We start from the raw sequence: 103,597 nt of genomic DNA, 5'->3' as shown, positions 1-103,597 counted from the left end.
ATTTTTGATGTAATGGCAGGACCACCATTGCATTCATATCAATGATGTCTATATTCCAGTTTTTTACCTTTGCAACTATGCAGATTACAGATTGAATTGTATGTTTTTGGTAAAACAAAATTAGCATTCAGTTCATAGGGGTAGGGAAGCTATATTAAGTCATTTTTATTGTTAAAAATTTATCAATGGTGATGTTTTGTTTTGTTTCCATTCCTCTGGAGATATTCTACGTATTTAGATCTTAAGTGGTTTGTGAATATTACACAGGGTCAGGATTCGGCTAGATTGAAAGTAAACAAGAAAATGGTGCCATCTGGTTTGCTTAATATAAGGAATTTGAAGTTATTTATACTTTTACTTTTGATACTTAAGTATATTTTAAGCCAAATACTTTTACTCAAGTAGAATTGTACTGCGTGACCTTTACTTTGAGTCATTTTCTATTAAGGTATCTTTACTTTTATTCAAGCATGATGACAGTTGGGTACTTTTTCCACCACTGAGAGATTCATATTCCCTCTTTTCACTCTCAGACCCCCTGTAGTGTGTCTCACACACACACACACACACACACACACACACACACACACACACACACACACACACACACACACACACACACACACACACACACACACACACACACACACACACACACACACACACACACACACACACACACACACACACACACACACACACACGTGAATATTGTATAGACTAATAAAACCAGAGTATGACTATCCCAGTCCAGGGGTTTGGTTGGGTAGATGGTGAGCTTGAGTCGGTTAAAAATTCCCAAAAAAAGGGAGGTGGTTTGTTAAAGAATAATGGTAGAAAGTGTAAGCAGAGTGAGCTGAGCACAGGAGAAGAAATGGAGTGAATGAGGGTGAAGTATTGGAGGTTGTTGTTTAACTAGCTAACATTAGCTGGCTGGCTTGGTGTGTGATCTTGCACGCTGTTTACCTAGCTAGTTTCATTGTTTACCTAGCTAGCTAGCTAGCTACATGTCTTAAGCTAAAGTGTACAACACCCATTGAATATGGCCGGTGTCAGTAAACATCGGCAAAAAAGCATAATGAAATTGTTGCCAGCAGAGCTGGTTTGGCTGCTTTCATGTTATCCAGAGGTAAACAAATCATCGGCCAGAGCTGACGCTCTGAATACGAGATGGGTGGGGACAAAGAGCTCTTCACTAGAAACCAAAACATTCAAAGGCCATTTTCTCAAAAGTGAGTTTACAAGTTTATCAACTTTCAAAGCAGAATTACTTTCCCATTGTTCCTCAAACATGCAGTTTATGATACACCATGTTGTAGCTCTGAGTCTCTACTTTTATCCAATGTAAATAAATACAATTTCAAATGTTGCTACGTAAGAACAAATCCAGCAGATGAGTCCCTTATATTATCATGGCAGCACACCTAACATCTTAGGTGAATGAGTCAAAACGGCCCAATTCTCATGCTATAGAGCAGGCTGACCACTACATTTGAATATACTCAATAAACATGAGGAAATAACTTGGTTGTACTCATATTTTAAAATATTTGATTGGTACTTGAATATAAACAAAAGAGAGTCCTTTGGCAGGAGAGATGCGGGATTGAAGGGGGAATGCAATTAAACACTGGAGGCATCCTAGTTTGAACTTTACTCCATTTGTTACCTGCAGTCTTGCGAGAAATATATTTGACAGTGATAAACAAGAAATTGTTAGTGTTAAAAAACATGTACACTAAATATTAATCCATTCAGTCTTAGAATTTTACATCTTTATTTCACAATAACAGTAAGGAATTTATAGCAGATTACTCATATTTCAAGCATAATAAAATACTTTGTCTAATCACACATTAATTTAGGAGAATCTGTCGTACACCTGACAGTAGAGAAGGTCCAGGAGATACTGTAATGGAATAAAGTCTCTGAACCCTCAGGACCAATGCATACATTTATTTTATTAGGTTAATCTTTCAGATGCAAGACCTTCATCAGAGCATACACAAACACACAATGACAATGGCCACATATAGCCTACGCGTCAATACAATCAGACATGATGAGCAACGCCCGCGTTAAAACAGCACTAGGAGGCACATTAGTAATCAGCAAGAAAAAGTATAACTTAAGTCACAGTGTATATATTTTTGTTCCAGTACATATTTTACATAATTATTTTTACATAGTAAAAACAAAACACAAAACCCCCAAAGATATATAAATATATATATATATATATATATATATATATATATATATATATATATATATATATATACACACACACACACACACACACACACACACACACACACACACACACACACACACACACAGCAAAATAAGAAAATAAGAAACATCCCTTTTTCAGAACCCTGTCTTTCAAAGATGATTTGTAAAAATCCAAATAACTTCACAGATCTTCATTGTAAAGGGTTTAAACACTGTTTCCCATGCTTGTTCAATGAACCATAAACAATTAATGAACATGCACCTGTGGAATGGTCGTTAAGACACTAACAGCTTACAGATGGTAGGCAATTAAGGTCACAGTTATGAAAACTTAGGACACTTAAAGAGGCCTTTCTACTGACTCTGAAAAACACAAAAAAAAAGATGCCCAGGGTCCCTGCCCATGAACATGCCTTAGGCATGCTGCAAGGAGGCATGGGGACTGCAGATGTGGCCAGGGCAATAAATTGCAATGTCCGTACAGTGAGAAGCCTAAGACAGCACTACAGGGAGACAGGACGGACAGCTGATCGGCCTCGCAGTGGCAGACCACGTGTAACGACACCTGCACAAGATCGGTACATCCGAACATCACACCTGCGGGACAGGTACAGGATGGCAACATCAACTGCCCGAGTTACACCAGGAACGTACAATCCCTCCACCAGTGCGCAGACTGTCCGCAATAGGCTGAGAGAGGCTGGAAATAGTAGGCCTGTTGTAAGGCAGTTCCTCACCAGACATCACTGACAACAAAGTCACCTATGGCCACAAATCCACCGTCGCTGGACCAGACAGGACCGGCAAAAAGTGCTCTTCACTGACGAGTCACGGTTTTGTCTCACCAGGGGTGATCATCGGATTCGCGTTTATTGTTCAAGGAATGAGCGTAGAAGGAATGAGTGTTACACCGAGGCCTGTACTCTGGAGCGGGATTGATTTGGAGGTGGAGGGTTCGTCATGTTCTGGGGGCGGTGTGTCACAGCATCATCGGACTGAGCTTGTTGTCATTGTAAGCAATCTCAACGCTGTGCGTTACAGGGAAGACATCCTCCTCCCTCATGTGGTACCCGTCCTGCAGGCTCATCCTGACATTACCCTCCAGCATGACAATGCCACCAGCCATACTGCTCGTTCTGTGCCGTGATTTCCTGCAAGACAGGAATGTCCGCGTTCTGCCATGGCCAGCGAAGAGCCCGGATCTCAATCCCATTGAGCACGTCTGGGACCTGTTGGATCGGCGGGTGAGGGCTAGGGCCATTCACCCAAGAAATGTCCGGGAACTTGCCCGGTGCCTTGGTGGAATAGTGGGGTAACATCTCACAGCAAGAACTGGAAAATCTGATACATGAGTCCATGAGGATGCACTTCAATACTTAATGCAGCTGGTGGCCACACCAGATGCTGACTGTTACTTTCGATTTTGAACCTCCCCTTTGTTCAGGGACACATTATTCAATTTCTGTTAGTTACATGTCTGTGGAACTTCTTCAGTTTATGTCTCAGTTTTTGAATCTTGTTATATTTATACAAATATTTACATATGTTAACTTTGCTGAAAATAAACGCAGTTAACAGTGAGAGGACGTTTCTTTTTTTGCAGAGTTTACATATTCTATGACTGACGTAAAAGTCACCCAGTAAAATACTACTTCAGTAAAACTTTTTGATTTTAAAGATATTTTTAGTATCAAAAGTATGGGCTCCGAGTGGTGCAGCGGTCTAACACGGTACACAAACAGGCTGTGCGCATGCGCCATCGAGTGCAAATTGATCTTGTCCCCCCACACCAAACTTGATCACAACACACAGTTTGAAATATCAAAACAAACTCTGAACCAATTATATTAATTTGGCAACAGGTCGAAAAGCATTAAACATTTAGCGCAATATAGCTAGCTAGCTTGCTGTTGCTAGCTAATTTGTCCTGGGATATAAACGTTGAGTTGTTATTTTACCTGAAATGCACAAGGTCCTCTATTCTGACAATTAATCCACGCATAAAACGGTCAACCGAATCGTTTTTAGTCATCTCTCTTCCTTCCAGGCTTTTTCTTCTTTGGACTTTATATGGCGATTGTCATAGTTACCACTACGGCCGACTGAACTCAACTCAATCACCCATGTGGGTATAACCAATGAGGGGTTGGCACGTGGATATCTGCTTCTATAAACCAATGAGGAGATGGGATAGGCAGGACTTGCACAGCGTTCAGTGTCACAAATAGAACAGACTTCTATTTTAGCACTTGGCAATGCGGACGCTCGTTGGCGCGCGCGAGCAGTGTGGGTGCAATAATTGAATAGCATGTATGTTTACATTTATTTTGCAACGGTGTGGTCAGCATGTTAGGCACTGCATCTCAGTGCAAGATACTTTATCATATGGGTACCAAATTCGAATCCAGGCTGTATCACATCCGGCCGTGATTGGGAAGTCCCATAGGGCGGCGCACAATTGGCCCAGCGTCGTCCGTCATTGTAAATAAGAATTTGTTCTTAACTGATTTGCCTAGTTAAATAAAAGGCTAAAAATAATAATCATTAAGATTCAAAGCACATGCACATCTGAGCTATCTTTGTTGCAGGTGCATGGTAACAGTTGAATAAGATGAGAAAAGAAAAAAAACCCAGACACGGCTCTTCATTCAGCTTTACGTGTCGGCCTCAAGGCCTTCGTCAGAGTTTTTGCGAATGTCTATAATTTGCACCCTTATGGAGACTTTGCTCCACCCACATCCACTCAATGCATCGAATGGGGTTGGAGTCAAGGTAAAATAAGCAAGTGTTACCAAATATAACAATGTGCATTTCACAAGTATTCTAATAAAGAGTGTACAAACCACGTATTAAACATGTCTGTAAAACCACAATGAGGACATCGACCGATCAAGCAAGTTTTCATTAATCATTGGGTATAGCGCAAGAAAAAACGTCAGAGTAATCTGAAGTAGTGGCATTCAGTAATGTTCACATTTACAACATAACGTGCATGGGCATTTCATCATTAAGACCTTTTGGGAATAATGTCTGGAGGGTGAAAATCCCAAAACATTCAGTATTATTTATATCACCTCCCCTGTCTGATATCTTAACTTTCTCTATGCCACAAAATCGAAAAAGGTAGAAATGTCATGTTTTTGGTCATTAAAATGTACTGCGACTGGATAATCCCTGTCGTTTCTCCTGATTTAATTTATGTTCACTAATTCTCTGTATGAGAGAAACGAGACGTTTTACCTACAGCCCACATGGAATTTAATCATGTCGATCACTGGTTCTCAATCCTGGTCCTGAGGACCCAAAGCGGTGCACATTTCTGTTTTTGCCCTAGCACTACACAGCTGATTCAAATCATCAATTCATCAAAAGGCTTTGGTGATTTGAATCAGGTGTGTAGTGCTAGGGCAAAAACAGAAATGTGCATCACTTTGGTCCCCAGGACCCAGATTGAGAACCACTGATAGATAACATGGGTGATGGAGCATTATTTGGAACCGTTTTCCTGTGTGGGTGGCAGAAATATTCACAATTCATCATATTGTTGCACTGTGCGGAAACTCTGCAATTTTGCTACCATTCGGAATAGGGCGTAAAAGAGCCTGGCAAAATAAAATTGTGTCTGGTAGTTGGCATGGACCAATTTGTCACGTAAATTGCAACCTCTCCTATATAAAATAAGTGGTGGGTTCTTAAATTAAGCTGGCAAGTCTTGATACCATAATATAACATGCCAGTGTTTCTTGACAGCATCTCCCACTTTGCACGAGTTCAAAGTATATGTGGTAGTGAACATTACAGTGTTCTTTAACTCTAGTGGGTCTTTTTTGTAGCAGTTCACCTCGTGTTATGCCAAATTTGGAACTCTGTCCACACATTGTGGAGAGTAGCCTCTTAGAAACCTATTGCTTTTTCACGATAGTCCTCTGTGGAGTGGCACATACAGTGCAGTCTGAAACACTGGCTTCTTAGAAGTCCTGTTTTAATGGCTCAGGGAGGAAGCTGTCCACCTGTAATAGGATATTCCTGTCTGTTTCTTTTCTGTACAGAGTTGTAAACAGGGTTCCATTTTGATTGCTCAATCCACATAGATGTAATGAACACGTTTAGTGTGACATTCAATAGTGAATTTGAGATTGGGGTCAATGTCATTGAGTAATGGCATAATGTCTGATGGCTCTGTTCCCGTTCCTCCCCATCCTCTCCTTCCGTGGCCTACAACTGCTCTTAACTACAAGTAAAACCAAATGCATGCTCTTCAACGGATCGCTGCCTGCACCTGCTCGCCCGTCCAGGATCACTACTCTGGACGGTTCTGACTTAGAATATGTGGACAACGAAAAATACCTAGGTGTCTAGTTAGACTGTGAACTCTCCTTCCAGACTCACATCAAACATCTCCAATCCAAAATTAAATCTAGAATTGGCTTCCTATTTTGCAACAAAGCAACCTTCACTCATGCTGCCAAACATACCCTTGTAAAACTGACCATCCTACCGATCCTCGACTTGTGCGATGTAATTTACAAAATAGCCTCCAATACCCTACTCAATAAATTGGATGCAGTCTATCACAGTGCCATCCGTTTTGTCACCAAAGCCCCATATACTACCCACCACTGCGACCTGTACGCTCTCGTTGGCTGGCCCATGCTTCATACTCGTTGCCAAACCCACTGGCTCCAGGTCATCTACAAGACCCTGCTAGGTAAAGTCCCCCCTTATCTCAGCTCGCTGGTCACCATAGCAGCACCCACCTGTAGCACGCGCTCCAGCAGGTATATCTCTCTGGTCACCCCCGAAACCAATTCTTCCTTTGGCCGCCCCTCCTTCCAGTTCTCTGCTGCCAATGACAGGAACGAACTACAAAAATCTCTGAAACTGGAAACACGTATCTCCCTCACTAGCTTGAAGCACCAGCTGTCAGAGCAGCTCACAGATTACTGCACCTGTACATAGCCCATCTATAATTTAGCCCAAACAACTACCTCTCCCCCTACTGTATTTATTTTGCTCCTTTGCACCCCATTATTTCTCTCTCTACTTTGCACATTCTTCCACTTCAAATCTACCATTCCATGTTTTACTTGCTATATTGTATTTACTTAGCCACCATGGCCTTTGTTTTTTGCCTTTACCTCCCTTATCTCACCTCATTTGCTCACATTGTATATAGACTTATTTTTCTACTGTGTTATTGACTGTATGTTTATTTTACTCCATGTGTAACTCTGTGTTGTTGTATGTGTCGAACTGCTTTGCTTTATCTTGGCCAGGTTGCAATTGTAAATGAGAACTTGTTCTCAACTTGCCTACCTGGTTAAATAAAGGTGAATTTTTATTTTTATTTTTATAAATACAGAAGAAAGCCATATTTGGTAAAATACCAAACCCATATTATGGCAAGAACAGCTCCAATAAGCAAAGAGAAATGACAGTCCATCATTCCTTTAATAAGACATGAAGGTCAGTCAATCCGGAAAATGTCAAGAACTTTTAAAGTTTCTTCAAGTGCTGTCGCAAAAACAATCAAACGCTATGATGAAACTGGCTCTCATGAGGACCGCCACAGGAAAGGAAGACCCAGGGTTACCTCTGCTGTAGAGGATAAGCTCATTAGAATTAACTGCAACTCAGAATGCAGCATAAATAAATGCTTCACAGAGTTCAAGTAACAGACATCTCAAAGTCAACTGTTCGGAGGATATTGCGTGAATCAGGCATTCGTGGGCGAATTGCTGCAAAGAAACCACTACTAAAGGACACCAATAATAAGAAGAGACATGCTTGGGACAAGTAGCACGAGCAATGGACATTAGACAGGTGGAAATCTGTCCTTTGGTCTGATGAGTCCAATTTGAGATTTTTGGTTCCAAGGGCCATGTCTTTGTGACACGGATGATCTCTGCATGTGTGGTTCACACCGTGAAGCAAGGAGGAGGAGGTGTAATGGTGCTTTGCTGGTGACACTGTTGGTGATTTATTTAGAATTCAAGGCACACTTAACCAGCACGGCTACCACAGCATTCTGCAGCGATACACCATCCCACCTGGTTTGCGCTTTGTGGGGCACCTCCAGGCTGTGTAAGGGCTATTTGACCAAGAAGGAGAGTGATGGTACTGCATCAGATGACCTGGCCTCCACAATCACCCAACCTCAACCCAATTGAGATGGTTTGGGTTAAGTTGGACAGCAGATTGAAGGAAAAATATGCCAACAAATGCTCAGCATATGTGGGAACTCCTTCAAGACTGTTGGAAAAGCATTCCTCGTGAAGCTAGTTGAGAGAATGCCAAAATCTATTTTGATTTGTATAACACTTTTTGGATTACTATATGATTCCATATGTTATTTCACAGTTTATGTCGTCTTCACTGAAATTCTACAATGTAGAAAATAGTAAATAATGTAGAAAAACCATTGAATAAGTAGGTATATATATATATGTAGCGGTTTTCATGTGGTGAAGGAGAGTCGGACCAAAATGCAGCGTGTAGATTGCGATCCATGTTTAATGAACAAACGTAACACAAATCTAAATACAAACACTACAAAACAATAAACGTAACGAAAACTCGAAACAGCCTATACTAGTGTAAACTAACACAGAGACAGGAACAAGGACACTAAGGACAATCACCCACGAAAAACTCAAAGAATATGGCTGCCTAAATATGGTTCCCAATCAGAGACAATGATAAACACCTGCCTCTGATTGAGAACCACTTCAGACAGCCATAGACTTAACTAGAACACCCCACTAGCTACAATCCAAATACATACAAAAACCCATGCCACACCCTGGCCTGACCAAATACATGAAGATAAACACAAAATACTTCGACCAGGGTGTGACAGAACCACCCCTAAGGTGCGGACTCCCGAACGCACCTCAAAACAATAGGGAGGGTCCGGGTGGGCGTCTGTCCATGGTGGCGGCTCCGGCGCGGGACGTGGACCCCACTCAATCAATGTCTTAGACCCCTCTCCTCGTGTCCTTGGATAGTCCACCCTCGCCGCCGACCATGGCCTAGTAGTCCTCACCCAGAACCCCACTGGACTGAGGAGCAGATCGGGCCTGAGGGGCAGCTCGGGACTGAGGCAGCTCGGGACTGAGGGGAAGCTCGGGAGTGAGAGGAAGCTCAGGCAGGTTGATGGATCTACCAGATCCTGGCTGGCTGGTGGTTTCGGCAGATCCCGGCTGACTGGCGGATCCCGGCTGACTGGCGGATCCCGGCTGACTGGCGGATCCCGGCTGACTGGCGGATCCCGGCTGACTGGCGGATCCCGGCGGATCTGGCGGATCCCGGCCGACTGGCGGATCCCGGCCGACTGGCGGATCCTGGCCGACTGGCAGTTCTGGCAGATCCCGGCTGACTGGCGGATCTGGAAGAGTCTGATTGATCGGATCTGGAAGAGTCTGATTGACTGGCGGATCTGGAAGAGTCTGATTGACTGGCGGATCTGGAAGAGTCTGATTGACTGGCGGATCTGGAAGAGTCTGATTGACTGGCGGATCTGGAAGAGTCTGATTGACTGGCGGATCTGGAAGAGTCTGATTGACTGGCGGATCTGGAAGAGTCTGATTGACTGGCAGATCTGGAAGAGTCTGGTTGACTGGCAGATCTGGAAAAAATCTGGCTGACTGGCAGATCTGGAAGAGTCTGGCTGACTGGCAGATCTGGAAGAGTCTGGCTGACTGGCAGATCTGGAAGGGTCTGGCTGACTGGCAGATCAGGAAGAGTCTGGCTGACTGGCGGATCCTGGCAGACTGAAAGATCTGGCTGATCCATGCTGACTGGCGGCTCTGGCTGCTCCATGTAGGCTGACAGCTCTGGCGGCTTCTTACAGACTGGCAGCTCTGGCGGCTCCGTGCAGACTGGCAGCTCCTTACAGACTGACAGCTCCTTGCAGACTGACAGCTCCCTGCAGACTGGCAGCTCCTTGCAGACTGGCAGCTCCTTGCAGACTGGCAGCTCTGGCTGCTTCATGCAGACTGACATCTCTGGCTGCTCCATGCAGACTGACATCTCTGGCTGCTCCATGCAGACTGACATCTCTGGCTGCTCCATGCAGACTGGCAGCTCTGGCTGCTCCATGCAGACCGGCAGCTCTGGCTGCGCTGAACAGGCGGGAGACACCAGCAGCGCTGTAGAGGAGGAAGGCTCTGGCTGCGCTGAACAGGCGGGAGACTCCGGCAGCGCAGGAGAGGCGAGGCGCACTGTAGGCCTGATGCGTGGTGCTGGTACCAGTGGTACTGGACCGAGGACACGCACAGGAAGCCTGGTGCGGGGAGCTGCCACCGGAGGGCTGGTGTGTGGAGGTGGTACTGGATAGACCGGACCGTGCAGGCGCACTGGAGCTCTTGAGCACCGAGCCTGTCCAACCTTACATGGCTCGATGCCCACTCTAGCCCGGCCGATACGCGGAGCTGGAATATACCGCACCGGGCTATGCATCCGCACTGGGGACACCGTGCGCACCACTGCATAACACGGTGCCTGCCCGGTCTCTCTAGGCCCCCGGTAAGGCGTAGCCATACTCCCTGTGAGCCCCCCAAGAAATTTTTGGGGCTGACTCTCGGGCTTCCGTCCGCACCGCCGTGCTTGCTTCGCCAACTCCATTCTCCGATAACCTTCCGCGCACTGCTCCATCGAATCCCAGGCGGGCACCGGCACTCTCCCTGGGTCGACCGCCCACCTGTCTGTCTCCTCCCAAGAAGTATAGTCCATACTGTACTCCTCTTTGGGCTGCTCCTGTTGCCTCTTCTCCTGCTGCACCTTTGGGCGGCTACACTCCCCTGGTTTAGCCCAGGGTCCTCTCCCGTCGAGGATTTCCACCCATGTCCAGAAATCCTTATTACGCATCTCCACTTTGGGCTGCTCCTGCCTGTTGACACGCTGCTTGGTCCTTTTGTGGTGGGTGATTCAGTAGCGGTTTTCATGTGGTGAAGGAGAGTCGGACCAAAATGCAGCGTGTAGATTGCGATCCATGTTTAATGAACAAACGTAACACGAATCTAAATACAAACACTACAAAACAATAAACGTAACGAAAACCGAAACAGCCTATACTAGTGTAAACTAACACAGAGACAGGAACAAGGACACTAAGGACAATCACCCACGAAAAACTCAAAGAATATGGCTGCCTAAATATGGTTCCCAATCAGAGACAACGATAAACACCTGCCTCTGATTGAGAACCATTTCAGACAGCCATAGACTTAACTAGAACACCCCACTAGCTACAATCCCAATACATACACACCACATACAAAAACCCATGCCACACCCTGGCCTGACCAAATACATGAAGATAAACACAAAATACTTCGACCAGGGCGTGACAATATATATATATATATATATATATATATATATATATATATATATATATATATATATATATATATATATATATATGTAATGAGTGGAGAACAGGAGGGCTTCTTAAAAAAAAACTAACAGGTCTGTGAGAGCCGGAATTCTTACTGGTTGGTAGGTGATCAAATACTTATGTCATGCAAAAAAATGCAAATTAATTACTTAAAAATCATACAATGTGATTTTCTGGATTTTTGTTTTTGATTCTGTCTCTCACAGTTGATAAATATTACAGACCTCTACATGCTTTGTAAGTAGGAAAACCTGCAAAATCGGCAAATACTTGTTCTCCCCACTGTATATATTTTTACCTTAGCAGCTAGGCATATTACAGATTTGAGTTTTTTATGTTTTGTTAAACAAAATTAGAATTGAGTTGATATGGGTAGAGAAGCTATATTGAATGATTTTTGTTGTTGAATATTTGATATCAATGCCGATGTTCTGTTTTCAGTCCTCTGAAGATATTCTATGTGTTTAGGTGTTAAGGGATTTGTGAATATTACACAGGGTCGGTCTAGGTTGAAAATCCAATGTGGGGTCATGATTTTCTGTTTTGTAATAAGGTTCCCGAGTGGGCTCCCGAGTGGCGCACCGGTCTATGGTACTGCATCTTAGTGCTTGAAGCGTCACTACAGATACCCTGGATTGAATCCAGGCTGTATCACAACCGGCTGTGATTGGGAGTACCAGAGGGCGGCACATAATTGGCCCAGCGTCGTCTGGGTCTGGCCGGTGTAGGCCGTCATTGTAAATAAGAATTTGTTCTTAACTGACTTGCCTAGTTATATAAAGTTTAAATTAATAAAATAAGGATTTTCAAACAGTTACAAGTGGGAGAAGATTCCTATTCCCTCTTCTCACTCTCAGACCCCCTGTAGTGTGTCACATACAACTGTGAAGATTGTATAGACTAATACAACCAGAGAGTATGACTGTCTCAGCCCAGGGGTTTGGTTGGGTGGACTGGGTCTGTAATTGAAGTGGGATTGACCAACAAGTCTTACTCTAGCCCCCATGCCTTAAGCACTTATCTCCCCCAAGTACTTTACATTCAATTCCAATACTAGGGGACAGAAGCTTCCCTGACAGTATACGTTGCTTTCAGACCACTGTAGATACATTTTCTCATTGCGAGTACAAAAATATGCTTTGAGTAAGAAAGTGTTGCAATATTTCAGTATGACTCACTATTAATGTAATTATTAATATTTATTTATTTGTGTGTGTGTGTGTGTGTGGGGGGGGTGGTTCTCCACCTTCAATCATGTTATCCCATATTAAAAATGTTTTATTATTGTATAACATTTACAAGATATTCTCTTTGTTTAATTGAAGAAATACCCCCAAAAATTAAGCGTGTGAGAAATGACATCCATTTAATTTAATTTGCTTCACAAAACAAAGTGATTCAAAATAAAAGTTTCTTGGTATCTCTTGCCAAATCAACATATATTTGGTCCACCAATCCAAGTGATTGAAATATTCACCTGTATAATATAAAGACATGTTTATTCACTAATTTAGGAACAACCTGAGAATTGACCATGGTGTTTTTGTTCAGAGATTTTGGCACATTAAGGGCTCTATTCAATCAGTATTGCGGGAAATTCAGCGTCAGTGTGTTTAAAATATAAAGGCAATATTCAAACTGTAGTAGCGACTGCATACATGGTAAACGCTGCTCAATCGGAAATTACCTTTACATTTCTCTCGCGCAATTGTAAAGCTTCAGCGATACAGATTAAATAGAGCCCTAAAACTTTCAAACATATGTACACAATTTATACACACTCAGACAGACTGACCAATAAATTATGCAAATGTGCTTTACTTCTCATAATGAATATGGCACCTACAGTGGATAGTCACTGATGGTAGACAGTGTAGTGGTCCAGTGGATGTGCATTTTATATCTATAATGATCTTTGAGTTGTTAATTGTATCACAATTCATTGTAATAATACTGACATATTCAAGTCCGAGATGGATTTACTACCAGTATGCAATACTGCCACCTAGTGGATTTGATCAGAACTGAAATAGGAACACCTGCTACACACCTTAGGCAGAGAACAGCTACGGTAAACTGGCACAGTGGCATCTCCTGTAGCATAACAGTCACACAGACATGATGAACAGTAGCCCTGCTGACCTGGTGCTAATGTGTCCTTTGTCCTGAATTTGTCAACATTCTGATTGTGCCCACATTTTTAGACCGGTGTAGACAATTAAAAGGTGTATTGTGATCAGATCTTACACAGCAAATTCTCCAGTGTTAAATCAACACTGAGAATGTTACATTTAACACTGGTGCAATGTCTATACCAGTCCACACTTTTCAGTGTTAAATTAACACACTGCTTAGTGTAAAGCATTATTTGCATATTTCCCAGAGTGCCTTGCCTTTCAAGTGAATTGCAGAGATACTACCCATGACTGTATTTCTTAGTGACAGAGACATGGTTGTTGCATTCATCTGTTTTCAGTCCTGTAGCCTTCACTTTACATGGAAAATCAGGCCTGCAGGTCACATAATGCTGTGATGTGTAATTCTTATTGTAATCCAGCCAGAGTGGGGATAGCCAACATTTGGCATTTTTGTTCACCGATTACTGGTTTGGGAAAGATAAGAGATGAGACAACCTAAAGAATTGAAACTGGAACAACCATTTCAGTGCCGGGTACAATAAATCCAAGTAACATATGATTAGTTTAGAAAAATGCATGTTATATTTGAGTTGAATCAAACTATTTAATCAATAAATGTACATGCAAAAACAGAGATATCGAAAAAAACAATTCCAAGAAATCTACCTGCAGTAGAGCATGCTGGGAAATATGATACTGATGGGTGTGGTTTTGGTTTACCACTGGTTATTAATTAATACCAACAGCGGGTTTCTTTTAAACCACTGAGTGTTAATTTACCACCTGAATCAACACTACAAATGTTAAACAGAAATATCAACACTAGGTAACACTAACCAATTTGCTGTGTATAAGTGTAAACAGACAAGATCAGGACAATATCAGCACGAAGGGTGCATGTTAGAACCAGGTATAAACAGGAAACGCAGAATGTCTGACATTCTCTTTCAACAGATTGAAGCTGTCTAACAATATTATAATGTAGACTACCTTGAGAGTTGTTACAAAAATACTCAGTGACCGAAACTGGACTCTTGCTGCAGTAAAAACAATTAACCAATGGTTAACAAATCCAATTAAATACTTTCTTTGTACCAACAACAAAGATGACATTCTATGTAATTACATTTGTGGTTTTGTAAAATACAGCAGGTACATCTATGAAATACTTCAGTTATATCAAAAACATATACAGCTGAAGTCGGAAGTTTACATACACTTAGGTCGGAGTCATTAAAACTAGTTTTTCAACCACTCAACCAAACTATAGGTTTGGCAAGTCGGTTAGGACATCTGCTTTGTGCATGACACAAATAATCTTTCTAGCAATTGTTTACAGACAGATTATTTCACTTATAATTGACTGTATCACAATTCCAGTGGGTCAGAAGTTTACATACACTAAGTTGACTGTGCCTTTAAACAGCTTGGGAAATTCCAGAAAATTATGTCATGGCTGTAGAAGCTTCTGGTAGGCTAATTGACATAATTTGAGTCAATTGGAGGTGTACCTGTGGATGTATTTCCAGGCCTACCTTCAAACTCAGTGCCTCTTGGCTTGACATCATGGGAAAATCAAAAGAAATCAACCAAGACCTCAGAAAACAAATTGTAGACCTCCACAAATCTGGTTCATCCTTGGGAGCAATTTCCAAACGCCTGAAGGCATAACCTGAAAGGCCACTCAGCAAGGAAGAGGCCACTGCTCCAAAACCACCATAAAAAAAGCCAGACTACAGCTTACAACTGCACATCGGGACAAAGATTGTACTTTTTGGAGAAATATCCTCTGGTCTGATGAAACAAAAATAGAACTGTTTGGCCATAATGACCATCGTTAGGTTTGGAGGAAAAAGGAGGAGGATTGCAAGCCGAAGAACACCATCCCAACCGTGAGTCACGGGGGTTGCAGCATCATGTTGTGGGGGTGCTTTGCTGCAGGAAGGACTGGTGCACATCACAAAATAGATAGAAAATTATGTGGATGGAAAATTGTGGATATATTGAAGCAACATCTCAAGACGTCATGCATGAAGTTAAAGCTTGGTCGCAAATGGGTCTTCCAAATGGACAATGACCCCAAGCATACTTACAAAGTTGTGGCAAAATGGCTTAAGGACAACAAAGTCAAGGTACTGGAGTGGCCATCACAAAGCCCTGACCTCAATCCTATTGAAAATGTGTGGGCAGAACTGAAAAAGTGTGTGCGAGCAAGGGGGCCTTACAAACCTGACTCAGTTACACAAGCTCTGTCAGGAGGAATGGGACAAAGTTCACTCAATTTATTGTGGGAAGCTTGTGGAAGGCTACCCGAAATGTTTGACCCAAGTTAAACAATTTAAAGGCAATGCTACCAAATACTAATTGAGTGTATAAACTTCTGACCCACTGGGAATGTGATGAAATAAATAAAAGCTGAAGTAAATCATTCTCTCTACTATTATTCTGACATTTCACATTCTTAAAATAAAGTGCTGACCTAAGACAGGGAATTTTTACTAGGATTAAATGTCAGGAATTGTGAAAAACTGAGTTTAAATGTATTTGGCTAAGGTGTATGTAAACTTCTGACTTCAACTGTATATTTTTAAATATACATAACCTAGACAGGTACAGTACAAATACATAATTTATGTTCTATGAGATGAGATGGTCAGGCACAGCCCGTTGTTGGTTCCTGCAAATCTAGTGTTTGTGTGTGTCTGTGAGTAACGTGAGGGATCAGGGGAGATTGTCTCAAACTGTCACAGCCGTGTCTCTCTCTCTGTGTTGTTGTAGTCTGTTGTGGAAGTCTGTAGCGATTGGTCCGAGTTGGAGGCTAGGACCTCCTCTTTCCTGAGTGCCTCCAGTTCTGCTCCGCCATTGGCCACTTGGTGGGCACTGCATTCCTCTCTCCGCAGGTGTTGTTTGAGCAGCACGAATCCCAGTATACACAGCAGAAAGGAAACTGTCCTCAGGCCCATAGTCAGACCCAGGTAAGCTATCCTGAGGAGAGAGAGAGACCAAGGGATACACACACTCAGAGACTTGACATTACACTGGTGCTTCCAAGTGGCAAGTCTACTGGTGTTGCCTTCAATATTGGCTTGAAAATCAATGTTCAGCATCTGATGTTATAGAGGCTACGCCTCTCCAACATTATCACTTTGAAGTAAGTGTGTTGTCTGTGTGTGATTGTGTATCAGGCTTGACCAGGGCCCTGTTTCAGAAAGCAGGTTTAGTGAAAACTCAGTTAGTTGACTCAGAGTTGAAGGAAACTCTGGGTTTACGGTTTCACAAAGCCAGTTCAGCTTAACTCTGAGTCAGTTACTATGGCAACATACTCTGTGAAGCTAACCTGCTCACTGGCAGGTTTTCTTCAACTAACCCAGAGTTTCTCTCCTCTTTAGCTGAAGTCTGCAGACTGAAGGAGGTGTCAGACATGGCGAGTCCCTTTCTTGAAGAGCCAGTTGTTATTGAAGCACAAACACTCTGCAGAAATCTCCGTCAGGAGATGGTGATCAGACCCCGCTTGGATGTTTTATCCTTCCCTGATGATTATCTGTGGGCTTTTCCATTTTTCTGCACAATCGATCATTCATCTGAACAATATTCTCAACCCTCATATCGTTCATATGACACATCGTGGACATGCTCTCAGTTCGGAACAAATTCTTTGTGTTGCACTTTGCCAACGGGAGTTTTCTATATAACATCGGTGACTCTGAGCATATTTCCATGGCAACCGTCTATCAGGCTATCTATCATCATGTACACTTTTGTGGTGTTCCCAAGTCACAGACCCACAAGACTCATCAAAGAAGAATTCCACAGAATTGCCGGTATCAGTCTAAGCAATTATTTATTTATTTAGTATGAAGCTTTGAGACGTGAAGCACTAAATCAGTTAAGTTTATATATTTGAGGGTTTCCAGGTGTGATTGGCTGCATAGACGACACTCATTCCTGTCACAGCTCCTTCAGTAAAATGAAGGAGATTATGTGAATAGGAAGTTTTACAACAGCATTTAATGGGCAGGTAGGCCTAAATAGTAGCCTTTAGCATTCCAAATGAAAGATACTTCACAATACAGCCACTGCAGCATATTACTCTTCTGCACTGTGAAGATCACAAGTGATGCAGCCCACATCATCAGCAACGTAGAAGCAAAGTGGCCTGGGTCTGTGCATGACTCGCAATTTCTTTTGTGGGTGTACATTGAGCGCTAGATTTGCCCGTGGGGAGTTATATAAAGCTATATCCTATTATAATCTATATTTTGCTTACTCCTATTGCAACTGAAAATGTAAACTGTATCCTCGTATTATCATAGGAGAATTCAATGGTTACTTGCTCGGTGACAGAGGATACCCCTGCCAACCCTATTTTCTGACCCCTTACCCCGATCCTGAGCCCAGCTCGCAGTAACGATCCTGACCACCCCGCTGATGCACGAGATGGAAGAGCAGTCAGAGACACAATATTCTACCACAATTTTTGATTGACCCTTCACCTCCCCAGTGTCAAATAAAGACAATATGCCTTTATTTTTATGAAGTCTTCTTTATTTCCTGCAAGTACAAATGCAGTACAGTAGTTAGTATTGTTTTATGTTCAAACAAAGTAAAATTCTCCACCTGTGGGCACCTCACCCACATTTAACTGATGTTCTACCTGTGGGCAGCTCACCCACCTTTAACTGATGTTCTACCTGTGGGCAGCTCACCCACCTTTAACTGATGTTCTACCTGTGGGCAGCTCACCCACCTTTAACTGATGTTCTACCTGTGGGCACCTCACCCACCTTTAACTGATGTTCTACCTGTGGGCAGCTCACCCACCTTTAACTGTTGTTCTACCTGTGGGCACCTCACCCACCTTTAACTGATGTTCTACCTGTGGGCACCTGACCCACCTTTAACTGATGTTCTACCTGTGGGCACCTCACCCACCTTTAACAGATGTTCTACCTGTGGGCACCTCACCCACCTTTAACTGATGTTCTACCTGTGGGCACCTGACCCACCTTTAACTGATGTTCTACCTGTGGGCACCTCACCCACCTTTAACAGATGTTCTACCTGTGGGCACCTCACCCACCTTTAACTGATGTTCTACCTGTGGGCACCTCTCCACCTTTAACTGATGTTCTACCTGTGGGCACCTCACCCACCTTTAACTGATGTTCTACCTGTGGGCACCTCACCCACCTTTAACTGATGTTCTACCTGTGGGCACCTCACTCACCTTTAACTGATGTTCTACCTGTGGGCACCTCACTTACCTTTAACTGATGTTCTACCTGTGGGCACCTCACTCACCTTTAACTGATGTTCTACCTGTGGGCACCTCACCACCTTTAACTGATGTTCTACCTGTGGGCACCTCACCACCTTTAACTGATGTTCTACCTGTGGGCACCTCACCCACCTTTAACTGATGTTCTACCTGTGGGCACCTCACCACCTTTAACTGATGTTCTACCTGTGGGCACCTCTCCACCTTTAACTGATGTTCTACCTGTGGGCACCTCTCCACCTTTAACTGATGTTCTACCTGTGGGCACCTCTCCACCTTTAACTGATGTTCTACCTGTGGGCACCTCTCCACCTTTAACTGATGTTCTACCTGTGGGCACCTCTCCACCTTTAACTGATGTTCTACCTGTGGGCACCTCACCCACCTATAACTGGTGTTCTACCTGTGGGCACCTCTCCACCTTTAACTGATGTTCTACCTGTGGGCACCTCTCCACCTTTAACTGATGTTCTACCTGTGGGCACCTCTCCACCTTTAACTGATGTTCTACCTGTGGGCACCTCTCCACCTTTAACTGATGTTCTACCTGTGGGCACCTCACCCACCTATAACTGGTGTTCTACCTGTGGGCACCTCTCCACCTTTAACTGATGTTCTACCTGTGGGCACCTCTCCACCTTTAACTGATGTTCTACCTGTGGGCACCTCACCCACCTATAACTGGTGTTCTACCTGTGGGCACCTCTCCACCTTTAACTGGTGTTCTACCTGTGGGCACCTCTCCACCTTTAACTGATGCTCCAGCAGTTGTATTTCTATTTTTTAAATCTGCAGCCTTGTGGTCAATTTCTAAATGACATTTTTCCATTTGTTTCTCTAAGTACACCTTGTACCGCTGTTTCACAGAGAGCTATAGGAACACAGGAAAAAATGACACTGAATTTCACAGTGCCAGGTCTAGTTAGTTTCATTGTAAGTCATGGGCCCATGCTGAACATCTTACTGAGAGTAAGTTGGGCTGTGGAGGTGGATGGACCCTCTTCCTCTTTGTAATTTCCAGCATTGCTCTGTTAGAGAAAAAGAAGGTGCACGTTTTATTATGGTACAACACTATCATCAACTGTTAGATGTGATTTTTAAGGTGTAAACCTCAATGGGTCTCTCTGCATCTTCCCTCTCTGTTGGCAGCTGACAAGGTGTCTCCATCATCATCATCATCATCATCATTTTGGTGTTCTACTCCAACCCATTATGAAAAATCTGTGGAATATTAAGAGTACTTACAACTGCATGGAAGTCTGTTATGGCAGAAGGCTCCACCAGACAGATTACACCTTCAGTAACTGGTAGAAGATGAAGATTAGACAGTTCAACTGCAACTTTACCCAGAAAAGTGCCCCACCACATTTGAAGTTTGATTTTACAACAGTGTGCAGGTCACATCACAACCTTTCTAATGTATAACTCTTGAGTCACCTTTAAAATAGAATGATGTCGTCTGAAGGACAACTAAGAATCTGAAAAAGTAACAGCAGTCAATTACAAAAGAATTGTACCACTGCAAGAAAATCACTGAGTCACTGAGGGTAACACTGGCAAAAGGATGAATATACATATCAATCATTTGAATAACTAACCTCTTATGTAGGCCCTTGTGCCCTGGGGGGGTGGTTGGGTCAGATGAGCTTCCTACAGAGATGCCTTCAGGAATAGGTCGCCCACTGTTTTGACTGAGGGCCATCTCTTCAGCCTCTGAGTGGTGGTAGACCCCCACTTGTTTTTCAGCCCTCAGCCTTTTTTCTATTGGCTATAATGCAGGTCAAATTTGACCAGTAAGCACAAATTTGGAGACTTGTACATATAAAGGCATTTAGGTGTTACTTTTTAATAGACAATATTAAATACTGGCAGTGCTGGGATGGCTGAAAAAGTAACTTTTTTTGCTTAGAACATTTCACTAACTACTTAAATATATCACATGTTGAATGTAGCCACTGAATGCTGTTTATTTAGGTAGGGTAGGCTAAACAACATCACAATTGCTTGTCATGAAATTATACCTTACCTGTTTGAAGACTATTTTTATATTTCATCTTCAGTTGCCGCCAAGTACGTTTTGTGCTTGTTGGTTTGCACCTGCATAAATATTAAACACACACACAATATATAGAAATGTTGAATATGTGGAACACTCAAGATAAAAAAAAAAAAATGTAAAAAATGTTTTCAATTAATACTCACGCATAGACTCGGTCAGCAACTTTCTGCCACGCCAGCTCACGTTCTTCTCCTGCTGCTGCATTGCTGTTTTTCTTAAATATATACTCATATTCTGCATACGCATTCATTAATATTTCTAACTCCACTGGGGAGAAGTAGGAAGCTCGAGCCCTTTTTTTCTCCTGTTGCCATGATGAATCATGTTATCTGTGTTCCATTGAGGGCTTTTCATATCCTCGTGCTTTACTCAGGGTTAACTTAACTCAGAGTTGATTGAACTAATTCTTATCACCTGTTCTGAAAGCGAAAACCTTTGACAGCTCAGAGTTAGTCAACCCAGAGTTCAGGTTTAAACTCAGAGTTTGTTTAACCTGCTTTCTGAAACAGGGCCCAGTAGTGTGTATGTGTGCATTACCTGTATGCTGTAGTGTTGTATATCCGACAGGCTCCTCTCCCTCCGCATCTCTTCTGGCCCCACTTCAGACACGTGGTGTCGATGACCGCCCCAAAGTAGATGGGCGCTGGGATGCCCGCTGTTATAACACAAATACACACAAAATGATCTACCAGTAATACGGAGGTGGCTAATCTTGGTCATGGAAACGGGCAGTTTGTGCAGAATTGTGTTCCAACCCAGAGCTAACACAACTGATTCACAAGTAATACTTTTGGATTTTGTTCAGGGTTTTAATCCTAATAGAAGCTGATTAGTGGAGAAATGTGTGACTTGGAAACAAACTGGCTGCAACTAGTTTTATATCAGTGTTGCTAAGCTGCAGAGCGCTGGCTGTAGGACTGGTATGGCTTGATCAGACAGGAGTAGGAGGAAGTTGCCCCTAGACGCTGATCTAAGGTCAGTTTTGTGCCCCCCACCTGTTAACATTTTGGGTAGTAAACTGATCCTAGATCTGTGATCTGACAGTATTGACTCACCAAGTGTACGTGTGGACAGAGTATGGAACCCCAGAGCTAAGGACTTCAGTTGAGGCTTGATACACCTGCATGGGAGAACACCATCATCAACATGAACTTTAACATAACTATGAATACAGATAATAGACATAGATCTGAAAATATTATACATGAAATGAAAGCATCCACAATTGAGTTATGGTTCATTATTAAGTTTGCATACTCAAGACAGCTTTAAAGGTCAACTCAAAAGACTATTGTTGTTGACATACAGTTAGCTGACTTATGACGTTCTCTGACGTAGCCAGTGTGTACCAAAGAGTGAGTACTACTGGCTTCCGTTGGTAGAGCAAGGTAGTTCACCATCAGAAAGGTCTGCCCTTACTACCTTGCTATTCAGCTGTTCTTTCAAGAGAACACAGAAGAAGCAGACCCAACTCAGACAACTAAGACGCTCTAAAAATATCAAAACAAAAAGCAAATAGGGCACTGCCAGTAACTTAATTTGTCCCAGTAAGGGCAACACATTTCATCGGGGTCAGCTGATCGAGCTTTGGGCAGATCTGCTGGATTTTTGGCGTGTGTGTGTGTGTGTGTGTGTGTGTATGATTTTGTCTGTGTGTGTGTACATTTGCTAATTAAGGACTAGTTTTAGCCAGTAACAGTTTTGCTCCAAATCACATTCTACTTTTCTGATATACAGTGAAGTCCTCTATTGCTGACTTTCCTGTAACCTCTTTGAAGTATGCCGTGGGATAAAGATTTAAATCAAATATAAATAAAGTGTACTGAATCTATGTTTACTACTATAACCCTGAATAGACACACAGGGAGAGAGCAGGAAGAACAATGAGCTGACTCAGAAAAACTTCTCTCTCAGTCCAGTCAAGACCACGAATCTAGAGGACGTAATTCAATCATCTGAAAACGCTATTTGACCGTCTCCTCGCCCTCTATAAAGTCTGTTGCAACCTTATTTACAATGACGGCCTAGGAACAGTGGGTTAACTGCCTTGTTCAGGAGCAGAACGACAGATTTTTACCTTGTCAGCTTAGTGATTCGTTCTAGCAACCTTTCGGTTAACGGCCCAACGCGCTAACCGCTAGACTACCTGCCACCCTGACGTCATAATACCTATAAAACCTAGCGGTCAAACAGGGAAATGGTTCCAATCGTTTTTGCACCATTCATTTTTCCCTATTGGGGATTTTAGAAACACTTAGAATTAGGGCTGTGTTTCGTGTAGGCCTACCCTGGCGTGACGTTTTGATAACTGTAAATCTCTCTAAGACAAGGGGACTTTTATCGATATATTTGCCTGTATTTACCTCCCAAAAAGGAAACGCTAATTAGCTGTTAATGGTGGGAAAACGATTGGAACCAATTCCCTGTTCGACGAATATTATGACTCTATAGAGGCTCTCTCTATTTACATTTTCTTCTTCTCAATTGGCAGATCCCTCCTGATGACCCGGTTGGACATGACTCCAGCCAATAAAGTTGGAAGTCCCACACAGTTGACTACATTAAAATGGTGGAAGTCCTCAATGGCACTGCCCATGCTAATATGGCCTTTTGACCACTAGAGGCCTCTATCGTTCTCTATGGTGGCAACACGGTCCTTTAAGGCCGGATTTCAATCTGATCGCGATTTGTCTGCTATGCAGCTTTTAAAGGCAATGTTTCCGCGTTCGTCGTACACACTGCATATGTCAGCTCAATCAAAAATGATCACGAAATGGTGCATTGTAGACAAAGCGCAGTTGAATTGAATCCCGGCCTAAGTCTGATACACAGACCACATTCAACTTCTGTCAGCCACTCTGTCACCCATTGTGAGCCCATTTCACAGGTTAGCTTTTCTTCAGTGGTGTAAAGTACTTAAGGAAAAATACTTTAAAGTACTACTTAAGTTGTTTTTTGGGGGAAATGGTACTTTACTATTAATATTTTGACTACTTTTACTTCACTACATTCGTAAAGAAAATAATGTACATTTACTCCATACATTTTCCCTGACAATCAAAGGACAGGAAAATTGTCAAATTCAAGCACAGGCCTCCCGGGTGGCGCAGTGCTAGCTGTGCCACCAGAGACTCTGGGTTCGAGCCCAGGCTCTGTCGCAGCCGGCCGCGACCGGGAGGTCCATGGTGGCGACGCACAATTGGCCTAGCGCCGTCCGGGTTAGGGAGGATTTGGCCGGCAGGGATATCCTTGTCTCATCGCGCACTAGCGACTCCTGTGGCGGGCCGGGCGCAGTGTGTGCTGACCAGGTCGCTAGGTGCACGGTGTTTCCTCCGACACATTGGTGGACGCATGGCTCTCAACCTTCGTCTCTCCCGAGCCCATACGGGAGTTGTAGCGATGAGAAAGACAGTAACTACTACTAATTGGATACTACGAGAAGGGGGGGTAAAAAAATAAATTAATTAAAGCACCTATCAAGAGAACACATGGTCATCCCTTCTGGCCTGGCAGACTCACTAAACACAAATGTATTGTTTTGTAAATAATGTCTGAGTGTTGGAGTGTGCCCCTGGCTATCCATACATTTTAAAAACAAGAAATTGGTGCCGTCTGCTTTGCTTAATATAAGGAATTTTAAATGATTTATACTTTTACTTTGGATGCTTATATTTTAGAAATTACAATGACTTTTGATACTTAACTATATTTCAAACCAAATACTTTTAGATTTTTACTCAAGTAGTATTTTACTGGCTGACTTTGACCTTTACTTGATTAATTGTCGATTAAGGTATCTATACTTTTACTCAAGTATGACAATTGGGTACTTTTTCCACCACTGGTTTCTCAGTAGCCATGGTTACACCTTGCATTAACATGTGGTTGTCATCATCCGATCAAGATGATCCGATCACTATCTGATCGAGATCTGTTGCGTCTACACATGGTAATATCGGTCTCTTATCTGCCCACTTCGTCCCTACTGTGATCAGATTCCCTGGTCCCTCCCTGTATGCAAATGAACCCGACCTGCCTTGGACCTCCCATTATGACACAAGCTGTATTAAATCGACAGAAAACAGCACGCTTTTATAGTCAATAGTTTTAGACTCTCATCATTACAGCCTACTTTGGTTATCCAACGATTTAAGGCATAATAGACTTACTGTCCCGATAACTATTCAGAGAATCTCTCCAATCCCTAAAAACGTCACCACACAAACAAGCTGAGTGTCTGGATGTATGTACAAAATACAATTATCGCACAGTATAAATAAAAATGACACTTAGGCCCTAATGCACACAGTAAAAACAGAAACAGGTTAAGTTACAGAGTAAGCTACAAAGTGCATCTCTGAATTCCTTGGCCTTTCTGTTGCCTAAGATGTTTTCAAATATTAGAACCCCTTTTCTCTTATTCAGGATAATATCCCTTCATAAATATCTTTATTTCTACATGCCATTTTAATCAGAGCTGGACGCGGTATTGGACTGTGGCGTGCCAGTTGGCACTTGGTTTCTAAAGACTGGCTGGTGTGGTTTTTTTAAGAGGCCGGGGCAACCGTGACATTGGCCAAATTTATACACTTTCATTGTTCGAATTCATTTACACCAAGGATATTCGTACAAGATGCGTCTTCGACTACCTCCGGAGGCAGTCAAAGATGCAATCACAACCAGATCATAATGCGTATTTTGATTGTCTACACCTGTCGACCAATGTGGGCACAATCAGAATGTGGCATAATCAGGACAACGGACGCATGTTAGAACCAGGTACAAACGGGGCTTCTGATTATTTCCCCTTTAAGGTGCCTTGTCGTAGTCCCAGATTTCTTTGTGCTTTCTTGCCAACTGCTATGACCATCCTTTCTTGTTTGAGTGTATGTGTGTGTGTCACTGACCTGATGAGGACCATGTAGCCTGGCGTGCCACCCAGGGAGATGATAAAGGAAGTGATGACAGAAAGAGCCAGGAAGTAAGGGAAGACACGGTCACAGTTGTCTCTGTGAGGACAGTGGCCTACACTGGCTGTCAGGTTCCCACTGCTCATTCCTGCTGCCACCACACAGCTACAGTTAGAGAACACCTGCAGAGGCACACACACACACAGAGACATGTACAGAGACACGCACAGAGACACGCACAGAGACACGCACACACACAAAAGTTATCCATAAACCCACCAGGGTGCGAGTCAATTCCGACTGCAATCATACTGAAATTAAAATTGAATTGACCCCACCCTGTTGCTCACGAGTTTATGAATCAATAATATGATATCAGTTTGCATCTCAAATGGCACCCTATTCCCTATATAGTGTACTACTTTTAAACAGAGCCCAAAAGTAGTACACTATATAGGGAAGGGGGTGCCATTTTGGGATGCAGCCTCAGTGCTGGCAATGATCCTCATCTCACCGTGTTCTTCCCTAATCCTGTGGAGGTCTGGCAGCCAGCCAGGCAGGGAGAGACGTACGTGATGCCGTTTTCTCCACAGACAGGGTCCCAGTCTCTGCCTGAACAAACACAGTCGGAGTTACAGGCTGAGAATACTGAGCGCTCCTCATACGATACACCACCCACCCTGAGAGAGAGAAAGAAAGAGGGGGAGAAATAAAGAGAATGAGAGAGAGAGAGGGAAAGAGAGAAAGGGAAAAGTGGGGTTGTTATTACAGTTTTTTTCAATTGCTAACATGCATTGGTCAACACTGAAGTCACATTGTCAAAACGCTTCACACAGTCAGCGAAACAGAAGTGTATGTGGATCAAACTGGGAATCATTTTTCATTGTTTTCACACAAAATGCATTAAATGACCACATTCTCCGTAAACCAAGAACTCTTTTCTCATTCATACTCCACCACCTGCAAAACAACATATTTGCAGCACGTTTTCAAATGCTAACACACTGTTTCCAAAACTGTTACAAACACATTCAAAACAGAAGGATGAAAAATGTTGTGCATTTCTGCAGTAACCAGATTGAAACATATAGAAAATCTCAGAAGACTATTTCATCATTCCAAACACAGCTGATTGCAATTTCAGCCTGAAGCCTACCCAAGTGTCCTGTTTTTAGTCTCGTTACCAAACAGACAAAAGAGGGCGGCTTTGGAATGATTTAGTTCAGAAACATGGCTCAAGGAAGACAGGTTGGTGGGGAAAGAAGAGTGGCAGGGAGAGGGAGAATGTGTGGAGGACAAAGGAGAGGAAGACCAAGAGCGGTGGTCTCTGATGAGAAAAGGGCCACAATTATTGACCATGTTGTAAACCATGGTCTCACTTTGAGAGAGGCAACCAAATCTGCAACCAAATCTGCAGTGTTCAACAGTTGCATCAATAGTACGAATTTTCCGGCAAAACAACAGGTGAGATGTGCATCCTTCAATAATAATTTAACTACATGTTACAGTACAATACAGTATGTTCACATTTTTACATGTACTGACATTTTGAAATATATTGATTATTTTGTGTTGCTGGCAGACAATATCACTTTTGGGAATGTAAATACGGTCAGCACAACGACAATTGCCAGAGTCCTAGAGAATCATAAGGATGAAGCAGTTGAACACTGTACCCTTCGAGAGAAACGGTGAACGTGTGAAAGAACTCTGGTATCAATATGTCCAGGTAAGATGTCTGTTCAATAACCCAACATCGTACATACACAGCTACGCATAATGTAAAGTACTTAAAACTGTGGCTTTACTCTATTTTAGAGAGTAATGGAGATGGAAGCCAGGCAAACTGCACATCCATTCATCTTTGTGGATGAAGTTGGATTCAACCTGGCAAAAACACACCCCAGGGGAAGAAATGTGATTGGACAGAGAGCAACCCTGGATGTCCCAGGCCAGAGAGGAGCTAACATCACAATGTGTGCAGCACTGTCCAATGATGGTTTGCTGTTACACAAACCACTCATTGGCCCCTACAATACAGAGGCTCATTTATTTTCTGGATGACCTGCATAATCGACTTGTGCCAGCGGTGGAGAGAGGGGCCAGAAACTCCCCTACCTTCGTTGTTGTGTGGGATAATGCAGCATTCCACCACTCTGCTGCAGTCAGACTGGTTTGCTGCACATCTCAGGATGTCAGTACTATTCCTGCCTCCATACTCCCCCTTCCTAAACCCCATAGAGGAGTTTTTCTCTGCGTGGAGGTGGAAGGTTTATGACCACCATCCACATGACCAGATGTCCTTACTGGATGCCATGAATGTGGGGTGTGGAGACACTTCTCCTGACGACTGCCAGGGTGTGGAGACACTTCTCCTGACGACTGCCAGGGTGTGGAGACACTTCTCCTGACGACTGCCAGGGTGTGGAGACACTTCTCCTGACGACTGCCAGGGTGTGGAGACACTTCTCCTGACGACTGCCAGGGTGTGGAGACACTTCTCCTGACGACTGCCAGGGTGTGGAGACACTTCTCCTGACGACTGCCAGGGTGTGGAGACACTTCTCCTGACGACTGCCAGGGTGTGGAGACACTTCTCCTGACGACTGCCAGGGTAGGATTAAACATTCCAGAAGATACTTCCCAAGATGCATCGCCAGAGAAGACATAAGATGTGATGTTAATGAGAACTTGTGGACAAATGCAGGAGGGAGAACTAGAACCCACACAGTACTGTACAGCATGAGTGATTTTACTATATATGTAGTTTTTTTTGTAATTATTATTGCAGCCCTGAAATTTCAGGAATTTGTTTTTTTGTTTCAACTTATTTTTCACAAGTAAACTACTACATGCAAAGATGCAGACAAAATAAAGGCTATTGCAGCAATGTTCTGCATCGGATTCATTCTTGTTACATTGACTGTCCTAAAGTATAAGTGAAAAGGTGTTATTTATGTTGTAAAAATCATTCAAACTTCAAAGAGAAGTTAATTTATGTAATGCTCCCTGTTAGTGTTTTTTTTAGGTCAGTGTGTTATGAGTGACAATGTATGCTTTCTGAGTGAGAATTATTGCCAGTTATGGTCAAACAAGTTTATTTTGAGACATGAATGAAGTGGTTTGAGTGAGTTTGAGGTAAGCTTAACTGTTCGGCTAAAATGCATGTTGGTAATGCAGACTGTGAAGAGTTTTGAAAAAGTGGCTTCAGCATTGACCGCATGTTAGCAATTTTAAAAAACGACTAGATTTTAATTTATAGTGCTTTTCTTTATACAGAATCTAATGGATACAGACATGACTTGACCTCTGCCTGCTCAGATACAGAAGGTGGAATGTGTATTTAATCAAATGCCTAATACATAATATAAATGCAACAAGTGTTGGTCCCATGTTTCATGACCTGAAATAAAATATCTCAATGTTCCATCTGCACAAAAAGCATATTTCTCAAATGCTGTGCACAAATTTGTAAGCATTTTATCATTTGTCAAGATAGTCCACCCCCCTGACAGGTGTGGCATATCAAGAAGCTGATTAAACAGCATGATCATTACACAGATGCACTTTGTGCTAGGGATAATAAAAGGCCACTCTAAAATGTGCAGTTTTGTCACCCAACACAATGCCACAGATGACCTCAAGTTTTGAGGGGGCATGCTGACTGCAGGAATGTCCACCAAATCTGTTGCCAGAGATCTAATGTTAATTTCTCTACCACATCCTCGGTGCGGCAGGTAGCCTAGTGGTTAGAGTGTTGGACTAGTAACCGAAATGTTGCAAGATCGAATCCCTGAGCTGATGAAAACAATCTGTTGTTCTACCCCTGAACAAGGCAGTTAACCCACTGCTCCTAGGCTGTCATTGAAAATAAGAATTTGTTCTTAACTGTCTTGCCTAGTTAAATAAATGAGAGAATTTGGCAGTATGTCCAACTCGCCTCATCACCGCAGGCCATGTGTAACCACGCCAGCCCAAGAACTCCACATCTGGCTTCTTCACCTGTGGGATTGTCTGAGACCAGCCACTCGGACAGCTGATGAAACAGGAGTATTTCTGTCTGTAATAAAGCCCTTTTGTGGGGGAAAACCCATTCTGATTGGGTGGGCCTATGGCTGCGCCCCTGCCCAGTCATGTGAAATCCATAGATTAGGGCCTAATGAATTTATTTCAATTGACTGATTTTCATATATGAACTGTAACTCAGCAAAATCGCTTAAATTGTTGCATGTTACGTTTACCGATTCAATGAATGTTATCAACCAAATTCAGTGCCGGTTAAGATATTGACATTAGCAGCAAACAGCCTTGACAGAACCAGGGGGGAGAAATCCCTGATTTGCTATTCTAGACCACATCTCTCCAGTGTTAGAGGTATGCTGTCCTCTAGGAGCAATTATTAGCATACACACTCCAACATGTTACCTGTTAGTGATGCTGGGAATAGAACATTTACAGAGGGTAAATACTGTATGTACTTAAGGGCAACTTCTATCCAGAGCTCTCTCTGTGTGTGTGTGTGTGTGTGTGTGTGTGTGTGTGTGTGTGTGTGTGTGTGTGTGTGTGTGTGTGTGTGTGTGTGTGTGTGTGTGTGTGTGTGTGTGTGTGTGTGTGTGTGTGTGTGTGTGTGTGTGTGTGTGTGTGTGTGTGTGTGTGTGTGTGTGTGTGTGTCCCACCTGTTGTAGGGCAGCGTGATCCCAGCCACTTTGATGTTCTCGCAGCTCATGACGAAGAAGAAGAGGGATAGGAAGTAGCCTATCAGAGAAGTGCCGAACGCAAACTTGGCTGCTCCCATGATGCTCAGCTTCAGCCTCTTCATGAGCAGGCCGCCAGTGAAAATTCCCAACGCCACGGCAGGGATGTTGATTGTACCTGGAACAAACACACAAACAACACACACTCTGTAAACATTAAGACATGGGTCTCATTCTTTAGAAATATTCTTAATTCCTAGTCATGGAGGATTTAGGCCAGCACTAAGGTCTTGACGATAGGTTCAATGGGACTGAAACACCATGTAAACCAGCCAAAGCCCTAAACCAGGCATAGACTTCCACACAATACCATACTGTAGCTTTTTGCTACCTTTCATATCACAGTAGCTAAAAGTCTACCTTTTATGCCAGTGCTATTCCACCACCCAATACAGCCCCATACATACAGCACAGCAGAGTAGAACCAGGCCATACCGCCTGAGACTCAGCCTTTGATATAGTTGACAGTAGAGAGAACACACAGTAGCGCTGTCCAACTCCCACTCAAAGACCAAAGCTCTTGGTCTATTTCATACATCAATGTACAGATATCATATTCTATCTGTCCCTTCTATTACTGTAGTTATGCTAGATATTGCATTCCCTTTCATACATAACATGCAATGGCCAGGTAAATAGTGTAACGAGGCCTATTTAGATCAGCATTCACATTTGAGGGTTGAATCATAACACATTGTATAGCTCAATAAAACAGCACCTTTGATCTCCTACTGCTTGATCTAGTATTAACAATACTGTATGCATGTGCTTTTCTATGCATGTGCTCTTCTATGCATGTGCTTTTCTATGCATGTGCTCTTCTATGCATGTGCTTTTCTATGCCTGTGCTCTTCTATGCATAAAGCGAGTCCTTTTAAGTTTCACATCTAAATTGAACAAGCTCATGCAGGAGATGAACCAAGGCCAGTGTTGGGGGTAAGGCATTACAAAGTTATGGGTTAGAGCACTCCGATTACTTTTCTGTGGTAACGAGTTACTTAACAGGTAGATTTTTCTATTTAATTAATCAGTTACTTAATTACGTTTTCAAATAAGCAAGTCATTATTTTTACAATATTATGTCCTTTTTTTTGTTTTGTTTCTATCTAGTGAGATGGCAGAGACAATTATAGCCTTTACATCGTGGGAGAATTCCCATTAAATTGGTAGGGGAAAAGGACAGGAACGCCACAGTAAAATGCTAACTCTGCCTCGGGGTTAAGAGCCTGTCAGCTGCAAAGAACTCCACTTTACATATCAAGAAGCACCTTCAGACTTTTTCCTTGTGCGTTATAACGTTAAATAGATATTTTGGAGGAAAGCAGTGAAATGTATCAACAAGGTGTGATTGAAGGTCAGCTGTTTTATTTTGACTTTGAGTCATGAATGTTGTAATGTGCACACCTTGACCTTTTGAAAAGGCAACGCTCCTGTAACTTCTATGAAAATAATTCAACTAGTTGGTATCTAGACAATCTGGTTGTTGTGGTTCATAAATTGCATGTTTGGAAAGGGCTATTGCTCGTCTTAACTTGTGTGTTTTCATATCGCTCTGCCAAGTTTGTATCTGTGTATAAAACAGATTGGTAGCCAGTTATACTTGTATTGGAGCTCTCCTTTTACTGTGCCCAGTTAGTTTTATACAGTGCCTTCGCAAAGTATTCATACCCCTTGACTTTTTACACATTTCGTTGTGTTACAGCCTGAATCGTAGAAGGATTAAATTGAGATTTTGTGTAATTGACACACACACACACACACACACACACCAAAACCCCACAATTTCAAAGAAGAATGTGTTTTTTTTAGAAACGAATTCAAATCAAAAGCAGAAATGTCTTGACTCAATTAGTATTCAACACCTTTGTTATGGCAAGCCTACATAAGTTAAGGAGAAATGCACCTAGTCACTACAATGCACCTGTATCAATGCACCTAGTCACTACAAAGATACAGGTGTCTTTCCTAACTCAGCTGCCGGAGAGGAAGGAAACCGCTCAGGGATTTTACCATGATGCCAATGTTGACTTTAAAACAGTTAGAGTTTAATGGCTGTGATAGGAGAAAAGTGAGGATGGATCAACAACATTGTAGCTAATACCAACCTAAATTACAGAATGAAAAGAAGGAAGCCTGTACAGAATTAAAATATTCAAATCGCTAAATAATGTGGCAACGAAATGAACTTTATGTCCTGAATACAAAGTGTTATGTTTGGGGCAAATCACTCTTCATATTTTTAAGCATGGTGGTGGTTGCATCATGTTATGGGTACCGTACGCATGTCATCAGCAAGGACTAGGGAGTTTTTTAGGATTAAAAGAAATGGACTGAAGCTAAGCACAGGCAAAATCCTAGAGGAAAACCTGGTTCAGTCTGCTTTCCAACACACACTGGCAGACAAATTCACCTTTCAGCAGGACAATAAGCTAAAACACAAGGCCAAATGTACACTGGAGATGCTTACTAAAACGACATTGAAGGTTCCCGAGTTGTCTAGTTACAGTTTTCACTTAAATCGTCTTGAAAATCTTTGGTAAGACTTGAAAATGGCTGTCTAGCAATGATCATCAATCAACTTAAAAGATCTTGAATTTTTTTTTAAAGAATAATGTGCAAATGTTCTACAATCCAGATGTGCAAAGCTCTTAGAGACGTAACCAGAAAGACTCACAGCTGTAATCGCTGCAAAAGGTAATGCTAACATGTATTGACTGAGTGATGTGAATAATTACAGTATGTAGGTTAGATATTTCTCTATTACATTTCAATACATTTGAAACATTTTCTAAAAACATGTTTTCACTTTGTCATTATGGGGTATTGTGTGTAGATGGGTGAGAAATGTTTTTATTGAATCACTTTGTCATTATGGGGTATTGTGTGTAGATGGGTGAGAAATGTTTTTATTGAATCACTTTGTCATTATGGGGTATTGTGTGTAGATGGGTGAGAAATGTTTTTATTGAATCACTTTGAATTTCGGCTGTAACACATCAAAATGTGGAAACCAGTGGAGGCTGCTGAGGAGAGGACAGCTCATAATAATGGATGTAAATGGCATGGCATCAAACACATGGAAACCATTTGTGACGGTAGCCAATGGGCCAGGATGCCAGGGATCGGCAACATGTGGTCCGCAGGCCTAAACCTTACAGTGACTGATTTTCTGGGGGTAAAAAAAACACTGTAAAATCCCAAGGAATTCAGATAAAACAGAGTTTAATTTAATCTGTTCTTAAGTATCCCCCCCAAAAAAAAAAGTGATTGTCTCTCAATGTAATAAAGGTATGAAATTATTGTTATTTTCAAATACAACCTACTTTTAGGCTCAGTTGTGGTCAATTTGCAGTGTAAAAATGATTCTAATTACGTTTTTTATTTCACCTTTATTTAACCAGGTAAGCTAGTTGAGAACAAGTTCTCATTTACAACTGAGACATGGCCAAGATAAAGCAAAGCAGTGCGACACAAACAACAACACAGAGTTACACATGGAATAAAAAAAGTGTACAGTCAACAACACAATAGGAAAAAAAGAAAGTCTATATACAGTGTGTGCAAATGGCGTGAGGAGGTAAAGCAATAAATAGGCCATAGTAGCAAAGTAATGACAATTTAGCAGATTAACACTGGAGTGATAGATGAGCAGATGATGCACAAGTAGTGATACTGGTGTGCAAAAGAGCAGAAAAGTAAATAAAAACAATATGGGGATGAGGTAGGTAGATTGGATGGGCTATTTACATATGGACTATGTACAGCTGCAGCGATCGGTTAGCTGCTCAGATAGGAGATGTTTAAAGTTAGTGAGGGAAATATAAGTCTCCAGCTTCAGTGATTTTTGCAATTCCTTCCAGTCAGTGGCAGCAGAGAACTGTAAGGAAAGGCGGGCGAAAGGCTTTGGGGATGACCAGTGAGATATACCTGCTGGAGCGAGTGTTACGGGTGGGTGTTGTTATTGTGACCAGTGAGCTGAGATAAGGTGGAGCTTTACCTAGCATAGACTTATAGATGACCTGGACCTGGAGCCAGTGGGTCTGGCGACGAATATGTAGCGAGGGCCAGCCGACTAGAGCATAGAGGTCGTAGGTTGTCATTGTAAATACAAATTTGTTCTTTACTGACTTGCCTAGTTAAATAAAGTTGACATTTGTTTTATTAAAATGTTCCTGCCCCCCGACCATCCATTCCTGCAAAAATAGTCCCGCGGCTTAATCTAGTTGCCTACCCTTGCACTACCTATCTTGCACTAGGCCTATCAGTTGCCTACCCTTGCACTAGGCCTATCAGTCGTCAGAGTCAAGCCCTTCTAAAGTAGTGTGCATAAAGCTAATTCTGATAGACCCTTAAAGGTCCAACTCAGATGTTTTTATCTCAATATCAAATCATGTCTGGGTAACAATTAAGTACCTTACTGTGATTTTTTAAAATTAAAATAGTCAAAAAGAAACAAAACTATCTTAGCAAAGACCAAATTCTCAAGCAAGAATTTACCTAAGACTGTCTGGGAGTGGTCTGAGCGGGGAGGGGAAAACTGAAAACGATTTGTTTTGGCAGAGGTTTGGAACTCTCTTTCTTATTGGTCTATTAACTATTTTACCGCCTGGTGATGTCACCAGACCGGCCAAAACTCCATCCCACCAAAACAGGCTGAAATTTAAGGTGTTCTTTTCAAACAGCTCTTACACTAAAAGGGCATTATCATCATTTTCACAATTTCACAGTATTATTCCAACCTCAGTGTGAATATATATATAAAACACAGGAAAAACATGTTCTTGACTGCACTGGGCCTATAAGAATGACCAACATACCCAAGGCATTTTCAGAGGTCTTTTTGTTTTTGGTAAGGCAGAAGTAATGTAACCAGTTACTTTCCATAGTAAGTCATGTTGTAACATAAGTTACTTTTAAAAGTAACGTTCCCCAACACTGATCAAGCCATATAAGCTATATGATTGGCCAACGTTACGTACCCATCAGGAAATTGGCTTTTGATGCTGACTGTCCGTAATGTTGCTCTATGTACTTGGGCTTGTAGGTTACCATGCCGATGAGAGAGTTCAGCTGAATGATGGTCACACACAGGTAGATGAAGTACACTGGGTTCCCCAGGAGGGTTTTCAACGTTGGTATGAAATCTAGATTAAAAACCATCAACAAAACATCATCAGTTGTCATGGGCATTTTTGTCTACCTTTTTCCATACTATGGTCATTTCATCCAAAGCAACCTGAATTTAATATACCATTTTACCTGAACAGACTTTGAAAATCCTTTTAAAACTCCAATCACAATCTAAACCAGAAAATATTCTAACTTTATCCCCATTCAACAAAATACCTTTGGCCATCTCCAGAAAGCCAGCTGGTTCGTCGGCTTGGTACTTATGCTCCAGGAGAGGGGGGTCTTTGATGAAGCTAGTACGCTCTGGGGTGCACTGGGCTGGGCCTCGGTCTGATGGGATGGGCAGGGAACGGGGCAGGAACCAGAAGGGGATGGCTGAAAGCAGGGTGATTACCCCAGCAATAAGGTAACCTAACCACCAGGCCCCCACCCAGCGAGCATCACCAGGGCTTATGGTGATACTCTCTATACAGCGAAGGGAGACACAGAATTTGATTTATTACAATCCCCAATAGCCGAGGCCAAGGGTGACAGCTAGTCTTACTGGGGTTCGAAATAACGAAAAATACATTACAGACAAAAAACTTTACAATTCACATACATTTAAAAACATTAACATGCAGTGTGTGTGTCCATCTATCAGTTACAAATACATGTCAGTACATACATATAACAAGAGAACTCTCTATACAGGGAGGACAAGCACAGAGAGAGAGCTGTGACTGTTGGGGACAAAATACATTATGAGAATAACTGAGTAGACTAGTAACGTTCCTAGCAACAAGTCTTACTGGAGAGAATAACAAGCACAGCACAGCTGCTTTTTGTGCATATCTTAACCATCTCTCCTGCTTCAAATTGGTTACTCAAATTAGGTAGCTGACGTCACTGAGCAGTGTTCTGGAGCACACTAGTTAATTTAGTCCGATAACCTAGAATCTAGAAGCATGCGCATATATAACACTTATTGAACAGTCAGTGAGTGGACTCTAGGAATGGCAATGAACTTAACTCAGAGCCCTGTTTGTTAGTCTAGTAGGAACAGAACAGAGGTGAATGCCCCGTCGCTGTCTAAACTGGAGAACGGACTAGTCCGAAAGTGTGTAGGCGGCCTAGACAGAATACTCGGTAGATACCGGTTACTCACCCATGTTGACAAATCCAATGTCCACATATATTTTGGCACACAGGGATCCCAGTAAATAGCCAAACACAGGACCAATGACTGCTATGGTCTGAACGCAGCCTGAAATATGAAAAGACGCACACGCATGCACGAACACACACAGCAATTGATTTATTATACTAACCAGGTCCATAAGTCAACCATAAGACAGTTGTTGTGTGATTTTTTTAAAAAGGTCAAAGAGATGCTTCTGCTTATATGGACCGTTCGTCCATTCATGCTATCACAACGAGGTACAGTGCCTTGCGAAAGTATTCGGCCCCCTTGAACTTTGCAATCTTTTGCCACATTTCAGGCTTCAAACAAAGATATAAAACTGTATTTTTTTGTGAAGAATCAACAACAAGTGGGACACAATCATGAAGTGGAACGACATTTATTGGATATTTCAAACTTTTTTAACAAATCAAAAACTGAAAAATTGGGCGTGCAAAATTATTCAGCCCCCTTAAGTTAATACTTTGTAGCGCCACCTTTTGCTGCGATTACAGCTGTAAGTCGCTTGGGGTATGTCTCTATCAGTTTTGCACATCGAGAGACTGAAATGTTTTCCCATTCCTCCTTGCAAAACAGCTCGAGCTCAGTGAGGTTGGATGGAGAGCATTTGTGAACAGCAGTTTTCAGTTCTTTCCACAGATTCTCGATTGGATTCAGGTCTGGACTTTGACTTGGCCATTCTAACACCTGGATATGTTTATTTTTGAACCATTCCATTGTAGATTTTGCTTTATGTTTTGGATCATTTGCTTGTTGGAAGACAAATCTCCGTCCCAGTCTCAGGTCTTTTGCAGACTCCATCAGGTTCTTCCAGAATGGTCCTGTATTTGGCTCCATCCATCTTCCCATCAATTTTAACCATCTTCCCTGTCCCTGCTGAAGAAAAGCAGGCCCAAACCATGATGCTGCCACCACCACGTTTGACATTGGGGATGGTGTGTTCAGGGTGATGAGCTGTGTTGCTTTTACGCCAAACATAACGTTGAGCATTGTTGCCAAAAAGTTCAATTTTGGTTTCATCTGACCAGAGCACCTTCTTCCACATGTTTGGTGTGTCTCCCAGGTGGCTTGTGGCAAACTTTAAACAACACTTTTTATGGATATCTTTAAGAAATGGCTTTCTTCTTGCCACTCTTCCATAAAGGCCAGATTTGTGCAATATACGACTGATTGTTGTCCTATGGACAGAGTCTCCCACCTCAGCTGTAGATCTCTGCAGTTCATCCAGAGTGATCATGGGCCTCTTGGCTGCATCTCTGATCAGTCTTCTCCTTGTATGAGCTGAAAGTTTAGAGGGACGGCCAGGTCTTGGTAGATTTGCAGTGGTCTGATACTCCTTCCATTTCAATATTATCGCTTGCACAGTGCTCCTTGGGATGTTTAAAGCTTGGGAAATCTTTTTGTATCCAAATCCGGCTTTAAACTTCTTCACAACAGTATCTCGGACCTGCCTGGTGTGTTCCTTGTTCTTCATGATGCTCTCTGTGCTTTTAACGGACCTCTGAGACTATGTGCAGGTGCATTTATACGGAGACTTGATTACACACAGGTGGATTGTATATATCATCATTAGTCATTTAGGTCAACATTGGATCATTCAGAGATCCTCACTGAACTTCTGGAGAGAGTTTGCTGCACTGAAAGTAAAGGGGCTGAATAATTTTGCACGCCCAATTTTTCAGTTTTTGATTTGTTAAAAAAGTTTGAAATATCCAATAAATGTCGTTCCACTTCATGATTGTGTCCCATTTGTTGTTGATTCTTCACAAAAAAATACAGTTTTATATCTTTATGTTTGAAGCCTGAAATATGGCAAAAGGTCCCAAAGTTCAAGGGGGCCGAATACTTTCGCAAGGCACTGTAGATTCAATCAGATCCAGCATTGACCGGTGATAGCAGACACCCGCATAGAGGATGTTATGGCGGTGTGGTTAGAGCCGTCAAATCAGTGATTAGCTGCTCTTGCGCTCATTGTCAAAGCCACTCCCACTCCACTTGTGTTAGAAGTTCAGACGGAGAAAGTGTAGGCTATATATAGAAATAACTACGCTCAAATTGAAAAATCATTCAATGAAATAATGACCATTTTTTATTATACTAATCGAGATCACATTCCAGTGTTGGAAAAATGGCTGCATAGCATTTCTGTTAATGCAAGCGTGTAGCGCCCAACGCAGGAGATGAGAAGCAGGTACAAGGAGTGAATCACTTAATATAGACTGACATGCAACGGAACAAGAACAGCGTCTGGACATGAACACGACACAACAAACGAGGCTACTACAGGGAACAACACAGAGGAGCAGACATATAGAGTGTTGTAACGGAAGGTCCTGTGTGGTAATATAGACCGTCATGGTTGCTAGCTACCATGACAAAGACCAAATCCGGCGCAAGTTGAGGACAGTGCCAGTGGTGTCTCTCTATCACACATGAAGGATCTTTTAAACAAACAAAAGAGAGACCTATAAGCAGTTGTTACAACAACAAGAAAATAGTTTCAAGTGTTTCGTCCAAATACTTGTGGATTCTACTAATAAAAGAATGGACGACCTGACCAGAGAAGTCCAGGACCTAAAGAAGAGTTTGCAGTTCTCCCAGGGTCAGCTCGACGAGTTGAAAACAGGAGAATGGCGAGATGACAGCAATCTGTAAGTCATTGAGAGAGGACGTCAGTTCTGTGTGTGAATCCATGATAATAACAACTACCTCGAGGGACAATCAAGGCTAAACAACATGGTTGTGGACGGAATTGCAGAATCTCCACATGAGACCTGGATGAAGTCTGAGGACAAAGTGAGGGAAATGATCTTTGAGAAATTGAAGATGGACCACAGGACGATTGAGGTGTAGTGCGCCCACAGGACTGGAAAACCCACCACCGGCCCAGGTGATAGGCCCAGGCCGATAGTGGTCAAGTTCCTGAGGTTCAAGGACAAGGTAGCTGTTCTGGAAAGAGCCAAGAACTTGAGAGGAACGTATATCTTCAACGAGGACTATCCTGAAGCTGTGCGCCAGAAGAGGAAAGAACTGAACCCAGCCATGAAAGCTGCCAGAGTGCGTCGGGACATTGCGTACATCCGCTACGACAGGCTCATTGTACACCCTCCCTCCCTCCCAGAAGCCTGGAAGGGATGAGAGAGCCAAGCCTATGGCTTCGTAGCCTCAACCCCGTAGCACACACACACACCGATTGATTAATGGACTGCTGAATGTATTTTCTTCTCTTGCTTTGTCTGCTCTGTTCAATATTATGTCTATCTCTGATAAGCTACCCAGGAAACGGCTGAAAATAGCCCATATTAATATAAGTAGCCTTAGAAATAAGGTTCATGAAATCAATAACTTGCTAACATCAGACAACAACCATATGTAAGCCATTTCTGAGACTCACTTAGATAATTCATTTGATGATACATCAGTAGGAATACAAGGATATAACATCTATAGAAGAGACAGAAATGCTTATGGGGAGGAGTTGCTGTATATATTCAGAGCCATATCCCTGTAATGCTTAGAGAAGATCTTACGTCAAGTGTTATTGAAGTGTTGTGGTTTCAGGTTCACTTGGCCCATCTAAAGCCTTTTCTTTTGGGGTGTTGCTATAGGCACCAAGTGCTAACAGTCAGTATCTAAATAATATGTGTGAAACGCTTGATAGTGTATGTGAAGTAAACAGAGAGGTCTACTTTCTTGGAGACCTGAATATTGACTGGTTTTCATCAAGCTGTCCGCTCAAGAGGACGCTTCTTAGTATAACCAGTGCCTGTAATCTGGTTCAGGTTATTAATCAACCTAACAGGGTGTTTACAAACACTACAGGAACAAGATCATCCACATGTATCGATCCCATTTGTACTAATGCTACAGATCTTTGTTCTAAAGCTGTATCCGTACCTATTGGATGCAGTGATCACAATATAGTGGCTATATCCAGGAAAGCCAAGGTTCCAACAGCTGGACCTAAAATAGTGTATAAGAGATCATGCAAAAGATTTTGCTGTGACTCTTAAGTGGATGATGTACAAAATAGTTGTTGGTCTGATGTGATTGATGAGGAACATCCAGGCGCTGTTAAGGCTCCATGAATTGATGAGGAATTGTAACACTGTATGGTTGAAAGAGACGGGGCAAAAGGAGTACCTAATAAGTCTAGCTGTATATCTGACCGGCTTACTTACTGCAAATTGAGATGTGATGTGACTAAACTCAACAAAAAGAAGAAACTGTATTATGAAGCCAAGATCAATTATATAAAAACAACTTTGGAGTACTTTAAATGAAATTATGGGCAGAAAGACAAATTCAACTCCATCTTTCATCGAATCAGATGGCTTATTCCTCACAAAACCAATTGATGTGGCCAATTATTTTAATCATTATTTCATTGGCAAAGTGGGCAAACTTAGGCAGGAAATGCCCACAACAAACAGTGAGCAATTATATTCATGTATGAAAAAACGAATAATGAAAGAAAAGCAGTGCAAGTTTGAATTTTGTTAAGTTAGTGTGGGAGAGGTGGAAAGATTTAACGATCAATAATGACAAACCTCCTGACATTGACAACTTAAGAGAGAAAGCTACTGAGGATGCTAGCTGACTCTATAGCCACTCCTATCTGTTATATTTTTAATCTGAGTTTAGAGGAAAGTCTTTGTCCTCAGGCCTGGAAGGAAGCCAAAGTAATTCTGCTATCCAAGAGAGTTAAAGCAGACTTTACTGGTTCTAACAGCAGACCTATACGCTTGCTGCCAGCTCTTAGCAAACTGTTGGGAAAAAATTGTGTTTCACCAAATACAATGCTATTTCTCTGTAAACAAATCAACAACAGACTTTCAGCATGCTTATAGAGAAGGGCACTCAACGTGTACTGCACTGACACAAATGACTGATGATTGGTTGAAAGAAATTGATAATAAGAAGATTGTGGGAGCTGATTTCAGTGCAGCCTTTGATATTACTGACCATAACCTGTTGTTGAAAAAAACTTAGGGCTAGGCCCCTTTTAAAAAAATAAAATTTCCACATGAATGACGTGCCCAAAGTAAACTGCCTGTTGCTCAGGCAATGAAGCCAGGATATGCATATAATTGGTACCATTGGAAAGAAAATACGTTGGAGTTAGTTTGTAGAAATGTTAAAATAATGTAGGAGAATATAACACAATATATGTGGTAGGAGAAAATCCAAAGAAAAACCAACCAGATTATTTTTTGAGAGACCATCCTCTTAGAATGGCAAGTATAAGGTCATTCTGAAAATTAGCTCCCTGGATGCAATTCCTATGGCTTCCACAGGGTGTTAGCAGTCTATGTTCAAGGTTTCAGGCGTGTAACTTCAAAAACGAATAAGAAATATCAGTTTTAGTACGGGGACACAGTCTTGGAAATTCGTGTTTGTGCGCACCATGAAGACAGGACGCACCTGCTAAAATCTGTTTCCTATTGAACATACTTCCTTCCTTCCGTAAAAAAATATTATAGTTTGAGGGTATCTGAGGAGTAAATAGAAATGTATTTTGACTTGTTGAAACAAAGTTTAGGGGGAGATTTTCGGATTCTTTTCTCTACATGTTGAACGAGTGGATTACTTAAATCGATGGCGCCAGCTAAACAGACTTTTTGGGATATAAAGAAGGATTTTATCTAACAAAACGATACTACATGTTATAGCTGGGACGCTTTGGATAACAAATCAGAGGAAGATTTTCAAAAAGTGAGTGAATATTTAATCTCTATTTGTGAATTTATGAAACCTGTGACGTTAGAAAAATATTTTTATATGAGGCGCCGTCCTCAAACAATTGCATGGCATGTTTTCGTTATAATAGCTACTGTAAATCGGACAGTGCGGTTAGATTAACACAAATTTAAGCTTTCAACCGATAAGACACTTATATGTACCTAAATGTTTAATATCCATTATTATTTATATGAATTGCGCGCCCTACAGTTTCACAGGGAGTTGCTCTGCTAGCGAGACGCATAGCCCTAAATTAAGTGCTATGGCTTTTCAACCTCTGCCATATCGTGGATCCAGAGATAACTATCTAATAGGTTCTCTTTAATGGAAGCATCTCTAATGTCAAATATGTAAAGTGTGGTGTACCGCAGAGCAGCTCTCTAGACCCTCTACTCTTTTCTATTTTTACCAATGACCTGCCACTGGCATTAAACAAAGCATGCGTGTCAATGTATGCTGATGATTCAACCATATACACATCAGCATCCACAGCTAATGAAGTCACTAAAACACATAACAAAGAGTTGCAGTCTGTTTTGGAATGGGTGGCCAGTAATAAAATGGTCCTGAACATCTCTAAAACTAAGAGCATTTTAATTGCTACAAATCATTCCTTAAGTGCTAGACCTCAGCTGAATCTGGTAATGAATGGTGTGGCTGTTGAACAAGTTGAGGAGACTAAATTACTTCGCGTTACCTTAGATTGTAAACTGTCATGGTTAAAACATATAAATTCAATGGTTGCAAAGATGGGGAGCGGTCTAGCCGTTATTAAGAGATGCTCTGCTTTTTTGACACCACACTCCAAAAAGCAAGTTCTGCAGGCTGTAGTTTTGTCTAATCTTGATTAATGTCCAGTCCGTGTGGTCCAGTGCTGCAAGGAAAGACCTAGTTAAGCTGCAGTTGGCCCAGAACAGAGCGGCACGTTTTGCTCTTAATTTTAATTAGAGGGCTAATATTAATACTATGCATGCCAGTCTCTCTAGACTAAGAGTTGAGGAGAGACTGACTGCATCACTTCTTCTTTTTATGAGAATCATTAATGTGTTGAAAATCCAAAATTGTTTGCATAGTCAAATTACACACAGCTCTGACACACACACTTATCCCACCAGACATGCCACCAGGGGTCTTTTCATAGTCCCTAGATCCAGAACAAATTCAAGGAAATGTACAGTATTATACAGAGCCCTTATTGCATGAAACTTCCTTATATCTCATATTACTCAAATAAACAGCAAACCTGGTTTAAAAAAAACAGATAAAGCAACACCTTGTGGCACAACGCCTCACCGCTATTTGACCTAGATAGTTTGTGTGTATGCATTGATATGTAGGCTGTGTGCTTTTTTTTAAATGTATGTATTTCTGTCTTTGACCTGTTCTTGTCTAACGATGTTCTGTATTATGTTTCATGTTTTGTATAACCCAGGAAGAGGAGCTTCTGCTTTTGCAACAGCTAATGGGGATCCTAATAAAATACAAAATACATACAGTTGAAGTCGGAGGTTTACATACACCTTAGCCAAATACATTTAAACTCAGTTTTTCACAATTCCTGACATTTAATCCTAGTAAGACAATTCCCTGTCTTAGGTCAGTTAGGGTCACCACTTCATTTTAAGAATGTGAAATGTCAGAATAATAGTAGAGAGAATTATTTATATCAGCTTTGATTTCTTTCATCACATTCCCAGTGGGTCAAAAGTTTACATACACTCAATTAGTATTTGGTATCATTGCCATTAAATTGTTGAACTTGGGTCAAACAATTTGTGTAGCCTTCCACAAGCATCCCACAATAAGTTGGGTGAATTTTGGCCCATTCCTTCTGACAGAGCTGGTGTAACCGAGTCAGGTTTGTAGGCCTCCTTGATCACACACGCTTTTTCAGGTCACCTCACTAATGTTCTATAGGAGTGATGTCAGGGCTTTGTGATGGCCACACCAAAACCTTGACTTTGTTGTCCTTAAGCCATTTTGCCACAAATGGCTTGCAAGCCTCCCACTTTTTCCTCCAAACACTACAATGGTCATTATGGCCAAACAGTTATATTTTTGTTTCATCAGACCAGAGGACATTTCTCCAAAAAGTACGATCTTTGTCCCCGTGTGCAGTTGCAAACTGTAGTCTGGCTTTTTTATGGTGGTTTTGGAGCAGTGGCTTCTTCCTTGCGGAGTGGCCTTTCAGGTTGTCGATATAGGACTCGTTTTACTGTGAATATAGATATTGTTGTACAGGTTTCCTCCAGCATCTTCACAAGGTTCTTCGCTGTTGTTCTGGGATTGATTTGCACTTTTCGCACCAAAGTACGTTCATCTCTAGGAGACAGAACACGTCTCCTTCCTGAGCAGTATGACAGCTGCGTGGTCCCATGGAGTTTATACTTGCGTACTATTGTTTGTACAGATTAAGGTGATACCTTCAGGCGTTTGGAAATTGCTCCAAGGTAGGCCTTGAAATACATCCACATGTACACCTCCAATTGACTCAAATTATGTCAATTAGCCTATCAGAAGCTTCTAAAGCCATGAAATTTTCCAAGCTGTTTAAAGGCACAGTCAACTTAGTGTATGTAAACTTCTGACCCACTGGAATTGTGATAGATTATTTCACTGAAATTCACTGTGTCTGTAAACAATTGTTGGAAAAATTACTTGTGTCATGCACAAAGTAGATGTCCTAACCGACTTGCCAAAACTATAGTTGGTTAACAAGAAATTTGTGGATTGGTTGAAAAACTAGTTTTAATGACTCCAATCTAAGTGTATGTAAAGTTCCGACTTCAACTGTATATGCAGGGGCAATCAACAAAGAGAGGGAGTCCAGGTCCAATGAGTGCAGCAGCATGTAATGACGGTAAGAGCAGCGCGTAATGACGGTAACAGCAGCGCGTAATGACGGTAACAGCAGCGCGTAATGACGGTAACAGCAGCGCGTAATGACGGTAACAGCAGCGCGTAATGACGGTAACAGATGCGTATAATGACGGGTAGCCTGGCGCTAGGGGGAGCGGGAGCAGGTGTGACAGAGCGACTCTGTGCAGCCAATGACAATGCCTGCTCTACGTGTTAAGCTGGGAGCCACTTGTGGATTTGACAGCTCTAATGCAGTTCCACCTCCCACACAGTATTAAGCATCAGCTATCCGGATGTTGGCTAAAGCGTATCTGATTGAATCGGGCCCTTAGTGTATGAATCAGACTGAAAGGCAGTTTATTCAGACCGTCGGATCGACTTAACATATTGTACTTCAAATCATGCATAGTGACATTATCTAAAATGTGTTTGCATTTCCAATTGGTCTATTACCAATGTAAAATGCAGCATTTTCCTCCCTGGCGAAATCATCTATATACGAGATCCCAAGGGGCTGCACTGGAGTCTCCCCGATCCCTCGTAAGACGTTCCCCAGGAACACATAGATCCACATGGAGAGGTTGGACTCTCCTTCACAACCTACTGGGAAGGGGGAGAGAGAGAATAGATACAGCACTGTGTGTGTGTGTGTGTGTGTGTGTGAGAATGCGCGTGTCCATGAGTACATGTGTGTGTGCGTTGGTTTGTGTTTGCATGGTTGAATGCATGTATGCACATGAGCTTGTCTGTGTGTGTGTGTGTGTGTGTGTGTGTGTGTGTGTGTGTGTGTGTGTGAGAGTCACACCTGTCCCTGTGCTTGGTGCCTCAGAAAGCGGGTCACCCGAAGCTTGCGAGGAGGGTGACAACAGGCGCGCTGGACATGGAGAGAGGTTATTGGTTGAATTCACTGACGATCGGATTGACGTTTCGAACTTATAGCTGCGTACAAAACACCAATGCGACTGTTTAGCGAAGGGAGGGGAGAAAGCACCACGTTATACAGTTAGAGAGGACAGAGACAAAGCAGAACATGAGTGCTTTGGATATCCAATGAAACATTTAGGAAACACCGTTTTATACATTCAAGCGCATCATGTTACACACAATACTTAATGACGAAGCTTTCTTGGCTTCACCTGTAAAATACAAACAATTGACGACTGAAATGTTTTTCAGGAAAACATCCCACAGCTGTAAAAATGCATATAGTTAAACTTCTCTTGGCATCCAGTAAAAAGAGACTCCATACAGTGCAGCATATATTCTTTAAGATTCCACATGTTCCCATCTTGTGGGAGGGATTAAACATTCGGACTGATCAAACTTTCATGACCAAGCCAAGCTAATGAGAACGCATGATAACACACAGCAATGTTTCATCTCACAAAAGATGGTACACAATATATAAGATATGTGCAAAATTCAGTATATTAACATATCACTACAGAGTCACAGTGATATCTGTCCTTTACCAGACTTTGTCCAAACACACAGAAATACAGTGCATTCAGAAAGTATTTAGACTCCTTGACTTTTCCCAAATTTGGTTATTTTACAGCCTTATATATATCAATCTACACACATTATCCCATAATGACAAAGCAAACAGGTTTTTAGAAATCTTTGCAAATGTAAATATTTTTTGGGACTGAAATAACACATTTACATAATATTCAGACCTTTTGCTATGAGACTCAAAACTGAGCTCAGGTGTATCCTGAATACTTGCGTCTGAATACTTTCCGAATGCACTGTAGACTGACATTTCCTTTAAATAGAGGATCCCTGGAAACGTGATTCATGAACAGAATACACACACACAGGCACAGGCCCGCACTTACACACATATCCAGATAAGCTTTAGCTTACTGTACCACAAGTGCATTCAAAAAAGCAAATCGCTACACCCGCAATAACATCTGCTAAATTTGATTTGAAAAAGAAACTGGAAACCCAAGCATTGTACGTTAATCCTCCTTCAAATTAAAAGTCAGTAAAACCTCACCGTCCGATGAGGAAGTGTGGCAGAGCGATGATGAATGTTCCCACTGCCATCAGTACACAGCCCATTGCTATGATCTTGGGCCGATGCAGCTTTGCACCAAAGTAACTCACGAATGCTATCACCAACAGGTTACCTGGTAGGGGGACAGACAGACACAGAATTAGTATGTTCTAAGTTGCCATTTCAATTCTCAAATTGACAAATCTGATGAATCGAGATTCAATTCACAAATTGGAAAAGTAAAATGCATTTTCACATAAGAGTTTTTCTGTTTACAACTCTATTTCGATTCCATTCCTGAATGGATTCTTGAATTGTCGAGTTGACATGGAACTGACCCCAGCGCTGACACAATGGTCTGCTTGAATTTATTCTCAATCACAATGCCTAATTCCTCTCATTGATGTAAGTGTGTTGCCATGGTGAGTTTCAACATAGTGGCACCGTTGGTTTCCTAATTCCCACTATAGAGTGATTACTCATGAAACCCAGACAAAAAAAAGGACATTGTTGACATGTATTTGACATTTGTATCTAAAAGCATAATTGAGAAATAATTCATCAAAGTTGGTATATTTCTGACATTTTAGCCTCCCTTAAGACTGTAGATGTTACAAAGCAAAGATTTGTGTCGTGTGAAGCTTTACCGCTTGCTCTGTAATATGAGTAGTATTCTGATTTCAATATAGAAAAATGTATTCGGCAAATGTTCCAATATATTGTTGCAAATAATATACAGTGCATTTGGAAAGAATTCAGATCCATTGACTTTTCCCACATTTTGTTAGGTTACAGCATTATTCTAAAATGTATTAAATTGTCTTTTTCCTCATCAAACTACACACAATACCCCATAATGACAAAGCAAAAACTATTTTTTACTCTGTACTTTGTTGAAGCACCTTTGGCAGCGATTACAGAATCGATTCTTCTTGGGTATGACACTACAAGCTTGGCACGCCTGTGTTTGGAGAGTTTCTCCCATTCTTCTCTGCATATCCTCTCAAGTTCTTTCAGGTTGAATGGGGAGCATTGCTGCACAGCTATTTTCTGGTCTCTCCAGAGATGTTCAATCAGGTTCAAGTCCGGGCTCTAGCTGGGCCACGCAAGGACATTCAGAGACTTGTCCAGAAGCCACTCCTGCATTGTCTTGGCTGTGTGCTTAGGGTCGTTGTCCTGTTGGAAGGTGAACCTTCGCACCAGTCTGAGGTCCTGAGCACTCTGGAGCAGGTTTTCATCAAGGATCTCTCTGTACTTTGCTCAGTTCACCTTTGCCTCGATCCTGACTAATCTTTTTTTTATTTAATCAATTTTAGAATAAGGCTGTAATATAACAAAATGTGGAAAATGTCAAGGGGTCTGTACTCTAAGGGCATATCAAAGTTCCAGAGTTGGATCTCTGCTAGTTTTAAAGGTATGGCCCATTTAATAAAGAGAAAATGACAAAGTAGGCAATGTAACCAACACAGCCCTCCTTTTACTTATAGGGTGACCACTTGGAATCCATTTGCACATTCACTCTGTTGGTAATGCTTACAAATTGAATCATAAGAAAAGAAGAACCCTCCAAATCGAATGACCAAGGGCCAATTGAATGACTGTGCCGTGGCCTGGATAGAGAGAGAGGAGGGTTGGGGTAGAGTGAGAGAGAGGGTGGTTGAGTGAGTGAGTGAGTGAGTGAGTGAAAAAAGGGGGGGAAGTTGAGAGAGGGAAACAGAGGGAGGGAGAGAGAGAGAGAGAGAAAATGTGGGTAGTGGAGGAGAGAGGTGGGCAATAAAAACTTTAATGAGGTAAACGAAAAGCAGCCATTTCATGATGGAACCAATTGTTGTTTTTCAAGGATGGATGGATGACGTCCATTCCTTAAGGACCTCCAGCCGCTCTCATTATTAAGAGGAGTGAGTAGGCTATTCTCCAAGGGTGCTGGATTTGGGAAGTACCACTTCAGAAACCTGCTGTAGAATGCCTAAACTTCTGAACTCTAGAAATAACTGTTCTCTGACTAAGGCAAACCTAGCACTTGGAAATGGAAGTGTCATTGTGCCCCTTCGTTAGTTTAAAATACTGCTTAAGGAAAATAACTGTTTTGATTGTGCTATTATGCTGAAAACCCCTGAACTGATGATCTCGGACTGTAAATGTGTTGATTTTTTCCTTCATCCATTTAGAATACTGTGTGGACTAGAATAACTGCTTTGTTTGTTGCTCAGAGTACATCCTGCTATTAGAGAGTGGTTAAATACAGAAAGGACTTTTAGGCTAGTCTATGGAGCTCTCCTGAGATGCTTCAGCACTTTTCTCTCTCCCTGTGGTTGGGGGCATTGGAGCCATGGCAAGAGGCACACAGCGAATCCTACAGCAGGCTTCTCCTGGTTTCCATCTACTCTACACAGAAAGGCTCTTGAGGCGAGTGGAAGAGTGGGGGGAAAAAAAGATAACGAATGTAAAATATACTTTGTCCGTAAAATGTACATAGGTTCCGAACTTTTGTGAAACGGCACAGTTGGAAAATATATGGCAAATAGAAATCAAAACTGGATGGTCTTCAGAGATAGATTGAGGGTGACGGATGGGACTAAAAATGAACTAAAGACAACTATTGTAAAATACAGTGTTTTTCTTTAGTTTTATTGTTTTCTCCATTGTAGAATAATAGTGAAGGCATCAAATCTATGACATAACACATATGGAATCATGTAGTAACCAAAAAAGTGTTGAACAATACAAATATATTTTAGATGTTTGAAGAATCTAAGTAACCACATTTGGTTTGATGACAGCATTGCACACTCTTGGCATTCTCTCTTGAAGGAGTTCCCACATATGCTGAGAACTTGTTGGCTGCTTTTCCTTCACTCTGCGGTCCAACTCATCCCAAAACATCTCAATTGGGTTGAGGTCAGGTGATTGTGGAGGCCAGGTCATCTGATGCAGCACTCCATCACTCTACTTCTTGGTCAAATATCCCTTACACAGCCTGGAGGTGTGTTTTGGGTCATTGTCCTGTCAAAAAAACAAATGATAGTCCCACTAAGCGCAAACCAGATGGGATGGCTGCAGAATGCTGTGGTAGCCATGCTGATTAAGTGTGCCTTGAAGTCTAAATAAATCACTGAGTGTCACCAGCAAAGCACCCTCCACACCATCACACCCCCTCCTCCATGCTTCATGGTGGGAATCACACATGCGGAGATCATCTGTTCACCTACTCTGCATCTCAGAAAGACACGGCGGTTGGAACCAGAAATCTCCAATTTGGACTCATCAGACCAAAGGACAGATTTCCACCAGTCTAATGTCCATTGCTCATGTTTCTTGTCCCAATCAAGTCTCTTATTATTATTGGTGTCCTTTAGTAGTGGTTTCTTTGCAGCAATTAGACCATGAAGGCCTGATTCACACAGTCTCCTTTGAAGAGTTGATGTTGAGATGTGAATGTTACTTGAACTCTGTGAAGCATTTATTTCGGCTGCAATTTCTGAGGCTGGTAACTCGAATGAACGTATCTTCTGCAGCAGAGGTAACTCTGGGTCTTCCTTTCCTGTGGCGGTCCTCATGAGAGCCAGTTTCATCATAGCCGCTTGATGGTTTTTGCGACTGACATTTTCCGGATTGACTGACCTTCATGTCTTAAAGTAATGATGGATTGTCGTTTCTCTTTCCTTATTTGAGCTGTTCTTGCCATAATATGGACTTGGTCTTTTACCAAATAGGGCTATCTTCTGTATACCACCCCTACCTTGTCACAAAACAACTGATTGGCTCAAATGCATTAAGAAGGAAAGAAATTCCACAAATGTACTTTTAACAAGGGGCACCTGTTAATTGAAATGCATTCCAGGTGATTACCTCATGAAGCTGATTGAGAGAATGCCAAGTGTGTGCAAAGTTGTCATCAAGCCAAAGGGTGGTTACTTTGAAGAACCTCAAATATAAAATATATTTGTATTTGTTCAACACTTTTTTGGTTACTACATGATTCCATGTGTTATTTCATAGTTTTGATGTCTTCACTATTATTTTAAATAGTCAAAATAAGGAAAAACCCTGGAATGAGTAGGTGTGTCCAAACTTGACTGGTACTGTATTTAAAAATATATATATTTTATATACATTACCCAAACAATATATGGGGGATTGGAAATTAGGCAGACAATTACATTGATGGAAGCCACAAGCTGATCTTATTGTTTTTGTTGCCAAGTTGAGCGTAGGGCAGCATTGTAAAAAAAAAATGCAGTACTTATTGCTCATCTGATATTTCTTAATTTCTAGTTTTTTTGGGGGCTAGAAACATAAGCATTTCACTGCACATGCGATAACATCTGCAAATATGTGTACGCAACCAATAAACTTTGATTTGACAGTTTCTCAAAGAAGGCACAATGGTAAGTTTGATAAGATTTCTGTAAAGGTGTAGGCAGAATGTGTTTCAGTGACTTTCAAACCAAAAAAAACGCATGCCGCCTATAGCGAGTGCCAAACACTGGCCGCACATTCTGCAAGATTGATTGTCTATTCAAACCATTTAAAAGTAAATTCTTCAGCCAACACTTCTAATCAAAAGACAAATTGTTGTTCGATATCTTGTTCATCAGTAAATTATGGTGTTTAGATCTCTTGCCTTAGAATAGACTGAGATTAAATAGACTATGACGTTGCCCTCTTACCTCACAGCATTACTGTGGCCTACCCATAATGTCAAATATTTTAAGTAGGCTACCGTTCTATATACACTTTTGAGCATGGTGCGCTATTGAATGAACGATAGATAAATGGTAGTCTAATATTTGTTCTGTAGCGGGAATAAACCAGTCATGTCAGAAAAGGAGAGACGCCCTACAATATGATTATGATTTAGGCTTATATAATAAAAGTAAAATAATTATATTAAGCTACATGCTGCTATGCAATCTTCTTACCAACAGCAAATGCATCTGTTTTATCATTAGGCCCATATGATAATGTTTTTATTATTCCCCTGCATCAAACACCATTTCCCCCATAAGAACAATATTTGCTTGCAATACAACTGATCAACCACTAGAAGTTGTGCGTACAAATGGTCTGAGCTGTACTTGGGAGATACGCACACTTTCCCGCAAGATGGATAAATACCAACCTTTGTGGGAAATCTGGAGCATACAAGGTTTAGAGTTTTTTTGTGCACACACACACACACATTTGATAAATTAGGCCCTGATGACTTCCTAGAAGGCCTTGGTGACCCATTCATTCATTCACATCGCTTCTCTTTCACAACAACATGGATAGAATGGAAGCCCAAAATAGCCCTGGGGATGAGGACGAGGTGAGGACATGGGGGATGGGGACCTGTGACGCAGACACTTACTTACCTATCTCAAAGCTCCCGTCGATGACGCCTGTTAGGTAACTGGGGATGTCAAAGCGCCTCTCCAGCTGGGTTATTGTGCTCTTCATGTAGCTGCCAGACAAGGCCTTGGCAAAGTAGGCAAACGATAGGGCCACAAGGAACATCTAAAGAGCACGAGGGGAGGAAGAAAGGAGAGGGAGGTGACAGAAAGTGAGAGATAAATGAAAGGGGATGGGGGATATTGCTTATTAATAATTAATACATATCAGATTGTACTCGGATTGTATCCAGAGTTTCATTGTCAGAGAGAGAGTTACCCTTGTGTTGCTCTGATGTACACCATGGCTGTACTTTTCAATGGCTCATTAGCCTATTTTAGCTCCTGCTATCACATTTCCTATTTAATATTCTAACTAGGCCTACATCATAGAAGCACAGAGAGGAGGATAGAAGAGGGAAAGGAAAAGGGGGGATGGAGGCTGATAGGGAAGGCAAAGTGTATCTGTAACTACAGGGTATTGAGGAAGACAGGGACAAAGAGAGGATTAAGAGTCTACGTCAGACTTAAGACTGCTCCTTATGTGAGAGAACGGTGACTCAACCCTAGCAACTGATGAAGAAAGGATTGGTTTTGACTAGGAGAAGGAACTTATACATTATGGATTGGCCTTCAGTCTTAGGGGGGAAAAGGTGCTATATAGAACCTAAAAAGGATATTCGGCTGTCCCCATATGATAACCTACACGGATCCCAAAACGTTTTTTCCTAGAACCCAAAAGGGTTCTACCTGGAACCAACAAGGGTTCTTTATGGAACCCAAAATGGTTCTACCTGGAACCAAAAAGAGTGAAGAACCCAGTGTAGGTCTCAGTCTGTTTCTGTTCTCCTTATGGAACTGTCGTGCCAAACATGTTTGGCGTGACAATTAGTGACAAGGTGTTAGCAAGATAGCACAGACAGATTGGGGTCTAGGCTAGGAAAGATGAGCTCTAGCATTCATTGCATCAGTCTTCCCACTCTGGGCCACTCACGACTAGCAACACCTAATCTCTCACAATGAGTAGGTTTATCTTCTCACAGTGGCACGTCCACATTCCCATGGGCTTTTCCACATCAAAGACTAGCCCGGGAAACTACACGGTACACAAATATAAACGCAACATGTTGGTCCATTGTTTATAAGCTGAAATAAAATCTCTTAGAAATTGTCCATACGCACAAAAAGCTTATTTTTCTCAAATTCTGTGCATAAATCTGTTTACATTCGTGAGCATTTCTCCTTTGTCAAGATAATCCATCCACCTGACAGGTGTGGCATATCAAGAAGCTGATTAAACATCATGATAATTACACAGATGCACCTTGTGCTGGGGACAATAAAAGGCCACTCTAAAATGTTCAGTTTGGTCACACAACACAATGCCAGAGATGTCTAAAGTTTTGAGTGAGCGTGCAATCGGCATGCTGACTGCAGGACTGTCCACCAGAGCTGTTGCTAGAGAATTTAATGTCAATTTCTCTACCAACGTCAGTTTAGGGAATTTGGCAGTATGTTCCACCGGCCTCACAACCACAGACCATGTGTATGGCGTCGTGTGAGGGAGTGTTTTTTTCTGCTGTCAATATTGTGAACAGGGTGCCCCATGGTGGCTCTGGAGTTATGGTATGGGCAGGCATAAGTTATGGACAAAATTGCATTTTAGCGATGGCAATTTGAATGCACAAAAATACCGTGACGATATCCTGAGGCCCATTGTGTACCAGAAAGTACTCATTCGAGTCACCTACTTTCCTGTAAAATAGTCTACCAATACCAGTGGAAACAGTACGACGATATGCTAACGAGTAGAATATTGTGATATTTATTTATCATAGCATTACAGTTCAAACCAACACCATAGAACCGTGAGCCACACCGGCGGGCTAACTAACAATCCTGAGAAACTGACCTTTTTCAACTTTGAACATACTTTAACAAACAGTCTTATTTTAAGAGGCTTAGACACCATTGTTTCATGTAGCTTTAATCCTGAAGAATAACAAGCTGCTACTCTCTGATCTCTGGATACAAATCCTTTGTGTCAGGGGAAAGGACGTTTTTAGGCGATTACAAGGCCCACTCCTTGATTAAAAAAAAAATAAATAAAATTGCTACCCCTGGCTGCCAATTGGTTTGCTATAAAGCTGTGGGATGGGGTTTCAAAATAGGTTGAAGACTCAGTGTTAATTTCGTCAACTAAAATAGTGACTAAAATATTCATCAAACACCTAATTTTCAGTGCCAGTTGACGAGACAATAACTGACTGAATAGAGCCAGAAAACCTAGAAGTAAACTAAAATGATGTTTCATTTCAGTTTACTAAAACGAGACAAAATTATCTCTGTGACTAACACCTGGCTACTAAGTGTGGACTGGATAAGAGTTTTTGGAGAGATTGAGAGCTTTTCAATAATAATCACAATTAATATTAGCATCACAGATGCTCAGTTCTGTTAAGCAGTGGGAAGGATGTGTCACACCCAGCAAACACAGCCTACATCAAGCTGGTGAGCTGCTGGGGAGAAAGCGATGAGAGTGGGCAGAAGTGCAGACAGGCTCCGCTCCGGCTCCATTTATACACAAGGTGCGGGTGACTCTCTTGCTTCACTTTAGCTAACCAGTCACCACCAGCCTTCTATTTAGCTACCCTTTGCCTGGTTAAGAAACACACACTGCTTTATGAAATAAAAAAATCAATAGAAGCATTGGGTTTAATAGTAAAACAACAGTATAGCTATATTTTCTCTCCCTTGAGTAGGCTATAGAAAAGTAGGCTCTTTGAATTTGCTCAACCCTCCCACTTTCACACTGCATTTCATATACAGGTTCTGTAGCCAAATGTAATCTCCCTCTTTTCCTGAGAGAAAATGGCTTGATTCTAGCCCTTAGGCTACTGTTCAAAGGACATGACCCATAATTTTTTTATTTTACCTTTATTTAACTAGGCAAGTCAGTTAAGAACAAAATCTTATTTTCAATGACGGCCTAGGAACAGTGGGTTAACTGCCTGTTCAGGGGCAGAACGACAGATTTGTACCTTGTCAGCTCGGGGATTTGAACATGCAACCTTCCGGTTACTAGTCCAACGCTCTAACCACTAGGCTACCCTGCTACATTTATTTCTGTCCACTACGCTATATCTGACTGGGTAAATAACTTTATTTTGAGTTAATGTGGACCCAGTGGCTCAGACTTGAACACTTGGACCAGGACTCAGACTTCAGCCATAGGGACTCATGACTCGGACTTGATCCGTAGCTTATGCCTGCCCATACCATAACCCCACACCACCACAATGGCGCACTCTGTTCACAACATTGACATCAGAAAACCACCCGCCCACACCAGCTCCCAAGATAATTTTGGGGGGTTATATTCACTGCCTTGTATATTCCTCCCCCTGAAACAGCAGGGAGCAGGTCTCGAACCCTCGACCTTCTAGCCCGAGGTTCGGCGCGCTATCGACTGTGCCGCAAAAGCATGCATCATTTTGACCCCACGGGGTGAGATCTTGCGTGGAGCCCCAGATCGAGGGAGATTATCAGTGGTCTTGTATGTCTTCCATTTCCTAATAATTGCTCCCACAGTTGATTTCTTCAAACCAAGCTGCTTACCTATTGCAGATTCAGTCTTCCCAGCCTGGTGCAGGTCTACAATTTTGTTTCTGGTGTCCTTTGACAGCTCTTTGGTCTTGGCTATAGTGGAGTTTGGAGTGTGACTGTTTGAGGTTGTGGACAGGTGTCTTTTATACTGATAACAAGTTCAAACAGGTGCCATTAATACAGGTAACGAGTGGAGGACAGAGGAGCCTCTTAAAGAAGACATTACAGGTCTGTGAGAGCCAGAAATCTTGCTTGTTTGTAGGTGACCAAATACTTATTTTCCACCATAATTTGCAAATAAATTCATTAAAAATCCTACAATGTGATTTTCTGGATTTTTTTTCTCATTTTGTCTGTCATAGTTGAAGTGTACCTATGATGAAAATTACAGGCCTCTCTCATCTTTTTAAGTGTGGAGAACTTGCACAATTGGTGGCTGACAATACTTTTTTGCCCCACTGTAGCTAGGTAGCTACAATAATTATTAGCTCGCTAACTAGCTCCATAGCTAGATATGTAGATATATTATGGTTTTCTTTCATATCTGTGATAGCTATGATTCCTAAAAATAGTATGCCTGCTGGCTGTTGACTGCACCCTGAAGCCTTGTACAATTTCCTTCCATTCATGATTCCTTTTTTTGTGCTGAAGGGTAATCGTTACTTGGGGAAGACGAGGACGAAGAGGATGAGATTGAAATGGAGAAGCCGGAGGAAGTTGAGAAGCCACCACATGATGCTGATGCCTCTCAGCCAAGCTTTTGGAAGGTAAATATCAGGTGAATGGAAGGTAAATGTCAATGATGTATTATTATGTACTATTAGGCAGGGGTGAAAGTAAATGTAACTTATTCCCGGTATGGGACCTCCTATTTGCACATGCACTTCTTTAGAATCCCCATTCATTTAATTAGATTTCAATGGGTCTAATAGTCAAGATTTGTCATTTAAGTTTTACAATGTATTAGGCTACCTTTTAATGTGGCATAAACACAACCAGTCATGATATTTACATTGGATTGTCATTACTTCAAGAGGCTCATGTAGGCTACCTGCGCACAGTACTCAGAGAAAATGATTCTTAAGCCTCATTTAGATATTTTTCTGCTTATAATTTCTGACATTTGGTAGGCTATTTGTCAGTCAAATTGTCTATAATTAGATACATGTTGCTTGATGCTCATCTAGAATACTTCATAAAGCCTTGTTCACCAGAATGATGTCATAAATCGATAGAATGATCAATGCATCATCAACAATCTAGTTGACATCGGTAAAGTCTCCCCTTTCATTTCTGATTCTCTCACAGAGCAAGGACATTTAGGGACCAGGGGACCAAATTACAATACTTGGAAGAGTTTTAAGTAAATGAAAAGCTGTGAAAACGATCCAACATGTTTCTGATATTATTTCAGTTCGTCTTGGATGCATACTGTTAGCTTTTATGTCGCTGAAAGAAACTGCACGTTTTGGATACACAACAGGTCCCTAAGTGCGCATTCGCATTCTCTGAAGATGCTGAAAGAAAGAAATCATATTTACTGTGAGTAACACTAAAATCTACAGTTGTGAATATTATAATAGGCTACATGTGAGGCCTACAGTCAGTGTCCAGACTTAAGTTACTATTCCGACTATTAGGCTATTCCAAATATTAGGCTAATCATTCTGGCATCTATACAGTGCAATTTGATAAGCGCAAAAGAAACATCACTTACAAAACACCAAAAAGCGTTATGAATGACATTCATTAGGCCCAAACAAGTCTTATAACCTGAATTGATGCGTAGACTGCTGTCAGCGCACGTCTCAGGCTCGACCACTCATCTCTGCCTTGGCAAAAATGGCTCTTTATCATCAAACCACACCGCATTTCGGAGAGCATTCCACAAGTTTTCAAGTCTATTCGCAGATGTTTCATGCAACTGACATGCAGTAATAACAAATAGTGTAATAGCCTACAGTTGTCTTCTAATCTATGTTTTAATTATTGTGATAGGCTCATGTTCTACCTGTACAGTGTACCCGCACTATTTATTTTGACGATACGCCGTATTGGACCATTCGGGCTAACTTTCACCCCTGCCTATACATAAATTAGATATATATTTTTGTAAATACTCTCTTCTCTCTCACCTCTCTCTCTCCAGGACACTGTGGTGGACTGTCAGCTCTCAGACCTTTGTGAGGAGGACGACACTATAGACATGTCACCTGAGCTCCACAGTGACAAGGATAGGCAGGGGCTTGAGAGATTGAACAACATGCTACTGAGGCTGTAAACAGGGCTGAGGGACAATCACACATAGCTAGGTACTAGTAAAGTGTATGCTAGTCTTCACCCAGCTCAGATTGTCACTGGTCATTTCCCCGATCTTGAATGATTTTAATTCTGACTCTTCGAGTATTAGGCTATAGGCCTAGAGGAATTTATGTAAGAAGAAACTGTTAAAGACCATCATTGTTATTTTAGTGTATTCCTTATCTTTATAATATTTTGTAATTCCATTTCAATTTTGATGACAATATCCCTGAGATGAATGTTGTATAAAATGCCATGGTTATGAAAGGATGATGTCACTTGCACGTTGTTTTCAGGTTTGAATAAGACAATGTACCCCCTTTATCCTTATTCTTTCAATAAAGTTATTGTTTTATTAATATTATATTATTTGTGTATGTCTTTATCAAATGTAAGATTAAATGCCATGTGTAATATGTTTTAATGCATATACAAGTGGATGCGGAAAGTATTCAGACCCATTGACTCTTTGGGTCTGTTACGTCACAACCTTATTTTAAAATTGATTAAAATGTTGTTTTTTCTCTCTCATCAATCTACACACAATACTCCATAAAGACAAAGCAAAAACAGGATTTTCAGAATTTTTGCAAATGCATAAAAAAACTGAAATATCACATTTACATAAGTATTCAGACCCTTTACTAAGTACTTTTGTTGAAGCACCTGTGGCAGTGATAACATCCTCGAATCTTCTTGGGAATGACGCCACAAGCTTGGGACACCTGTATTTGGGGAGTTTCTCCCATTCTTCTCTGCAGATACTCTCAAACTCTGTCAGATTGGATTGGGGGGGTGGGGTGCTGCACAGCTACTTTCAAGTCTCTCCAGAGATGTTCGATTGGATGTAAATCCGGGCTCTGGCTGGGCCTCTGAAGGACATTCAGAGACTTGTCCAGGAGCCAATCCTTTATTGTCTTGGCTGTGTGCTTACGGTCGTTGTCCTGTTGGAAGGTGAACCTTCACCCCAGTCTGAGGTCCTGAGCGCTCTGGAACCGGTTTTCATCAAGGATCTCTGTACTTTCCTCGGTTCATCTTTCCCTCGATCCTAATTAGTCTTCCAGTCCCTGCCGCTGAGAAACATTCCCAAAGCATGATGCTGCCAATACCATTCTTCACAGTTGGGATTGTACCAGGTTTCCTCCAGACGTCACGCTTGGCATTCAGGCCAGAGTTCAATCTTGGTTTCATCAGACCAGATAATCTTGTTTCTCAAGGTCTGAGAGTCTTTAAGTGCCTTTTGGCAAACTCCAAGCGGGCTGTCATGTGCCTTTCATTGAGGAGTGGCTTCCGTCTGGCAACTCTTTCATAAAGGCCTGATTGGTGGAGTGCTGCAGAGATGGTTGTCTTTCTGCAAGGTTCTCCCATCTCCACAGAGGAACTAGAGCTCTGTCAGAGTGACCACCGGATTCTTGGTCACCTCACTGACCAAGGCCCTTCTCCCCCGATTGCTCATTTTGGCCGGGAAGCCAGCTCTAGGAAGAGTTCCAAATTTATTCCATTTAAGAATGATGGAGGCCACCGTGTTCTTGGGGACCTTCAATACAGCTGACATTTTTTGGTACCCTTCCCCAGATCGGTGCCTGGGCGCAATCCTGTCTCGCAATTCTACAGACAATTCCTTCGACCTCATGGCCTGGTTTTTGCTCTGACATGCACTGTCAACAGTGGGACCTTCTATAGACAGGTGTGTGCCTTTCCAAATCCTGTTCAATCAATTGAATTTACCAGAGGTGGACTCCAATCAAGTTGAAGAAACATCTCAATGGAAACAAGAGCTAAATGTTTTGTCTCATAGCAAAAGGTCTGAATACTTACAATACCAGTCAAAAGTTTAGACACACCTACTCATTCAAGGGTTTTTCTTTATATTTACTATTTTCTACATTGTAGAATAATAGTGAAGACATCAAAACTATTCAATAACAGATATGGAATCATGTAGTAACCAAACAAGTGTTAAACAAATCAAAATATATTTCATATTTGAGATTCTTTTCCTTGATGACAGCTTTGCACACTTGACATTCTCTCAACCAGCTTCACCTGGAATGCTTTTCCAACAGTCTTGAAGGATTTCCCACATATGCTGAGCACTTGTGGGCTGCTTTTCCTTCACTCTGCAGTTGAACTCATCTCAATTTGTTGGAGGTCGGGTGATTGTGGAGGCCAGGTCATCTGATGCAGCATTCCATCACTCTCCTTCGTGGTCAAATAGCCCTTACACAGCATGGAGGTGCGTTGGGCCATTGTCCTGTTGAAACACAAATTATAGTCCCACTAAGCACAAACCAGATGGAATGGGGCATCATTGCAAGATTCTGTGGTAGCCATGCTGGTTAAACGTGCCTTGAATTCTAAATATATCACAGACATTGTCACCAGCAAAGCACCCCCACACCTCCTCCTCCATGCTTCACGGTGGGAATCACATAAAAATATAAATAAATCTCACATTTGGACTTATCAGACCAAAGGACAGATTTCCACCAGTCTAATGTCCATTGCTCGTGTTTCTTGGCCCAAGAAAGTCTCTTCTTATTATTGGTGTCCTTTAGTTGTGGTTTCTTTGCAGCAATTTGACCATGACGGCCTGATTCATGCAGTCTCCTCTGAACAGTTGATGTTGAGATGTGTCTGTTACTTGAAGTCTGTGAAGCATTTATTTGGATCGCAAATTCCGAGGCTGGTAGCTATAATGAACTTATCCTCTACAGCAGAGGTAACTCTGGATCTTCCTTTCCTGTGGCGGTCCTCATGAGAGCCAGTTTTATCATAGTGCTTGATGGTTTCTGTGACTGCACTTGAAGAAACGTTCAAAGTTCTTGACATTTTCCGGATTGACTGTCGTTTCTATTTGCTTATTTGAGCTGTTCTTGCCATAATATCGACTTTGTCTTTTACCAAATAGGGCTATCTTCTGTTTACCACCCCTACCTTGTTACAACACAACTGATTGACTCAAACGCATTAAGAAGGAAAGAAAATCTACAAATGGACTTTTAACTAGGCGCACCTGTTAATTGAAATGCATTCCAGGTGACTACCTTATGAAGCTGGTTGAGAGAATGCCAAGAGACGTATTACCAGGATGTGCACTCAGACCATGCGCGGACCAACTGGCAAATGTCTTTATGGACATTTTCAACCTCTCCCTGACCGAGTCTGTAATACCTACATGTTTCCAGCAGACCACTGTGCCCAAGAAAGCGAAGGTAACCTGCCTAGATGACAACCCCCCATAGCACTCGGTAGCCATGAAGTGCTTTATAAGGCTGGTCATTGCTCACATCAACACCATCATCCCAGAAACGCTAGACCCAATTCGAAGGGTCGTTCGGGTTAGTAAGTGTTTGGCCAGCTGGAATGTCCTTTTCCCATTGCGCTCTAGTGACTCCTTGTGGCGGCCGGGCGCATGCACGCTGACTTCGGTCGCAAGCTGTACGTTGTTTCCTCCAACACATTGGTGCGGCTGGCTTCTGGATTAAGCTAGCAGTGTGTCAAGAAGCAGTGTGGCTTGGCAGGGTCGTGTTTCGGAGGACGCATGGCTCTTGACCTTCGCCTCTTCTGAGTCCGTATGGGAGTTGCAGCGATGGGACAAGACTGTAACTACCAATTGGATATCATGAATTTGGGGAGAAAAATACGTAAAAAGTAACCAATTATTATTATTAAAAAAGAAAAAAGGCTGCTCTCGCTGCTACCGCACAGCAAGCAGTAAGGCAGGTAGCCTAGTGGTTAGAGCACTAGGCCAGTAACCGAAAGGTTGCTGGATCGAATCCCCAAGCTGACAAGGTAAAAATCTGTCATTCTGCCCCTGAACAAGGCAGTTAACCCACTGTTCCGAGGCTGTCGTTGTAAATAAGAATTTGTTTTAACTGACTTGCCTAGTTAATTAAAGGTTAAACACTGCTGAACAATTAATCAAATGGCCAGCTGGACTATTTGCAATGACCCCACACTCCTTTGTTTTTACACTGCTGCTACTTGCTGTTTTATCTATGCATAGTCACTTTACCCCTAACTACATGTACAAACTACCTTAACTAACCTGTAGCCCCGCACATTGACTCGGCACCCCCTCTATATAGCCTCGTTATTGTTATTTTATTTTGTTACTTTTTTATTTTTTATTTTTTTTGTTTATTTAGTCAAACATTTCTTAACTGCATTGTTGGTAGGGATAGGCGTCCCGTCAACGGGACAGTTGTAAATCATGCAGCGCCGTGTGTCACGGTCGCAGATTTTAGAGAAACAACAAATGTTGGTATATATAAGTGTCTTATATCGGCTGAAAGCTTAAATTCTTGTTAATATAACGGCACTGTCCAATTTACAAAAGCTATTACTGCTAAAAAAATGCCATGCTATTGTTTGAGGAGAGCTCCTAACAAAACACTTTTTTCACCACGATAGGTTTGGTAAATTCACCTCTAAAGGTGAAATGTGTACTTATATTCTGAAATCTTGCTCTGATTTATCTTCCAAAGGGTCCCAGAGATAACATGAAGTGTCGTTTTGTTAAGATAAAAATGTAATATCCTAAAAAGTTCCAAATGGCATGCACGATCGATTTTGCATTTCCACTCGTTCAATTTGCAAAGAAAGGAATCTGTGAAAATATAACCCTAAACGTTGTTTCGACCAGTCAAATTACGTCCGTATTTATTCCTCAGAGATCCTAGAACGTAACCAGACTTCACTATATCATTAGGAGTGTAGTATATCCTATAGGACACCAAAGTTGGTCAGAAAGCGATGCTTTCATGGCGTGCCGGTGATGCGGGCAGTCTTCACTTGATTGACTGTAACTTTGTCAAATAAGCACTAATCGGAGAAATCCCGTATCTGTCGCACAATTTTGCTGCTAACCTTGTGCAACAGCAAGCCTTTTCCCTTTTGGACAAAAATGGCAAGAATATGGAGAGTTATGAAGTTATGAAAACTGTATGTTTTGCAAATGTTGAACAATATGGCTACTAATACTGTAAAAGCTAAATCAAAGTCCAAGTATACAGATTTGACGATATTCTTGTAGAAAAATGTAATTGTGTGTGTCGTGAATGTGTCCTTCACGATTTGCCCAAATGTACCCGGGTGACTTCACACTAAATGTCATGTAACTTGCTCATACTTCAAGTTATCAGTCTGAAATTTTGCACATACACTGCTGCTCTCTTGTGGACACCATCAGAATTACAGATGGTGCTAGAGAAAAAAAAATGTTTTTTTCTTTGTATTTTCTTCTACCAGATCTATTGTGTTATATTCTCCTACATTCAATTCACATTTCCACAAATTTCAAAGTGTTTCCTTTAAAATGGTACCACGATTATGCATATCCTTGCTTCAGGGCCTGAGCTAGTCAGTTGGATTTGGGTATGTCATTTTAGGCAAAAATTGAAAAAAAGGGGGCTATCCCTAATACCCTGACTACACCACTCGCGTCGTCTGAGCGAGCGTTGCAAAATACATTTAGAAATCTATATTATTCAATTATTGCACCCACACTGCTTGTGCTCGTCAACGAGCGTCTGTGTTGCCAAGGGCTAAAGTAGAAGTCAGTTCTATTTGTGACGCAGATCGCGGTGCAAGTCCTGCCTCACCCATCTCCTCATTGGTTTATAGAAGGAGATACCCACGTGCCATCTCCTCATTGGTTATACCCACGTAGGTGATTGAAAGACGAACTGTGTTGTTGGTCGTTGTGGTAATACTATGAAGGCTTTGATGCCAATCACCATTTAAGTTCAAAGAAGAAAAAGCCTAGAATGAGGAGAGATGACTAGAAACGATTCGGTTGACCGTTTTATGTGTGGATTAATTGTCGGAGTAGAGGACCTTGTGCATTTCTGGTAAAATAACAACTCAATGTTTATATCCCAGGACAAATTAGCTAGCAACAACAAGCTATCTAAAATAGGACAAATAAGCTAGCAAGTGCAAGCTATCTAGCTGAATTGCCATAAATGTTTAATGCTTTTCGACCTGTCAGAGTTTGTTTTGATATTTTAACCTGCGTGTCGTGATCGCGTTTGGTGTGGGGGGACAAAATAAATTTATGCCGATGGCGCACGTGCGCAGCCGGTTTGGGTTCCGTGTAAGAGTTTATTAAGAGCTTGTTAGTAAGCACTTCACGGTAAGGTCTACACCTGTTGTATTCGGCACGTGACCAATAACATTTGATTTGATCATGGACCAGCAAGCTGCCTGCTTTTACAACATTTTCTCTCCGCCACGCTGGCCAGCTCCGCAGCCCATTCCCAGTGTGCTCTCCCGAGCACATTTTCGAAATATCCACGGCCCTGCTTTTCCAAACATACCAGCGCATCTCCCAGCCACATACCCCACTCCTTGGTGGATCTGTGAGGCCGTGCCGCCAACCACTGATTCTGAGTCCTGGCTATTCAATCATCGCTGGTACAGTAATTCATTTTCAATTGTATACATTCTTAATTTCCATTCACCTTAAGAGTAATTGATAAAAGCTGCTTGCCAATCTTCATTGTGCCACAGTCCATGTGACGGCAGGCCACACAGTATCATATTGCAACAATTCGTTGCAAATTCACCATATTGGCCACATCTTATCATCGTGCAGACCGGCCTTCTCACTCTAGAAATGTTATTGCATGGTGTCGGTCCAGCCATGATTGTTCGGACTTATGTTGCTTTCTCCCTCGTGCCCCCACAACCACCTCCACCCATGTTGCTACCACATGATGAACACCACGCACCATAATGACATCCCCAAGATCACCAACTAGGCTTCCAAGCCTCAGATCAGGCCTCAAAGACTTCGACCTAAGGCCCTAAACCAGCTCCGGACCTGGCTTCTCTCCCAGCCTCAGATTATGACTTGGCATCCGACACAACCTGCTCTCTGCCACCACCACAGTGTCTCCTCCCCCAACAACCTCACATTCCCACCTACTCAGCCAGTTTTGTGCTCATCGCCACCACAGTGGTTTGGCGCCTGGACATCCCAGCTGCGACGCTGTCCCAGTTAGTGAACCGACTGTCTCACGGTTCCAGTCTACACTGCCGACCGCTCTGGTCTTCCGGCTACAGCCACTATTAGCTCTCCCCCTCTCAGGTCCAGCTGGCCACTTTTCCACTGCTACAGCAGTGGCTCACCCCCTCTCTCTGCCAGTGACGACCTCTCTCCACCTCAGGACCAGCCAGCGCATGACTGTTTCTCCCACAGTGACACACCCTCCCTCTCCACCGTGACAAACTCCATCTTCGCCTCTGGTCCCACTCGTTCTGTGACCGCTACCCTTGCAGTGCCTCACCTTCTTTGCCAGTGACAAATGCTCAGCCAGCTATATTTGCCTTCTGCTCCTGCTCCTCCAGCTGTGGCATTTGCTCCTATTCCTCACAGCTGTGACCTCTCAGTTCAGTGAGCCGATTGCCTCAATGTTCGTTTTCACTGCTGTCCGCAGCCCAGCCCTGCCCTCTTGCTCTCCATTCCCTCTTGACGGCAGACCTGGTTCTTCCTCCACCCAACACCCTCCACTTCAATTCAATTTGCATCCAGTCTTTTACTCACTTCGCCAGTAGAGCCTACAAGGTCCCGCCTGCCACGTGACCGCAGCAGCGTCTCTCCCCCTCTCTCTGCAAGTGAGGACCTCTCCTCAGCTCAGGTCCGTTCAGCCCTATGAATGCTGCTCCAGCAAAGGCTCACCCACTCTCTGCCGACCACTCTCCACTTAAGGTCCCTCCGGCTGCCTCCCTGGCCTTCTTGTAATTACAAAGGCGTCATCTGCTCAGCTCACCCTTCTCGCCGCTAGGATTTGGATCACTACTCCATTGTCATGGATCTGGCCGTTCGTTTTGGTGGCGCTACAATCTACGAAAGCCATTGCCTGCTTTTGATTGCCACTGCCTCCAGGCTCCTGCAGTGATATGTCAGCACATACTCGGGGACTCTTGACAGGTCTACGGGCGCCTCTTCACCACAGGTGTCCATCGCTGCGATCTCCGCGGTTGTTCATCCCACCCTGCCGGTATCCCGTCTGCCCCGACACCAGAAGTCTCTGCTCCACTCCACCCCCTCTTCCTTCCTCTGGACAATGCTCGGCCTTGGCTTCCTCCTCTGTGGTGAGGGGAAAGCAGTCATCCCCCATGCTCCAACGACCTGGTTACTAAGTTTGCCTTCAGCACTCCAGTGGTGGCTCACCCCCTCTGCCCATGACAACTTCTCTTCACCGCTGGTCCCGTGACTGCCACCCCAGCAGTGCATCACTTTCCCGCCATGAACTCCCACATCTCAGCCAGTTGCATGCCAACTGATCTTGCAGCGATTCGGCCCCCGGTTTTACCAGCTGAGACCCTCTACTAGATGTGAACCAATTGCCTCTGTTCAATTATTCAGGTGCCGGCCACCGCCCGCCCTCATTACCAGCCAATCACTATTGACATCCTGTCTGACTGCATCCAGATGCTGAGATTAAGTTACGTCTCTTTCGCAGTCTCTCTACGCTGGGATTGAGGTTTATTTTTCACTTCCTGCGACGTTAGGAGTTTACAACCTACATTTTCTACCTACATCCCTTCTCAGCATGTCAGACATCCCCGTCCTTGACAAATATACCTTTAACATCAAACACAATAAACCAATCATTTTGACAGAACCACAACAGTGTACCTGATCCGGCTAACATCTACCCTCAGCCCTTACCAACCACTCACTTACTTCCAACAGCTCAGACAATCTCAACATGCCTCTCCCTCCGATTCACTGGTCATCACCAAATCTGGTTCCATTCCCATCTGAGACAAATACTATCACTGTATGGCTATCCTGCCGATCAATTCTCAGGACTTATCCTTCCATGTCGGAGCTGCATCCATGGCAACTTCGACATAGCATCCCAGATCATACAACTCCTCACACGCTGGTCCTCTCAAGCCTCTCATTCCTACATCTGCTCTGACATCAACATCAGGAGAGCACACAACATGCTCACCTCTCAGAACATGCATTAACTCAAGCACTATTTTCTAGTCCCTGCCTCCTTTCACTGACACCGACTCCTACCCAACCAGCCAAAAAACAGTTTTTCCCCTTGCCAAAGTTGCTTCTGGTTGCTCTTCTGGGGTCTAAGGTTGGGTCATTCCGTGGGCATCTCGTCCATACACTGTACTACCTCAAATATATTGCCAACCATTCAGCACCTGCAGTCAAGAACAACTCACTTCCTGTCCAGGGTCTGACTAATTTGGAGTGCTTGTTTTGGGGATTGCATCACTACAGCAGGCTAAATACCATGGCCTGTTGTCTACAATCCAACCTTTACAGAGTTGTCCCCCCCCCCACCGAAAAAAAAATAATTAAACCCATTTCGATGTCTGGTCCTTAAACTCGTGCAACCCCTCTCGTTTTCGCCTGGTTCTGCATGCCATGGAAAAGTCCCATCCCAAATCGGAAAGAAAGGCTATCGAGGCCTAATGACATTAAACAACATTGTTAGCTAACAGGGTAGGAGAAACATGTAACATCCACACATGGTCTCACTGACTCACTTGGTCAAATGAGCTGGAACATCCCTTGTCAGGTGACAGAGTTCAGTGTGGCTGCTCTTCCTGCCACAATAGATATAGTATACCTAGAGAAAGTTCCAGGTAGAAGTTGCCCTATAGGATCAGCTTTACCCCCCCCACTAAATGCTAACCTTAACAGGAGAGGAGGCATGCAGAGAGGAGAGGTGGAGAGGGGGAAGGAGGCAGAGAGTAGAGGAGAGATAGGACTCCATTCAATCTGTATGGCTGAAGTGGTACCAATTGCGTGATTAAAACGTAAAGGATATTTCCAATTGCGCCGATATGAATGCAGTCTCGGCTGATGCGGGAACATGGCCTTTATATTTAAATCGCGCTGTAACACTGAACTTCCGTAATACGGATTGAATAGAGCCCTTAAGCGAGTCAGAGAAAGTCAGAGGCAAAGAGAATCAGAGCGCAGCAGAGGGAGGCCTAGAGATTCTGATCGTACCTTGAGGCTGGAGCAGGAGGAGCGTTGCTCCCTCGTAGAGGAGCTGCCTCCGTTCTCTGTTGTCCCTCTCTCCTTGGCCACCGGCTCCATCCTACACAGATGGCTCTCGTTTTCCTTGGGCAAAGTTCCCCTAATGAAATTTCTTGGCATTGATGCATGCAACCCTGCAAATAGATAATTCAAGCATGTGACCCAGATCTCTTCCTATCCAGAAAATATGTGTGTTTGCAGCAGCATTGCTCCAGTCCGAAGGCTAGGAAGGCCAGTGGATTAAATTAGTTTGAAGAGTTTTTAGGACGGCAGTCCACGGGCAATAAATAAAACAGTATTTTATTAGAAAAACAAATGATTTTAGTAGCTTATCATAGATTAAGACTATATATATTGAGATTTGACACACTTTGGGCAACAACAACAAAAAAATCTAAAAAGGGGAGACTGCCTAAGTCCTAGAATCTTGCTCCTACTTCCAGGAATGTATTGATGAATCATTCATTCAACCAAAGAGCCTTATACATGAGAGAACTATGTGATCTAGACGCAACCTGTCCAGAGCACCCACCCACCTCTCTCTCTCGATCTCTCTCTAACACTCACTCACTCGCGCAGACACTCTTTATCTCATCCATTTCCCCCTCTTTCTCTCTCCCACACTCTCCCCTCCTTCTCCCCCTTCCCTGTCTCTCAGGCAGCCTACAACCTTATGAATAGTAAATAGCTTCCCCTCATCACACTCAAATGATCCAATCCAGATAGAAATATATTGTAGCTGCAAGCAGCCATGCTGGGGATCAAGCTTTGGCCCTGCAGTGTAACCATCAGAACAAATTGGACACATCATTCTTGGATGAGCTACAATATACAGTGGGGAGAACAAGTATTTGATACACTGCCGATTTTGCAGGTTATCCTACTTACAAAGCATGTAGAGGTCTGTAATTTTTATCATAGGTACACTTCAACTGTGAGAGACGGAATCTAAAACAAAAATCCAGAAAATCACATTGTATGATTTTTAAGTAATTCATTTGCATTTTATTGCATGACATAAGTATTTGATCACTCACCAACCAGTAAAAATTCCGGCTCTCACAGACCTGTTAGGTTTTCTTTAAGAAGCCCTCCTGTTCTCCACTCATTACCTGTATTAACTGCACCTGTTTGAACTTGTTACCTGTATAAAAGACACCTGTCCACACACCCAATCAAACAGACTCCAACCTCTCCACAATGGCCAAGACCAGAGAGCTGTGTAAGGACATCAGGGGTAAAATTGTAGACCTGCACAAGGCTGGGATGGGCTACAGGACAATAGGCAAGCAGCTTGGTGAGTAGGCAACAACTTTTGGCGCAATTATTAGAAAATAGAGGAAGTTCAAGATGACGGTCAATCACCCTCGGTCTGGGGCTCCATGCAAGATCTCACCTCGTGGGGTATCAATGATCATGAGGAAGGTGAGGGATCAGCCCAGAACTACACGGCAGGACCTGGTCAATGACCTGAAGAGAGCTGGGACCACAGTCTCAAAGAAAACCATTAGTAACACACTACGCCGTCATTGATTAAAATCCTGCAGCGCACGCAAGGTCCCCCTGCTCAAGTCAGCGCATGTCCAGGCCCGTCTGAAGTTTGTCAATGACCATCTGGATGATCCAGAGGAGGAATGGGAGAAGGTCATGTGGTCCGATCAGACAAAAATAGAGCTTTTTGGACTAAACTCCACTCGCCGTGTTTGGAGGAAGAAGAAGGATGAGTACAATCACAAGAACACCATCCCAACCGTGAAGCATGGAGGTGGAGACATCATTTGGCAGGGTAGCCCAGTGGTTAGAGCATTGGACTAGTAACCGTAAGGTTGCAAGTTCAAACCCCCGAGCTGACAAGGTACAAATCTGTCGTTCTGCCCCTGAACAGGCAGTTAACCCACTGTTCCTAAGCCGTCATTGAAAATAAGAATTTGTTCTTAACTGACTTGCCTAGTTAAATAAAATGTTTTAAAAAAAATAAAAATAAAAAAAAATATATATATATATATTTAGGGATGCTTTTCTGCAAAGGGGACAGGACGACTGCGCCGTATTGAGGGGAGGATGGATGGGGCCATGTATCGCGAGATCTTGGCCAACAACCTCCTTCCCTCAGTAAGAGCATTGAAGATGGGTTGTGGCTGGATCTTCAAGAATGACAACGACCCGAAACACACAGCCAGGGCAACTAACGAGTGGCTCAGTAAGAAGCATCTCAAAGGTTTCTGTACCAAATATTAAGTTCTGCTTTTCTGATGTATCAAATACTTATGTCATGCAACAAAATGCAAATTAATTACTTAAAAATCATACAATGTGATTTTCTGGATTTTTGTTTTAGATTCCGTCTCTCACAGTTGATGTGTAACTATGATAAAAAATTACAGACCTTTACATGCTTTGTAAGTAGGAAAACCTGCAAAATCGGCAGTGTATCAAATGCTTGTTCTCCCCACTGTATATATATATATATATATACACATACAAAAGTATGTGGGCACCCCTTCAAATTAGTGGATTCAGCTATTTCAGTCACACCTGTTGCTGACAGGTGTATAACATCGAGCACACAGCCATGCAATCTCCATAGACAAACATTTGGCAGTAGAATGGCCTTACTCAGTGACTTTCAACATTGCACCGTCATGGGATGCCACCTTTCCAACAAGTCAGTTCGTCAAATTTCTGCCCTGCTAGAGCTACCCCGGGCAACTGTAAGTGCTGTTATTGTGAAGTGGAAACGTCTAGGAGCAGGTCAACCGCAAAGTGGTAGGCCACACAAGCTCACAAAGAGTAAAAATCATCTGTCCTCATTGCTACACTCACTACAGAGTTCCAAACTGGAAGCAATGTCAGCACAATAACTGTTCATCAGGAGCTTCATGAAATGGGTTTCCATGGCCGAGCAGCCTCACACAAGATCCTCATGTGCAATGCCAAGCGTTGGCTGGAGTGGAGTAAAGCTCGCCGCCATTGGACTCTGGAGTAGTGGAAACGTGTTCTCTGGAGTGATAAATAACACTTAACCATCTGGCAGTCCAAAGGACTAAGCTGGGTTTGGCGGATGCCAGGAGAATGGTCATGTAGTGTACTTCTGTACTTCTTACCACGTTTCCCAAATAACAGAACTCAAAATCAAGCAAGATCATCTAATATGCTTTTGATATATTTTGGACCATTTAGTCTTCTACTCGAGAACCGCTTGACCGATCAGCACCAATATATTCCAAGACTATAGTCCAAACAAATCAAATCAAAGTTTATTTGTCACGTGCGCCGAATCCAAACAACATAGGCGTTTTAAGCGAACAACACCACCATGAGGCCAAACAGAACCAAACTCTACAGACTCACATCGCTGAGCATGTGTGCCAAAAATGTGTGCCAAATTCCATGACTTTGTCAAACAAATCAAGAGATATAAATATATGGTGGATCAGATTGTTCTTGCATATGTTGAGTCTTGACAGTGTTGGGTACATGTGTATCACGTTGTTATTTCAATACGAATAACCATGTCTGATTTATATGCATGTATGTGTAAGGTCACACCCACTTGAATGTTTATTGGTCAGTACCTGCCATGTTGTTTGAGATGCTAGCCTGGGAACACATGCATTGTGAGACCTTGGTCCATAGATGCCATGTGTCAAGCTGAATGTAGATTGGTCATTCGGTGCCAGAGGAGTAGCGTTTTAAGTGTTTTTAATCAAATTCCAAATGGCGGAAAATTCTTCATGGCGGACCTTCTGGGCAAATTTGTTATTTGTGAGTCTAGCTCAAACGGGTTGAGGGGCATGAGCTTTCAAAGTATGCATTTTAAAATGCTTGTTATAACGCCACCATGTGGCCAATTGGCCTGGCATTGCATGAGAGGGTGTGATCCTTTAACCATCATGCAAGGTTGCAACCTCCTGGGCCTGACGATCTCAAAGGAATTAGCTTTTTATTCACAAATTTGTCAGAAGAAGGGAGTTTATAATCAACGCAACAAATACAGTAATGTTTCACCCAGCTTCGCTGCTTGAATCCCTAATTAGAGTGAACCAAGTAATAACCCACACTACCTCAGAGGAAAAGCACAATGCTGAAAGACTGAACCAATTACTGTTGGGTCACTACAGCCATCCCACCTCACTCTGTGACCAAATACCACACATATTGCATCCTTAATTAAATCAAATAAGGCTTTCTATCATTATCTCATCCATTATCTGGGATGTAACATGGTCATTATCTGATATTTACATTAGCTGATGAAAATCGTCATGGGGCCATTAGTCATGTGAGAGCGCTATGCTGCATACAGCAGGGTAAGTAGCTGCAGGGTGTCACTCAGCAGGCGATCAGAGCCTAGTGTTGATTGCAAAAGGCTTCTCTCTCTCTCTGACTCACCTAGAGAACAAAACATTAACACAATAACAACAGCCGATAAGAAAACTAATTCACTGGTAAGGCCTACAGTGCTTACTTACAGGTCCTGATACAGACCTGGATAAACAGTCTGTATTTGAAGCCGTGGCCCACATTGAGTGAATTACTCAGGTTAGTCATGAAATTAAATCTTTCCAGCAGGGCTTTAATAAAGAAAAACAATATTCTACTTGTTGAGCAGGAGGGAGAAGAGACGCCAGCACACCACGAGTGCAATGCTGGCTAGCCTGGAAGGTCATTCTCAAAGGAGGAAGATCATAGAGAAACATAAATTGATTCACACCATGGTAACCTGTTACAGCTACCCTCCAATCCAATCTCTATCTGACTAACTACAGACCACAGAACTCCATAGACTGGAGCTCATGACTGCTTTACCAGATGGGCAGTTCCAGAGCACTCCTGTCTCCAAGGATGAGCTTATTATATTCACCAATTTAGTAGAGCCACAGTGTTGTTACAATATGATACATTAAGTCTGATTCCCGTTGAATGAGATCTTATTGAGTTATAGGAACTTGGACCTTTTTGACAATATTTCCGCCTGGATCTCTGCATGCATAACACTGAGTCAGGATAAAATGCTGCGGATTAATCCCTTATCGACAAAGGAATCAGAATTAAACAGGATTAGTAGCCTAAATTCTTTAATCATATTTGAGAAACCAGAACAGAAATGCTGCGGTTACTTATTTTCTGCACTGTAACTGGTACGGGGATTAATCAGTAGCCTAGCTGTCATTATTACTCTCCTTGGGAAATAATCACATTGACCACCTATTGATTTTTTCCTGCAGATGAACAAACCTGCTATGTAAACCAAAAAGATGTAAGCACAAAGTGTAGGGCACAACATGCGCTCATAAATCTTTCCATTATATATACTTTCTTTTATGCTGTTATAGGTCTTCCTTGTACAAGCATGGACATGGCAACGACTTTGTGTGCATTTGCTCACAGCAAATTGGCCAGTGTTACCTAGTGTTGATTTTTCAGTAACATTTCTAGTGTTAATTCAGGAGTTAAATGAACTGTAAGAGTGTTATTTTACAGTAGTGTAAAATAACTCCAGTGTTGGTGTTAATAAATAGTGTTGAGTGTGAGAGTGTGATTGTGTCAGTTTTACTCTGTGGAGAGAAAAACGGTCTCATCAAAACCAAGCCCATCATCAGATTGTCCAGCACGCTATATACTGCAGCTACACATCTTTGGGATTTTTTTTAGTATCTCAGTTTTTGCATTTACAGTGATTGATTGATTGATTGGATTAATCTTATGCTACACAAAGATATCAAATTTTTCTAAACTAATCCAATCAGATAGTTAGATTTATTGCTCCCATTACTGAAACAGTTGTTCCAGTTTCAATGTTTTAGGTAGTCTCATCACAATGTCCCTAAACTTAAGTAATTCTGAATGCAGGTTGTGGGAGAATAAAAATACCAACTGTTGGATGGCCTAACACGCTGACCAAACCAGACGAAAGCGAGCGCCGTCGTGCGCATGTTGATTTTGTACCCCCACACCAGACACGATAAGGACACGCAGGCTCAAATATCCAAACAAACTCTGAACCAATGATATTAATTTGGTGTTGCTAGCTAATTTGTCCTGTAATATAAACATTGGGTTGTTATTTTACCTGAAATGCACAGTTCACTCGAAAAGGCAAGGCACACTGGAAAATTATATTGGAAGCGTGGTTTAGTGGGGGTGTGGCTTTCAATTCTTTGTTTTTAGCCACCTGCAAATGGAAGTGTTGTACCAGTTTAAGTGGTCTATGGTTCTGTTAATTGAAAGTTTGAGCATGTCCACCGCCAGTCCTAAAGTCTTTGTAAATGCTAACATAACAGCTTTAGGCATTAAAGATTTATAAATATTATTGGAACGTCATTAATCCAAAACTAGTGATCTTGCCAAGAGGTACAGACGGACCTCTTCATGTAACGGTTAAAAATACCGCATAATGTACCTCCATTAATGCAAACTATATTCACTTCCTACTGTTAAAAAGACATATTGAGGTGTTATTGCTTTACAATAACAGTGTTAATTCCCTAACTGAGAAAGTGTAACAGCACTAAGCACAGTGTTAATTTAACACTGTAAAGTGTGGACTCGTACAGACATTTACCAATGTCAGTGTTGATTTAACACTGGGGAATTTGCTGAGCTGTAATGTCAGGGCAGCCCTGGCCATTACCATAAACTACTGTATTTAAACTCTTCCGAACGCATAATTTAGAAATCTCAGCAACAGCTCTACCGGTGCCGTTTATGTAACAGGTTCGTAATACCGATTTTACAAACTGAACATTTTGGACAGCAGAATAGTTTAAAGAGCAATTGGGAAAGAAGAAGATTGAGATTATGAGAAATTATGCCCAAACATATAGTGGTCCCTATAAGCTTGGGGCTGCCATTAATTTGACAGTATCTTACAGGCAAAATATTTAGGGGTTTTCATATTACAGTACAAAATATAAATATAAATATATAAATACAGTATCAAAACAAGTACTGTGTGATGACACACGGTACAATACTGTAAAATTGTCTATTATACAGTAAAAACGTAAATGCTACCGTAATTGGAATTAATGAATGGATTAATTAATCAAATTAATTGAGGGGAGAGGTTTGTATTTTACTGTAATTACAAGGGATTGGTGCAAGCAGGTTGGCTGCTTGATAAAGTGTCTACACATTACAACATATTAATGAATATTCGTTTTTTTAATATCACTTGCACTTGTAGATGCTTAAACTGGCACTGACTACACTGCAAAACAGACCAAAAGGACAAGGAAAAATGCTCAACCATTTATGGTTTAAGACTTGCTGCCACTGTAATCTGCCCCCTATACAGTGCTTCGGAAAGCATTCACGCCCCTTGAATTTTTCCACATTGTGCTGTGTTACAGCCTGAATTTAAAATAGATTCCATTTAGATTTGTCACTGGCCTATACACAATAAATCAAATTGTATTTGTGAAATGCGCTGAAAAACTGGTGTAGACCTTACCGTGAAATGCTTACTTACAAGCCCTTTAACGAACAAAGCAAGTAAGAAAAATAGTAACACAATAAAATAACAATAACATGGCTACATAAAAGGAGTACTGGTACCGAGTCAATATGCAGGGGTTTGGGTTAGTCGAGCTAACTGAGGTAATATGTACAGTGCATTAAATTTTTTACTTTTCAATCTACAATCAATACCCCATAATTACATTTTTGTAAATGTATTAAAAATGTTCAACTGAAACATCACATTTGCATAAGTATTCAGACACTTTACTCAGTACTTTGTTGAAGCACCTTTGGCAGTGATTACAGCCTCGATTCTTCTTGTGTATAACGCTACAAGCTTGACACACTTGTATTTGGGGACTTTCTCCCATTCTTCTCTGCAGATCCTCTCAAATTCTGTCAGGTTGGATGGGGAGCGTCACTGCACGACTATTTTCAGGTCTCTCCAGAGATGTTCGATTGGTTCAAGTCTGGACTCTGGCTGGGCCACTCAAGGACATTCAGAGACTTGTCCCGAAACCACTCCTGCGTTGTCTTGGCTGTGTGCTTAGGGTAGCTTAGCATCCGATTCATCGGACCACTTCCGTATTGAGCGCGTCACTGGTACTTCCTGATTGAGTTTTTGCTCGTAAGAAGGAATCAGGAGGATAACGTTATGGTCAGATTTGCTAAATGGGCAATGGAGAGGAGAGCTTTGTACGCATCTCTGTGTGTGGAGTAAAGGTGATCTAGTGTTTGTTTTCCTCAGTTGCACATGTGACATGCTGGTAGAAATTCAGAAAAACTGATTTCTGTTTTCCTGCATTAAAGTCCCCGGCCACAAGAATCGCCACCTTTGGATAATCATTTTCTTGTTTGCTTATGGCCTTATACAGATCGTTGAGTGGGGTCTTAGTGCCAGCATCGATTTGTGGTGGTAAATAGACAGCTACGAAGAATATAGATGAAAACTCTTTTGGTAAATAGTGTGGTCTACAGATTATCGTAAGGTACTCGAACGCAGGAGAGCAAAACCTTTAGACCTAGAGATTGCGCACCAGCTGTTGTTGATAAAGAGACACACACCACCACCCCTGATCTTACTGGAGGCTGCTATTCTGTCTAGCTGATCCACAGAAAACCCAGCTAACTGTATATTATATATACATATATGTCCTTGCTCAGCCACAACTCCGTGAAATATAGGATATTACAGTTTTTAATGTCTCGCTGATAGGATAGTCTCAAACGAGCTCATCCAGTTTATTCTCCAGTGATGGCACGTTTGCCAGTAGAACGGAGGTAAAGGCGAATAATCCACTCCCCGACGCAGTCAGCTCTTCATATGATTGACGGGGATTTGAGTATATCCTTCGCATCAGACTCATTAAAGAAAAAAATCATTGTCCAATTCTAAGTGAGTAACCACTGTTCTGATGTCCAAAACCTACTTTCAGTCATAGTAAACAGTGGCGGAAACATTATGTCCCAAAAAAGTTAAAAACAGTGCCCCAAATAAAATTAACACACAAAATAGCACAATTGGTCAGGAGCCCATAAAATGGTGGCCATCCCCTCCGGCGCCAATGTTAACTGACACCAGTTTTGACTTAAAGTGGCTTGAAAATCTATGGCAAGACTTGAAAATGGCTGTTTAGCAATGATCAACAACCAACTTGACAGAGCTTGAAGAATATTTAAAAAATTGCAAATATTGTACAATCTAGGTGTGCAAAGTTTAGAGATTTACCCAGTAAGACTCACAGCTGTAATTGCTGCCAAAGGTGATTCTAACATGCATTGAATACTTATGTAAGCAATATATTAGTGTTTATTTTTAATAACATTTTTACAAATGTTTGCATTTTTTTTCCACTTTGAAATGACAGAATATTTGGTGTGGATCATTGACCCCCCCAAAAAAAAAATCACAATTAAAAAGAATTCTAAGGGTGTGAATCTAAGGGTGTGAATACTTTCTGAAGGCACTGTACATTTTGAATTGATGAAGCACGTTAAATACATAAGAGTTAAATTGTTGCAGCATCCTCATCCAGGAGTGCAACAAATATAGTCTTACAAAGCACACCTCAAAATATGTTAATGAGCCAAACGCTCTAACCACTAGGCTACCTGCTGCCATATATGGTAGGGCACTGTATTCGGTGGTGTGGAATTACAGTACCATTCGAAATACAGCAATCTCCCACAATGCACCATCATTTACAGTATGCTGCACAGTGAAAAATATCCGATTTTTTTTACTGTTGATAATACATCAAATTACTGTATAAATTATAGTTTTCTGTTACAGTGTAGGTAGGCTGGTTCCTCACTTAAATTCACTGTGAATCTTTGATGCATAAAAAGCTAAAATTACATGATTTGTCATGGGTACGAGTCATAGCTTTCCAAACACTGAATTCAAAAAACACTCAGACTGCAAGTAGCCTAAATAAATAAACGCTAACTAAAATATAGTTGTTTTCCTGGTCGACCTATCTGACTGCTTCGGTCTAGTCCAGCTGTGATGCTCAGTATAAGTAAAGCGTCACTACAAAAGCTATCAAACACTTGTGTTGGAGAAAAAAAATGTTGAGTCACTCACCAAGTCTACCATGAAACAATCGCCCTATATTTCCCAATGTGGTAATACAACAACCTATGACAAAAACGCGCGTAATATTCCCGGTGGCAGAGAGTTTGGACACGCAGAGTGCGCGGCAGATGTCTCGAGCTCAGGGGAAACTTCTCATATGGATGAAGGCAGTAAAGCCACCGGTTATTAAAGGTCACAGAAGAAGGTATTTCTCAAAAGTTCTTCTTCCCGCCTCTTGTCATCATCACAGTTCCAATTATCTCAATATTTGACCTCTATCAGACCGAGTTTTCACAACATTCTCGCTGAGAAATGAAACAGTTTGGAACCTAAATCTGTTTGTGCAACCCTACACTGATTGTAGAATTTAGCTCACGCACGTGATAACACTTGAAAGGGAGAGAAGGAGAGCGCGGTATGGTGACATATGTATCCTAGTTCCAGAATTGATTCGCTCCAACGCAAAGCTTCTCGATGGACAAAAAGGCTAACGAAAATAAAACACCGTGGCGAGGTTATGTTGTTTTGAATTTGTTAACCGTTATTAGGTTGTGATTGAAAAGAGGTAAAGTGATGGTAAAGTCGTTCATTTTCAAAGGGGCGTTGCGGTGTTGGGCATGATCTTTTCACACAAGTTTAATACCAAAACATGTTCTAAGAATCCTAAATCATGCCAGACACTATTTAGCATGTCATGTGACGTCTGCAATGCAAGTTTGATGTCAGTGAGAGAAACAATAAGGCAAACAGATGTTATTGTGTGTATAATTGTTACATAGAATTGTCACATAACAAGGCAATAATACACCATAACAATTCTACTTATATAAAGTAGCCTAGTCCATATAATAATCTGGGTGGTTTGAGCCCTGAATGCTGATTGGCTGACATCCATGGTATATTTAAGCAATAAGGCAGGGGGTGCTATATGGCCAATATACCATGGCTAAGGGCTGTTCTTAGGCATGATGCTTTGGCCACATACCACAAACCCCTGAGGTTGTAATCAGTAATGTAACTTTTGGATTACCCAAACTCAAGTAACGCAATCTGATTACTTTGTTAGTTTTGGATTACTTTCCCATTAAGAATCAGAATCACCTTTATTCGCCAAGTACATTCACATACACTCAGAATTTTACTTGGTGATATGGTGCTGCTATAGTGATAGACAACATTTAGAGACATACAATTGTCCGGTATATGTCTCATCCCAAATCCTGATATTACCAGGTTCTGACCACTAGATGATGCTGTTCCTGCTATTATCCCCCAACGTTAAAGGGATAGTTCCCCCACATTATGAAATTACATTGGTTTCCTTGCCATGTAAGCAGTCTATTGACAAGTGTATGGCAACAACCCATGCTTTGGTTTTGTTGGCCACTATTTAAAATGCTAACTTTGTAGCATTTGTGGCACAAATCCAATACAAGTCAATGGTACCTACAGTGCCTTCGGGAAGTATTCAGACCCCTTGACCTTTTCCACATTTTATTAGGTTACAGCCTTATTGTAAAATGTATCAAATATTTTTCCCCCCCCTCATTGATCTACAAACAACACCCCATAATGACAAAGCAAAAACAAGTTTTTAGACATTTTTGCTAATTCATAAAAAATTCAAACTGAAATATTTATATAAGTATTCAGACCCTTTACTCAGTACCTTGTTGAAGCACCTTTGGCAGCGATTACAGCTTTGAGGCTTCTTGGGTATGACTCTACAAGCTTGGCACACCTGTATTTGGGGAGTTTCTCCCATTCTTCTCTGCAGATCCTCTCAAGCTCTGTCAGGTTGGATGGGGAGCATTGCTGCACAGCTATTTTCAGGACTCTCCAGAAATGTTTGATCAGGTTCAAGTCCGGGCTCTGGCTGGGCCACTCAAGGACATTCAGAGACTTGTTCCGAAGCCACTCCTGTATTGTCTTGGCTGTGTGCTTAGGTTAGTTGTCCTGTTGGAAGGTGAACCTTCGCCCCCAGTGTGTGGTCCTGAGCACTCTGGAGCAGGTTTTCATTAAGGATCTCTCTGTACTTTGCTCTGTTAATCTTTCCCTCGATCCTGACTAGTCTCCCAGTCCCTGCCGCTGAAAAACATCCCCACAGCATGATGCTGCCACCACTATGCTTCACCGTAGAGATGGTGCCAGGTTTCCTCCAGACGTGACGCTTAGCATTCAGGCCAAAGAGTTCAATCTTGGTTTCATCAGACCAGAGAATCTTGTTTTGCATGGTCTGAGAGTCTTTAGGTGCCTTTTGGCAAACTCCAAGCGGACTGTCATGTGCCTTTTACCGAGGAGTGGCTTCCGTCTGGCCACTCTACCATAAAGGCCTGATTGGTGGAGTGCTGCAGAGATTGTTGTCCTTTTGGCAGGTTCTCCCATCTCCACAGAGGAACACTAGAGCTCTGTCAGAGTGACCATCGGGTTCTTGGTCACCTCCCTAACCAAGGCCCTTCTCCCCCGATTGCTCAGTTTGGTCGGGCGGCCACCTGTAGGAAGTGTCTTGATGGTTCCAAACTTATTCCATTTAAGAATGATTGAGGCAACTATGTTCTTGGGGACCTTCAATGCTGCAGAAATGTTTAGGTACCCTTCCCCAGATCTGTGCCTCAACACAATCCTTTGTTGGAGCTCTAAGGACAATTCCTTTGACCTCATGGCTTGGTTTTTGCTCTGACAGGCACTGACAACAGTGGGACCTTATATAGACAGGTGTGTGCCTTTCCAAATCATGTCCAATCAATTGAAATTACCACAGTTGGACTCCAATCAAGTTGTAGAATCATCTCAAGAATGGTCAATGGAAACAGCATGCACCTGAGCTCAATTTAGAGTCTCATAGCAAAGGGTCTGAATACTTATGTAAATAAAGTATTTCTGTTTTTTATTTTTAATAAATTTGCACACGTTTCTAAAACCTGTTTTTGCTTTGTCATTATTGGGTATTGTGTGTAGATTGCTGAGGAAATATTTGTACTTAATCCTTTTTAGAATAAGGCTGTGATGTAACAAAATGTGGCACTGTATGTTAGCATTTTCAAGCTTCATGTTCAAATCATCATGAGAGTATCTAAAAATGGATTGTGTAACTCAATCATGTTACTTATAGATGATTTGGAAATGAAGCAAAACAATGCTAATAAAGGTATCATTGACTTGCATTGGACAAAGTGGTCAGAGAAAACCAAAGCATGGGTTGCTGTCATACCTTGTCCATAGACTGCTTACAGGGTAAGGAAACCAATATGTCATTTTGTAATTTGGGTGAACAATCCCTAATAGCAGGAACAGCACCAATCTGACATGGTGGGTGTCATGGCTTGCTGAAATGACATGGAACGACCCAGTAGCTTACAGACAGCATGGTATATTAGAAGTTGGATGTGTGTCATTATGTAATGTGTGCCATTATGTAATGACAGACAGTAAAATACAGTAAAATTGACTGTATTATACTGTAACAATTAAATTAAAAGTAGATGCAACCATAATCAGAATGAATTAATGGCCATTTATTGAGGGGAGTGGTTTATTTTTCACAGTATTTTACTGTAATTAGGGATTGGTGCACACAGGTTGGCTGCTAGGTAAAGTGTTTACACATTACAGTATATTAATGAATATTTGGTGATTTATATCACTTGCACTTCTAGAGGTCATAACAAAGGATTCCAAACTGGCAGCTACTACAGGGCAAAAACAGACCAAAAGGACATGGAAAAATGCTCAATCATTTAAGATGTAAGACTTGCTGCCACTCCAATCTGTCCCCTACACAAATTGATGGGGGGGGCTATAATCACATACGAGTTAAATTGGTACAGCATTCTCACTCATGGGTGCAACAAATACGGTGTATCCTCTTACAAGACACTCCTCAAAATATGTTAATGAGCCAGAAACAACAACACCATGCACCTCGTGGTCAAAAGGTTTTTGGTGCTCTAAAGATACGGTACTGTATTCTGTGGGGTGGTATTACAGTACCATTGCAAATACAGCAATTCTTTCCCCGTCCACAACATTTTCCCTCAACGCACCAAAATTTACAGAATTCCGCAGTAAAATGTTTCAGGGTATTTTACTGTTGATAATACCCCACATTACCATATCATTTACAGTTATCCATTACATTGTAATCAGATTACATGTAATCAGTTACTCCCCAACCCACACACATCTTTGTTTTACTATCCTTGTGGGGACCAAAAAACGTATTCCCATTCAAATCCTATTTTCCCTAACCCTAATTGTAACCCTAAACCTAACCCTTTAAAGGTGTGTATCAATTTAACCTTTTTATTTCTTCTTGAAATGAAAGATAAGGTCCTTATTCTTCCAAAACCGTACCGCAAGCTTTGCATGTTAATGTTCAGACCTTGTGTTGGGGCTTTAACAAAACTTTGTACAAAAGACTTTGTCCAATATAATGGAACGGAGACTCACGATCAAGGGCCAATTAAAAATGAGCTAGCAACAGCAAGCTAGGTAAATGTCCATGAATGTTTCATGTGTGTTTCAACATGGCCCAAATTAATAGTTGGTTCACAATTGTTTTTTGTATTTTAACCTGCGTGTCATGAGAACTTCTGGAGGGCATATGCAAAAATCAACATGCGCACGATTTGGTCAGAGACAGTTTGGTCAAGGTGTAAGCCTAAAGTAGTCTTCTTCCTCATGGGAACCAGCGAAATGTCCCCACTTGTCAGAATTGTCCTTGCGAAGACTTCTGGTCCCCACAATGATAGTAAAACCACACACACACACACAGTGGGGCATGCGTGTGTATGTACACTGTACATACACACGCATGCGGGTCAAATGGTGTTTCCTGTGTTGTCGATATGATATGCCTTATCATTAAACTAATTTGCAATGCACTGCACATTCATGGAATGACCCTAAATGTAATTCACCCCAGTATTCTAAAGGACATGTAGGGCTTACTCATGCTGGAGATAAATGACATTCCTAAATTTTGACTCAATGAGACGTGTCTGGAAAATGTGTCCACAAAGCAACTCTGACGTCAATGGGACCAAGCTGAATAAAATGTGAAATAGATAAAGGTTCTAAATAGGCCTAGATATTTTTTTCAGAGCGAACAGAAGCAGTATTCATCTCCTGGTCATTAATCTGCAGTCATCTGCATCTGATCTAGCCATGTCTTGAAAATATCCCCTACATGGTTCTATTTCAACCAACATTGGACCAAAAGACTGTCTCTGAATTGTGCTGAAGGGTGCTATACCGGATGCTCTATAGGCTTAGTATTTACACCTCAATCACACCTACAGAGTCATTGTATTTTGGTACATCAGAAGAGTTTTAGCCAATCAGTTGTGTTGAGACAAGGTAGGGATGGTATAGAGAAGATAACCCTGTTCGGTAAAATACCAAGTCCATATTATGGCAGGAAACAGCTCAGATAAGCAAATAGAAACAACCGTCCATCATTACTTTAAGACATGGTCATTCAATGCAGAACATTTTAAGTACTTTGAAAGTTTCTTCAAATGCAGTCACAGAAACCATCAAGCGCTCTGATGAAACTGGCTCTCATGAGGACCGCCACAGGAAAAGAAGATCCAGAGTTACCTCTGCTGCAGAAGATACGTTAATTAGAGTTATCAGCCTCAGAAATGCAGCCCAAATAAATGCTTCACAGAGTTCAAGTAACAGACACACCTCAACATCAACTGATTAGAGGAGACTGCGTGAATCAGGCCTTCATGGTCGAATTGCTGCAAAGAAACCACTACCAAAGGACACCAATAAGAAGAAGATATTTGCTTGGGCCAAGAAACACGAGCAATGGACATTAGACTGGTGGTAATCTGTCCTTTGGTCTGATGAGTCCAAATTTGAGATTTTTGGTTCCAACCGCCATGTCTTTGTGAAATGCAGAGTAGGTGAACAGATGATCTCTGCATGTGTGGTTCCCACCATGAAGCATGGAGGAGGAGGTGTGATGGTGTGAATTTATTTAGAATTGTATTTATTTAGATTTATTTAGCACACTTAACCAGCATGTCTACCACAGCATTCTGCAGCGATACGCCAGTGGCATCATCATTTGTTTTTCTAAAGGACAATGACCAAAAACACACCTCCAGGCTGTGTAAGAGCTATTTGACCAAGAAGAAGAGTGATGGAGTACTGCATTAGTTGACCTGGCCTCCACAATCACCCGACCTCAACCTAATTGTGATGGTTTGGGATGAGTTGGACTGCAGAATGAAGGAAAAGCAGCCAACATGTGTGGGAACTCCTTCAAGGCTGTTGGAAAATCAGTCTTTATGAAGCTGGTTGAGAGAATGCCAAGCGTGTGCAAAGCTGAAATCAAGGCATGGCTACTTTGAAGAAAATACAAATATAAAATATATTATATTGCTTAACACTTTTTTGGTTACTACATGATTCCATATGTGTTGTTTCATAGTGTTGATGCCTTCACTATTATTCTACAATGTAGAAAATAGTAAAAACTAAAGAAAAACCCTTGAATGAGTAGGTGTGTCTAAACTTTAGATTGGGACTGTATTTCCAGATGATGCTGCGTACCATTTTGCGCAATGACGCTGTAGGTGTGATGCAGGCATTAGGCCATGTCTCTGAGGCACAGGTCACTCGACCCAGATTAAACCTACTGTACCTGGACACAGAGGTATTCCCAGAGGAGAGGTGGCTTTTTAAAATCTACATCCAAGAAACCAAATGAGTGTGTTTTGCCATCAAGTTGCTTTAAATCAACTTATCGAATTGCAGAATTTTATAGTGCAAGATCCCTAAGCGTGGCTCAAACCTTGGTCACCATGATCGAGGGCAGGAGTCGTGACTGCTGCTCCAAGAAACCTAACTTGTTTGGTGGAACGGTTATCGGTTTTATAAACACTAGGCTTGCTACCCCTAAAAAAGCTACCTTCCCCCAACAAACTTTCTTTCAAGTCCCTTCACATGTCTGACATGACAAGGTCATCTTACCAGGTTCTCTTCACTTCTGACACCATTGTAGCGTGTCAGCGGGAGTGTGTCCTCAAGCACGACTTGAAGCAGGTTGCTTTGTCCCAGGGCAGCGGCTTTTGACACCTGGACATGCTCCAAGAAAGCTAGTTCCCTTGGGGGAGCGATTATTGGTCTTATTAACTCTTGGTTTGTTGGGTTTGTTAAAATACTTCCCTCACATGTGACACTGACCCCTCAGTGACATCTATTTAAAAAAATGAGTGAGGAATAAGTAGGAACAAATAGCCTTGGATATTACACACACACTACTCAACTCTTGAAGTGTTTATTTGTGTTTGTATATATATGTGTATATATAGCCTGTGATTGCATCGATTGCTTCTAATCTAATCTATCATTCACTCTAAAAACAAATGGTTCTATATAGCGCCAAATAAGAGTTCTTACGATAGCGGATCTGTTTATGGAGCTATAAAGAACCCTTTCCGAAGGTTCTATAAAGAACCACTAAAAAAGGTTAGAGCATCAAAAAGGGTTCTGGTATCATTACGACCCTTTTTGGTGCCACAGAGAACCCTTTTTAAATAATCTTTATAAATCCTTAATGGAGAATTGTTCTATTAAGAACCTATCTCAACAAAGAACCTTTTGAAGAACCATACAGTGGCTCTTATTCTGGTTAGCCACACAGTAAAAAAATGTAACATACTGGCAAACAGTTCCCTTTAAGATACTGTAAAAAAAAAAAGTACAGTATGTTACGGTAAATTCCAAAGAAACTTTGGTTTAACAGTAGATTACTGTAAAGAAGTGCTGTCTCCCTGGAACAATTGATTATTTATTTTTTAAATGTCCAATAGAATCAGACATCCTCCCCAGACCTAGTGATGTTGCTCTAGGTCTGGGATTTCAGAGACCACTATCTATCACTAGCTAACAGGGAAGAAGTACAACCTACAAGACATAAATAGCTCCTAGCTTCCCATACATTGGCTACTTTCTGCCTCTACACTGTAAAACATTTCCTGTAAAATGTACAGTAATTTACTGGCAGCAATTAGCCAGTAAGTAACAGTAATCCATTTTACGGTAATCCATGTTAATGTACAAACATTTTTACTGTAATCAAATGTACAGTCTATTACTGGAATTACTGAATGCAGCTGTTGCTGTAGTTAAGAATACATTGGTCAACAAAATAATTTTATTTACAACAAGATATCTTATTATATATCTCTGACCATCTCTGGATAGTGCCAATACAATACTGAGATATTCATGGTAACTTGATACCAGAGCAATGAAACACAGTATAATACAGTAAAAGTGTAAACTGAAAGAAAAATAATTATACAGTATTTTACTGCAATTACAAGTGATTAGAGCAAGCAGGTTGGCATTTGCATTTTACAGCATATTAACGATTACTAGGTGTTTTATATCACTTATACTTCTAGAGGCCTAAACAAAGGCTTCCAAACTGGCCATGATTACAGAGCAAAACAGATCGAATGGACATGGGTAAATAATTAATCCACCTGACAGGTGTAGCATATCAAGAAGCTTATTAAACAGCATTATCATTACATAGATTCACCTTGTGCTGGGGACATTAAAAGCCCACTCTAAAATGTGCATTTTTGTGATGCAACAAAATGCCACAGATGTCTCAAGTTTTGAGGGAGGGTGCAATTGGCATGCTGACTGCAGGAATGGCCAACATAGCTGCCAGAGAATGTAATGTTTCTGTCTACCATAAATCGCCTCCAACGTCATTTTACAGAATTTGGCAGTACGTCCAACCAGCCTCAAAACTGCATACCACGTGTAACCACACCAGCTCAGGACCTCTAGATCCGGTTTCTTCACCTGCGGGATCGTCTGGGGAGGGGGCGTTCTGAGGAGTATTTCTATCTGAAATAAAGCCCTTGTGAGGAAAGACACATTCTGATTCTGATTGGCTCCCCAGTGGGTGAGCCTATGCCCTCTCAAGCCCACCCATGGCTGCATCCCTGCCCAGTCATGCCTAATGAATTTATTTAAATTTACTGATTTCCTTCAATGAACTGTAACTAAGTAAAATCTTTGAAATTGTTGCGTGTTGCATTTATAGTTTTTGTTCAGTATAAATTTCATTGTTAGAGAACTACAAACACATATCAATTCAATTGTTACAGGACTCTTACTAACGGGTGCAACAAATATAACCACTTACAAGGCACCCCTTAAAATATGTTTATGAGTCAGCGATTCTTTCTCCTCCCACAATATTTCTCCACAATGCACCATCATTTACAGTATGCTGCAGTAAATATATAGCAAAACAACTATACAGTACTTTATTGTTTAATTGTATTCAAAATGAAATCAGCAATTGCTAATAGTGAATATTTAACTGTATATTACAGCATACCAACTGATGTTTGCAAATTAGGCCTTAACAAAGGCTTCTAAACTGACAGTGACTAAAGAGCAAAAGGATATGGTTTGCTTAAAGGTTTGAGACTTGCTGCCTCTCTGATCTTCTTCTACATAAATGTAATTGCTAGGGAACCACTACCACATATCACTTTAATTGGTACAGCACTGAGGTGTCCAACAAATATAGCCTCTTACAAGACATCTCAATATATGTTAATAAGTGAGAAACAACAATACCACGCACCCCCTACTGTTCAAAAGGCACACAAAAAAATGTGGTATGGTACTGTATTCTGATTTACAGTAAATCACTGGCAGCAATTGGCCAGTAACTTACTGTAGAGTTACAGGACAATATTTGTAGATTTCCTAAAATACAGTATATTTCCATATTCTGTGGGGGTACAGCATTCTCACTCACGGGTGCAACAAATATAGCCTCTTACAAGGCACACCTTCAAATATTTTAATGAGTACTGTTGATTTATACTGTAAAACACATTTACAGTATATTACTGTGCATTCTACAGTGTTTTACTGTTAAAGTGACAGAAAGGTCTTACAATGTGCTGTAAAACAAATGTATGCTATTTTTCTGTGCATTCTACAGTAATATACTATATTCAGTTTTAATAGCATTATACTGTTGATTAATACAGCAAGTTACTGATAAAATTACAAAAATGTCTAACAGTGTAATACTAAAACTGAAACTAAATAATACAAAAATGAAATAGGAATGTTTTTATCAAACTAAAACTGAACAAAAAATAGTAAATCAAGTCAGAAAACTAACTGAAACTAAATTGAAATTCAATTTTAAAAAAATCTAAAAACAAATGGAAATAAAAGCTTGATAATAAAAGCTTATATTAGAAATATTGGGTAAAGAAATGTACCATTATACCAGGGGCCCTATTCAATCTGTATCAGCGAAGCAATAGAAATGTATAGGGAACATTGCCTTTAAATTCCAATCACACTGTAATGCTGAACCTCAGCGATATGTATTGAATAGAGCCCTAGATTATCCACACATCTACCCTAAAAGGGACCGAATAATACAATCTGAGATGTGTACCTCTGAAAGTACATTATGTATGTGCATTTCGATCTTTTTGTATACCTGCGAACAATACTCTACACTAACCGTACCTTTTTTTCTGAGAGTGCATGTTGTTATGTGTCTTATACGTACCAACCAGTCACCACATATGAAGTTAACTCTTAGGAAATAAAAGTGATTTATATTGAATCACATAGGGTTCACCACCTCCTAATAATTTATCAGCATATTATTATATATTTTGTTAACCTTTATTGAACTAGGCAAGTCAGTTAAGAACAAATTCTTATTTACAATGACAGCTGGGCCAATTGTGCGCCGCCTTACGGGACTCTCAATCACAGCCGGATGTGATGCAGCCTGGTTTCAAACCAAGTACTGCAGTGATGCCTCTTATACTGAGATGCGGTGTCTTTAGACCACTGCACCACTCAGGAGTATGCATACTTACTGAGATTCATTTCACTCAAACTGTCATTTAAGAAGTAGGGACATGACTTAAAAACAACCATAGGAGTTGGCAAGACAGCACAAACATATCTGGGACCACCATCCCATGCTACTGTAGGCAGGCCTATAGGCATTACACTCAAATACTTGTGATTTATTGTTTTGAACCAGAGCTGTTAACAGAACTCTCAAGGATCACATAGATGTGGTGAAGAGGTAGCCTAGTGGTGAAAGTGTTGGGCCAGTAACTGAAAGGTTGCTAGATCAAATCCCTGAGCTGACAAGGTAAAAATCTGTCATTCTGCCCCTGAACAAGGCAGTTAACCCACTGTTCTTAGGCTATCATTGTAAATAAGAATTTGTTCTAAACTGACTTGCCTAGTTAAATAAAGGTTAAATAGAGGTCAATGGAAACTTGTAGGGGAAAGATCCTGACTATCCTCACTGCCCCCCAGCAAAATTAGGCTATTGTATATATGTGTATTTCATACTATGTTCAGGTAAAAATAGGATCAACTGCATTACAGTTAAAAACGACTGACTACCACCACCGATTTCGCTAAGCTACCGGCTTAATCAAATGGGACTACTTCTAAATGTTACGCATTTAAAACAGCCAAATATATCAAAATCGGACTTTAGTAACCATATTGGGCCTGTTACAATAAATCAATCATGACGGATTTGACAGATATATCAGTTTGTTGAATGTGCGCCAACCTGGCATCCTTCTATCCACCATGGTCTGCGATCCATTGACCTCTTCACCGCATCTGTGGAGTTGCAATTGTGTCCTGTGTTTTTCTGCTGCCATGGCGACCATCTGTAGCAGTAGTAAGGAATGAGTGAGAATTTGGTGGGTTGGAATAAGTGCATCGGATGCATTTCTGTTCCTGCCAATCCATGATCACCACCCTTAATGTATTCACAGACTCTTATCCATGTTGGCCTATCTTTACGATGCCAGATTCAGAGGGGATAAGCATGATATGCAAAGCTGTATTCAGGGCGTGCACCGGTGTGGCTATAGTTGAGCGGTTATCAAGGCGCCCTGCTGTGCATTAAGCAGGGATCCCTAGAGAGGGATTTGAGCAGAGATTAAACCTGTCAAGCCTCTCTCTTCTACAATACACTGGAGGAATAACCTCCCCTCAGCCAGCAGCCATACAGAAGAAAGCTAATTTCCCAACCTCCTCCGCTCCCCTCTGTGCTTTCACTCAACCTTGAATTCTGACAAGGATGTAAGTCATTGTCTCCTACTGACAACACTACTAATTGTGGGTTATTTAACTGATTGCTGAAATCCGATAAGGATCTTTCTATATACTGTAGTGTAATTTGTCTCCTAGAGATATAGCCTATTCTTCATACCTTGCAGACAAATCCAAATTAGTAGATAGGTACAGGTTTCAGCACATACTGACTGAATACAAACTCTATGTTATGTGAATCACCCCTGATCAAGCTGCAAATTGTCAATATTCACCATACTTGGGTCCAATAGATAAATCAAGTGCACCCCAAGTTTTTGAAATGAATTGTATATGACCAAGTTCTATTATTCATATAGTATGATAATCTCAATATGTTCGGAGTCCCAATTCACTTCCACTTCCTCCACATATGTTGCAAGAGAAGAGAAGCATCTTGGGCCCCTTGTGTTTTACAGTATAATGACTTTCTGTGGGGACGATGACGCTCTGTTCCAGACAAGTCAACAACCACCTTCTGTCAGCTCCGTGGTTTTTCTTTCTTTTTTTCAACCCACCGCCACCACTGCCCTTTTCCAGACCACAACTTAATTAGGAAATGCTTAGTATCTCGTAATAGAGTGAGCACGAGGATCTGGCAAGCGCACGTGACATTTAGTACACATCTGGAGATTACTATAGGCCTATGCTCAATCAGGTGCGTTGTTAGATGAATTTAGTTCATATGTGTTCATTAATCAATTCAATTAAAACACTCTGTCCGTTTCTAAGAATTTGTAAGGTTCTTATTTGCCTAAAAGGGACAGCGACCAGCCATCAAAATGAATCAATAGCGTTTATTCTCGAGAGCTCTGAACATAATCACATGTACATTAGTTTATAAATCACACATAGCGTCATGTCGTACGAAATGTCCCTCCTCCTCTTGGACAATGACAAAGCTGCTTTTCAATTCAATTCCAACACATACATATTTCTTATCTTATGCTACCATATGTTACACAATCTACTGCACGCCCAATGGGTTTCTCCTCTCCCTGGTTGGGGACCAGACATATTTCCTGTTGTTAGTTTCACTGTGATCACAAGTTGTCTGTTAAACCTTCCTCTTGGCCTATGTACAAACATATTCTTCAACAGACAACATATATCTTCTGTTAGTTATAACTCTATGCCAAATGTATGCATTATTTAGTCATTATTGATAAAAATCCTTCAACATGCGTCTAGATTATCATGAGATGGAAACTACAGGCGCGGTACCTTACTTGGGATGGATGGCCTCATAGTAATGGCTGGAATGGAATGAATGGAATGGCATCAACACATCGTTTTCATGTGTTTGATAGCATTCCATTAAGTTCATTCCAGTCATTATTATGAGCCATCCTCCTGTGGTGGAAACCGAATACCTTTTTGACCCAGATCTGAACAAAAACTTAACTGCAAATCAGTTATTAAGAACAAATTCCTATTTACAATGACGGCCTACCCCGGACGATGCTGGGCCAATTGTGCACCACCCTGTAGGACTCCCAATCACGGCCAGATGTGATAGAGCCTGGATTCAAACCAGGGACTGTAGTAACGCCTCTTGCCCTGAGTTTCAGTGCCTTAGACCGCTGAGCCACTCACTTCTAAATTTGACAGTTGGAGAATGTGGATGAAAGTCTAATTCTGCAGCGAGACAAATCTTGTTGGCATAGGTGGGTGCAAGTGTGTGCGCGGCCATACACGTACATGTGTGGCTGTGCATATGTGCTTTCCTCCGTACATGAGTGTGTGTACACAGTGCCTTCGGAAAGTATTCAGACCACTTTACTATTTTCCACATTTAGTTATGTTACGGCCTCATTCTAAAATTGATGAAAGAAATGTTTTCCCCCTCATCAATCTACACACAAAACCCCATAATGACAAAGCAAAAACAAGTTTTTAGACATTTTTGCAAATGTATGACAAATAAAAAACTGAAATATCACATTTATATAAGTATTCAGACCCTTTACTCAGTACTTTGTTTGTATTTGGTATTTTATTAGGATCCCCCATTAGCTGTTGCAAAAGCAGCAGCTACTCTTCCTGGGGTCCAACACAAAACATGAAACACAATACAGAATGACATACAGAACATCATTAGACGAGAACAGCTCAAGGACAGAACTACATACATTTTTAAAAAGTCACACGTAGCCGACATATCAATACACACAAACTATCTAGGTCAAATAGGGGAGAGGCCTTGTGCCGCGAGGTGTTGCTTTATCTGTTTTTGGAAACCAGGTCTGCTGTTTATTTGAGCAATATGAGATGGAAGGAAGTTCCATGCAATAAGAGCTCTGTGTAATACTGTACGTTTTCTTGAATTTGTTCTGGATTTGGGGACTGTGAAAAGACCCCTGGTGGCATGTCTGGTGGGATAAATGTGTGTCAGAGCTGTGTGTAAATTGACTATGCAAACAATTTAGGATGTTCAACACATTGTTTCTTATAAAAAGAAGAAGTGATGCAGTCAGCCTCTACAACTCTTAGCCAAGAGAGACTGGCATGCATAGTATTAATATCAGCCCTCTGATTACAATTAAGAGCAAAACGTGCCGCTCTGTTCTGGGCCAACTGCAGCTTAACTAGATCTTTCCTTGCAGCACTGGACCACACGGATTGGACATTAATCAAGATTAGACAAAACTAGATCCTGCAGAACTTGTTTTTTGGAGTGTGGTGTCAAAAAAGCAGAGTACCTCTTAATTACGGCTAGACCGCTCCCCATCTTTACAACCACTGAATCTACAGACGAAGTCACAAGTTTACATACACTTAGCTTGGAGACATTAAAACTAGTTTTCAACCACTCCATAAATGTCTTGTTAACAAACTATAGTTTTGGTAAGTCGGTTAGGACATGTACTTTGTGCATGACATAAGTAATATTTCCAACAATTGTTTACAGAGAGATTATTTCACTTATAATTCACTGTATCACAATTGCAGTGGGTCAGAAGTTTACATACACTAAGTTGACTGTGCCTTTAAACAGCTTGGAAAATTCCAGAAAATGTCATGGCTTTAGAAGATTCTGAAAGGCTAATTGACATAATTTGAGTCAAATGGAGGTGTACCTGTGGATGTATTTCAAGGCCTACCTTCAAACTTAGTGCCTCTTTGCTTGACAAAATCAAAATAAATCAGCCAAGACCCCACAGAGAAAAATTGTAGACCTCCACAAGTCTGGCTCATCCTTGGGAGCAATTTCCAAACGCCTGAAGGTACCATGTTCATCTGTATAAACAATAGTACGCAAGTATAAACACCATGGGACCACGCAGCCGTCATACCGCTCAGGAAGGAGACGCGTTCTGTCTCCTAGAGATGAACGTATTTTGGTGCAAAAACTGCAAATCAATCCCAGAACAACAGCAAAGGATCTTGTGAAGATGCTGGAGGTCACAGGTACAAAAGTATCTATATCCACAGTAAAACAAGTCCTATATCGACATAACCTGAAAGGCTGCTCAGCAAGGAAGAAGCCACTGCTCCAAAAATGCCATAAAAAAAGCCAGACTACGGTTTGCAACTGCACATGAGGACAAAGATCGTACTTTTTGGAGAAATGTCCTCTGGTCTGATGAAATAAGAATAGAACTGTTTGGCCATAATGACCATCGTTATGTTTGGAGGAAAAAGTGTGACGCTCAATCCTATAGAAAATGTGTGGGCAGAACTGAAAAAGTGTGTGTGAGCAAGGAGGCCTACAAACGTGACTCAGTTACACCAGCTCTGTCAGAAGGAATAGGCCTAAATTCACCCAACTTATTGTGGGAAGCTTGTGGAAGGCTACCCAACACGTTTGACCCAAGTTAAACAATTTAAATGCAATGCTACAAAATACTAATTGAGTGTACGTAAACTTCTGACCCACTGGAAATGTGATGAAAGAAATAAAAGCTGAATTAAATCATTCTCTCTACTATTATTCTAACATTTCACATTCATCAAATAAAGTGGTGATCCTAACTGACCTAAGAGGGAATTTTAATAGGATGAAATGTCAGGAATTGTGAAAAACTTAGTTTAAATGTATCTGGCTAAGGTATATGTAAACTTCCGAGTTCAACTGTATATGTTTTGACAATGACAGTTTACAATCTAAGGTAACTTCAAGTAATTTAGTCTCCTCAACTTGTTCAACCGCCACACCATTCATTACCAGATTCAGCTGAGGTCTAGCACTTAAGGAATGATTTGTACCAAATACAATGCTCTTAGTTTTAGAGATGTTCAGGACCAGTTTATTACTGGCCACCCATTCCAAAATAGACTGCAACTCTTTAAGGGTTTCAGAGACTTCATTAGCTGTGGTTGCTGATGAGTATATGGTTGAATCATCAGCATACATTGACACACATGCTTTGTTTAATGTACAGCACCAAGGCGTCTTGGGTATGACGCTACAAGTTTGGCACACCTGTATTTAAATCAAATCCAATTTTATTAGCAGTTGGAGAATGTGGATGAAGCTGTGTGCTTAGGGTCGTTGTCCTGTTGGAAGGTGAACCTTCGCCCCAGTCTGAGGTACTGAGTACTCTGGAGCAGGTTTTCATCAAGGATCTCTCTGTACTTTGCTCAATTCATCTTTGAGATGGTTGTCCTACTAGAAGTTTCTTTCGATCTCCACAGAGGAAATCTAGAGCTCTGTCAGAGTGACCATCGGGTTCTTGGTCACCTCCCTGACCAAGGCCCTTTTCCCTTGATTGCCCAGTTTGGCCGGGCGGCCAACTCTAGAAAGAGTCTTGGTGGTTCCAAACTTATTCCATATAAGAATGATGGAGGCCACTGTGTTCTTGGGGACCTTCAGTGCTGCAGAAATGTTTTGGTTGAATTTACCACAGGTGGACTCCAATCAGGTTGTAGAAACATCTCAAGGATGATCAATGGAAACATTGATGCACCGGAGCTCAATTTTGAGTCTCATAGCAAAAACTGTTTTTGCTTTGTCATTATGGGGTATTGTGTGTAGATTGATAAGGATTTTTAAAAATCCGTTTTAAAATAAATACATTAACAATTTTCTAAAATGTGAAAAAAAGATGAATATTTTCCAAAGGCATTGTATGTGTGAGTCCTTAATTACCAGGCATATGTGATCTCGTGACTGATGCTCCCATCTCTCAGTCTCTCTACATCTCTTGCCGGGCCCATTCCCATGGTCATTAACAGTACTTCTGCTAGATCTCAAGAGGGGAAGAGATTAGAGCAGAGGATGAAGGGAGGAACACAAACTATCTGAGAGCGAGAGAGAATGGGGAAGAGAGGAAGGGAAAGAGAGCAGCGGGCTACAGAGTGAGAGGGAAAGGGGGGCGGAAGGGTGAGAAAGCGAACAGGGAGAGAGAAAAAGAAAGACAGAGAGAGAAGAGAGTGCGAGAGGGCAGGGAGAGCAGACCAGAGAGAGAGAGAGAGAGAGAGAGAGAAGAGAGAGAGCTAGGGAGAGAGTGGTAGACAGAGAGTCATGTGATGTCTCACTGCAGACTAAATTTGATTGTTAGACAAAGCTTTCATTATTCCACGTTCTTCAAGAGTAATTACGTTAACCCTAGAAGCTAATCTTAGGTCAGTTTTGCTCACCCCCACCCTAATGGTTAGGGTTAGGAATTGGGGATTGTAAACTGATCCTAGATCTGTGCCAGCTGCCTAAGGGCTTTACCTAACCTCTGGAAAGTCCTCCAGTGAGTGTCAGGCAGGGCAGCACGGCCAGTAACATGTCTCGGCAATTACTTTTTAGTTACCAAAGTAATTACAGAGCAATTACAGTACCACTCAAAGGTTTGGAAACACCTACTCATTTCAGGGTTTTTATTTATTTGTACTATTTTTTACATTGTACAATAATAGTGAAGACATCAAAACTATGAAATAACACAAATGGAATCATGTAGTAAAATATTTGAGATTCTTCAGTATCAACCCTCTGCCTTGATGACAGCTTTGCACACTCTTGGCATTCTCTCAACCAGCTTCATGAGGTTGTCATCTAGAATGCATTTCAATTAACAAACAGATCATCGACCATTTCGAATCCCCCCTCTCCTTCCAGACTCACATTAAGCATCTCCAATCCAAAATTAAATCTAGAATCGTCTTCCTATTTTGCAACAAGCCTCTTTGCCTCATGCTGCCAAACATACCCTCGTAAAGCTGACTATCCTACCGATCCTTGACCTCGGCGATGTCATTTAGAAAATAACCTCCAACACTATACTCAGCAAACTGGATGTAGTCTATCACAGTGCCATCCGTTTTGTCACCAAAGCCACATATACTACCTACCACTGTGACCTGTATGCTCATGTTGGCTGGCCCTCGCTACATATTCGTCTCCAAACCCACTGGCTCCAGGTCATCTACAAGTCTTAAGCCCCGCCTTATCTCAGCTCACTGGTCACCATAGCAACACCCACCCGTAGCACGCGCTCCAGCAGGTATTTTTCACTGGTCATCCCCAAAGCCAACACCTTTTTTGGCCGCTTTTCCTTCCAGTTCTCTGCTGCCAATGACTGGAACGAATTGCAAAAATCACTGAAGATGGAGACTTATATCTCCCTTACTAACTTTAAGCATCAGCTGTCAGAGCAGCTTACCGATAACTGTACCTGTACACAGCCCATCTGTAAAAAGCACACCGAACTACCTCATCCCCATATTGTTATTTGTGTTGTTGTTGCTCTTTTGCACCCCAGTATCTCTACTTGCACATCATCATCTGCACATCTATCACTCCCGTGTTTAATTGCTAAATTGTAATTACTTCGCCACTATGGCATATTTATTGCCTTACCTCCCTAATCTTACTACATTTGCACACACTTTACATAGATATTTCTATTGTGTTATTGACTGTACGTTTGTTTTATCCCATGTGTAACTCTGTGTTGTTGTTTTTGTCGCATTGCTTTGCATCAGATGCTGCATCAGATGACCTGGCCTCCACAATCACCTGACTTCAACCCAATTGAGATGGTTTGGGATAAGTTGGACTGCAGAGTGAAGTAAAAGCAGCCAATAAGTGCTCAGCATATGTGGGAACTCCTTCAAGACTGTTGGAAAAGCATTCCAGGTGAAGGTGGTTGAGAAGAGTGTGCAAAGTTTTCCTCAAGGCAAAGGTTGGTTACTTTGAAGAATCTCAAATATAAAATATATTTTGACACTTTTTTGGTTACAACATGATTCCATAGGTGTTATTTCATAGTTATTATTCTACAATGTATTCTACAATGTAGAAAATAATAAAAATAAAGAAAAAACCTTGAATGAGTAGGTGTGTCCAAACTTTTGTCTGGAACTGGACATGTGAGGGTAACTTGGTGTTAAGTGCTGCCTCAATCCCTTTGTCTTTGAGTCGAGACAACACAACCGCATTAAAAACTGCCAGATCACCATTATTTTAGATTAGTGAATGAGGAAGTGAAGGGGTTACAGGTCAGGGTTCAAGCCATGGCTGGCTGATCTGACTGATCCCTATGGTGGAAGGGAGACCTGTTGATGTTAATTACCTTCAGCTCCACATAGCTCAGGTCTCAGGATCAAAAGACAGAGACCAGTGTGTTTGGCAGACCTGGGTTTAAATGATGTCTGTTCTTTTTCAAATACATTAGCTGAGTTTGATTGAGCTTGCGTGATGCAATGGAGCCAATGAAATAGTCTCAAAAGTGCAAACCCACCCATATGGCATCTCGCACTCCAGGCATACTCAATCCAACGCTCAAAAGAGTACTTGACGGAAAACCAATACTGTTGGAACCCAGGTAGGTCTCGTGGATGGTGGCTAATCTGGTATAGAAAGTGTTAAACCCCGGCCGTCAGAGTATAAAGCTACGCTTTAAGACAAATCCTCAACTAATGAGTCAGGCATAAGCTCGTAACATAGCCAGCTTTTTTCTCTTTTAATCCCTCCATACTGACACGTCACTACTGTTTATATCTCAATAACATCTTATAACAGGGTGGGAAGAGAATGGGATCTTTCTAGTGTTAGGTTCTAGTTTTCAGAGTACAAACTCAACAGACACTATGCAAGCTTTAAACCAAGTTTATTCTGCCCAGAGGGTCAATACAGCTGCATTAGACAAAGACATGGTTTCACCCGTGGTAGTGTACACATACCCCACCTTGGGCGGAGTCTCCTCCTCACCCATGGTAGTGTACACATACCCCACCTTGGGCGGAGTCTCCTCCTCACCCGTGGTAGTGTATACATACCCCACCTTGGGCGGAGTCTCCTCCTCACCCGTGGTAGTGTATACATACCCCACCTTGGGCGGAGTCTCCTCCTCACCCGTGGTAGTGTACACATACCCCACCTTGGGCGGAGTCTCCTCCTCACCTGTGGTAGTGTATACATACCCCACCTTGGGCGGAGTCTCCTCCTCACCCGTGGTAGTGTACACATACCCCACCTTGGGCGGAGTCTCCTCCTCACCCATGGTAGTGTACACATACCCCACCTTGGGCGGAGTCTCCTCCTCACCCGTGGTAGTGTATACATACCCCACCTTGGGCGGAGTCTCCTCCTCACCCGTGGTAGTGTATACATACCCCGCCTTGGGCGGAGTCTCCTCCTCACCCGTGGTAGTGTACACATACCCCACCTTGGGCGGAGTCTCCTCCTCACCCGTGGTAGTGTATACATACCCCACCTTGGGCGGAGTCTCCTCCTCACCCGTGTAGTGTATACATACCCCACCTTGGGCGGAGTCTCCTCCTCACCCGTGGTAGTGTACACATACCCCACCTTGGGCGGAGTCTCCTCCTCACCCGTGGTAGTGTATACATACCCCACCCTGGGCGGAGTCTCCTTCTCATCCCTACACATTGCATCCTTATTGCTAGGCAGGGAGCTAAGAGATATGGGACTTAAACGGTTCCTCCCTTTATCAATACTGCCACGTGTGACTGTTTTCCCTGCACTCAGCCCCTCCCAAACTTCATTATGGCACCCCTCATGTCTCTTTTAGAACTAATGATTCATAATAGTTAAAGCTCAAAAACCAAAACTATCACTAGTATGCTATGATGTTGCCAAAAATTAATTAATTTAACTAGGCAAGTCAGTTAAGAACAAATTCTTATTTACAATGATGGCCTACCGGGGAACAGTGGGTTAACTGCCTTGTTCAGAGGCGGAACGATTTTAAAAAACTTCTCAGCTCGGGGATTCGATCCAGCAATCTTTCAGTTACTGGCCCAACACTCTAACAACTAGGCCACCTGCCACCCCTAATCAACTATGACTGTTGGCTTACCGGGAAGGCATAAATCAAATCAAATATTGAATGTATCAGTAACCTTGAGGACGTACCTGAGAAGTTGAAAGGCATTTACATACTTCATGTTGACATAGTTATATGAAATAGATAATGATGATGAAAATAAATGTAAGTCGAGGCAAAGAGACCACACATACAATTACCACAGCATTTAACGCATGTTATTCAGTATTCACATTACAACATCCACATTGTTCAGCTAGTGACAATTTCGAATAATCTCAATATACTGTATATTTACTTTGTAATACATTATACCAAGAGGCACTTTCAGTAATTCTGGCCAAAAAGGAGCTACAGTATCGTGTCTAAATTACAAAAACAGTAAAAATAAATAAAGTTTTATCTAAAAGACGTTTGTTGTCGTTTTAATTTGTTATATCTGTACAGCATATATTTTGTACAAAGTGGAACAATAAACCAGTAATAAAACGAAATACTTCACAAATACTGGTGAATCACACGCCTGTTTTCCCCGTCCTATAGGTATTGCTACATGTGTTAAGTGCAAGATACAAGAGAGAAGAAACAGTAATAATTATTCCGTTTGTGAAGTGCCGCTAAAGATAAACACAGAAAACAAGTCTCATATGTCTCGTTTAAGAAGGTGTAAAGCTCGTTTGGTTCTCGTTGTGGCTCATATGTGACCCGATGACGATTGTGGTAAATCAGACATATGCCCACAAAGAGAGAGACATTTTGTTCATTCCCAATGGCACTTTATTCGCTATACTGTATAGTGCACTACTTTTGACCAAAGCCATACGGGCCCTGGTCAATAGGGAGCCGTTTAGGACGCAGACAGAATCTGGCAATAGCCTGAAAAAAAAACATCACACGGGACAGAGTTAAAACATGAAGCAAAGGCAAAGTCTGAGGAAGGATGTTGGGCTTCAAACCGTGCCTGCTGTTGTTTAAACCACGGGGGCTCAATGCTTTCAATGCCCAATTGCCCATGTTTGGTGCCTATTGTACAGTTGCTGCTGCCCACTGATAGGGTGGAATTATGGTAATAGTAGTACTCTGAAAGAAATGTCAACACGAGCATGTGACCACTATCACATCCTTGTCAATTACAAAATGCCAAGATGTTCTGAATAGGATGTATCATGACACACTTTGGAATTAAATGCAAGTGAGCTTCCACTAGACAATTGCACATGACTTTGTAATTGCACGAGGCAGTCTACAGTTGGTTTGTGTGTGCGCATGTGTGTGTGTGTATGAGCCCCCCAGCTCAGACAGATGGAATCGGAGCAAACAGAGCTAACCTCTCATAGGTGGTTACATGAATAGCCGTGTTCTCACACACATATAACCGCGACACATACTGTAAAATCTACATCACATACCAGTTACATAGCTGACTTTTGCAAATGAGGAATAAACACAGCCCTTCGATTATACCGCAAAACAAAAAATCCCCACATAACTAACCTTTACAGAAATGTGAAATCTGATCAAAACAACACAATGGAAACACAAGTTTAAAATGTAAATCCTGGGTGTGTTTTGAACAACATGCATGTAGAAATAGAGGGATAAAAAAGAAGAGAGAGATGAAGAAGGAAGAGATGCTCTGGAGGACAAACATTTGGAGGGTTTTTGTCTTTAGGCGCTCAGAGGAAAGACCGTGCTGTCAGACCGTGCTGTCTAGCTGGCAAACACACACACATAGGGTGCCATTTGAGACACAGCGAGTGTCACTTAAAGACAAACCAATTATCCGCTATGACACACAGCCCTCTCTCATCTCTCTCTCTCTCTCTCTCTCTCTCTCTCTCTCCTGCTGCTGTCCCTCCCTCCCCTCTCCCGCTGCCTCTCTACACTGTATCCGTGTGTCAGGCACGCACAGTGCTGTGGCCAAGGGTCATATCAATCCTGTGTTTACCGAAACAGAGGGAAGCTAGCATGCAACAATAGACGAGAAGGAGGGAGGTGGAGGACAACGTTAAAAGGATGAATCATCGTTCCAAGACCCAGCATCTGAAAGGCCCCAACCCTATTTCCCAACACGTGGACTCCTTTTGTCCACAGCTCAATTAAGGAACAGCGTAGAATTCCCGACTCTTATCTCTCTCCATCTCCCATCCACCTCTGGTCTGCATGGAAACCAAACAGTGGAGAAACGGATGTTTCTAGAAATCCACGTTGAGATACATACCACTCCAAAAGCTATCTGAAATCACAGTTGGTGACGTAACTCATTGGCTAGGTGTCGTCAGACTTGAATAGGTACAGTGGAAGTGTGGTCACATCGAGGAATTAGCGATGGACTAGTCATACATATTAGGAAGAGCAATATATTGCTGTCCTCCCATAGTAGATTATTAACTTTGGCCACCAAATCACATTCACAATACCCCCCCAAATGCTCCCGCAGAACACGCACGCATCCACGCACGCACGCACACACACACACAGGTCATCATAGGCTGTGAATATTGCTTTTGCATTCACTCCATTGGGTCTGTTACTGTTCAGTTCCCCCTAGGCCACGCTGAAATCGTGAAAGGCCTTATTCAGATGAGGCAGTGACTCAGCAGATGTATAGGTCAGGGGTTGACTAGCAATGTCTGATTCTTCTTCTCTGTATCGGGCCAATATGGGCCAATAACTATTTTAATGATTCCCTCAACCACCTGCCCCCTAGCCCATCACAAGATGTTATGTCAGCTACAACACTAAATGCCACTGTTAAATAATGACCCATAACAGATCACACAACAAAGAGGTTGGTGTTTGAGAGAGAGAGAGAGAGAGAGAGAGAGGGAGAGGAGAGAGAGCGAGAGAGAAAGAGGGAGAGGAGAGAGAGCGAGCGAGAGAGAGAGAGTGAGAGAGAGAGAGAGAAGAGAGGAGAGAGAGAGAGAGCGAGAGAGAGAAGAGAGAGCGAGAGAGAAAGAGGGAGAGAGAGAGAGCGAGAGAGAGAGAGCGAGAGAGAGAGAGAGAGAGCAGAGAGAGAGAGAGAGAGAGAGAGAGAGAGAGAGAGAGAGAGAGAGAGAGAGAGAGAGAGAGAGAGGAGAGAGCGAGAGAGAGGTCACAGAGTGCAACTCAAATGCTCCAGATACAGATTAAGTGTCAGTATTGCTTTAAACATTGTCACCCCACAAATACTTTTT

At 41.9% G+C, this 103,597-nt stretch overlaps 1 protein-coding gene across 2 annotated transcripts; it reads right to left on the bottom strand.

Moving 5' to 3' along the window:
* Positions 1 to 16,295: 16,295 nt before the first annotated feature.
* LOC112214327 (solute carrier organic anion transporter family member 1C1-like) lies at positions 16,296 to 79,606 on the bottom strand. 2 transcript variants are annotated; one of them, XM_042298066.1, is made up of 15 exons: positions 79,051 to 79,606; positions 68,970 to 69,133; positions 53,051 to 53,192; positions 47,694 to 47,826; positions 46,494 to 46,627; positions 46,142 to 46,291; positions 37,052 to 37,150; positions 36,121 to 36,369; positions 35,754 to 35,918; positions 30,697 to 30,892; positions 26,535 to 26,700; positions 26,018 to 26,202; positions 22,166 to 22,230; positions 21,648 to 21,765; positions 16,296 to 16,758 (listed from the first exon to the last, which is right to left on the bottom strand). In XM_042298066.1, exons 2-15 carry the CDS (start codon positions 69,117 to 69,119, stop codon positions 16,518 to 16,520), a joined length of 2,193 nt encoding a protein of 730 aa, XP_042154000.1. In that variant the 5' UTR covers positions 69,120 to 69,133; positions 79,051 to 79,606; the 3' UTR covers positions 16,296 to 16,517. The 2 variants fall into 2 exon arrangements, with proteins under 2 accessions (XP_042154000.1, XP_042154001.1); XM_042298067.1 differs by having other exon boundaries at positions 46,142 to 46,288.
* Between the last annotated feature and the right edge of the window lie 23,991 nt (positions 79,607 to 103,597).

The sequence above is a fragment of the Oncorhynchus tshawytscha genome, linkage group LG15 (genome assembly GCF_018296145.1).
Source record: "Oncorhynchus tshawytscha isolate Ot180627B linkage group LG15, Otsh_v2.0, whole genome shotgun sequence".
Taxonomy (NCBI): domain Eukaryota; kingdom Metazoa; phylum Chordata; class Actinopteri; order Salmoniformes; family Salmonidae; genus Oncorhynchus; species Oncorhynchus tshawytscha.
The sequence above is the reverse complement of the archived record's forward strand: the minus strand, read 5'-3'. Positions and strand labels throughout refer to the sequence as shown.

Bases quoted from the DNA above. Each gene is read 5' to 3' on its own strand.
- LOC112214327 (XM_042298066.1), bottom strand. From the start codon at position 69,119: ATGCCAAGAAATTTCATTAGGGGAACTTTGCCCAAGGAAAACGAGAGC. The intron at 53,193-68,969 runs GTACGATCAGAA...CGTGCTCTTTAG, and splicing joins CCTCCTGCTCCAGCCTCAAG to ATGTTCCTTGTGGCCCTATC. The intron at 47,827-53,050 runs GTAAGTAAGTGT...TCCCCCTACCAG, and splicing joins CGACGGGAGCTTTGAGATAG to GTAACCTGTTGGTGATAGCA.